Raw genomic sequence first — 144,179 nt, forward strand, 5'->3', positions numbered from 1 at the left:
CGGTATTACCGTGAACGGTATAATATGGCCCAGCCCTAGCTTCTGTTCCTTTTCACTCAGGGGAGCATTGAAGAATGTAGACCCCCCTTGATACAGCAGCAATTTGTGGATGATGCCAGATGAACTTGCTTGGCAGAACAATTTAAAGCCTCACTCATCTGGTTTGTTGGCAATATACTGGTGGAGAGTGCCAGCCCTTGTGGCTTCATACGAAACCATGACCTCAAACACACTGTGGTTGAAGGTGGATGGTATCATGAGTATCATGCCACAGGACCATGTGATTTTTAGCCATATAATTGTTTAGCGTCCATATAGTACTTGTTCAACATGAAATTATAATTTTGAAAACTTAATATTAATTTACCAGCTACTGTAATTTGATTAAACGGTAATCAGTTGTGATATTTGTGATTCCTACGTTATTCTTGATTTTTTTTTTACAATATTTACTAATATTAACTCAGAATGTTACAAAAATGACTTACTACTATTTCAGAATATTCTTGCTGTGCTAACACTTAATGTGATTTATCAATAGCAATGGATAAACAAAATGGGTCTAATGGTCTGATTTTATGGCAAATAATCAAGTTTAATAACCTAAATGTTATTAAAATTGATTATGTTAGCATTAGCACCATAAAGGGCCAAATCAACCGTTTGGTTGACCACTTTAAAAAAAAATAAATTAAACACTTAATTTCACTTTTTTAATGCTGTCAAGTGACATATATCTGTTTAGTAAGTCCTCTAACACTATCATATATCAAAAAATTATATCTTCCTACCTTAGTTTCATCAAAAACATTCACAATATGTTGGATGGTTTTTTGTTTCTGACTTCCTGGTTGGGAGAGCCAACAGTTTCCGTTCACAGTGCCTTATGGTGGATTTCTTTGGCATTACAGATGAAAAACCAATTGGTAGAAAAGACTCAACAAGATAGGTCAATTTCAGTGAAAGCCTCAGTTAGATATAGGGCCTGAAAATGTGCTCTACCAATTGGTTGACCAGAACGCTAAAGGGTTAATGACACACGCCTAAAAATAACCAGTTTGTTAAAAAGGAGACAGAAAATACGAGAGCAGAGTAACAGTTACAATGAATATGCTTTATTTTCCTTTTACAAAAACAGAAAAAAATCACCGTCTAGAAATACAGGTATACAAGAAATAACAATGATGAGAGTATTTGCAGTTGAACGCCTGGTTGTCAACAGCCAGCTGGGTGATAATAATAGTAATAATAATTATAATAATAATAAAAGAAAACAGAGTTGACTACTAGTGAATGTTAAAGCTTCCAACCAAATTGCATCCTGTGCAGCGCATCAGTTCCCACAGTAATGTGCTAAGCCTTCGCCTGAGGGGGAGAAACGAGCTTAGCATGAGAGTAACGTGGGGAAATGAGGCCGCAGAGGGCTCCGCTTCTCGTGTTAGTTTAATCATAATACTGTAATACTGACTTTGACCCACACGCTCTAGCTAGGATGATATTACAAACGCAGAGGTACACGGTGGATATGATGATACGAAGCACGGCGACAATACAAAAGAAAAGAAAGCAAAATGAAGTGTTGAGTATCTTCTTCTTGATGTACCTGTTACACCTCTGTGAGGAAGCTTTGCCCGCTTATGTTCTTATTTAGTGTCTAAGGCACTTTTAAAGAAACATACTGTTTAGTGTTGACGTTTGAGGAGGGAGGGGGGCACAGGAGTCTGCCATTAATGGGCACAGGTGGTGGATATGGGAGCCCTGGCGTGTGGTTTTCACACTGTGGAGGCTGCTGGAGATAAAGCAGAACTAAGAAAAAAAAAACCTCTTGAATTCAGACAACCTGTAATGAACGAAGAACAAGTGCTTGATCGGATCTGTCAGAGGTCTGAAGATTTGGGATTAAAGTCGCAAAATATAGTTTGTATCTGCTGATTTGTGTTTCACTGCTGTTCTGAGGGGTTTTTCCAGCACACTCTGTTAATCATTTTGCTGAAGAAAGAAAAATATTTTCTTTAAACTTTTGAGATCTGTTTTTATTTGGAATTACAAACCGGTGCAGACAAGAAGTATTTAAGGGGAACTCGACTGATGTCTTTAAAATAAATGGACCCAAACTGATGCACTAAAACCACCATTACTCCTCATGGTGCCTACATTACCCACAATGCAACTTAACCATTGCAATACAGAGAGGAGTGTAGACTACAGAGTCAGACTCTGTTCCAACTCCATCTACACTTTTAAACTTGTCTTGCGCTGAAAGCAGCCTGTAATGCCTGTTTCATTCACATATTTAATATAGGCGACATTAATACTCAGGGTTACATGTCAACCAAGCTTCCTGCTGCCATCCTTATGGGACTTTTGCCCACATTTGGCCTGTATTAGATTCTCAGATGAGCTCTCTCCTCCTCCTCCACGTATAAAGAAGCCAGCTGAGGTGTTCTGGGCGTGTCCTCCTGGAGGAGACCCCAGGGCTGACCCGTGACGCTCTAGAGAGATGAGGTTTTTGGGTTGGCCCAGGCAGACGAACATCTGTCTCAGGCACTTGAAACTTTTTGTCCGTGCTGGCTTAAAAATGTTAATATTTCTCCATCCAGCTGACAGTGAGTGTTTCAGTAACAGCAGTCGAGTGTTGTTAAATCACACCTTTGCTTCTTAAAGATCAGAGAAAAGCTAATGCTTGCTGAATGTTGACGTCTGCGATCTTGAATTTTTCAGTTTTATTTACAGTATATGTTTTACCAAATCATAGCATAAAGTCAATTTAAAGGTAATACAAAGCAAGGCTGAGCACAAACACTGTAAATGTGGTGATAAGGTGACTAGTTTTAATCTTCGCGTCTAATCGGAGCACGTGATTACAACCATTTAGTGTCGTACTGAGTGCAGCTTTAGTGCTTCCGGTTTGAGCTTCTTTCCTCTTTGTTGGCTTTAAGTTTGAATTCTCTGTGCATGTTCCAGCATTGGTGCATCATTCGCGGCTCGGGCCAATCCACAGGACAGGTCGTTAGCTTTAGATAACCAGTTAAAACCCAGCGAGACATTCTTTTATTACATGTTGAGATGAAGCCACAGAGAAAATATAATACCTCTTTTTTTGTTTGTTTTCACAGTAATATACTTTCACTTGAGAGTCTGTGTTTTTCTATTGCATGTCCCGAGATGTTAGTTGTTCCCATAAGTGCTGCAGTGTAAAAGCCGAAAAAGAAACATCGTCAGAAAGAGACTCATGCAACAAAAGCAGCCGGCGCTGCCGTCCGGAGGCCACAGTGACCTTGGTTTGTGTGGGCTTTTAGGTTTTAGTCATTCAGAACACTGGATGGAGGGAGCGTGTCAGGTGAGAGATGGCTTTTGCATGACGAGTGAGCAGAACACTTAAAACACCAGAGTCAGACACTTTTCCTTGTAGTCCTGCATTTCCAGTATGAGTTGCGGCCACATGACGGACGTGATGTGCGCACACCTCACAACCTTTGCCTACACGCAGAGTTTCGTTTGTATAAAAAGCACTTTGTACCTTAAAAAGCAGAGCAGATGATTTCTGATGGGACGGGTGGGACGGGGCAGGTGTAAGGGTTATGATGCTGAGATGATGCTGACGGACGAGCCAGGACTAGCAGCTTGTCAGAGGAGAACGGAGTAAGGCAGAAGTGTCCGTTTGTCCTGTGGCACTCCAGATCGGAGGCGTTCCTTGAGGAGGGTGGTGGATTTTCCCTGCAGATGTGACAGATGAAAAAAAAAGGGCTGTCAGGCATGCTCCGCCCAGCTTGAATAGAAACCTCTCATCGCTCTGATCTTCTGAGTGGATTGAGATGAGTCCATGTGGACTTTGGGGGTGGGGGAGACACAGTTGGGGAAAAGGGTGGGGTGAGGAAAGAGGCGGTCGCTGCTGTGGTTACTCGACGTTGGTGTTTGGCGTCTCGTTAAAGTCGCCGGAGCGGCTGTCTGCGTCGTCGTCTGACATGTCGACGGAGGCGCCGTCCAAGTTGAGGTTGCGCCGGCCTGAGCGGCCAGAGGAGAAGCTGCTGACTGGACCGCCACGCCTGGGCAGAACAAACGGAAGAAAGCTTTAAACCTCCAACATTTCAGAAAACATAGATTGTGGGATGACGAGATACCACTGTGGTGGAAGAAGAGCCGGGAGGTGATGTGATTGGCTTAAACGCAGGAAAACTGTTATTTTGAAAGACGTATGCGGTTCTCAGGAGCTCCAGCGGGCGCTAAGATCAACTATAAAAGTGAAACTGTGACCGCTGCTGACACAAATACATGCTAACATAACATAACATCACATTTACCGGTAACTGCATTTTCATTCATTATGATGGAGGATGGAGCAGACTGTAAACACACTGCAATGACAGCCACAGCTTCAAAACCTTAAGACTGACCAGTCTGGTAATAGTACCAGTGTAATCACTGGCGCTGTGTACCTGAACAAAGTGAAAGAGCTGCAGTAATATTAACTAAATGAGATCACATAGTTGTCTGACTACAGTTTAGTCAGACAGGAGCCTCCCTGGCTCCTCCAGTCTGTGTGATGAGGTATCCTCGGGCAAGACCCTGGACCCGAGTTTCCCCCGAAGCGTCCATCAGTGTGGATGGTTGGAAGAAGGTTGAATTAGACTTGTGGCAGAGAGTGCTAAAATAGAGTAGAAAGGTGATCTATAAGTACCAATCCATTTACTCAATCGCCTCCCGGCTCCATCACCATATTGGAGGAATGACATGCAGGAATGAGAGCTGTCAACATGATGAGGGTGTAGTGGGAGGATTGGTGAAGTGAGTTTAGCAGATTCTTAAAATGAATAATAAGTTAAATGATCAAAACTTTGGCAAACAGCCTGACCCAGTAATAATGATCACGATTATTACTGGGTCAGGCTGTTTCCACTCTGTGTTTTTTATCTCTGCACTGTTTCGGTATCTAGTTCAGGTTCTGGGTTATTTTTAAAACCGGTTAATCGCCGTCCTCTTTGTACCTGAGGCGGTTCTTCAGTGAGGTGACCTCTCGGGTGAGACCCTCGCTGGCCTCGGTGGCATCGTCCAGCTCCCTCTGCAGCTTCCTGCGAGCGGCATTTGCTCTGGTGGCCTCCTCCTCCGCCTCCTCCAATTGACGCTTCAGCTGCTTCATGCGAGAGTTCGCCTTCTCCATCTGACGCACAGATGGAGGGTGAGAAGTTGTAGAGAACCGGCAGTGTGAATGCAGACGGAGCAAAGCCTAATCATTTCCTGTGTGTCCGTACCTGCTCCTTGTACTGGTCGGCATGACGACGCTCGTCCTCCACCTGCATCATCACCTCCTTCAGTTTCTTCTCTGTACGTCGGACGATTTTGTTGGCTGCCGCTCTCTCCCTGGAGGTTTAATAGCAGAAAACGTAAACATGACCAAATTATCGTAGTCTACTCAAAAGGATCTAAAATCTGCTCTTTAACATCTGGATTACTTGGCTTCCTGCTCCAGCTGCTCTTCCAGCTGCAGGATTTTGGCTTCCAGAGCAGTGATGGACGCCTTAAACTTTGACTTGACAGCCCCCTCCAGCTCTGCCAGCTTGGCCTTCAGCTCCTGTGTTCATGGTAACAGAGCAAATATTCAGTTTGTTAGTTTAGAGTTGTGATCAGGAGGTCCTGTTCATGCACCTGAAGGATCATGTTCTCGCGTATCTCCTGATCCCACTGGTGCATCTGTAACGTGCATCTGCAGCAGAGTTACAGTAGAGCTGCGGGTCAGAGAAACTGAATCTGGGGATCACATTGTGCTACTGAACCCCCAAATACGAAATGCTTGTGTCCTGATCTGCTGCCTCTAGTATAGATCAGGGGTGTCAAACATAAGGCCCGGGGGCCAGAATCGGCCTGGCAGGATTTGACAGGATTTGTAGTAGATAATGGCAGATGGTGGAAGAATAGAGCTGTGGTTTAGACCTCGGAGGAGACCGGTGGCAGCTCCCGGGCTGGGCTCACATGTACTAAAGAGAGGTGAAATGCTTAAAAACAAAGAAACAAAAACATGAGATGAGGTGTGGGAATGAAAAAGAGAACAGCTTGTAGTACAGGAGGGTGTAAACAGAAGGGAAATGAGAAAGATAAACACTGTAATAAGCTTCAAGTCTACGAGACCTTGTTTTGTCGCTCCAGCTGCTGGCGGGCGTTCTCACTCTTCTGCGCAGTGTTGCGCTCTGCTGCCAATTCAGTATTCAGGGTGTCGACCTGAGAGAGAGAGAGAGCGCGGCAGGCAGGTGAGAGGGATTGTGGGAAAAGGAGAGAGCAGACAAACACGTTGATGGGTGTTTTAATTTTACTGTGTTTAGTGTTTAAAAGAAACATTTGCACGCCACAAGTTTGTCTTATCCTTTCTCATCAATCAAGAGGTTTTTGGTACATCACTCTCTGTGTCACTCGCTTCACCCACCAACCTCCAGGAAACACTTGACAGCCAGTTAGGAAATAAAAATTTTTCCCTAGCAACCAGTAGCTGAATCACATCCAGATAAAGTTTGTGACACTGCTGATTATTTAGTGTGCCTACCTGCAGGTTGGCCTTTCTGAAGCGGTCGTTGAGCAGCTCCATGTTGCCCTGCTCCTCCTCCAGCTCCTCCTCCAGCTGGGTGATGCGAGCCTCCAGCCTCCGCTTCTCCTCCAGCAGCGACGACCTGACGCAGAGTTTCTATTAAATTTCTACTGATTTACAGCGATTGTAAGACTATAAAACAAATCATTTGATCCCTGAGGGGCACATAAAACCTGGCTAATTATTAATATGAAGTTTGGAAAAACTACATGTTCATACTGACTTTCCAGAAGCACTGCTGGAGATCTCGTCAGCCAGCTCATCCCTCTCCTGTTCAGCATGTCGACGGGCCCTCTCTGAAGCTGCGTGGTCCTGCGCAGACACACACACGAGATCATTTAGCATTTCAGACGTTACACACAAATAACTCTGATTATCACCACAAAAGGCAAAAGTCAGAACTTCACCTCCTGAAGCTGCAAGATTTCAGCTTCCAGACTCTTGAGTTTCTTCTCGTTCTCCTTGGACTGCGCGAAGATCTCATCCCGGGAGGCTCGGGCCTCCTCCAGCTCCCTCTGGTAGTCTTTCATCTGAGCCTGCAGGAGCAGCAACGTGATACGGACAAGCTTAGAGACTGAGATAATTGAAAATCAGGACAGACACTAAGCAAACATTTGCGTACCTGTAGTTTCCGGAGCTGTTTGATGGCCTCGTCCCTGCCTTTGTTGGCAGCTTCGATCTGACCCTCCAGCTCGTTCAGGTCCATCTCCAGCTTCTTCTTGGCTGCCACAGCCACAGATCTCTGCTTCCGCTCGTCCTCCAGCTCCGCCTCCATCTCACGTACCTGCAAGAAAAAAACAACTTAATGCAAACACTGTCATTCTGATGATGTAAATGAAGATAAACTGCACATTAAAAATGTGGCGTCAGTCCTTCAAGATCATCGGCCACTTTGTACCTGTTTGACCAGCGCTCTTTTCTTCTCCTCGCCCTGCTCGTCTCTGGCCTGCAGGTCTCGGTCAAACTGAGCCTTCATGGCTTGCATGTTGACTTCCAGGCGGAGTTTGGCATCTTCTGTGGCCTGCAGCTCATCCTCCAGCTCCTCCAGCTGTGTTCTCATCTCCTCCACCTGCTGCTCCAACGTACGCTTGGACTTCTCCAGCTCATGGACCTGTGAGCAGCCAGAGGAGTGGCAAAAATGTGACACAGCTGCACAATAAACTTATGAAATCCTGAGATTTCAGGTCCTCAGGTATTTCTGTGAACATATCTTAATCAGCAGTGTCACTGGAGAGGTCAAAAGGTCACTCACATTCTTCCCCACATCATCCTTGGAGCTCATCAAGTCCTCCATTTCAGCACGAAGTTGTTTGTTAAACCGCTCCAGTTCTTCTTTGGCCTCCAAGGCCTCCTCCAGAGCTCTGGCCATCGACAGAGCCTTGGTCTCCTTCTCTCTGGCCTCTGCCTCAGCGCGATCGCGCTCCTCAGCGTAACGAGCAGAGATGGTCTTCTCCTCAGCCAACATCTAACATAGATAACAGAGCCTTCATTACACTGAACAAACCGTAAGAGACCTTCAATATCTCATCTCTGTTTGATCTCCGGTACCTGGTCAAACTTCTTTTGCTTCTTTTCCAGATTGGACACGATCTGTCTCTGGAGGTCCAGTTCCACCATCTGGTCATCCAGCTCCTGCTGCAGTCGGTTTTTAGTTTTCTCCATCTTGTCCAAAGACATTGTCTTCTCCTCCAGACGCTGGTTGGTGAGCTCCATGTCCTTCTGGAGTTTCCTCTTCACCTCCTCCAGACCCTCCATTGCTCCCACATCCTCCTCCAACTTCTTCTTTGTCTCAAACAGCTACAAAGACATTTTAAAAATATTTGTGACGTGACCTTTGCTGGCCCATCAGTGTGTGCTGGAGAGATAATCAGCTGAGGTTTACCTGCAGATGCTGAAGATGCTAATAATAGTTTTATTAATTATTAATCCAAACCACATGTTTTGAAGTGACTCAGATTTTCTCTTCATTTATCTGTGAAGCCTCACTGAGTTACAGTTGTCTGCACGCTGTGCTGCACCTGCTGCTACAGGTGCTCACAGCAGGTAAACAGCTGGAAACGGTTGCCGGGCCCTTCTCCTGGCACTCGGCTTCAGCGGTACCTCGAAGGTGTTTCTGCCTGACTGGTTTGTGTGCGTCAGATGTGCCCTACTGTGAATATGTACCTGAGCCTGCACGGTCTGCAGCTGTTTCTCAAGGCTGCGTCGTGCCTCCTCATCCTCTTCCTGCTGCTCCAGCAAGTTGTTCTTATCCGCCTCCAGCTGGCGGATTTGGCCGCTCAGGTTCAGCTTCTGACGCGTCTCCTCCTGCCGCAACTCCTACGCGCAAAAACCACGATCAGAAACGATGGTCAAAAGACAAACGAAAAGCAGTTACACCAGTTTTAGTCTTAATACGCTGATACTTTAGCAGAGGCTGTCCTTGTTGGATGTGTGTGAGAAATACAGAGGCGAAAGCTGATTGGCTTCACTAGAAAGCTTAATGTTGATTAACCTGAGGTCTGTCTAAAAAGCACAAACACATCACCAGCACCCAAAAGTATTAAACTATTATTATACTTTAAAGTTTTTTTTAAAATTAGTTTTTATTTATTTCTCAAGTCAGTTCAGGTTTATTTAGCTTCAGTATCTGTTTTACTTTTCAAAACTGTAATATGGACGTATTTGTCATTTTTTGATAACAGGTATATAAACAATTTACTTGTCTTAAATGTTTTTGTGGTTTTATTTCTGCTTATTTTTTATTAACCATAATAATCTTGCTCCACAGAGGATTTATCAGGTAAAATGATGATTTCTGAACACGTCTCCTGCAGCTCTGAAATCATCAGGCAGAAACGTTGATGCTGATGGTCTTTCGTACCTCAGAGTCTTGCAGTTTGCTGTTCAGGTTTTCAACTTCTTTAGCCAGCTTAACGCCCTTCTTCTCTGCCTCCTCCAGCAAAGTAGACACGTTGTCCAGCTCCGTCTGACAAACAAATGGAAACACATTAAACAAAACTTTCCCTTAAAAACGAAAAAGGAAAATCAGTCCCAACAATGAGTTGGCATTTACCTGGAGCTTGTGGGAGCGCTCGGCCAGCTCTCCCTTGGCTCTCTCCACCTCGGTGGCCCTGGCCAATGACTCCTGCAGCTGAGCCTCCAGCTTCTTCCTCTTGTGCTCCGACTCAGTCTTTGCCTGCTGCAGAGCCTTCACTTCACAGACCAGCTCTTTGTTGTCATTCTCCAGGCACTGCTTGTTCTTCTCCAGGTTGGCCTTGAACTGCACAGATCAAATAAAAATTAAAAAAAGCTTTTAGTGACATGTATGAAGGTAAACTGAAGACCTTAAAGGTTAGAAAGGTTTGAGCAGCTCACCCTCTTGGCCTGCTCCAACTGTTCGGACAGTTCCTCGAGCGTTGTGGCGTGCCTCTGCCTCATGTCCTGGATCTGAGCCTCGTGGTTTTTGGTCTCCTCGTCAATGGCCTTCTTCAGCTCTGCCACCTCCAGCTCTCGCTTGCTCCTGGAGATCATCCACGTGGGAAACAGTTAAAAACACAGGACTGCATATAAAGATGGACGCAGACTGAAGTCTATAGAACAGAGAGTGCTACCTGACGTATAACAACTGTGAGGTTCACTTTCTCATCACTGATAAATGAGCATTAATGAGCACCTGAGTTCCTGCTGGGCGGCCGTGGTATCTAGTGTGTCCTCCAGCTCAGTCTTCAGAGCTTCCAGCTCCTCACTCAGGTCTCTCTTGAGTTTCTCAGCTTTACTTCGACACATCTTCTCAGACTCCAGATCCTCCTGAAGCTCCGCTATTTGCGCCTGCAGCTCCCGAATCTGCTTCAAAGCGTTGTTCTTTTGCACCGACTCCTCATCACACCTAGTTGGAGACCCACAAACACATGTCAGTTTTTCCAAGCAGGTCTTAATCAGAGAATTAAATAAAATTCAAACACTTTCTCAAACCTTCAACTGATGATCTGCATTTCTACATTTCCTTTTTTCTCTCTATATCACATTTGTATCTTCAATTCAGACGTTATTCAGAAGACATTAAACAGACTTCCTCACTCGAACATCCTTCACTGCTCTTTACACTTCACACAATTTAGATCCTTAGCATTTAATGTTTTCATGCTCGTAAGTGTGCAAGGCCCCTTTTTGGGTTTGAGTTCAGTAAATTTCATCATCACAGGATGAGCTTGAGGGTCCAGGTGGATGTTATTTTTCCTGTTGGTGCAGACACAACACTACAATGAACCGACATGTATGCAGACGTCAAACAACGACAGTGACGCAGGAGCTCATCGCAGCAAAATTCACTGGTTAATGTAATGTGTGAAGTACTGAGTGAAAGCAATCATTTTTCTTGTCAGTGGTTTGCTGTTTCGCACCAACTGATGAGCTGGAAAGTCCACTGAGAACAACAAATATGACCAAATATGACTGTGTGCAGAGTTTGATTAAGGAAAAAAAAAATGAAGTGAATTCAATGAAAGGTAAGTCCCTGCTGTCCTTTCAAGGATGAGATAGCCACCTGTGCACACATGGTGGCAGTGTGGCGAACTGTTTACAGCTGAAGCTGTGTGTGAGTGTATGTGTTCCTCATCAGAAGAGGAAAATGTGATGGGACTGCTGATTTGTTTGCAGCTGGATGTGCGTCCAAGTAAACCTCGTGCTGGCTGCAGCGTTCCTGCGACATTCCTCACTAATGTAGAAATCTGCTGATTAAACACACCGAACGTCAAAATGGTTCAGTTTTATAATTAACACAGTGAGACCGCTTTGATTAAAAGCACTAATGACTCCCATATAATTGCAATGCTCCGTTTTCCAATCTGTCAAAGATGACAGGATTGTTCTCAGAATAGCTGCTGAACTCAAAATGAAGCACATCAGCTTTAATGAAAGCCTAATTACGTGCGGCTGTGACTAAACCGATGATTTCTGTGTGTGAAATTGGTCGGGCAGATGTTTACCATCAAACCCCGTGTCTGCTGAACGGAGGGGAGCACTGAGAAGTCCCATTAAAGTGATCAGAGCTGACCTTCAGAGGAAAACACCTCCACAGCTGTTTACCTCATTAGCAGTTTTATGAAGGATAAATATGGAAAACAAATCAAACATAAAAGCAAATGTGGACATTTAACCGCTGTGGAAAATAAATACATAAAGAAAATATTTAGCTGGAGGTTAGATGCAAACAGTACCAGGTGGAGGAGATGCAACATCTAAAGTATGAGAAGCTAATATTCACTCCATACGACTCGTGATCCATCTTAAGAGAAGAAGTAATATTAACAGAATATATCCATCTGCCTGTGTGATATACGTCTTGTGTGGTATCATGTGCTTTAAGAGCTGTTAAAACATGATGACAGCCCGTTTTCGCTCTTGACTCCTTGTGCACGTAGCGCATCAATCAACATCAGTGTGCCTGTAATCAGACGCGGCTGCCCCGAGACGAAAGGTCCGAGCCGCCGTCGCTTGAGGAAACGCCACAGAGTGCCTGAGTGCTGAAGCACGTTCGCCGCTTTAATTTCGCAGTTGCACGTGTTTCTGTTATTGAATGGCTATTTCAGACTAACGATGGAGTGCTGTTGTCATGGAAACGGGAAGCAGTGCAGTATAGTTGCGTGTGAGGATTTATGTTCCTGAAATGAGCAACACTAGCAGTTACACATTACCACACAAGCGTAGGTTTGCAGAGAGCAGCTATAAAAATACTTCAGCAAAAAAGTTGCTTTTTTTTTTTGTTTTTTTAATGTGGCGAAAAAACTAAATCGCGAGCTTTGTTCACAATCTGACTCACTGCTGCTGAGCTGCACCTCTCAGTAAATCTTCATATTGGCTTTTTAAAAATATTTTTTAAGAGGCGGTTTTGTGCTGGGACAGTGTTTACGTTTCGTGGAGGTTGTGTGACACACTCATTTTAATGTTTTTTACCACTGACCTGGCCAGAGCAGCCTGCAGCTCCTCCTCCTTTTTGGCCAGCTGGATCTTCAGCTCCTCTATCTGTGCCTGAAGCTCCGCAATCTGGTCCTGCAGGTCGGTCGTCTCGGCGTCCAGCTTGCGTTTGGCTTTCTCCAGCTCCTGACGTGTTTTCTCTTCTTTCTTTAAACGCTCTAAAGGGAAGCACAACCACAAACCACAAACACACAAACCACAAACCACAAACACAAATACAAAGGTGGTCACTGATCATAACAAACTTTTCTGTTTGGAGTTAAACTTTTTTTTTCCATCACTGAGTAAGCTCACAAGTTGTGCAGCAGCCATACAAGAAAAAGGCCATTTAGAAGGTGTGAAAACACAAACATGTAATCATATTAGCTGCTAATTAACTCGCTGTACAGCTGTAAACACTAAATCATTAACAGTCATACTGCATGTCCCAAATGACCTCTGTGCTGTTCTATTTTTATGAAGTTTTGAACTTGCTGGCTTATTTAAACTCCAACACCACCCCCGTCTACCCTTTACACACAGCCCCTGTTTTGTGCCTGTCCTTTTTTTGGACCTCACATAGAGCTGGTAACAGCCTACTGGTAGCGTCTTACCCTCCAGGTCAACCATCATCATCTCCTGCTTGTTCTTGACCTTGCTGAGATTCTTTGCTTTTTCCTCCTCCTCAGTCAGCTGGGAGGTCATCTCGGCGATCCTGTCCTCCAGCAGCTTCTTCTCCTGTTGGGTTGAAAAAACCAAAAAAATCAAGACTCAAGACCTGCAACTGCTGTATAAACGCGAAAAGGTCTCAGTACTTTATTGCCAGGGGGTCAGTCCATGGATACTACTGAAATACTGAGAGCCTCCAAACAAATCCCCACAATTAAGTCAATCAAATAATACAGCAGTTGCCTCAAGGTCTCTACAATAATACAGAGGAAAAACAACAATCAGGCGACCCCCTGTGAGCAAGAATTTGGCGACAGTGGGAAGGAAAAACTCATTAGTTTTACCTTAATACCGTTTTGCAGGCTGCTTTCCCATCATTATTTTTAATCTTTTACTCTGCCTCAGGTTCTGCCCTCTTAGCTAACCCGATGTTTCAAACAAACTTTCTTCTGATTGTCTGCTCCTCTCAAAAAAACAGAGAAAGGATTAAGAGGCAGGCGAGTGATGCCTGCAGCTGTGTGGCTGAGATAATGATGAGATGGTAGCGGTTCTCTCTCAGTGACATAATTCAAACCCAAAAGTAGAAACAAATATCTGAAACTGAGTGTTTTTATCTTTCAGCTCATTCTTTGAACCTTTGGCCGTGTTTAACATGAGCATCCACCACTGCGATCATATATAAAGGTTCCCTGTGGTGGTATTTAGAGGCCTGACACTGAAAACTAAACCTTTGAGTTACAGACTTCTCTCTCTGCACACATTTACAAGTTTGGTTACAGACCAAATTGATTGAAACGTAAGTAAACAGCTCTCCACACACATTTATAAACTGCAGAATAACATTCCAGTTACCTGAATCTAGTATAATAAACTGTAATCACTGACTGAAAAATTGCAGGATCTTCTACTTTATCTGAGTTGCATCATTACACTTTACAGAGAACAGACAGATCAATGAGGAGGAACAGTCATGAGCTTCAAAGTCTTATTAACTGGTGGGACTATAACCAACGCCATCTATTAACTGTGCCATACAGCTAACCATTTCCTCTATTTAGCTTTGTGATGAGATTAGAAAGCAGATGGTAGACAGCAGCACCCTTCATTGCACAGGCAGCTATTGAAGCTAGCAGGCGACGCGTCACCGTCATGCAGAGGAAGAGCTGCAGCCGACGCTTATCAGTTTTAAGGCCTTCCTCAGTTTGAGTTTGTACTTGTTTCTGTCCAGCATCAGGCCCCTGTTCACTTATTAAGAAGTCTGTAATAACAGACTTCAGTTTCTAAATGTTTCGCTCAGATGTTTAAAGAACAGCATACAGTGTCATTTACTGCTGTCTCTGATGTTCACTGAGTTAACATGAAGTTTTATACAACATGTCTTGTTCACTCGTTCACACTAGCAGCATTCTATCTATCTTTCTATCTAACACTCACACTCTGATGAACGCTTCAGGAGCAACTCAGGGTTCAACATCTTGCCCAAGCATGCTTTAGCATGCAGGCTAGAACATCCAGCGCCGATAAGCCTTTAATGATTCCACCTTAAAGAGCTTCCTCTACTTTCTGGGTTTTGTTTGAACCTTCATTTTCAGCTAAAATTGCCTCACCTTGAGAAACTTGGAGTTTTGGTCCTCCAGCAGCAAAATGTCCTCCTCCATTTTCTTGATCTTCGACTCAGCGGTCACTTTGTCCAGCTGCAGTTTTTGTCTTGCAGCTTCCTCCTCATCCAGCTGCTCCTCCAGGTCCTGTAGGAAGAACACGGCACACAAACATTTGTAACATGAAGATGGCAAAATCTGCAGTTTCCATACAGATGAAAGTTTAACACACTCATTTCTTTAAAGCCCAAAATCACAACCACGTCTGTACAGATTAAATATTTATGACCAAGTGATCTCGAAGCAAAATAGGAAAAAAACATCCTCATTTTTAATGCTTCAAGTCACTTTAGAGTTAATCTGATTCATCAGCTTCTCTGGGTTTCATCCAATATACAAACTGAACAACACAAACAAAAGAGATATCTCATTTAAAATAATCAAAGGTTAAAAAATAAAGCAAGGAAAAGTGTCTTTAGGATCATTTAATATTCAAATGAAAAAAATCATCTTTCACAAACAGATGATGGGTATGCCGACCTCAGTATTTGAAACTTAATGAGCATCCGTCATTGTTACAGTGTAAACACTTAGCTGGATGTTGAAGCATCAAATAGAAAAATAAGAGAAGGTTGTGTTTCAAACTATATAAAGAGGAGATGACGTAAACCTGGATGTGCGACTGCATCTTCTTCTTCTCATTCTGCAGACTCTGGTTCCTCTCCTCCTCCTCCTCCACCCTGGACTCCAGGTCGTGAAGGATCTCCTCCAGCTCTTGCTTCCTGGAGAGGAGACGAACTCTCATCTCTTCAGCCTCGGCGAACAGCTCCGTCTCCGCGTGGAGCTGCTCTGCTAAAATATTCTTCTCCTCGAGGAGCTGGAGAGAAGAAACAATTCAGAAAATGTGTACCACCTTCACGGCTACAAGTCCTTCCAAAAACTATGAACGTGCAATTTCCCTGAAGCCGTCATCAATAGATTTTAATAAATTATAATTCAGGAGAAAGATTTACTTATAAGTTGAGATATTTTTACCTGCTGGTGTTTCCTCTCCATCTCCACCAGCTCATTTTCCACCTTAAGTTGCCTCTCCTTCACTTTTACCAGCTCCTCGTCTTTGGCTTGCAGCTCCTCCTCCTGCCTGGTGACCTGCAGCAGCGGCTTCACCTGAGTGAGAGAGGAACAAAATTAGACATTTTAAATACTAAACAGAATGAATACAATTTTTTTTTCACGGTCATACTGGCCGGTTAATGGTAGAAAGCCAGTAGTTTTACTACAGCAAGTAGCATTTTTCTTATTATCAGCACTTTCCTGCCATATGTAATTATTCCCTCTAATGTAATTAATGGATTAACATGATTAGGACCAAGCCGAGTTATATCAAACAGACTGACAGACTGTTTGGATTAAGAAATTCTGCCAGAGAAATCTGAACACTGATTTCTGAAAAAGTAGGGCCTTAGGGCTTTAGCAGAGTTGGAGGGCTGATACGAGCGATATAAGAGCCATCTTTTGCTGTCAGAGGTTGGTGTCGTGGTTCTCACCTTGGTGAAGAGTCTCCACCACTGCCAGTGTCGCAGCTTCAAATAAGCAGCACAGTTCCTCTGCAGGACCTTCAGGGCACTCAGCTGCTGCTGCTTCTTAGCGAAGGCTCTAAGAGAACAAAATGAGAGATCAATATCTGAGCTTTTTTGTTTTTGTTGCACTATAGCCGAGCGACATCAATTGACCACTTTTTTAAAATAATAATTTGTATGTTAGGGTGCACTGACATATCACCACCTTTCCGGTTAAAAAAACAAGACCATAAGTGCACGTATGTGGTTAAGAGTGCAACTTTGTGCTGAGCAGTGCATGATGCGTTTTTGGAGCCTCCTGCAGCCTAAAGCAGAATTTTATGTTTCAGCAATGGTGGCATGTTTGCTCTCCACTGGCACTTCGGGGATGTCCCATCTGTGGAGAGGGAGTGTACAAAGTATGTGTTACAACCAGCCTGTGGGCCACTCTTGTTTGTGCTGTTGTTGGGCCGTCAGCCAGCCGCGGAGAAGAGCGAAATGTTAAGAACAGTGAACAGTGTCCACTGCAGCCACTGTTGTGCCTCTCATGTTGTATCTTCCGATCTCTGAAGTTTTTGATTTTTTCACAGTTCTTCCATTCCCGGTGAGCTTCCATTCTCCCTTCCTTATTTCGGAGCATTTTTCAAACAATCACCATTTGGCAGATGCAGAGGTCGTCCGCATCCAGAGTGAGTGAATCAAACAGGAAAGGTAAAATCGACGCAGAGCTCAAACTCGCTCTAACGCTCCCTAAAGCGGAAAAGCTTTCCAGATCTATTACCAACAGTTACCTAATGGTCTCATTTTCCAGCTGCGCATTTCATCATTGTATTTTAGACATGAATGATAACAGAATAATAATAGTGATGCTTCTTCTTTTGCGCAGCAATAAAAACGATGACCTGCACATCACTTCTATTTGATTTTCTTAATATGTTGAATACCCCGGGCTTAATAAAACATGGCAGAATATTTTGAAGCATTAAGATAAACATGCAAACAAACACCACAGATACATTTACACTTGCTGAACCAGTTGCCTCAGACCACCACGGGGGCTGGTTTGAGCAGCTGGATCTCCATCCCAAAGTGCACTCTGGGTTTCAAACCTTTACATTTGTTCTCACCATAGAAACTCAAAAATATAGGCTCTCCAGGGAGTCGTAAAAACTAATACACTGGGGTACAAGAATCCGCTAGAGGCTCTGATTGATTAAGCATGTGACAGGTGACTTACTAGCAATACTACAAGAAGGTCAGCCAGAGAGTACAGGAAAGGAAGGGGGCGCAAACGACCGAGTATTGTAGACTGTAGGATGTAAACTATTATATGGGAATAACCCATATGTAGCAGCACATACAGCGATATAAAGACTCACTTGCGGGCTAAGTATCCACGGCACACGGACTGGAAGTAGATGATTATGTCAGTGATCTTTAGGTCTCGCTCCTCCTCCAGATGAGCCAGAACACCAGTTCTGAAGAAGATCTTACTTTGACCAATCCGGAACAGGTTGGGGTCCAGCTCCAGGGCTTGGATCTATAAAAGGAACACAGTAAGTTGTAGATGAATAAACTGCACGGGCTTAAACAACCTCTACCACAGAGATTAATAGATTTATTCAAGTTACAAACTTTTAGCGTAGGTCAGGCCTGACTAACTCTTAGTGTCAATCCAGATCTAGATGAAGGAATTTTTTTGGAAGGATTCTTTACCATTGCAAGATGAGGTCAGGCTGGACATTTCAGGCGACATCTACACAAATGCATATAAAAATAAACAAAATACTGTGCTACCCCTCAGCATTTTGGTAGACGCACATATGGTATCAGGTTGGAGATCCTAGATGACGTCCTTCTTGAGTTATTGCATTCACAAACTGTCCATGTCACCCAATACCCCATCAGCCTTCTATGGCTGAGGGGTAAAATGGGGTAAAATGAAAACTGGTAGTTTGATGGCTTCCAAGAAAATGTCACAAATTTTCAGATCCAGAAATCGTTCTGGACCCAGGAACTCTATTCATATGTGGTGTGGAGGGAATTTCCACTCTTGGTTTGAGGTATGTGGCCTGATTTCTTTTGTTTAAGACTGAAAGCTGTTGTATTAATGAGAACTCTTGTCTAGTCAAGTTTAGAAAACATTTAAAAAGACAGTCAAAGGAGCTTTGACTGGATGACCTGGATGACTGAGAACCTTCACAGACATTTAAAAAGACAAATTAACATTTTGACAGCCCCTCCAGGTTGACTGTCCAGTCAGTGCTCGTCCTGGGCATATTCAAACCTGTAAATGTTTTTGCTTCTGTTTATGGGTTAAATGTAAAGTTTCCTTCAATCAGTGTGGATTGAGCCTTGAAGTCTGTTTCACTTTGTTTTTGGATGTGTCAGAAGTGTTCTCCTATCAGCAGTGGTGTATATATCCAACAACCATCACAGGATCAGGAAAGATAGCATTACCATTCTCTCACACGCTTGTTTCCCATCCATGAAACCCTTGGGGATAGCGTTGGGTGTAAGGATTTCATATCTGTGTGCAAAGAGAACAAAGTGTGAATAAGTGAGTTTTCTTCTTGAAAAGAAAAAATAAAGAGTTAAAAATTTATTTACTTGGATGCTCAATCATCCAGGTAAGTAAATCACAAAAGGTTGATACTGTTCATCTGGACGTAGCACTTTCCGTGCTGTGATTGCAGCCGTTCCCCACCTCTCTGTGAATGGTTCTCAGGGCCATTGGTTGTTGACCAATGGTTGTTGATCAATGTTCATGACAATTTGCATAATAATGATCAAGGAACTGACCTCACAGCCCATTGTTCATTCAGTGGACTAGTTTCAGTCATTGTGCAGACTGGGGAAACCTGCAGTTAGCTGAGGCTGAAAAAGTCACTTGGATGAGTGATGAAACGTTTCTCCAAATGAAAACGCTACGTCCAGATGAACAGAATCAACCTTTTGGGAGTTAAAAAAAAGTGGTGATGTTTCTCACCGCTGTCTAAACTCCTGGAAGACGATGCGGTTGGGGAAGCCCTGTCTGCAGATACGAATCCCCTCCAAGACTCCGTTACACCTGAGCTGGTCCAGAACCAGGTGAGGCTCAAGTTTCCCAGCCTGAAGGAGGAAATGATACACTCTTAAATACAAAAACAGAAACTTTACCATATTTTATTTTTTTAAAGGAGTCCCAGACTTCCCACTTAAGTTAGATAGTAAAAGTATTTACTCTTTTTTCGTGGTTGGGGATGATGCAGCGGACAAAGTTGGGGTTGGTGTTCCTCAGTGTGGCCATAAGCTTAGTGAGTGACTCTTTGTAGAGCTGTCCCACCGTACGAAACATGCCCTTTTTCGTTTTGTAGGTGGCACCAAACGCCGTCTCGTTCATTCCTGCCACCTGGTCCAGTCCCACGATGCGGTCGACTGGAGGGGTGACGGGAACATATTATTGTGAGTCTGTGTATTTCTGAGATGGTCACCGCAGGAACAAGTGGTAGCAGCACGGTGGCATAATGTGGCTACATGACCGAGTGCAGATGAATGAAAACTATCAAATGAAGGCAGTCTACCAAAGCAGCAGTCAAGAGTCTAAAAGTATCGCTTGTTTCTGCAGGTGGAGATGAAACATTTAGCCAAACTGTTTCTTAGTTTAAACACTGTACACACACGACTCCGTGGTGAGAGGAACCTTTCTGTGGGTGTTCGATGGCGGCTAAATTCATGCTTTTCAATATTTCAGTGCCTTTGATAAAAAAAACAACAACTGCACTTTCATACTGCTAAGATAATAACATTAAAGTTATAATAAGAAAGTTTCGTAACTATAAGACAGCAAACAGTGCATATACTTTTTGATAACTTCTTTTAAAAAGCATCACTCAGTGTTAACTCAGGGTTAACCATGACTAGCAAAATAAGAGAGAACTACACCTGTTACATTAATAAATAACTGAAGGGTAATAATCAGCCGCCTCTTTAAGAGATCCTCTTGCCAAATGATTTTGAAGACACCAACAACAACATAAACAACAACAACTTTGCCAACAAGCGAGTCGTTATGGGAAACACGAGATGGGAAACGCCACGGGTAGCTGGTTAGCAGTGACTTAACCTTCTAAATAAGAGCGAGGGGGTTGTCAGTCAGTAAACTGATCATGGATGGTATTATTTTCTTAGATGATGAAAAAATAGAAACAAAAAATGCTAAAATTTGTCTCTTTTTATAGTGGGATGGGAAAATATATTAGAGTGGCCTGCCTCAGTAAAATATATGTGTGGGAAACAGAGGGAACAGCTAGATCCAAAACAGCTGGATTAATATCGTTTTCAGTTTTCTGTGGATTTTGTGGTGGATTTGGTGCTCTACCAGATATTTCTGAGAGCAGGATGGTGTATGCGTTCTTAAAATAAACTACAGTGTGAGTTGCTCTTGTGAAGGAACATACCTAAGTATAAGCATGAGCACTTTTGAGTGATTTTTTCTTAAGATGAAGCGCTTTTGATTGTGGAAAAAAAAAATCAAGGTTTTGAAGAAAAAACAATAACTTTTCGGAGGTTAGGGCCACGGCAGTGGGACGACCTGTACTTGTGAGATCTACTTGCTTGTGGGTTTGAGCAGCTGAGGTAACTTTATGACACGTTATTGTGAGTCTGAACTTCATTTAAGACCCACAACTCGAACATGATGTATTTTGACCATCATGTTCTGCTTTTGAATGACCTCAACAAAACAAACAAACAAAAACAAACTAAACCCTTCATCATCACTATCCTCTTGTATATTATCATTTAACAGCCTGCTGTGCTTAAAAAACTTCCAGTATAACAGGAAATACTGATTTGAACTAAACCTGAAACCAGCTGTTAAACAGACTCAGACTCATGTTAGCAGTGAGACATCCCTGCCTCTGCCTGTTACGATGGACCTCAGGATGTGATCAACAGTAATTCCAACAGACAACTTTACACAAGCTTCACTGACAAAACCTAAAACCTGTAAGTCTTAACACCTGATTAAACACAGACTTTGGGTCATCTCATATAACAGGTGACCTCCTTAGAGTCAGCTGATTTGTTTGGAACAGTACTGGAAAAGTCTATCAGGGGGTGGGAGCAAGTGGACTGACCCATATGTCACTTATAAAAAGGGGTGTGTCATAAGTAGCTCACCATACTACATTACAAAATGTAACAAGAAAAAACACATTTATAATAACTTATATCTTAAAAACTGGAAAAGTAACAAAAAGCAAGTATTACTTATTCTATACAGATACCTTTGTCTATCATTATTATTCAGTAATATTATTCAGTAATGTGTCATTTCAGTTTATTCAGTAAATAAGTCAGGCTGGAGGGTGAACGAGTTTAGAGTGCCTGTAAGTTTTAATAATCACACTGCAAGAGGGAGGGATGCAATATGCTGTGATTGATATTTTCCCCCCATCACTATTTATTAATGCCCCCGCAGTTAAATCATAATTACAATCACAGACTCCTGAGTTTAACCGAGGTGATACACGACCTGCTTTCTGGACCCTCCACAGTGATATGTGAGCTCAGAGCCAAAGCAAAATTCCACATCTGGTTTTAATTCTCTGCCACTGTGTCTAGGGACAGGAGGAAGGCAGGAAAATAATGTTATTAAATATTCTTCAGTAGAGTTTCAAATCCTTCATTTGCTTGTGGATGTTTCACATCACTGATGGGGGACAAAGGGAAGAATAAACAGCAATCAGACTCAGACACAGCTGCACTAGATTCCTGTTGCTTGCTTCAGGGCAGCTGGACATACAAAGATCACAAGACCCCATGTCAGCCCACTAACACACCGAAACAAATTAAAGCACACTGGTTCGACTAAAGAGAGACAATGACTATATTCTACTCTAGCTTATTTAGGAACTGGGCACTACTGCTTTTGGCTGAGACAAGGGAGCCATGCAGCCTGGAAGCAGATGGGAGCCACTGCAGCTATGACGGACATTGGCTGAAGCATGAAGCACAGAGCCAGATCTGGGCGGAAATGTACCAACAGGTCACTTTCAACTATGATTCTGGCCCAGCACGACCCAGTCATTCACCTGCCGGCTCATCCAGACTAGTGACACTGTCATAGAATGAGGCCCTTTGAATGGTCTGAATCTCTACAACACAGAGAGAGAGAGACAAGGATGGGGCGCTCTTAGAAAAGGGTAAACGAGGCAGACAGCTGCTGCTGTTAGTAGGCTTCCATGACAGACATGTAGATGTAGAAAAGCAAACAGGTACAAACATAATGAACTACAGGAAGTATTAATAGAACCAGTTGGTTGTAGTTGTTACAGCTGACTTAAGCGTTCAGAGATAAGTAGCTGGTACGTTACCATCCTTCCACAGTTCAGCCACAAACTTGTCAGTTGACTGATGGAGAAGTGTCGCCACGTTGTCATTCAGAGGGTCCATGTTCTTCATTAGCCACTCATCTGCCTTGTAGTCCACCTGTAAGAGTAATTAGAGGTATAGCTCAGAAAAACGCACTATTATCTATAAGACATTTTGGTTTTTAACATTAACTCATATTAAAAACAGAAAGGAAAAAAATAAAATAAAAATATCACTTTTTCCAGGCCGTATGATGAGTGGTGACCTGTTGCAAAAGCTCTCATGTTCTCATGTTCCTAGCTTTATCCTGATGTGGCTGTTTTGTTTTACAAAACATATTGATGCCAATGAAACCACGGTGGAAGGGACAGAGTTTCACAGCTGGTTATCACGGGGAACGGCCGGTGTTTGCACAATATGGACGAGCTCAGTGAGCTGATTAAGGATGAGACAGGTGAGCGTGGACTGATCGAGTGTCTGTGCAGAGTCACAGATCCAGGAAATTTGTTAGGTGTTACTCAATTAAGTTTTTTTCTATTGTTTATGTAAGTGCGCTCATTCGTACAGTATCGTTCCATCTTTCTGATATTGTCTGTTTGTCTTGCTTTATTGACATTCTGCTTCATTTCTTTTTTATATTATAATTGAAAAATAACAAAAAGCCACCCAAAAATAAACAAATGTATAATGAAGAAAAAAAAACGACTTTATTTCAAAGTTTAAAATATTTGGCTGCTCAGACACTAATTCCCCACCTTTGGGATAAATAAAGTTTATTTTGTTAACTTTATCTCATTTATTTGTATCTTTCTAACAGAAAAGATTTGATCATTTCTGAATGATCATCGCTGACAGGTATACATAAATGATATGGTTAACCAAAATGTAATCTATTACATTTTTAACATTTGGAAGCCCATTAACGTATATCTATGTGTAAATTCTGTCTCAATCATTGTGAACTTCATGGTGAATTTAACTGTCACTATGACCTATAAGGTGTTTTTTATTCTAAAAACGTACACACCACATTCACAGTGCTTTATTTTACCAACTTAAAGAGCTATGTAGGTGCTTTCATGCACGCAGTGATAGTATCTTGCCCAAACATTTAGACTGGAGAAGCGCGGACCTCATGGGACAGGCCTCTCTACCTCCTGCAGCTTTATAAACTCTGTATCAGGATCATTTAGCACAGTTGGATGAGAATCGGACTCCAGAGCGAGAGGTGAACAGTTCAAGTTTACCTTTCATGGTACACTTTCTTACTCTTCTCTTGAGAATATTTTGTGTTTTTTTGTTGTAGTCGATAAAAGACAACTACTACTATTCTTCGGTACAGAGGTTTTTCTTCCAACACAAGCTTTTTCGTAGCTGGAAAATCCAACTTGAACATCCAAGTGACGCTCAACAAGCAATATTATTTTGTTATGTCTCCAAGGTCGGCACAACTTTTATTTCGGAGATATATTACAACCCAGACTAGACGTCAAGATGGTAATTCAACGTGAAAATGTTTGCTGGTCATTATTTATATAATAAACTCCCCATTTATTTAGGATCCATTCACTTTTAAAGACCTGTAAGTCAGAATATTTCATGCTTGAAAGCAAAAACTATAAAAATGTTAATTTCCCATCTGTGCAGTTTGAAGCTAACAAAGATGCTGTTCAATAAAGAGCAACACAACCTAACATCATGTCTGATGTTAGCAAAAAATTCTCCATTTCATAGTTTGTGCATCATCTGTCACTGCTTGAATCACATGTTCCCTAAAAACCAAACACATACAAGACTTTTCATCTTTTCTGATTGTAGAAGTGTAAAAATCAAGAAACATTTCCACACCACTCTGAGTGAGATCGTTTTTCTCTGTGCACACCTGTGTTAACAACATTTGCAGCGTTTGGCTTCGTCGTGCTACAGATTTTTCTCCACGGCAGACGTTCCTACAGCTGGAATCTTTCAGTTTTTGAAATATTGAGGCGTGAAACAACACAGTCCACACAATGATAAGCAGATGTGCTACTCTGTGGGTCTCCCTACGAGACAAATGCTGCGCTCTGTTGCGGAACACCACGGACTATCCAAACCCACTCCCTCACGATGAAATATAAATCAAGCTGTTTCAGTGTTTCCCTGAAATCCCCCCACAGGAGAAGTATGTGTCAGCGTTTTATGTGACCTCTGACAGTCAGCGACTTTTCAGGGATGAAAGAGGGATTCAGAAAAGAGGATTATGGTAAACTGAAGCATAAGTGTGATGATATCAGCTGTAGCAGCTGTGACTGTCACTCTGATTACTTTCTCACCTGTGTGGCTGAACTGAGGGATTCTTTTTAAAAGAGCTAGCTTATCATGGCCTAAAAACAAGCATCAAACATCCTGAACAGTCAGGGAGGCAGCAACAGGAACCGGCTGATTTTTATAGAGATAAAAAAAACACAAAAACCCCACAAAAAACACAAGCATACCCTGCCGGCGTAGTGGATGATGCAGAAGTCGGCCTTATCTTTGAGCTGCCGGGGCTTCTGAAACTTGGTGTGCGTGCCCTGCTCCTGGATCAGCTTTTCTACAAATGTCTTGTCTGTGGCTTTAGGGAACCAGCACTCCTCATCCAGCAGAGCCAACACGCCTGGAGGGTTCGCCTGGAGGAGTCATAACACAGGACAGGACGTTAAGACTGCAGAGAGGCTGGACAGGAATATAGCATCGACACACAAAGACAACGGATCTCATTTCGTTTTCAAAATAGTTTCTCTGGCATATTGCCTTTAACAGAAACACGTGTCTCGCACTGCTTGAACTCTGAGCCATTTTTTTCCTGGTGTGATATTCTTCATGATATCTTTATGATATCACACCAGGACAACTACGTGAATTATTACCCCCCCCATTTTTTTGTCCAGAAAAAAAGACCACTATTCTTCTGACTTAGACTTCAAGCTTTATTTCTTTATTAGGCATTAACAGGAATAAAAAGGACATTTGTTAAATAGAATGAAGCAGTGCATGACTAAAAGGAAATATTAACTATTGTAATTTAGTTGGTAAATAAGTAAAGAAAGATTAAAGTTAAAACATTCTCCAACTTCAGTTCTAAGGAGAATGAATCTAATTGACAAAAGCTAATAATGGAACTGACCGGTCTCTCGATGAGGTCGATGCAGGGCTGCAGGTCGAGGCCGAAGTCTATGAAGCTCCACTCGATGCCCTCCCTCTGGTACTCCTCCTGCTCCAGGATGAACATGGTGTGGTTGAAGAGCTGCTGCAGCTTCTCGTTGGTGTAGTTGATGCAGAGCTGCTCAAACGAGTTCAGCTGAACGAGAAGAAGATCGACACAAGCAAGAACATCATCATCACTGGAAATAATTACCAATGACACAACCTGACAACCACTAACCACGTGGCAAATAAAAATAAATAGATAAACTTTGTCATTAAAGAACTAAAAGATTTAAATTCAGACCTGGAAGATCTCAAAACCAGCAATGTCCAGGATACCGATGAAGGAGGCACCCTGCCGTTTGGTTCGGTCCAGGGCTTTATTAATGCGATGGACAAGCCAGCGGAACAGACGCTCATACGTAGCTTTAGCCAGGGCCTCGACAGCAAAGTCCGCCTGCAGAGAGAAAGTGTGAAAAAAGAAGACCGTGACAAAACAATAAACAGAGAAAAGAGCTGAATGTGGCACGGGAACAACAACAACAACAAAAAAGACATAAGTGTGTGTGGGCTGAAACTAAATGAATTCTACAAACACACTTCTAGTTGCACTCACGTTTTCTTTCTGAGACTTTTTATCCGAAATGCTCGGATGACAGCTGGATCTGTATCAGTCTGCAGGACTACTGCACTTTAAATTTCCAATGCTTCATTTAACAAATGAATGTAGAAAAGTTCAAAATAACATTCTTTATGCTTTTATTTTTTTTTAAACTGTTTTGACTATAAGTTTTCGTTATTTTGACTTCCCTGACTTAGTGCTTTCACCAATGCCTCACAGCGAGAGAGCCCTGGGGTTGCACATAAGGAACATAAGTTACAAGTTTTACAACGTTTAGTATGCAGAAGCAGCCTGAAACTATGCTTTACAAGGGGTTAGGACAAGGACCCACACAGACTGAGGAAGCTGTTGTAACAATGATTTGGAAAACAACAACAACAACAACCTTTATTTATAGAGCACATTTAAAAGCCTTAGGCATACCAAAGTGCTTTACAAAAAAACAATAAAATAATACAGTTAAGAGCATTAATATCAAATATAATAAGAACAGCAGACAATGTTCACAGTAGAAAGCCACTAATAAAATGGACTGCAGCACATAGATTATAGCAGACCCAGTGCCGCATGATAGAGAACACCAAGAATGAAGGAATAGTAAAAAGTTAATGCAATAGGTCGCAGTTAACAGTCAGCATTTAACGGGTAGAGAAGGCAAGTTCAAAAAGATAAGTTTTAAGGCGTGCTTTAAAAGAAAAAATAGAATCAGACTCCCGAATGCCAATCGGGAGGCTGTTCCATAACTCAGGTGCAGCAAAGGCAAACGATCGATCGCCTCTAGATTTCAACCGAGATCTGGGCTGAACTAACAATAACTGCGAGGATGACCTTAAAGCCCTGGCAGGGACATAAGGGTTTAAAAGTTCCTTAAGATAGGTTGGTGCAGTATTATTGATAATTTTAAACGTAAGCAGCAAAATTTTAAATTGAATACGGTATTTGATAGGCAGCCAATGCAGCTCAGCAAGAACCGGAGTAATATGGTCAAACTTCTTGGTTTTAGTTAGAATACGTGCCGCAGCATTCTGAACTGTCTGTAATCTATGTAGAAGGGTAACATGGAGACCAGAATAGAGTGAGTTACAGTAATCTAGTCTTGACGTTACAAAAGCATGAATGAGCTTTTCTAAGTCATTATACGGGATATAGTGTCTAGCCCTGGAGATGAGACGAAGCTGATAAAAACTAGATCTGACAACAGCAGACACCTGTTTATCAAGTTTAAAGGAGCTATCAAACAAGACACCCAGATTCCTGACAGTATCAGAGAAAGAACTAGTAAGAAAGCCAAAGGCATCTTGAAGTTTGGCGCGAAGGGCATTACTGCCAAAAATCATGATTTCAGTCTTTTTTTCATTGAGAATAAGAGTATTTGCCAACAGCCATTTCTTGACCTCACTCATGCACTCACGAAAGTTATTTAAAGATAAAGCGAGATCATCATGTAACTCAAAATAAATCTGGATGTCATCCGCATAATAGTGAAAAGCAATGTGGTATTTCTCAAAGATAGCGCTTAAAGGAAGCATATACAGTGAGAAAAGGGTCGGGCCTAACACAGAACCCTGGGGGACACCACAGCAAACAGGTACAGGGGAAGAGGAAGATGAGGCCAGGTGTACCGAAGAAAGCCGATTGGAGAGGTAAGATTTGAACCAGTCCAAGGCAGTGCCCTTAATGCCAACAGAGTGCTCTAATCTTGCGACTAGGATGTTATGGTCAACCATATCAAATGCAGATGAAAGATCCAATAGAACTAAAACAGAAGGACGACCATTATCAGCCATAAGTAAAAGATCATTAAAAACACGAAGCAGCGCTGATTCAGTGCTATGATGTTGTTTAAAGGCTGATTGGAATTTATCATTTATATTATTCTCGTCCAGGTAGGTCTGCAGTTGAAGTAGAACCACCTTCTCAAGGATTTTAGCCAAGAAAGGAAGCTTGGAAATCGGTCTATAGTTGGCAAAATCACTATGATCCAGGTTATTTTTCTTTAAAACGGGTTGAATAAAAGCATGTTTAAGAACTGAAGGTACATAACCAGAAAGCAAGGAGAGGTTCAATATAGACAATAGACAGGGTCCAATTACATTAAAACAATCCTTGACTATACGAGATGGAAGAACATCATGTACACAATTAGTATTGTTTAGTTTCTCAGTTATACGCTTCAGAGTGGGAAGTGAAATTAATTCAAATTGATGTAAGGCAGCAGAACAGTCAGGATTAGACATACTGTCAGCCACCAAAGGAAGCGTAGATCTAAGAGATAAAACTTTATCTAGAAAGTAGTTTGAAAATTTTTCACAGAGACCTGGGGAGCACGAGAGTGGCATAGAGGGACGAGGATTCACCACTGAGTTAAAAATTTTAAATAGGATGCGAGGATTGTCACCATTAGAAGTAATAATCTTAGCGAAAGGCCCAGGTACAGCTCATCTAACACTTTGTACACACAACCTGAAGCAGAATTTTAACCGCATGAGCTCTGGATGCCCCCTTAACTCATCTAACAAGACAGCTGTATTATGCAGCTATCTAGCAGAAAAAACACAAATGCATTTTTTAGTTAAACAATCAATATACAGTTAATCTGTTACCAAAGATCTCAAGAACAAAAGAGGAAACACATTACATTAGTCAATAGAAAAACCCCCAAAACAAAGCAAACTGACCTGCTCTTTAGTCTGAGCTTTCTGGACGTAGTCTCTCCCCACTTTGATCCTGGGAGTCAGGATGGCTCTGGTAAACTCCATTACATTCATCCCCAGCAGATGGCAGAGCTTCTGAGCAGCTGGAGAGCAAAACAACTTCATTTACATCAGAAGAAAATCAGTCCTACAGTGGATTTCAACCTGCATGCACCAACAGTTCACGATATAAAACAGAAAGCAGAAATTACTTAATGTGTAGGAACCATTTATAGTATCAGGCTCTAGGCTCTTTGCTGTGGCTCAGGTGTTAAAAGTGGGTCATCTGCCAATCAGAAGGTCAGTGGAGTTTAACTGTGTGAATGTTAAGTAAAGTGCTTGGCTATTGATAAAAAGCACTTTATGAACGTGTGATTGGGTGAATCAGAATCATGGTAGATAACACGCTTAGTAGAAAGGTGCAACTCAGACTGTTTGCCATCTAAACGTGTTTCTTTCTGCTGTAAATTCGAGCATTTTCACCGACAGGATATCTGATCTGTGTGGATGGACTTGGGCGATTCAGGAAAACTGCAGTTTTGTTCTCTGTTGCTAATGAATGATATTGTTTTTATAGATAACCTGGTGAAACTGTATTAAAGGCTAAAAGTTTCAGGTCATTAGGATCATGACTAATGTGAGTGACTCTGCTAAGCTGTGTCACCAGCTGAACCTGTGTGTTTGTGGTGTCAGTTACTTTTACAGCCTTTTTCTCGAATTAGATGAAAAGTAATCTAGCTAGCTGTGCGGCTATCTATAATAGTATGTGACACTGTAGCACTGCTTTTTTATGTTATTTGCTAATTACTTACTTACTAATTAGCAGGCACCACCTGAGTGGATGCAACTTGCTCACCAAGCTTGAGAGCATTAGTTCATAACAGAGTACTTCATTCATCCATTCACCCAAATATGCTCCCCGCTCTCTTTCTCATGAAGTCGGCAGCCACAATTCCCAACGCAAGGCTTTCATACACAACCTATATTTCCCACAGTATTTTAATTTGTGTAACTGTGGCTCGTACCTAATAGAAATCAAACATGAAGCAGAAATTATTAAATGCGTAGAGGAAAAAAAGTTTGGTTTTCAAGAGTTACTCGAATGAGACACGGTTTTTCCCCAAAACTACTTTAGCAGCACTGTCTGAGTATTAGATCATCTAACTGATATATAAACAGAATATATAATCTGTGAAAAAACATAGGTGAGCTTAGCTGTTTTCTTTTAATGACTAATATTAAGATTTACTACAGTTTTCATGAGAAATGTTTCTGGAACAGTGTTATATTTTATGTGGCTGGAGCTTGTGGAAAATTAGAAAAAGCAGAATCCGTTCTAGATAGCCAAAACTGACTATTTAAAAAAACACAACAAAAAAAACCATCTGCTTCAGTCCTGATTTCTGCTGTTGAATTTGGAAATATCTAACTGAGTTGGATCGTTGGCATCAGACTCATCCTCTCCCCCCGTATCGCTCTGTTAAGTGCCAAATATGCAGTGCCACATGTGGAGGAACTGGAAGGCTGTGCCCCATTTCCTTCAGGAGTAAATCCTCTCAATGATGTGGTTTAATGGCAAGCTGACAAGGCGCAGGGAGCGAACAGACATAAATCACAGGCCCCTCTGAGCTGTGGATGAGGGGCACAGCGTGAGGTGCACAGTGAAGGAGAAGAGCTGAAATATATATGAGAAGAGGAAAAGCAGCAGGAGGAGGAGGGTGACCTGACCCCTGAGGTTATAGAGCAGATGTGTGTGTGTGTGTGTGTGTGTGTGTGTGTGTGTACACAATTCTGGGATACTTACCGGTATTATCAGGCATAGAAGCTTGGTCACTGTTCCTCTCCTTCTTAAAGACGATGTTGCCAAACTGAAGGACTGAGGACACCACTTTCAACATGGCTACAAATATCAGAATCCAGAGAAAACAAAATTACTTGAGTATGACATCATTTTACTTCATTAACTATATTTAGAAAGTTAACAAAAAAAAAAAAGGGCAAGAAGACTCAGATAACTTACAAAACTAGTAATGAATAACACCCAAACAGCAGAAAAATGACTGTTATTCCTAAACAGTGGAATACAGGCTGAACACATCCAACACTTCACTGTTATACCAGGCAACTTACTTTCATCAATTTATTGTGCTGTCCAAATTTGAGTTAAATACAGTATCTGTTATAATATACAACATGAATATTTTTTAACATAAAAATACCTTATTTGTCTTTTTTATATAGAATTATTACATTAATACTAACCTTAAAGTCAGTTTTTATTTGATGTGAAGGAATACGTCATTTAATCCAATAAAAGGTTTTTCCATTAGCTAAAAGTACAATACCACAGAAGGAGCCACATGTTTATTACAGTGGGGCAAAAAAGTATTTAGTCAGCCACCGATTGTGCAAGTTCCCCCACCTAAAATGATGACAGAGGTCAGTAATTTGCACCAGAGGTACACTTCAACTGTGAGAGACAGAATGTGAAAAAAAAATCCACGAATCCACATGGTAGGATTTGTAAATAATTTATTCGTAATTCAGGGTGGAAAATAAGTATTTGGTCAATAACAAAAATACAACGCAATACTTTGTAACATAACCTTTGTTGGCAATAACAGAGGTCAAACGTTTACTATAGGTCTTTACCAGGTTTGCACACACAGTAGCTGGTATTTTGGCCCATTCCTCCATGCAGATCTTCTGGAGAGCAGTGATGTTTTGGGGCTGTCGCCGAGCAACACGGACTTTCAACTCCCGCCACAGATTTTCTATGGGGTTGAGGTCTGGAGACTGGCTAGGCCACTCCAGGACTTTCAAATGCTTCTTACGGAGCCACTCCTTTGTTGCCCGGGCGGTGTGTTTTGGATCATTGTCATGTTGGAAGACCCAGCCTCGTTTCATCTTCAAAGTTCTCACTGATGGAAGGAGGTTTTGGCTCAAAATCTCACGATACATGGCCCCATTCATTCTGTCTTTAACACGGATCAGTCGTCCTGTCCCCTTGGCAGAAAAACAGCCCCATAGCGTGATGTTTCCACCCCCATGCTTCACAGTAGGTATGGTGTTCTTGGGATGCAACTCAGTATTCTTCTTCCTCCAAACACGACGAGTTGAGTTTATACCAAAAAGTTCTACTTTGGTGTCATCTGACCACATGACATTCTCCCAATCCTCTGCTGTATCATCCATGTGCTCTCTGGCAAACTTCAGACGGGCCTGGACATGCACTGGCTTCAGCAGCGGAACACGTCTGGCACTGCAGGATTCGATTCCCTGCCGTTGTAGTGTGTTACTGATGGTGACCTTTGTTACTTTGGTCCCAGCTCTCTGCAGGTCATTCACCAGGTCCCCCCGTGTGGTTCTGGGATCTTTGCTCACCGTTCTCATGATCATTTTGACCCCACGGGATGAGATCTTGCGTGGAGCCCCAGATCGCGGGAGATTATCAGTGGTCTTGTATGTCTTCCATTTTCTGATGATTGCTCCCACAGTTGATTTTTTCACACCAAGCTGCTTGCCTATTGTAGATTCACTCTTCCCAGTCTGGTGCAGGTCTACAATACTTTTCCTGGTGTCCTTCGAAAGCTCTTTGGTCTTGGCCATGGCGGAGTTTGGAGTCTGACTGTTTGAGGCTGTGGACAGGTGTCTTTTATACAGATGATGAGTTCAAACAGGTGCCATTCATACAGGTAACGAGTGGGGGACAGAAAAGCTTCTTACAGAAGACGTTACAGGTCTGTGAGAGCCAGAGGTTTTCCTTGTTTGAGGTGACCAAATACTTATTTTCCACCCTAATTTATGAATAAATTCTTTACAAATCCTACCATGTGGATTCATGGATTTTTTTTTCACATTCTGTCTCTCACAGTTGAAGTGTACCTCTGGTGCAAATTACCGACCTCTGTCATCATTTTAAGTGGGGGAACTTGCACAATCGGTGGCTGACTAAATACTTTTTTGCCCCACTGTATGTTAGCAAACATGAACATTTCCAGTGGTTCTAGGCCAAAATATGTTTTCTTTCCTGATTATTTCTAAGAGAGGGGAAAATCATGTGCAGCTTAATCTGCAGTAACCCAGGTTTTAACTGTTTTAATTTGCTGAACCCTCACGTCGCAGAACTGAAGAGAGCTGCGGTTTCACTGTAACTTAAACCTTGAACCAAATTATCGCTTTACCAATCAAGCAAAGGCAAACTAACTAGTTTGAGAGTTTTAATGCATGTTTATTTTATTGGGTTATTAAAAATATACCCAGAATCTCCTCATGGCCAAAGCTCATGATGTGCATGGCCTCCATGGTCTCATGGAAGTTGTCTTTGTCCTGCTGGCCTGGGATTGGGATGTTACCATTGGACAGGAAGCGGTAGTTGTTGAATCCTTCCAAAAGCAGGTCCGCTGTGGTCACAAGACAGGAAAACAAAACAAATTTGACCCCCAAAATGATTCACATGGACTTCACACAAAATTAGGCCATGACAGAGCTACTGATAACATTAGGAACAATAAGGCGTAATAAGGTGTCTAATTTTAATGCTGTATGTACTGTAAAATAGCATAAACTATGGTTGCGTTACACAAAAATACAATCCAAAAACAAGCCATGGTTTAGAGTTATTGAAACTCGGACTGCTCACATTTGAGGTGCTCCCCGGCTCCAGCCAGCAGCTGATAAAAAACGTGGAAGGTACGCTCATCTTTGGCTTGACGAATAGCTCTGGATTTTTCCAGTAAGTCTGGCACAGAAAGTCAAGAAAACCAGATCTGTTTGGTGGGTCAGCATGCCACATATCAGGCTTTGGGATTATCTGGTGTCCAAGGTTGACAAAAGGAGTCGCTGAGATAAATAAACACATGCTAAACTAAATGAATATGTATAGCACATGAAAAAGTTAAACATTTTATACAGTTCTTTTTCTATGGTCCAGGCTGAGATCACAGAACAAAAGTATTCTTGCTTCCAAAAAAACTGAATTGAAAATTCCCCATTACATGAATACTTCTGTTTTAAAACAGGATACAGGTTTCAATGTTGGCCCCAACGATGTATCCAGTGACATCGAAGTTGATCCGGATGAATTTCCCCTGTCGAGATTAATACAAGATAACTTTCAGGAAGTGCACAAAACAACACGAGTGGCATTCAATCGATTACATAATGGCTCTTTTATAACGCACAGTGAGGCTGTGAGAATCTGCACTGATGGTAGCAGAATAATGTACCAGGACTCAGCGTGAATCCTTCAAAAGCATGAGTAATGCTTAGACTGAGAGGCTGATTATTACATTTTATCCAGTAGAAAGCAATGCAGGCCGTCATTGATATTTCTCTAATAATATATAATTATATTTTAATTATAGAAAAAAAAAACAATTTGAGAAAATAATCTGCTATAGAAACACATGAGACAACTGATCCTTTTTGTCTATAACTGAATAAGAGCTGCCTTAAGTCCCAGCAGGTCCGGTATAACAAAGGTCTCCTAAACGATTAGCAGGCAACAGTATCCAGATAAATGGCCTTGTCTTGTAAATTACCGTTACAAGACATAAACACATTTGCTAAAACTCATCTAGGTGCCAACGCAGGATCAGTAAAAGTGGTCCTGAGGCGGAAAAAAATCAGTTTAGCTGATCATTTTTCTGTACTTACAAAACGTGACGAGTTGTCGTTCTTCACAGTCTTTGCATTCCCAAAAGATTCAAGGATGGGATTGGCTTGTAAAAGCTGCCGTTCCAGTTCACCCTATCATAAAAAAGGAATCTTTTGTCACCACATCAAGGTCAACACACAAAACGTATAAACTTATGAGAAGTTTTCCACTGACGATGAAAAGTCAAACATAGACATGCAGACAAAGGCAGAAGATGTCCGAAGACTTGGTTTATACAGAAAAACGTCACGTTACCGCCATAGAGTTAAACTGAACAAACAAAAGCCACAGAAAAGATGACAAGTGTCACGGTTGGACAAAAGAAACATGTCTACAGATGATTATTCGTGTGTCTGGTAATTTGTAATTTCTTTGCCTCTTAGACTTTAAAAAGAATAAAAGTAATGTAGTGGTGGGTTAAAAATAAAAGAAATGAAAGAAAATTAAAGTGAATCAAGTAAAAAAATTGTTATCATTTTGAATTAAAAGGTTTTTTAATTGTATTTATTTTGTTGTCCGCACTAAATGAGCCCGGTGACACGGAGCCATACAAGTTTCCAAAAGTTTCAAACTGCAGGTGAATTTAGGTCACATTTCATCCCTTTTTATCACAAAGACACAATGTGACCACCACATGAAAACATAAAATCATACGTGACAGAAAGTCTAAATCACTTTTTCCATTTAGTAATTTTATGGCAAAAACAGCTTTCATACCAGTTCTCAGTCAATAAACCAGCTCTAATGTTTTAGATTAAATATTCTTTGATTGGTTAAAAAGTTCTAATTAAACAGTTTTTCTGGTTTATTACTCTATAAATGCACATTTTTGAAGTTCTGGATGAAAGCACCAGCTTAAACATCAGCTGTGATATTTTATAGATTAAACAATGATTTAAATAATACAGTCTTAATGAAGCTACTTTCAAATACTTCCACCTTTAAAGTCCTTTTATTTTGTCGCATTTAAAACCTTTAATAGTTTAAAACAAACAACAGAGTCTCTGCTGACATGTGGTATGCAGCCTAACCACTTTGTTATGAGGTCACACTCAGGCTTTTGGACTTTTTGCACAGCCTTAGGCAGATAAAAAGTAAGTTTGAACTTCAAATAATGGAACTGAAGATGACTGATGTGTCTGTAGCTTTCGAAAGAGACGTTTTATCTTTTTGCTTTGACGAAAGCCAGAAAGCCATTTTATCAAATCAGGAAGAATGTGTCCACAACACACAGCAGACACGGTTTGCTTCTTTTTTGTCAAGCTGGACACTTCAGGAAGCTGAATAAATAAATAAGTGACTTATGCAGATGTTTAGACAGGTGTTTCCACTGTGTTTCCATCCAAACCATATTGTTGGCTTTGTCGTGTCTAAAGGAGCCAAAGACAGTTTCTTCTGCAACGTTATTTCTCTTCTTGTGGCTCAGAGGAATATTTTCCCATTACGACAGAAATAGCTGCGTGCGCTGAAGGTTTGAGTGTGTCTGAGGCCATTTTCCACTGAAGAGAATTGAGGAATCAGCACTGCGCTCAGAATGTGAGACATGTAATGTGATCTTTGGCCTAAGAGTTAAATGTGCTGCTTTTAATTGAGTTTTTGAGCAGCTGGAATGAAGCAGGGCTGAACTGGATAAACCTGGTCTCTGTCCATCAGCTGCGTTGCAGCCCACAGACGGCACAGGGTTCAAACCGAAAGCCTTTGTTTCTATATAAACACAAGCGTGTGGTGCAACTTGGTAGTTAAAATTGTTCACTGGCAGCCTTTACATCTGTGTGGTCTGCACACACAAACAAAGTGCAGATTACAAACATCAGTGGGGGTCCAGCAGCAGCATTATGAGCTGACCCACATTCCTGTTGTAAAGTGAGCACATGTGATATCTGACAGCCAACGGAGCTGGCTCCTCCACTTTAAATGACCATTTACTGCATAATTTTGATAAAATGAGTCACCCATAATCAGCCAGCACTCAAAAAATAAGAGATCTTTTTTAAAAATAAAAAAAGTTCACTGTGTGTGCTTTGGCTCAGTACTTTGGAGATTTAGTGGACTCAGAAAGGATCAGTCGCAACTGTCCCAGTAAATCTTCTGGGGCAGAGGCCAGTTGTGGCTATGTTTCCACAGCTCAGCATCTGCTTTGGAGGTCACAGGGCCAGACAAATATTGCAAGTTCCTGTTCTCACCAACAACGAGAACACCGTACATGTGGGGAACTTATTTGGACCAGATTCTTAGGCTGAAAAGAGGTCAGAAGAGGTTCTGTGCTAGCCGCTAGTTCAGTGATAAGACGAGATGACTTGAAAGCCAGTGAACCACTTCAAATGTCCTCACAGTGTCAGCACTGTAAATGTTGCATGTGTGTTACAATAAGCAGAAGCTGCTAAATTAGTAAGAACAAAACAGTTGAGCTCATGCAATGCGAAGGTTAAAAGTATCCAAATATAGCAGCTCAGTGAAGGTTTAATGGAAAGCATCTACTGCACAGCCTCAGGGAATATTTAGTTAGTAGTGGGTTTATCTAGCCAGTGGAAACAGAGTGGGAAAAGCACCCCTTTTATTTTGTAAGTGAGGTAAAATAGGTGAGAAACTACATACTACTCACATAAAACAGGGGTCCACTCTGTAGGATATGGGGAAATTCAGTAGTTATATTAATGATATTTATTTAAAAAAAAAATAACACATTTTATTAATGTTATAGGCACATCTATGCACAACCTACTGCAGTCTATGGATGAAAGCTGCAGCACAGATCATGATAGCTTATCCTGGCTCTCGAGACCCAGAGTACTGCTGATGTTCAAAAGATTTAATTTAAGTAAATTTATGACCATCTGACCCCCTCAGAACCAGCTGATTACTGTATTATGATAGCAAGAAGCCATTCACAAATGTACCTTTATCCTAGGAGTAGTGTCTGAGTTTTAGCCAAGTATTATATTTAGTATATGATATTTATATGAATCCAGTGAGTCGTATTTAAAAGATTTTTAAAAAACGCACTGAAGGCTCCACAATTGCGAATGTTACATTTGACTATATTAGAAAATCGTTTTGACAACGAAGGAAGAAGACAAACTTGGTATCAAAATGTAGATAAAAAAGGAGGCTCGTGTTTATAAGTTATAACCTGTTTATAACATATTCTGAAAGTTTACCCAAAATGCACTTAATGATCTTCTCTACACTGAATATAAGAAAAGCAAATAAAAGAACCAGAGCTCGTTTCTGTCGCTCCATGTCAAAGATATTAAACTGGTGCAGATTTGGCTGTAGATGAAATCGTGCTGAACAAAACAAAAACACTTAAGCTTTCGACTGTCCCACTTGGTGTGGTGGTAAAATTGATGTGGGTTCAGTTTAATTTACCTTAACTATGTTTTTTGTTCTTTTATTAGCCCTGAAAACGTCATCTCCTTTACCCATAAATTTAGGAGAGCTAAAAAGTGCTGGGATAAATACACAATACACACACAGCACACAATAACTAAGTAAATCAGCTGATTCTGAGCGGCTCAGATGAGAACATTTTTCCTGGTTAATTTTACATGGAATGACGCAGCTGTGACCTGAACGTCTGGTATTTTGGAACAAAGTCACAAAAGACACGAGGACATGAACAATCTGCAGGCTGTCTGGGTCATGATGACCAGGTCAGAGAATCAAGTAATTTTGGTAAATGTGCTAATCATAAGCTCTTATGGTGACATCCTTTAAAAATGAGGAAGGTCTCCAGCTCTTTCTTAAAAAAGCAGACACAGACATATATTTTTTAACTATGTAAACATATGAATACAACTGAAATACAATGTTTAAATATGACAAGATGACATTCAAGGCTTATTATTTGGCTACAACAACAAATAAACACCACATACACGTGACAATGTTTCAACCAGTGTCAATCACAGTAAAACAAAGCACAAAAAAAACAAACAAACACATTTAAAGAAGTCTGAATGATCATGCCACTTTTAAAGTTTACTTACAACTGCATTTTGTGCCTGACAGAGAGAGACAAAATATCTGCTAAATAAGATATCTTCAGTGTTAACACCAGGCAGCTTACATAAGTGTGAAAAGTAAAAATCGCTGACACCATTGGATGAACTCAGATATTTTATTCGATTAGTGAATACTGTCTTAAAGGTTAGTGTGGCATGCATGTGAACATGGAGTGTAAGAAAGCATAAAAACTTGCCTGTAGTTTCACTGGTTTGGGTGATTCTGGCTGTTTGTTACAGATAAACAAATGTAAACTGTTAGACTGTGTGCACAAAAGCTTTACAATCACAAGCACCTCAACAACAACCCCACTTTTTAAAAAACATCTTTACCTCAATCACAGCATTTTTCTAGCACTGTATTAGTAGGATAGCAGTGGAATGACCCCTCCCTCCCCCTTGTAGGTTAATTTAAAAAAAAAAATCCACTTTATGAGCAGAATCTAAAAAAGGGGTTTCAAACATGCACCAATGTGATCCATTCGGCACACTAGATAGCTTTATATGAAAACTGCACTAAAGGACTTTTGCTGCGATTCCAGGAGAAAAAATGTGTCAAAACCTAAAAGCATTTCTGGATCTTAATAAGTTGCTTGAACCAAAAAAGTTGCAAAAAAGTTGCAAAACTACATGTGAAATTTTTGCACCTTCCAACTGCCATCTGTATAATCTTCAGTGGTTAACAAATTACTGATGTAAGGTTTATGCCACAGCTTCTCTAAATGAACACTACTGGTAACAACCAAAATCATCTGTTATGTTAATCCACCTGTTTGTGCAAGCTCTCAGAGAGGTCTAGTGTGCTGGCTCAAATTTGGGTGTAAAAATGTGAACTCAGTTTGTCATTTGCCCAATAAAAAAGAGAATAACTTTTTGAGATGAGTTTGATACCCCTGATTTAAAGTTGTATTTCATTTAATTAAGGACTAAAAAGAAGCATGAGAAGAATTACAAAATTGGTGAGACTTGTTAATACTCACGGGAATGTTGTGATCTTTTCTTCCTTTGTGCGAGGAGGCAACATGTGCCAGGTACTGAATGACCTTTTTTGTGTTTTCTGTCTTACCGGCTCCCGACTCACCTCTGCAAAGCAAAGCAACAAGACGATACAAATAAAAGAGTAACCAGAAAAACGAAAACTGTCACGGTGCGGTCATTTGATGATTATAAAAGACAAAAGGCAACCAAATGTTTGCTTTGTGAGGACAAACAAAGCAAGACAGCTGAACTCTGGCTTGCTTTGTCTGCTTCTTCTTTTAAATAACTGTTAGATGTACTTTTGCATTGTAGGCTTTCTTATAGATCTTTTGCTACCTAAAATCGGGTCAAGGCCACATGCTTTCTTTCTTTTTAAATAACTTAAAATACATATTTTACTTGCATAGGGTTAGCGTTAGGGTTAGGGGCACTTATCAGGGTCACTGAAGATTTAGACCTCAGAGGGTTAATACTTAGTCTACCATGAACTCTCCATGAACTCACTGAAATGTAAATTGACATGGGAATTGTTAATATTGTTGTATTTAAGGGTCAGTGGATCTGGACAAGGCATTTGACCACATTCCTCAGGGTGTCTGTGTGGCGCGCTTCGGTATCATGTTTCAGGCCCTCAAACCATTCGGTCCCTTCTGCAATCATAGCGAGAGCTTGGTTCACATTACCAGCGATATATCTGACTTGTTGGGTTGGGTGCTGGACTCCGCTAGAGCTGCTACAGATTCTGTTTGTATTTTCATAACATCATCTGCTTTTTGCACATAATTGGAGCAGCAACAGTTTGGGTTAGCAACAGCAGTGATGCCAAAGCCGACCTGAGTGTTAATGCGAAGATGCCATTTTACTGTTTAATCTATGTGCACGGCCTTATCTATACCCAGGAGCTCTAGGTAATCACCAAAAGAATAAGAAATGAGCTTCCTGTCTGGGCTCTGTCTTAGAGATTGGGTGAGGAACTCGGTCAGTTGGGAGGGGATAAGAGTGCTCCACATCAAAAGGAGCCATTTGAGGTGGTTCAAGTATTTGATTAAGATGCCTTCTGGGTGCCTCCTAGGTGAGGTGTGTCAGGCATGTCTAACTGGGAGGAGAGACACACCAGAGGAACTGGAGGAGGTGGCTGGGGGAGGGAGGACTGGGCATCTCTCCTGCTCTCACAATCCAGATAAGAAGCAGAAAATAGATGATTGCTCAATACTTTTAGAATTTATGCTAACAGTTTGAAATTTTGGTTTCTATTCTTTTTTTTTAAAAATTGTTTTAATTAGTTTTGTCTGGATATTGTGTGTTTGTAAAACTTTTGATAAGCGCTACAAAAATAAAAATTGTGCACTTTAGACCGTTTTGTGCACAGCTGAGTGTTCGTGGTTAATAGGTTAGACAAGAACTCTTTTTCACTACAACAGCACAAATATAATCTCGGACTAAACTAAACACTGCTACATAAGTACTCCTGTTTATCTTTAAACTATATTTTTAAGCATCAGTCCACTTCAGCAGCTGTGGTTGCTGGCAGGCCTTTCACTGCTCTATCACACAGCTACCATGGAACGAGGGGAAAAAAAGAAAGAAAAAAAGCTGCTGCAAAAACTTTGGGGAGCAGTTTAGATTTAGAGCATACCTGAGGTTTTACAGTAAGTGCAAATCTGCAAAAACCAAGTATGCACAAAACTATAGTTTTCCTTTCAGACATGGCGAGCGCGATGTGGCTGGGAGATGGGGAGAGAGCAGTGGGTAAGTCTTGTCAGTCTTGTTAGGTACTGTGAACAGACAGTAATCGTGGGGAGATTGCGTCAGTGTGCTTGTTGTTGGCCTTGGACCGCTGGGTGTGATATTTCTCAGCTCCTCCACAATAAAAACCCCCACTGCTGACCTAACAGTAGCTTATGAGATTTTCATGTTTTTTATTATGCATACAAGTGTCAAAACCTTTACCACTGTCCACAATTTGCGGCACATTTTAATGTCTGTCTCCAAGCAAACTCCAAAAAATAAAAATCATTGTTGAATTGCACAAATATACAAAATGCCTTTCATTAAAACTTGAGGTAGATCAACTGTCTTTGACTTCATTGAGGGGAGTCAGTTAGATGGATGATTATTTTCAGGAATGTGCTGATATAACACCGACTATATCGTTGTTTCAGGTTATTCTTTGGCAGCAGACGGTTGCCCTCCATAATCCCAGTACAGCCAGATGTTTCCTTCTGTTAAGAGGAAGCTTTTTTCTCCACACTGTTGCCCGTTTATAGTCTGTGGATCACACAGTTATTCCCTGCATTACTTTCGATTCTTTATCTTATAAAGTAAAGAGCAAAAGTAAAATTATTGTACATAAAAAATGAACTGATTGACAGGGTGGCAACTTCAGACTTGGCTTATCTTTTATAGAATTGCTCTCTTCACTAACACAAAATGTAGAAAATAGTACGTTGCGCAGCAGCTGAATGAACAATTATGACACCAAACCATGCGAGGTGTGTAATTTGTTGATACTGTATTGGAATTAAGGTTGCAGAGAGCCTTTGTAAATTACAGTTCTTTTAGTTCAGTTCAGTTTTGTAAACCCTTGTTGCGTGGCTTATATCTTGATACCTTCTCTGGCATTTTCTTTGGCTTCATTCCTGTCATCAGCAGGCACTTGTCAGTGAAATGACGCCAGAGGACTGTGAAGCAGAAATGTCAGGCATTTCTCAGACCCACACTTCTTTTAAAGCAAGCTTCTCAGTGACACTGAGCAGGCTATTGCTTCTTGTGAGAAACGTAAAAAGTGTCCAGACCCTGAAGCAACTCACTCACTTTTACTGCCCTTTTCAACTCATGTAATTGCAAGTAAATGCATTATTGTCCGTTTCATTTAATTCAGGCAAAAGAAGCAACAGAGAAATACACTGCAAGACAGTTTCCATGTCTCCTAATGGAAAGGAGACATTAATTTAGTCCAGGTGGTTCAGTTTGCCTTGCAGAAGAATGTGTCGTGTTGAAATAAGACCAGCCAAATGGTCTTAAATGGTCTGTTTACTCACGTGCAGAGAATGGACTGGTCCTCTCGATCTGTGGAGACAAAGGGGGAAAAAGGGGGACATGACACATAAATGAATGCTAGGTAAAATATTATGAAAATATCATGAAATCATTTATTGCATAGTATTTATTATTATTATCATTAAATATACAATATATTTCACTCTGAGACAGACATGAGTTTCCAAAATTCAAAGTCCTCACAAACTGTCTGTTGACCACATTTAAACAATAAAAATAGATGAATGTGAAATTTTAGGGAGTTGGAAGCAGACTACCTACCAGGTGAACCCAACAGCAAACTTGTAACTGCGTTATTTTATAAAACTGTGCCAGCTGAAAATCATAAAAATCACAAGTCTAACACAAGAGCTGAAACTGACATTTCAACCCGGCAACCCTCACTGAGTTTAAATGTCTCCTTTTCAACTGTGTCCCAGTAACCACAGGTTATAAAGACGTTCAGACAAACCATATTATAATGAAATAGTGTATATGGTTAGAAAAACTACTTGTCATATTTATACTCAAATCTCAATTAAGGTGCTATTTATGAGCAAAGTGACCAGAAAAAGCAGGGCCTGTTGGGACTGACTGCATAAAGCCCCATTACACAAAGTCAGACCGATGCAGCTCATTTCTAATCTACACCAATAAGATCACTGACATTTTGCAGATGAATGTGCTTCGTGGCTAAACTTGCAGCTGGATTTGAATCACATTAAGAAAACCTGAAAAGTCCAAACCTAAGCTTCAATTAATGTGCTTGCATTAATTTGCATGGTGCTGAGGTCAGTCTGTACTTTGCGGTCGTGTGGCAGTAAAATAAAATGACACCTTCGGGGTTGTGCGAGTTTATAGCGTCTCATGAGCTCTGAGTGAGACAGCTTCAGGCAAAAGAAGAGAAATTAATGATGATAATGATGTCATGGGAAAATACTACTTTGTCCTCCCATCAGTGCCTCCTTAGGGAAACAGTCTCCTCTCCAGTTACACTGTTGTCTGATTAGCTTAAAGTCCAAGGCTTAGATTTGAGTCACTAGACTCAGACATGGTGTGTTGTTTCTGCATAACTTAAACTAAAACCCAGAAAATCTGCGTCACTGACATCACAATCACCAAAGGTTGTTATGCAAAAATGAAGAAAATAGCAGGATAAAGATTATTTATTAACCTTGGCAAACAGATGTATTATATTGGAACAAATTTAATTTGACAAACACTATCTCTAATTTTAATTTACAATTAAAAATTTGATTTCGAAATTCTGGTTTAGCTCCCTGAGGCAAGCAGATGACCCATATGTCATAAGGCTAATGCTGGGGCCAGCACCAAGGCCATTACTGTCTTCCCTTGGTCTTTCTCCTAGCACCTGGTAGTGCTTAATGTGTTATTATATTTGAAATGCACCTACGAACTGTTTGCCATTGCCAATAACTGCACCAGATAATGCTCACACATCATAACTCTAACATAACTATCCAGTCATTTGGGCTTTCGGAGCACTCTTTGAATATTTTTGCTTGGAATGCTTATCCCAACAAAATGAGACTAATCCAAGTTATGTAACAAGAGAATAATCCAGAAGTTTTAATGATGTAATCACAACATGGTACCAAACTATAAGGCCACAAACTACATCTCACCTTATTAAACATGCGCAGAAAAAACATTATCAGCTGATTGGTTTGAAAGTTTGAAGAAGACTGTTCTATCTTCTTTCATTCTCACTAAGGTACGTTCTTCTATCTCTTGATGAGCAATAACTTGTTCATTAAAGGGTCCAATCTCCGAGGTCGTTAATTCTGTGACTGAAGTGCAAAGTCTGCACGTTTGTTAAATGAAGGACTTAACACTGACTGATGATTGGCAGCTGATCCATTAGGAGATTGAGCTGGGTGAAGAAAGCCATCAATAACTCAGGGAAAGACTAATCTTTTTTTTAGTTAAACCACAGCTAACTGAATGAACTGGCCCTGGCTTATCCGAAGAAAGGTTTTCTCTGAAATAATTCAGCAGCATAATGTGACTGCTCTAAGCACATTGCAGGAAAACACAATATTAAAGTATAATTTCTCGTACATGAATACACTGAATACTAAAACCAATACCAATGTTTGGAAAAATCCAACACTGCAAAAGAGAAATGTGACGTCAATCATAACCTTTTGTTCTTTTTGTAGCACTTTCATAAGGACAGGAGTTGCTGCTAAGAGAAACAATTTACACCCCTTAAAAAGCAAAAGACAAATTAGAAGTTTTTTCCTTTGTCCTTCTTTTCCAACTGTTGAAGAAATTTGACGTGCCATCTGGAAATCTTTATGCATACTTTAGAGATGCCTGTGGATATCGACCTAGTCACAGACAAGTGTCTACAGCTTGTCCATTGTGTACATAGGCCAGCAAGACCGCTCACGCAAGTAGAAATTGTGCAATCAACCAAAACCACACCCTACCACAAAGCACATCAGCAGTAATGACTTTAAAATGGAAACTACATGCACTAAGAATAATTTACACCATAGATCCCACTCTCTAAATTTGTTATTTTAGCAACACTGTCTGTGAAACTAGATGAAAACACTGATTCGTGTTACTTTTTGACATTTTTTAAATGTACTATCCATGCTCCAACAAAGCATTTAGAAATTTTAAAGATAGACTGTTCACTTTAATTCTTTGCCTCCTAATGACTTTTAGTGGACATCCGTGTACAGGACAGCAGTCATATGTTACAGTCCTCCCACCCACACTCCCCTTGTGGGTGGAAACAAATGCTTTGTGATGGCAAAAAACCGAGATGTGTTGCTCTCATATATACATGAGGGCAACAACAATGAGCACATTTTTTACTTAACAGTCCACTATGATGGCCTAATTTATTAACACATGGTTCATATGATGGCTCTCTGCTCTTTATTGCATATTTTGTACATAACCTTCGAGAATATTAACATAAATAAATAATGGTGGTAGCCAGTGTTAACCCTAGTCTCCTAGTAGATACATCTATGGTATCAATTTCAAAATCCTATGTTGCCTTGTTGTCAAGTTATCGCATTTACAAGATTTTCAGAAAACTTGACCTCTGACCTTGACCTTGTGTATCTGTCTTGTCCGAGATTACAAGACAGATACACGTATTATTATTATTTTGAAACTCCTACATCATTTTGTTCAAGGTTTGCCATTCAAAAAATGTTCAGAAAACTCGACGTCTGACCTTAAAGTCAAAGCCACCGACACTCAATCTTGTAAAAGATTTTTAATAGATGCACCTTTGGTATCAATTTTAAACTCGCTTTGTTCTTGACCTATCGTATTCACAAACTGGGTGTCCACGCTGCTTGCCCGCTTGGTGAGCTGACGATAACACCTCATCAGCCTTCCAGGGCTGGGGAGTTAATTATAAAAAAGGTGAAAAGTATACCCAAATCCAGGGACACAATTATGGAACTGTAGATGCTTTTCTTTGGCTTAAGACTTCTAGAACTCTAATTTACACTATCCATGAAAGTTAATATCCCGACTCGTTTTGTCCATGTTGTGTCCTGGGCTGAACTGTTGTGCCAGAGGTGAAGGTTTCCTAAAGTGCTGACTGCGTTCCTTTGGGGTACAATGGTGGAAGGTTATCTGACTGAGGACACAGCTGGATGGCTCATCAAGGACAACCTGGGTTTCCTGGCTTTGACCAGAAACTTCCTGCAGTAATAGACTCCAACAAGGATAACAGGCCATGTGCACATGGACTAAAGCTACACTGATCCTTTTGGATCTCTCATGTGTTCAAGTTAACTGCAATGATACAATCCCTCGTTAGTGCCTACCTTTATCACACATATCTCTTTACATTCACATCCCTATCTGACCTAGACACAAAGAGAACACCCCCAGAAAGCAGGGGTGTCTCCTTTATCAGACTGGCTGCAGACACAGAGGAAAGATATGATCCACCGTGAGGCTGCCTGCTTACATTCATTGAGTTAACAGCTGGGCTGTGATCTGCAAACCTTCTCAGACTGTGAACTGCTGATTACTGCCAGAGACATATGGAGAGCTGAAATACATCAAAAATGTAAGCAATCTAATTTTATAAATATAACAATGACATGGCGGTTAGCACTGTTGCCTTACAGCAAGAAGGCTTTGGGTTCAAATCCATCATCTGGCAGCAGATTTTCAGTGTGGAATTTGCAGCTGCCTGGGTTCTCTCCAGGTACTCTGGCTTCTCCCCACAGTCCAAAGAACATACAATTAGTGGGGTTAGGTTAATCAGAGGTGTAAATGGTGGTTTGTCTTTTTGTTTTAGCCCAACAACACACTACTGACCTGTCCATTGTGTTCCTTGCTTCTTGCTCTATGGCAACTAGTGGAGAATAAAGTATCTCTGGATCCTGTTTACAAGTGAAGGAAGAGTGGAGCATGAGGCTGACAGATGGATTTGTGCTGCATCTGCAGTCATGCAGACATTGTATCAGCATGTTGTGGTAAAAAAGAGTGTTGAGCATGAAAGCTCAATTTACTGGTCGAACCCTACTCTCACTTGTCCTGAGTAGTGACCAAACAATAAGACGATGGATACAAATAGAAGAAATTAGCTTCTTCCAAAGGGTGTCTAGGCTCTCCCTTAGTGACAGAATAAGTTCAATCATCCAGTAGGGAGTCAGATTAGACTCCCTACTTCTCCACATCAAAAGGCTCCACAGTTGAGTTGTTTCAGCCATGTCCTCCCATGAAGAGGCCCCAGGGCAGACCCAGCACAGCCTGGAGTGCTTACATCTCTCAGCTGCTTTGGGAAGGCCTCGGTATGGACTTGTGTCTGTTCAGATGAGACCTCCCCTACCAGCGGCTGTTATTTTGGTGACATTACTTATTGGTCATAAGAACTGTTTTGTGGGTTTCGCATGATTACTGATGCCCTTGCCAACTTCACATGACTCCATGCTGATGAAAGGCAGTGGAGATTTCCCGCAGGACATATAATATTATTAGCTTAAGTAAAGGAGTTTGAAAATAATTCTGAATGCTTGATTTAGAATTATGGAGGGGAAAATGATCAGATTACAAAAAAAGAAAAGCCAGAGTGTTTTCAATCCAAAGATTTTAAGATATTACGTAAGCACAATAAACTACACTGACGATGATACAATTAGACGCCTGAAAAGGTCAGCATTGATTCCGTTACAAACTGTTGACAGTGAAAAATCTGGCGATGTCTTGTAGCACTGACACAAAAACAGAAACTCCGCATGTGGCGTTTCACTCTGTAGTGAGAGATGGGAAGAACGGGAGGTGATCTTAGCTCCCGACAGTGAGCTCATTGTGATGCTGTGGCATGCTGGGCCTGGGCCAGCGACCATCACCGAGGACTAATGCCTGTATTTAGGAGCGGCAATAAACTCACTTCTGAGACCAGGGCTGCAAACGGAATCAAGCCATTACTGAAGTGTCACAGTGGGACAAAATCACAGTGGTATAAGGAGGGAAACCCATTAGCTGAATGGTCAAGGTAATAAAGGCAAACCTAAAAGCTGTCTCATTAGCAGGAGGAAGTGCATGCTTAATGTCTCTATACTGTCTGTGAAGAAAAAGGAAGCTATAATGTTATGATATATTAGGTTAACAGAGTAGATAAGTAGACATTATCTATCAGTAAAAACAAATTTCAGTAAATTAGCTCTGACTATCATGTACCTTATATCTTCAGTATAAGTAAATATTAAAAACCGAGGTTTAAACACATTAATTATACATTTGAGTTACCGAATTACAGGTTGTCATCACAGTGAAGCGCTACAGAAGATGGGTTGTGACTTGTGACTAGAAAGTTGAGCATGTGGTTTCAGTCACCTCTGTTCCTCATTCATCACATCCATTTATAAAACACCAAGATGTCGATGGCACAAACCCTCATCTCAAGGCTTCACTAACCAGTGGGTGACATCACAGTTTGTTCGGTCCGTCTTTTAGGCTGAACTCTTTAGACTCCAACCCAACTGTGAGTTACACAGGACTGGCTGAAGTCAATATCTCACTGTATTTCCTCGCTGCATTTAAGCAAAACAAAGCCTGAACCTCACTGTCAGATCACTTCTCATTATTTTAGGTTTAGGTATATTAGGTTACATGGCTATTTAACCGTTGTTTACACTTGTTTAAAAAAAAAAAAAAATACTGCTGGGGCAATCAACAACACTTATCTGTGGACCAATCACAGTCCATCTACATCATTCAAATGTTCTCCTATGCTGAGAGCTTTCTCCATAGTAGGCGTTAAAATGACCTTAAAAATCTGAGTTCTATGAACTACACTGCTCTCTAGTACCGGGTTGTACCTCAAATGGTTATTAGAACAATTAAAAGGCTCTGTCCAGTGCCCATGACGACCAGACGACAGACCTCAAGACCATCAGAAGGGTCAGGAAAATGCCACTCACAACTGGCTCAAACCGACACGGACCAGAAGAGAAGTCAAATATTACCTATCGAAAATGAAAGACTGTATTGGAACTTAACAGCCAGTGAATTCCTAACTTTGAAAAATTGCAGTCTATGAAGAATTGACACCGCAGGAAGAGTAACACCTGTAATAATAACATATGTGGTCTGACCTTACAACACCTCCATCCAACTGCTTCTGCTAAACGCACAGACCAGCAGGATGAAAATGGATAAAGCAGCCATCCTTTTAGGCACATTTCTGCCTCTCTAACCTTTTTTTCTACCACCACTCCAAATTCACCCAGCTCCTTGAAATGCAGTGTTTCTGTCATCATTTAATGCAGTGGTTTAGGTCTGTAATAATCAGTACCAGACAGAAAAACCTTTCCAAAACAATATGACGACTATATATTCACTATCACATATTTACTTTTCCAGTTAAACTCAGGTAGTTGGGTTGCATCCCGTGTGGAAACTATAGGATCTGCTTTTTGGATGATACTGACTTGGATGGCACCATGTGTTGGGATGAATCTGAGCTATAACTACAGAATAGACATCTGAATTATTGCTGATTCTGAAGAACACTGCAGCGTTTGGCATGGGAAGCTATTTCGTAACACAGAAGGGGCTTTTCATTGTTTATTAGTTCAATGCCTCTGAGCAGTTATAATTATGACGAGGCGCCAAAGGGACTTTTACAGACCGTTAAAAAGTTTGAGTCCTGCTTTCAGTGCCCTGCACCAAATGTTGTCTATCATCATGAGTACACCCTGTAAATATGAGGTAACCATTTACTACTGGTGAAAGGCACCAGGGTATCCCTTAGCACAGAGGTATCTGACAGTAATTTTTTTTAAACCCAAAACATCCAAGCAATCAATCATTTCAAACCATTTTAGGGCTATTATGGCAAAGGACTCTGTTGTGGGCAGAACTGGGGCTGATGGTTCAGCCAAGGACTTACGCATGGAAACAAATCGAATGAGTTTTTGAGAGTCTGGTTTCGTGGAGCATTTATGAAAAGGGAAGTTTGTAATGAAATCCGAAAGGAAGATTTACTGTGTTTGGGAAAAACTGACAAGAAGATTTAGATTTTTATTAAAAGTATTCGTACAAATTGAAGTAATGGAAATCATTCAGGTAGTCTGCACATCAGGTGCAAAATAAATCAGTGGAGACAGCTAGAGTGGCAGCCAAAGAGAAATAAAAGAAAGCAAAGAAAACAGCAAGAAATCAGTGAGAGTAAAAGGGAAAATAAGACATACTAAAGGATGGAAAAAAGGAGGGGAAAAAGCCAGTACAAATCAGTTCTCTTTTAACTCATTATACTAGATTCATAATAATAGTGGACAATTACGTAACTCACATTGCTGACAATGCCAAAAATGATATTGTACAGTGGACCTACAACTATGCAACAAAAGAGCAATAAGCTAGCAAAGTGCAATAAGTGATTTTCTAGTTTCTGCTGAAAAGGGTGAACAAGAACATTTAAGAGCAACCATCGACGGAACAGCAGTGATAGTTATAGATGCAGTTGTGAAAAAACCCTTTAGGATAAAACCTGAGTTAGATGTTTCAGTGCTCACAAACACATTTGCTTGTGCATTTTTAAATGGGATAAAAGTGCAATTTTTGTGATTTTAAAAAAGAGCATCTTTAGTAGATGTTTTGGACCACTGATTAAAAATAATGAGCAAATACTTCCCACTTGCTTTAAATGGACTGATATGTACAGAAAGGAGTTTAAGGTTGAAAGAATCCAGCATCAAGCCTCAGATCACAAAGTCACCAAAGCCATTACAGCTACAGATCTGATCAATGTCAGGTGGAACTACATTCATTTAGACTGTACGTTGCGGCACTATAAACTTTACTGAGCTGGTTTTATCACACATTTTTGACATTGTGGTTTATAATAAGCACTTCTTACTATAAACTTCTGATTTTCTTTATAAAACTGACCTGTGTTAAAGAGTAACAAAGAGCTGCGCTTTGGGAAAAACCTCAATAAGCCAAGATGGATCTAGCTAGAGCTGACCTAATGCCCTGATTAAACACCAGGGAGGGACTGAAGAACGGGGTCTTTCTTCATTTCCACTGAAACAAAGACCTCCTGTTTCGTAACCCCACCTGGGACACTTAGAGTGGTGTTGTTGCATGGAGACTGTTGAAATGTAAGACAGCTTTTTCTTTCTTTAATGTGTTTTTTTCCAATATTTCCTCACAACACATTTATACATAAATAAATAATAAAATTAGCTTCACGAACATCAGTGAGTCAACATCACCGGTTCAGATAGAGGGGGAGGAGGTGGAGGTGGTCAACAAGTACAAGTACCTCGGGCTGTGGGTGGACAATAAACTGGACTGGTCATGCAACACAGAGCACCGGTATAAAAAAGCCCAAAGCCGACTGTACTTCCTCAGGAGGCTGAGGTCTTTTAACATCTGCAGGAAGCTCCTGAGGATGTTTTACCAGTCAGTGGTTGCTGGAGTACTTTTCTATGCTGTGGTGTGCTGGGGGAGCAGCACAGCAAAGAAGGACTCATCCAGGCTGGAGAAACTGATCAGGAGGGCTAGCTCTGTGGTCGGCATGAAGCTGGACACTCTGGTGACAGTGGCAGAGAAAAGGACATTAAAGAAACTGATGGACATTATGGACAATGCCAGACATCCTCTGCACACGGCCATAAACAACCAGAAGAGTCTGTTCAGTGACAGGTTGCGTCTCCCAAAGACAAGAACTAACAGACTTAAAAACTCCTTTGTCCCACACGCCATCAGACTGTTTAACTCCTCCCTGGAGGGGAGAGGGAGGGGAAACAGGAGGACAAAGGAGGGGGGAACAACTAAGCTGTAGTGCCTCTTCACCTCACTGTGCAATACCTTTTGTGCAATACTTTTGTAAATAGTCAACAGTGCAATAGACTCAATACTTGAAATGTGCAATTCACTTGTATTTTTATTTTTATTCCTATTTATTCTATTTATCCCCTTCGTATATTTTATTTATATTGTCTCTGTATTTATATATATATATATATATATGTGTGTGTGTGTGTGTGTGTGTGTGTGTGTGTGTGTGTGTGTGTGTGTGTATTATATATATATATATATACCGTATTTCCCGGACTACAAAGCGCACCTGAATATTAGCCGCACAAGCTAAAATCAGGGGAAAATCCTGTTTTGTACATACATTAGCCGCACCTGACTAAAAGCCGCAGGTGTTTCAATGTTGACTTATCATATGTAAGAGAATATGCACAAAGGGAATTGTCAGGAAAGAGATGGCTGTTTGGAGACACACCCCTTTTATTAATATTTTGAAAAACAAGTTATGGGTACATATTTGCACATGTAGTACATAACAATAACCTACAGCACACCAGAAAATAGATTCGGCCTACCTTTTAGGCTCAGGTGCAGTGACACGGCTTTAACAAGAAGAAAAGTCAGTCATTCACCACCATCTTTCTCTTCTTCCTGCGCTCTAAAACCACCAAAGTCCTCTTCTCCAATGTCGGAAACGAACAGGCTCAGGATGGCTTCGTCATCCACTCTCCGCTTCTCTCCTTCGTTGTCACTTTCAAAACCAAAGAAATCCTCGTTGTCAGTGTCAGAGTCGAACACCCTCAGAAGGGCCGTGGCGGTGTCCTCCTCTCCATCATGCAGCAGTCCAGCCCTTCAAAATCCGTTGGTGATCGTGGATGTTTTCGCACTTTTCCACGCTGTCAGAATCCACCGGTGGAGTTGGGCATAACTTGCTTTTCGCAAGTTTATCGCCGCTCGTCATCCACGACTCCCGCTGAATGCGTAGCGCTACTTTGAAGTTTGTTTTTCGCGCTACTTCGTACGGCACTACGTTGCCTGGCGGACGGACATGTGACTAACATACCACTCTTGAACCCCGATCCTTCCGCCAGGCAACGTAGTGCCGTACAACAGCGGAACAAACAAAACAAATCGTCTTATGATATGACAAAAATCATGGACAATCCATAGAAAAGCCGCACCTGACTAAAAGCCGCAGGGTTCAAAGCTTGTGCAAAAAGTAGCGGCTTATAGCCCGACAATTACGGTATATAATATTCTGTAACTCTGTAACTTCTGTCGGTGCTGTGCTTTTTTGGAAATCGAATTTCCCAGAGGAACCCACCCGAGGGATTAATAAAGTTCTATCTAATCTATCTAATCTAATCAAGAGTGAAAAAGAGGACAGTTATGTAAAATATCTGGACCTGTAATCAATGACAGATGTGCAGTGAGTTTCAGAGGTCAGCTTGCACGCACCGACTTTGTTAGATAACACTTCATTTAAACTCCCATTTGAGCAATGACAGGCTTCAGACAACCGTGAGTCGTTAATGACACTAAGCTCTGCTCCAAAGGTCATAAATTACACCCAACAAATGATTTCTCACCTGTCTCTTGTTCTGCCACTGCAAAGCATAATTATTAAAAGTGAAAGGTTGGGTGTAAATCAGTGAAATTTCAATAAATCAATTTGACATAACAGAGGCTGGAAGTGACATCTAATACCAATTTGCTAATATATGTTTCTTGACACAGCTGTTTTCATATCTGCATAAAATAGCTTCAGTCATTTGAAACATTGTCAGCTCTTCTTCTGATTGTATTTCTAAAGACATTTTTGCCCACTGGTGGCATCTAGACCGACCACAGCACCTGACATTTTTATTCAAACAAATTACAGTTAAGTGGAGAAACTGGTTCCCTTTCACAGAATAGTTTCATTACTTATATCTATTTTTAAATCCAGACTTAATGTCTAAAACGTGTTTTTACAGTTAACAAATCATCATTAAGTATATGTGTTATATGTTACACAGAAATCTATAGTACACTTCTCAAATTCAACTTACATTCACATTTACCGGAAAAATATTTAAGCCAAAACTGATCACTGATCCTGGCATGTCACTTGATTCATGTCATGTTATGTTATATATATTGATATCAACTAACATGAAAACATTTTCCCTCATTGTGCCCAGACTTAATTAACCACTGGGGATTCAATTCAAGAGAAAAAGCTCTAAATGTCCTCATCTGATCTTTGTACTCAATGTCAGCAATATTGGATTATGATTTTTGCATCATGCAATGAAAGAACCAAAACAGACATTCCTGCTATTTGATGAATTAAATATTTTTTCTAAAAAAAAGAAAAAAAAAAGAAAAAAAAGGAAGACTTTCAGCAATATTTTTTTCACAATATGTCTATATTCAGATTTTAAAAAGTATAAACACCCCGTTGGGAATTTCATGCATATTGCCTGCTCCTACCAGGAAATCTGATAATATAAACCACTTTACAGTTTCCTGCCAGCTTGGAGAAGAGAGAAAGAAGAAAAACACCCATCCTAATCTAGTGTATACAGCTAGAAATTCTCTTTTATTAACCAGGCTGCCGAAATGCTCAGGGCCAAGGTTGAACAGCAGCTGGCTTTCACTAATCTTTAACCTACAAACCTCCTTTTCAATCACAACTGTTTATTCTGATATGAACACAAATGGGTTGGACTAGCATTAAAAATTGCAGGCCCCATCTGTGAGCTTTAGACACAGACAGTAAAAGCAGGCAAGAATGCTAGCGGGGCAACTGCCTCATTTAACCCACAAAAATATGACAGAATCAAAGCTTTACTAATTGACTTGTCTTGTAACCCATCCCCAACCACTGCCCTAGGGTGTTACTGGGCCCTCTCCTTCTACAAATAAATATATATATATATATTTCATATTAATTATCTAATTTATGTGCACCTGTTTCACTTCATTGACAGTTTTTACTGCAGTTCACTATCACACTAGTTTCTCTGCTCGCTCTCTAAATACAACAAAAACCAACAAATGTTAAACTGTCTGAAAATAAATGTGGAAAAATCTTGAGTCAACCGCAACCATCTCAAAGTCAGCCCAAAATATCTGTACTAGCGGCTCTTGCGCTGATAATGTTACAGCTGTAACCCCCAAGATGCAAGCCCACAGTGAAATAAACACCCCTTTACTCCCCCCCACTGCACCCCCCCTCCAAAAGCAGTCAATCTAGGGGGAAATACCACCATGCGTCCACACCCACTCAAGCAGAAACACAGTTTTTAGGAAACAGAGGGTGTGAAGAAAAGGCTTCAATCACAAGAAACTCGCTGGGCTCAATGACAGATTGTTGCCGAAGTGACTGAAAATATCCCATAGCCTTTATGTCATTTAACCCCCCCCCAAAAAAAACATAAAAACATCTGGGGTTTAAAGAAAAAATGTCTTTGTCACTAATCACATCAGCATGATGATGTTCCCATGTTCTTTTATTCAAAGAGGGCAGAGCTGCTTGTTGACGCTTTCTGTGTACCAACATGGAGACACAGCAAAGCCTAAAAGGACCGACGGGACTGTCCAGTCTGTCACCACCCCCACCAGTCAGCCCTCGCAATCACACAAAGGATCTATTGTCGAGCACAATGGGGTCACCCTCTCTGTTCTCGCTGGTCTGATCCTAGTCAGTCACTGCTCATAGAGCCTGGACGCTTTCCAGCTACAAGGATCTTCTCAGACAACGTTGAGCCTGGACAGCCGTCACTCACAAGATTCTGTGATCCTACGATTTAAACTGTCAACTATGTCAAGGACAAAAATACAATCTGATAGATGTGTTTATGGAGAAACCTTTCTAGTAGTGTTATTGTCTTGTCTCAAGACATAACCTCAAGCTTTTTGCTTAGTGTTTGTTGTGATTTTATTTAATACAAACTTAATTGCAATTTTGTGGCTATAGAAAGCTCCTGTGTTTGTGAAGGCTGGTAAAAGTTTAAAAATCACAAGTGATAATACTGATAATCCCATCTCTAGATTGACACTGAACATATTGTGAGGAGATGTGACCTTTCAATGCACTAACAAAAAAAGAAAAAAAAAAAGCTCCAACCATACAGACATCCTTAGAAGTAACACTCTGACATTCAATGACATTTTAAAGTGCAGTAAAGTGGTATTTTCTGTAAGGGTTGTGGATTGTAGATAAGAAGACTTACCTTGGAGCATGCATCTGTATGCAGACTCTGAGATGGCGTATATGTGAGGGGGCATTTCGTGCCTCTTTTTGCCCCTGTACATCTCAATGATGTTTTCGGAGTAGATGGGCAGGTTTTTGTAGGGATTTATGACCACGCAGAAGAGACCAGAGTACGTCTACAAAGAAAAGAAAATATGGTCGAGTGTTAATTCCTCAGCAGCCCTAATGCAACATTTATGACATGATTAATATATCATATTACCTTAAATGTATTGATTACAGTGGGCAGTAAATGGGCAAGGATTTGGATGTAAGGAGAAATTTGTAAGTAATGTGCTTCAACAGGAAGTATATTTTGTGTCTGCAGTACATGTGTCGTCCGCATCACTTAAGCAGGAACACGTCACTATGCCAACTAAGAGAACAGACCTTTAAATTGAAATAGTTGCATATTTACCCAAACCATGATCTTTTTCTGAACCTAACCTAGTAGACGGTAATGCCTAACCTTAATGAAGTTACGTATTTTTAATGAATAACTTGGTTCTTTAGTCTGAGTGGCAAAATCTGTTTGTCTGAACAGCATATTCATAATTCACTCCCTTTACGCTCATGAGCTCCACCTGTTCATGAGGCGATGTGCTTTTCTTGTTTGTGGTGATGAGCATAACCAAAGTTAGCTTCATTTTGAGCTAAGGGTTCGAATTAACAGTTTAACATAGAGATCAACAGACTTCTATTTTTTCTATTTCTTGTGATGTGCAATACTTCCATTAGTACTGTACAGTACCAGTACATGGAATGAATTCAGATATGTTTATTTTCTCTGCTTTGAATTATTGTAGGGTCTATATAGAGATATAGAACTGAAATTCTATCTTGCATGGGATTTTTTTTATTACAATAGGAATGTAACCAGCAGTAGGTTGTCAAGCCATAATGCTTGCTAACATAATCCTACATTGCTCAATATGTTGATTTTTTATTTTGCAGAAAGATAAAAACACAGAATTTATTCAGAGAAAGATGTGATTGTTTAAATAACTGTTTCCCTGTATTAACAGGCAGGTTTTTTGTAAATGGGAACATACAAGTCTGATCTAGTCCAATGTTTCCTATCAGACAATTTGTGAATACTACAAATCCTCTAAAAATCAATTTTACTTAAGAACAAACATACAAAATGTCCTGAAAGTCCCACTGTGGTGCATATATTAAAAACGGTATACAACTGGAGATTTCCCAGTTTTCTTTCTAATACGTAGAAATAATGTTTTTCTCTGCATTAAACTGGTGGCAGGTTTACCCAGAAATCCTTTGACTAACAACAAAAATCAGAGGCAGCGGGAGGTGATTTTAATCCACAACAGAATATCTGCCTTTTAGCTAAAAAATGCAGACAGGCCAGAGCAGGGTTAATCCCTGACATGTCTGCTGCTGCTGCTAGAACATTAACTAAAAACTGTGTGGGGTACAGAGTGAAGAGCACATGAAAGCAGATTAATTATCTATCAGTCCTGATCAAACCTAAAATTAAGCTGCAAAGATAGTAACAATACGGCTTTGTTCCTGCCTGACACTTTATTCTCTTCTCTCCTCCTCACAACCCTTTTTAAGCTTTTACTCCTTTTTCTCTGTACTTTGAGTCTCTTTTACCTTTCTAATGTATGCACTTGGCTGGGCTGAGAAGCCACACTCTTTAAATGATGTTGTCTGCAGCAGCCTGTGGCCCCGCTAACCCAGTTGTTGAAGTGGAACAACGCTGATGAAAGCAAAGCATGTTTTGGGTGCAGACTGGACTGTACATGCAAGTCAGTGAGAGAGAGAAAGCCTTCCCCTCGGCTGGAGTTTCACACCACACATTCATGTAAATGCAAAACCGACAGTGTTCACATTTACTTAATTTTTTTCTGAAGTTAGATTGGAGTTCGAGTTAATCGAGATCCACCTCTTGTTTTTGTGTGTGATTGTGTGTGTGAATGGGTGAATGACTGAATGTAGTGTAAAGCGCTTTGGGGTCCTATGGACTAGAAAAGCGCTATACAAATGCAGGCCATTTACCATTTTTACCATTTTTGAAATTCAATAAATTTACAGTAAGCCTGTAAGTGATCATGTTGGATAATAATGATGTCAACACTGGCCAGAATGACTCTGATTAGGATTTTTGCCATAATGAATCAGCCCTAGTCTGATTCAACAGCCCATTATCAGTTAAAACAAGTGTACTTCTTTAAAGTATTATTTTGTACAGTACACTGGAAATGCTCATAAACCAAAGCCATGCATATGAATACCAAAGATTATTATGATTTAAGATCTGATCCATATTGCCCAAATAGCCACTGAACCTAAGATCTTGGCACAACTTAGCACACACTAAATTCAAACACTGCTGGTAATGGAGTTGCTTAAGTTGCTAAAACAGAGTCAAAACTAAAACCTGCCCAGAAATGCAAACACCCCTGAGACTTACACACAGTATCACTGAAGCCCATGTGTCTGGAGGGTGGAGTAACATCACCAGATGGCCAACAACCCATCCTCCCCACCTACTCTATGTGCACAGATGCTGTAGACACAACTCTGCTACAATCTGGCCAACGAGAGATTTGTTTCTCTGGCAACATTAGCAGTATTTGAACACCAACATTATTATACAGTATTGGCACTGACAATCCTCCACCTAACACTTATATACTTTGCTAAATGCCATCAACTATAAAAGGTAACTTGAGCTTACAGGATGTATTTGAGGGAAACAGTCATTATATCCACTTCGCAGACCCCCTACAGTGGGCACAGCGCCAAGCAGACAGATCAGTGATCCTGACCAGCGTGGTCCACAGGCAGTGGGGAGAGGGATGACTCAGCTGGCTGTCCTTCATGGTGGACCTCAGGGGGTATATGCAAGATTAGTGGGGCTCAGGGGCAAAAGGGTTGGCTGCCTACACAACCAGGCAAAGCAAGATACGAGCCAGCAAGTATGAGCCATAACACCACGCCAGAGCACTGTGGTTCATTTCTGTATCAAATGACTTTTGACGAAGTAAATTTTCCCATAGGAAAGATACCAAAGCACTCCTGTGACAAAAGTCATATTTTGATCAATACTTGTTTTAAAAAATTCAAACTTGAAAAAATTCTGGATTTATTAAAAATATAAAAAGAAGACACATGTTTTTTTAATTAAGTGGATTGTCTTTAACTTTAATTAACACTTCATTGAATAAATAAACTATCAAAATAAACTAAAACCACCACAGCTTAGCTAAGAGTGGATCTGGGCTTTTATGGAAGGGCTAAAAGAAGCTAAAAGTACAAATGAAAATAAAATTCAATCACTTAAACAACCCTGTATAGAATCGGGTAACCATAACTAATGCATCTCAGATTGTAGTGTTCATAAACTGTGCCCAGTACCCTGAGAGACTCTGGCCAACAGAGAAAGCTTAAACACAGTCTGAAGGGCTTTCTGGCTCTTCAGAAACATCCAGATGAATTTCTGTGAACTATGCAGTGCTTAGCAACAGGATCTGACTTGGTGGGAAAAAGGGAGAAGATTTCTGGCGTCTCAGCTTTCCACTCTGACATAGCGGGGCAAACTGGGCTCTAGTCTTTGCTGACTTCACACAAAAAATAGCAAATGCATTTGCATGTTTTAATTATAACCATTTGTGTCTGGATAGAAGATTTAAGTGTGCTCTAAATCTTTAGGTGCTCCTAATCTCATTCAGCAGCTTGATTAAAATATAGGAATCTGTGGGCTAACTTACATTCAAGCAACAGTGATAGCTGAGACCCCCCCCCCCCCCCCCCCTAAATAAAAATGTGAGGAATAATAGCTGAAGTCACCTTGTGACACAGAAGACAATAAGTCTTAAGGAGGTAAGAGGCAACAACCACAAATATCTCATTAAACATCCGCATGCAGACCTATGGAAGGCACTGGGTCAACTAACGGAGAAAACCCAAACAACTGGCTAAAATTGGAATCCAGGCAAAGCTACCATTAGTTTACACTTCTGTAGTGATGTGAATATGAATCTGTTAGGGTCGAGCAGTGGCTGTGGTTCACGTGGCAGAGCGGGTCGTTTATCAGAATTTGAGTAACTGAAACACGTATGTGATGTTAGCATGCCATCTCCAGCGTGCAACCTTCCTTCAGTCCACACACTCTTGAGCTCTTTCCACATTGCCCCATGGCAGCATGTTTGACACAGAATTATCTCATTTACATTCTGCAAAGAGGTTTATGTCAGCGCTATGCTATGCTGGCCTGACTTAAAAGGTCATACAATCCTCAAAAGCAGGACGGGAAAACATGCAGAGTCAGGAATGCTAAAGCAGCTGACAAACACAATGCCCCATGCATCCAACTCAAATCTCTTCAAACCCTTTGTTTATTAATTTCACACTGGGTAACACTGGCCTTGTGGAAAAATCAAAAATAAATGATAACTTAGCAACACAAATTGTACCACAGAGATTAACAGTAAGGCATTTCTATGGGCCTCCAGAACAAGCAATAACAGCAAAAAGCTTACGCACATTGGCTGTTAATTAAAAGTCACTTTTCTCACAGTAAAAGAAATTTCAGTTATTTGAACGCACAGATGTTGCTTATCAGTAAACAGAAAGAGCTCTGTTAAGGCAGTTTGGATACAGTGTGACTCAGCACTGATCATCCCTGAGCAAAGACATGAGGCCTGGGTAATTTCTTTGAATCTCATAAGCCTTCTTTAAAATATACAAACACATTTTTTAGAAGAGCATTTGGAGTTTTCTGCTTTTTTTATTTATTTATTTTTACACTTGGGCTTTTTTTTTTTTTTTACACTTTATCCTTTTAGGTCACACTTTACACTGAGTTGTTTTTTACAGCACATACAGAGTGAAAATCTGGAACAGATTATTCATTTTTTTAGTGACCTACAAAGAGATTACATATGATCTGCATTAGAAAATGTCCTTTGATTTTTCTCATAAGGTCTGATGCTGTCCAAACACATGGCAAAACTTATAATCCTAAATCCTTCCCAGCATACACTAATGTCAAGGCATTTTATTGCCAACAAGTTACTTAATAAAATACACCAAAATAGCTGAAGGAAAAATATCCAATTCAGTTAACTATTGATTGATTGATTGATTGATTGATTGATTGATTGATTGATTGATTGATTTTTTTTGCTTAGCAGGGCTAGGTAGACCTCTGTACTCTTGGGGCTACTGACCAAATAAATTGGCTTTGCCAATTCCAGATTTATATTAAATTAATGGGTGCCAAATTTCAGTAGCAGAGCAGATCGGATTTAGAGAAAGAAAGTGATCATGACCATGTGATGTCACTCCTGCAACATATCGGAGCCCAAAAAATACAAGGGACAAATCGCTGAGCCGAAAGCAGTCTCAGCTACACTTACACTTTTCAAAACAAGACAAACAATCTGAAATAATTTTCAACCAAATAATTTCAAGGTAAATTATAAAATATTATGAACTAAAAGAAAAAAACACAATTGCACAAGCCTTACATTCTGCTGTCAAAGAAAAGCGTCTGGACTTCTTTAAGTTGCTTGAAGACGTTTCACCTCTCATCCGAGAAGCTTCTTCAGTTCTAAGGTCAAATGGTGGAGAGTCCCAGACGCTTTTCTTTGCAAGCTCCTTTGACTACGATGACCTGGATGACTGAGAACCTTCACAAACGTACATTCTGCTCTAAGTACAATACCTCCAATTTCTAACCACGCATTCAAGTGTGAACATGGCAGCCGAATTGTACCTCCTTCCTGGGTCTCAGGTGGCCCACAACCTCTGCATTTGTGCTATTCCAGGAATGCGTATCATTAAGTGGGTAATAATCACAGGGGAAATCAGCAGATAATATGGGACACGAAGGCTTGCCCATTGAAGGAAATGTGTTTTTTAGACTCTTGAATTAAGAAAATCAAGTGTGAAATAGAGGAAGTATAGTTTATCTTTGTTTTGGTTAAACGCCACTGGTTTTGGCTAGCAAAACTATCACCTGAGACTCACATGTCAGCGACACAGAATAGATATGACTCTTTGCTAAGAAAGTGGGAAGCACCTGATCATAATCACAAAAAATAATTGACTATAGTTATTCTCCTACTTACATGCAGTTTTAAAATGTTATCTCTGCGGGATTTTTAACATTACAGTAATATTAACCAACCTAACCAAACCTATACTGACAAGTCATAGTAAAGTAAGTCATGTCATGTCAAATTATGACAACTGAACTGCTGAAGAAGACATTTCTTATGAATATAACTTCTTTATAACGTACAAATACTTACATAAATAAGGCCGGAGTAGTAGCGGTCTTTGAGGTTGTGAAGCACGGATGCCTCGTTCAAGCAGGTCAGTTCAGCCATATCCTCCACCTTGGTGAACTTGGGCGGGTTCATCTTCTGGATGTCATCCTTGTTGATCACCGCCTTCTTCCCGTTTTCTGCTAGCTCCACCACCACCTCATCTCCACGCTCCTGTTGAATACTTGCAGCCTCGAAGCCGTGGCGTTCTGATGGAATCCATACCAACCTTTTGGCAGTCCAGTCGGCCTGTGCTGCCGGGTTGTATACCACAGCGCGGTCCACAAAGAGGTACCGCTCCGGGTCCTCCTGTCCACTCCTCTGTGTCATTGCTGCTGGAAACCAGAAGCAGAGCACTCTAGGCCACCTGTAGAGAGCAAGCAAAGCACGAAGTTCATCAAAATGTAACCAATTTCACCACTCAATTGTGACTAGTACCCTTACTTAAAGATCTGTGAAAAGTTCAAACACCAAGGCCATTTTTCAGGCAGATAACTGAATTTAGTAGGAAAAGCTACTTTTAGCTGCTCAGAGGACTTGCCGCCTCCTGGAGTTGAACCAGGGACCTTTTGCTAGTTAGCTGAATGTGAAACAATTAACTATTAAAAACATGTTACAAAAGGCAGGTCTCAGTAGGACATGACAGTGTGGCAGAAATTGAAATTGAACATGCACAACACTACAGGTGAGCTAACGAGAAATTGACCAATATCGCTGTTTACACCTTTGCCTTTCCTCGTGGGAGAAGCCATAATGGCTTCTGTGAACAAACATCTATCTGTGCTACGTCAATATTTCAGTAGTAATCGTAGGACTTCACTCAAATCAGATTATTACCAAGTTGACTCGAGTTGCAATTTTAAGCCAAATATTAGATTTTGCCATAAAACTAAAAAACCTGGTAGTAGTTAAGATATAAAATGCAGCATAAATGCTGACTCCCTGTTAGCAGAAGAGTAATAACTATGGATGACATAAAATTCACAGAGTAATCTATTACTTTAGCAATGAAATTTAACAAAACAAGTAAGGCAGTAAGGCAAACAGTTTCCATTTGTAGCAGTTTCTGTAATGAGGGCTATGAGAGCATTTATTAGGTTTAGAGTCAGTGGTGTTATGGATTGCTGTGCATAATGATGGGTCTTCACTTGTGATATGAATCATAAACATTTACAATTCGGCTGTATGTGAGTAAAGCCAGTTTACACTAACTTAGCATGACTAAAACTGGTAAAGATGGTTGATATAACGTCACATCAACATTCACTTTTAACAATTTCAGTTATGACATGATTCCATCAAGATGTAACTCAGATAGTTGAGTGCTGGCGGTGGTTAAATGTTTCTCGGATGATGCAGCTTTTGTAATGGCTGCTAAATGTTGGCTCTTAGCAAGCTCAGATGGTAATGACTGGAATCCTTTTGAAAACAACAGCTATCAGCTTCTTCAAAACAAAGCCGTGTTCTTAATAATTTATGTCATTGTTTCTGATTTGTAACAGTAGCTTTTACTGGGATAATACATTTTACAGTTTTGGTTTGTGGTTATGATTGGTTGTGCCAATGTGAAGCTAAATACTCTATAAACAAGCAGTTAGTTAAATTTTTAACATTAACTTAAATTGACAACATTATTTTGTTGTCAATTTTGATTTACTGAATAGGTTAAGGGCAAAGTTGGACAGGATAGGGAACACCTATGTGGTTTGATGACATCTATCAAATCTGGTGTGTTAGAGAAAGAACTTGGCTAGATAACTACCTGACCACACAATCTTGCAATCAACACTTCAGTCAGGACAATATGGATGATTGTGCAGTTACATCAATTAGCTCAAATACCACAATAATTTGTGGCAAACAGTAAAGTCTGAGCAAAGCTACTGTTAACAGGTTTGTTGTCAGGCTGTGTTAACTGACTTACAGGTCTGTAGCAGACACACCCGTCTTGCAAAAACTGGACAACAAGCTCAATCCATGAGCTCTAATAAGGAAAGCGGATCACAGTGACTAAAGCTCTGTTTATAGTCACTGCATTGGTTGTTGCACATGCCAACCGTGATGTGATCACAGCCCCATAACCATTGTCTGACGTGCTACAGTATTCTCCAAGTTGATACCTGTTATCCTATACCATTAGTGCTAATATTGTATAGAGCGCTTTGAGTACTCCGGGAGAGTAGAAAAGCGCTATATAAGAATCAGTCCATTTACCATTTACCATAATATAGGAGCACAAGTGCTAGAAACAGGAAGCAAGGCAATTTGTATCTTTTCAAGCTGTTGCAGCACCTCCCACTCTATAAACTAGAGATTTCTGAGCTCCTACAGTGAAATGACAGTATGGACCAATGCACTCGTACACTGGGTGTACATGGCCGGTCATAAAAATCTAGAGGTGCACCACACGATGAAACTACACCAAAGTGTGCTCCACGTCAAAAGTGACGCCACAATTGCTTGAAAACAGCAGGAATAAACAGGCCATAAGACTACACTAACGAGAAAGCCTAAAAGCCAAATAACACTACACGTAAAAGGTTGCTGAAAAACCCTAACGGGTTATATTTTAAGATGTTTTTTGTTTAGTGAGCAATAAAAGCGACAGAATGGGAACAAGGAATAAGAACGCAAGAGGAGCATATATAAAAAAACATGTGACACTGTGATGCTATCTTTTATTTAAGGTGGGGCAGTGCACATTATGTAATACAAACACTCAGGTCTGTACAAGTGCCAGATTTAGCAATACAGGCTAATTTATAGCCCCAAATAGAGGCATGTATTGTTAAAAAGGGAAAAAAGGAAATGCACACAAGCACTTGATCAACAAATAGTAGTAGAATAACAACAAAACATATGCAAACTATATGTCATATGTCAAAAAACTCCCCCCCCAAAAAAACAAAAAAAACCTGTGATAAATTAAGCATACGAAAGTTCATGGACAGTAGAAAAAACTATATTAGCATGCACATATTAAGATATTTATAAATAATTACAATGAATAAGCATATTCAATAACCACTGAATAACAGATTTACCGACATAACATTTTTTTTAATACCCAAAATTTAAAAACTTAAGCAAAGGTTAGTTTTATTATGAATTTTGATATCAAGATATCGGTCTCCTTGATCACTACGTGTGTACTGGTTCGGGAAAAGCTAAAATGACTGACCTCTACTGGAAACACTGATCAATCAGTTTAAACAATCAGAGAATTAAAATATAAAAAACACATTATCTGTTAATGTCTATGTTGCTGCTTGTCTGTCATAGGTTTGCTGTGAATTATGATTGCCAGTCTTATTATTATTATTATTATTATGTATAACCTATCAGAAAACACTTAGATTTCTACAGTTTGTCGACAATAAAGAAAACAAAATGGATTTTAAATACTAGTGCAGAGCAATTTACATATAGAGGGGTGATTCATCTACACCTATAAAAAGATACAGTTAAATCATGAGAGGGAGCGTCTAATACTCTAATGAGAGAATTTTAAACTATACGAACCTATAATGCGGAATTATCTCTATTCTGCCATTTAATTTATTTAAGTTACTTTATTCACATGAATTTAGGGCTTTCCAAATCATTTGCAGGAGGCTCAGACAGATTGTGTGTGAGTGTCAAGCCTCCTACCTGAGTATAACCAGCCCACATGTAGAGTAACGTCACTATCTGTGCCGCTTCAAAAGCAAATGAGAAACCCTGACTATTCTGTCTGATAGAAAAATTAAGTAAATGAAATAATTTAATACCATTACCATATAATCAGAGCAAAAATATTTGCCTGTTAACAGATTTGGTAACTGAGAAAAAAGTTTTATGATTTAGGTCTTTTTTTCCTCAAAAAGATTCAGGTGTGTTGTCTTTTTTAAAATGTAATAAATATTTATATTTATATTGAATATTTGGTTATTAAATCACAATTTAAAATGTTATCATGATTATTGATATTTTCTTCCATGTTGTTTTTTTTATTTCGACTATTTATGAAAGCATTTGTTTAATCTTATTTACTAAGTTAGGAAATCAATGTTTAAGTCAACAAAAACAAAAATACCCAGACTGTTTTGGCTACATTTCGCTGCCTAACTGTGAAACATAAAACTGATTTTAAGGGTTAAATATATTAAATGGTGCAAAATATCAAGTGAGTGTAATCCCCAAATAGCGCTAATAGTTATGCTTAGTTTTTCAGTTCATTTCAATTTCAAGTTCAAAAACATGCTTTTTGGCATTAAATACAGGCACAATTAGCTATTTTGCAAACACATTAAATCAGTTTGAGCATTTTATATTTTCTGCCTCGAGAAACGAAGTCGCAGAAATGCATATGCAACATTTTGAGTCATACCTGACACACAATCTTGTCACTGCAATCTCTTTCTAAATACCAACTCTACCCAGTTTGTGCTGCTGCAAGTCAGTATATCTGCCCCTAAATGTTTATTTTGTAAACCCCTCTTTGGGTCAGCTCCACAACATATTATTGATCTATTAACTCCACATTTTGCCTCAAGGTCACCTCTCACTGAAACACCAAAGATGACCGGGCTTTCTCCGTTGTTACCTTCAGCCTCTTAAACAGTCTGCTATCCCACATAAGGACCTGTCCAGTACAGCTCTAGAGACTCAACTATTTACAATTAAAAAATAAAAAAGAAATTTTTACTTAACATTACATTGACCTATAACATTTTTATTATTACTCATTACATTTTAACAATGTTGTTAATGTGGGTGTTGTGATTTGTTTTTAGAGATTTGATCTTAATACGTATGACACAACCGGACAGGACTTTGGGTCAGATCCTGTTGTTTTTAATTTACATGTTTTATATGAATAAAAGTAGCTTGACATAAAAATATTTTTTGCTCTTTTCACATTGTTTGACCATGTAGGCTGTGCCAGTAAACTACTGCCCACTGATATCAGTCAGCAAGGCAAATATCAGTCCATACCAATATCGGGCAGATATATCATTGCAAGTCTAAAAAAACTATAATTTTATACACTCAACAATCACCTGACAATTAGATAATTACAATAATCATCAGCTGCAGTTCAACACATAAACATGCCTGCAGCAGTCTATAATGATCTTATATCTTTTACATTTTTAACTCAACTTCATTATATTTTTATAATTTAAAAAAATCTTTCAGAAGTGCACCCAATTATCTTGTGGGCACAAAATAACATCAAGATAGAAATGAAAGAGAGCGGGATAACTGTAAACCTTGGCACTGGATGCTTTCAACAGCTGACGCGGAGACAAGTCTGGATGCATCTTATTAATCTAACTCAACCTCAGCTAAATTAGAATGCTTTATTAATCCCCGAGGAAATTATGTATTCCTAAAGATATTTACACAACAATCTAGTCCCATGCTTAAATCAGGCGCTGTTGCAGCCAAATCTGGGTCAGGTCACGGGATGGAGCGGGATCAGTGCGCCTGCCTTGTTGCTCCATCCCCTCAGTCACTCTCATTCAGCTTGGCAATATCCTGTCCTCATCATGTCCGGTAAGATAAAGAGCTGTGAAATTGCAAGTAGCCGTGAAACCCCCTCGTAAAGGGCTGCAAATATGTACCGGGCCAGGCCAAACAGCTGCATTGGCTAGATTAGCTCGCTAACATTAGCTCAAAGTTGGCGTGCTGTGCTTCACCTCCCACCCACTGGAAAAAAAAAGATACCTACAAGGACTCATTGCTCTGTTTAGCCAACTGTACACAATTGAATTGGTTTGAACCGCTGCTCTTATAACGTTAAGACGATGAGGTAAGAGAGATTCCTAAATAGTCTGCGCAAATGGGAGTTTTAGGGATGAACTGTGCAGCTTCCTAAGGCACAATCCCATCATGGGTGTGGGTGGCTCAAAGACGTCTGGGTGGGGATAAAGCAGGCGGACAATGACCACGCTGTTTCAGACTAAACCCTTGAAGATCAAACTTGAAAACGGAAAATCTTCAACACATTCATCTATATGTGAACAAAAACAGTATGTTGGGTCCGGGGCGCCGGGACAGCGGCTAGCATTAGCCAAGCTGATGGTCCTCCATCATTAGAAAGTCATGCCACAATAATCCGCTAGCTAACGGTTGCTGTTGCTAACCACCACATCCCCACTAAAACTCCCGTCCCCGGCTTCTCTGCTCTGCTTACCTCCCGCAATAGACGAAGAAACCCGACCCGAGTGTTTATCAGTGTCCAGCAGATGATAGCAATAGTCCCCCGAAACGTGCTAAACAGTCCCTTCTCCGGCCCGCTCTCTCTCATCAGTGGTACTCCCCCACCATCCAGCATCCGCTCAACCGAACTCTACCGGGCCCGAGAAGATGCACAGCACGACCGCCGCCGCCGCACTCCTCTAAGGCAACGCCTACTAGGAATATGATTGGCTGTCAAAGTCTGATGCCTCTATGCGATTGGTGAAAAAACAATTCCCCATGCCGAAACTTTAGCTTAGTTAGTCGACAACTGCCGCCCAAATGCCATTTGTCTGTGGCCAATAAATGAACACCTGCAGACCGTTGGATGCTGCTCCAGTGGGATGTAGTAGAACCATATCAAATTATTAAGACAAAAAAATCTGGAACATTTATGTGTATTCATTAAATACACTATGTATTTGGTTTTACCGAGCTACAACACCTTTAACCTGTTTACACTCTATCGCTGTGACAAAGCAATTCCTATGTGTATTCATTCATATATATATATATATATATATATATATATATATATATATATATATATATATATATATATATATATATATATATATATTCATTTACTTTTATATCAGTGTTGCAGTGTTTTAAGCAACAATATTCGGTTTTGATTAAGTACAATTTTTTATTGTATAATGGTATTTTCTTTTGTTTATTCATACATAGAATACACCATGTAGTGGTGTATTGTAGTGGTATTGTAGTGTTTATTATGCAGAAATTATGGAAATCTTTCTTGGATATGAGTTTTTTCCCTCCTGTGTTTTATATTTACTTTGCCCTTTTAAAATCCTGTTTGCATTAAATTTTAGTAATATCATAACGTTTAGCTTGCCAGTATCTACAGAACCTTCTGGCTACATGTGTGTCATTCTTGTTTCTTTTTATGGCATGTTTTATTGTTTTTTGTTAAATAATCAAACACTTAAACTGATAACCAAGTCAAATCGAGTAAGCTTGTTATTCTACTATAGTTAGATTTATTCTGTGTGCTCTGTCTTATCTGTTCAGAGTGGTGGAACAATTCGCTGTGTTTACTGCGCCCCCTGTTGCATTAAAAAGATAGTGCCATTGCTTAGACGATGTCAGAGGAAAACAAAAACTACTACTACTACTACAGGGTGTATCATTCGTCGCTTGATCACCTTATGTACATAGATGCTTTTTTGTCCTGTCTTCATGTCGCCGCTCTTTTCTTTTTTTGATGACTAGCAAAAGACAGAAAATTGATATTTCCTGATTTATATAATTAACGTTTTGAATGTTAGGAGGGAAATAAGAACAACAATGTTTAGTTTTTTACTTCAAACTTTTACTGGCTCATAATTTTACTCATTAACTTTTACTGGCTCTATTCTGGCTCTAACGTAGGGTAACTTTTAAAATTAAGTGTATCTTGCATGAATTATTTGCTTATTAGTTTTAATTGCAGTCATTATGGTAACCACCTTGTTATTATTAAGAAAGAGTTTGTGAATACTTGGAGCTTTTCTGATGCATGAATTTCTTTGAGTTTCTTGTTCAGGTTTCCCAGTCTTTGCCCACATTTCCCATAGCTTAAAGTTGCTGTGTGCAGGTGTATCTACCTCTGTATTCAAGTTATTTGTTTATTTTGGTAATACTTATCTCCTGTGTCTTGTGTCTGGTTCTGTCTTCCTGATTTTTTTTTAACCCATGTTTTTTCCGTAGGTGTGTCCACTTCTTGTAGTTAGTGCATTCATAGCCTCAGTTCTCCCATTGCCTTTTGTCATGTTGCAGTTCATAGCAGTGTGTCTGTTTTCTTTATTTGTGAACTAAATTTGACGTCCACACAGTTGCTCTATGACATTATCTGCATAGTTTTTGTTGCTTCAGCTTTTCATAGAGTTCATGCTTTGTACACACTTTCACCTACATTGAGATGTAGCTATATACAATATTTTGCTTTTCATATTACACATTAAGCCCATTAAATGACCATGCCATTTTATAGACATCTATATAGCACAGAAAGTTGTATGTATAGCCAGCTGTATACTGCCCACCTGTGATTCATGTGATCGGTCATAACAATCACATAAATCCCAGTCCCAGTCATATATTATTTGATGTCCATGTGTCTACCTGCTGGTTTTAACCAGTTCTGAACTGGCCTCAGTCAGATTCTTGTGTAGAGCCACTGGAGCTGCTGTTTACACGGAAATCAAACTTTCAATCAATCAGACTTTCTGTACCATCTTTCAGCTTTGCAGGTGACTGACAAGCAGATAGTAAGACAGAAAAAGAATAAAGCAAAACCAGTTATGTTAATAAGCAACATAAAATAAGAAAAAATAATAAAGTCGATAAGTAAGGGTACATAAATGAAAAACAATGGGAAAACGAATAAAAAATGAAGTAAAAATATGTAAGTAAAATAATATAAAGTAAGGCTAGCTATAAAATGTAATATAAAATATATAGTCAAGGTAAATAAAAATGCACAATAATGAATAAACCGTAATCTATAGATGAAAATAAGATAACACAATAATGAGGGGGGAAAGCTAACAAAACAAAACAAAACCCCTAAAAAATTGTTAAAGTGCTATGATTTTATTTGTGAAGCACCCAATGATTTGTATCTTGAAATACTCAATATAAATAAATGCACTTACCTATATAGACAGGCCTTGTGGGATAGCCTTTTTCTTTCTTTTATAAACTTGTAGCTATGTTTCTATTCTGTTTTTTTTTATATGTACCACCACGACAGCAGTTATGTTCCTAATACAAGCTGAAATTCGTAATTCACACTTTGCTTTTCATTTCTCCTCCTGCTGTTTCCTGTAGTCTAGCAGCAGGATAAACTTACACTGTTGGCATTCACCTCAATGTTTTATTTTTAGGCTCAGCTCCATCCTGACAAATACACATGAGCCCACACAGAGAAATCTCATAAAAACAGTTAAACATAACTCCCGCCTACTGGCCAAGTTACTGCTGGTATATTTATTAAAGTACAGTCAATCAGACCTTCTTTAGGTATATCAAACAAAATTCTTATATATATACATTAGAAAGATTCAGGAAACGCCTCGGTCAAAACAACTAATCAGAACAATCTGACTATGAACTCATTGCATGTGTGCAAAATTAATATGGCAATATTATTCACAGCACTAACAGCAACAACACCCACACAGAATTTTGCTAATTCTTGAGGATATTATTAGTAAAAATTGCTTTAAATTTAGCATTTCCCTCAGGTATAATTTTCCAGTATTATCCCAAATACACCTGTACTATTCCTTCATGAACATCTGTCAAACCAAATGGTTTAAAAAATATATCTGTTGTTCCTTTTGTATCTGGAGAAGTAAAAAAAAAAAAACTAAACTAAAAAAATTAAACTAAATAAGAGTAATACTTTAGCACCGCTGAACATAATATTAATTAATAATAGAAATAACTAAAGGTGGAATTAACTGATGTTTTGCCACAGGTACAATCCTGAAAGAGTGCAGATTTTAACTTTAAGTTGGTGAGCTGACTGTGGACACTTCCAGTATTTAAAAAAACATAAGAAAAAAGTAAAGAAAAACGTAACAAATCACAAGTAACTGAGTACGTCTGTTAAGAAAAAGTCCACATTGTCTTAGTAAACACTTGCTTCACATACAAATATTTGAATAAATCAGTGAAACAAAAACAAGGTATTTAGTTTTTAAAAAAAATACTTAAGTGTAAATATATTGTATGTGCCTCTTCACTTCTTCTGTAATCTCTTTGCTCCACAGACAGATTCTTAAAGTTTGTTATAATAAACTACTAAGTGGTAAAATAGAAAAACGACCTATACGATTGTGCATGTTTGTCTTGTAGGAACTGCGCTTCTCTGCATCTGTTCAGTACTGGTGAAGAGCCTGGTTTATTCATTCTGCATTAACACCAACTGACCACAAGATGGAGTCAGAGAGTTGGTGCTTACCCTGAGAAATTCATCAGAGATGCTGATACAAATTACTTTACAAAATGTCCCAAAGTTTCCCAGACCGGGTCTGGAAATCACAGACTTAAGAGTTTGTAGTGATATATGAAGACTTTGAGTCAGCCAAGTAGAGCAGGAAATTTAGTGACGTATTCAAAGCTAATCACGCCTCAGCTGGTGCTTCCTGATTAAACATTATTAAGGCTAAACCTAGCATCAAATAAATAAATAAAACAGCGCCAAACCAGATTATTTTCCATACCACGGCAGTAAACACAAACTATCTAACAGAACACCAACTAGAAATGCCCAAAATAGCCTAATATCTAACTCAGCTATGCACTGACATACAAGTAAAGCAGTAAAAGTTGTATCTTATTCATGTAGCATCTTGCTAACATGTTAGCTACATGAGGATTCAGAGTAAATTTTCATGCTTTTATTAATATTTTTTTCTAACCATTTTTAAGGTCATATCATAAATGTAATTATACTTCTCAACAATAATCTCAATGCTAATAAATAAAATGAATGAAAAATAAATAAAATCTTTAGGTATTTACTGAAGTTATTAACATTTATACCGTCTTACTGTAAAAAAAACTAAATTTAAAAATACTAAAGTATTTGACAGTGGATCAAAATGATATAGTCTACTTTTTAAATTTGAGTTTTATTTTCATAGTGTTTGTAAATACTATCTTATCTACAATTTTTAAAAATATAATATTGTAAATTTTGTAGTGTTGTTAATTTTTTTCCCAACTTCATCAAGGGACTTTTAAAATAAAGAGAGACCAGACCAGCTCAGTGTGGACCTCCAGTCTTTTGGAAAGAAGTCAAAGGTTTCAGCTTATTTTCTCTTTCAAAGTCTTTGGTACACTTGCCTCATGTTACTATGGGTGCAGCAGACAGTAGAGGGCAGCAGCTGCATAAACTAAAACTTTGCTGACTTTGAGCCTCATGGGTCCAGTTGAAGTCAGTGGCTAAAGCCTTTGTTACTCACATACTCTTTGAGTTGTGTAGTGCTTAACAAATACATGATTATATACTTTATGTATTGTCAAAACTACACTTCAAGTCAAGTCAAGTCAAGTTGGCTTTATTGTCACTTCAACCATATACAGTTTAACAGTACACAGTGAGGCGAAACAACGTTCCTCCAGGAACCAAGGTGCTACATGCAACATAAATTTACAACATAAATTAACAGAAAACACTAAACTAGCTAACTAAGAGGCCTAGTTAGCTGGCTAGCAGAGACAAGACAGACTGACCATGGTGATTTTCATGCTCAGGGGAGTTTGTCAGGCTTCTGATTGTGTTTTCTATCCATTTGTCCTCCTTCATAAATGTCCCAGTCGTGCAACGCACACAGCTTTGGCACTCACAACACAGTACACATAGCAGTTTTCTTCTTTTTCAATATTTCATGCTACATAGTGAGCACCAGCATAGCTGTGACAGATGCAAGACGTCTGAGGCAGTTATTGCATCGTGCATTGACGAGTGACAGAGTGACACCCTTTGGTGTTGCAGTGAAATCTGCCATTTTGAAAAATGCTGTGACAGCTCCATCTCTCGATTGTCGGCTTCTCCAGTCGCCTCTGTGGCATAATAGACCTGTCAGCAGCATCGTCCTCCACCACCCCTCTGCTGCTTTTGTCTAGACAGCAGTTTAGTAGTTTTTTTCTTTTTTAAATAAGGAATGCCAAATGTGGCGTTTTCAATACCACCATGGCAGATTGGATTGAGATAAATGTTTGACCTCCTCCTCGGGCACAGCCTTCAGTCTTCTGCACAAATATAGATTGATGTGCTCTCTTGGCGCTTGCTCATTGCAAAAATCTACATCTTAATAAGCAATTTTCTCTATCACTGAGTTCTGAAAATCAAATTTTCTTCACCGGATCAAAACAGTTTTTTAAATAGTTAAAAAAAAGCACACACAAATGAGTCTGAAATATTTTTATAGTCGAGTCTCTTTATTTTATTCAGTCCCATTTTTGCAGCAGTTCTTACCACTCACGAACACAAAGCTTCTCCTGAAAACAACCACCTTCCAGGACGCTGAGGTCATGATCTGGAAGGCCCTCTTAAAAGACCTGACTGTACCGAAAGCCCGTAGTGAAGGCTGTGCGGTAAAATACAGGTGGCACACATCTAAGAAAACAGGCATTTACAGGCTTTAAACATGATGGAGCAGCACTCGTAGTAGCTCGAATATTATTTGAAGGATTGAGAAAGAAATGGTGATTATGCAGGAGCCTGCATTAACTTTAATGACATTCTGGTCTGGTCTCTTTCCTTTCCAGGGCCATGTTGTTCTCGGCTTCCTCCGGACCTGCTCAACTGTCTACTGCAATGTCCAGAGAGAGTTTGTGTATAAGCAGAACCTTCTCCTTGAGTTTTAAAGCATGTACTGTTTTCTTTGTCTCAATGCCATCTTTACATTATGACTCATTTCTATGCTGGTGCCCTCTGACAATAGCCCCTGCAGCTCATCTGTACAATAATAAGTTGGCCCTACTCTGTTTATTGCCACGAAAAGTGAATATATTTATTTTTTCAATACGAGAGCAAGCAAAATGGTTATATAAGAAAATAGACGATCATTTACGTCAGTCTGGAGATCTTTAAACAGTAGCTGTTTTTAATTAAAAAACAGTATTGTCACAGTTTCACTAATTTTACAAGCAAAACTTCAGACATTTGCTCTTGTAGAAATGGTAAATATGATTGTTTGATGTGTAAAACATCAGAATCTGAATACTTCATCTCTCGCCCTGGGCTCTGGGGAATATTATGAACTGTTTGTTTTAAAATGTGGCGCTTTATGAGTGAGTTGCCTCTGCTTAAATATAACCGAATTAAATCTATCACTAAGTCCTGACAGTTTAAAGATAACACTGTTAACTGTCTACTTGAGGATACAATGTTCACAGTGTTATAATAATAATAATAAAATAACCATGATAACAAAATGAACATACAGGAAACTCCTATCACATCATATCCTGTCATTATGTAGCCACAGGCTGCCATGGTGATTGTATAAATATGATAGACATAGACTGAATGTGCAGCACCTTTAATCTGCAGTCTTCTTAAAGGCCAGCAGGGGGCGACTCTTCTGGTGTTTTTTTTTTTTAAAAAGGTCAGATATATTGAAGTCTATAGGAAAACAGTACCTGGGTATCTTCACATATAACTTCATTAAAACACTTTCCTGATGATATTATAGCCTCAGCTGCAAGTTTCAAGTTCTATTGACTACAACATATCTGTCATTGTTTTAAATGTAATTCATAAATATAGAGAAAGGAGTTCTCTAAGGCCGAGTGACCTGTGATGCAGCCAAAATGCTCAAGACAAAGCTCTGAAACAGGACTCAGTTTTGATCATATTCATTATTATCATCATTTCCAATGCTTAACTAATGTGGTAGACCACCACCTAATCTAAGATTTATACCCTAAATTAACAGTATTGGAAACGACCAAAATCATTTTTTACGTCCTTGTATTGGTTAATCCACCAGCAGGTGCAAGCTCTTTAATTAAAATGATATTTTTAAATGGTAAATAATCATATAAAAATATGATTATTGTTGCTATCCAGAAATTTTTTAATGTAATCTTTTATACTCAAATTTGGGTATAAAAATGTGAATTTTTGAATTTTTCTAAAATGTGTTTTTTGGTTTTGTTTTTATGTGAGGTGACAAGTTGTTAGGTGAGCATTCTAGCAGAACTAGGTTCTTCTGGGAGTTCTTCCTGTGAAAATTGAGTTTTTCTTTCCCACTATTCCCAAGTCATGTGATTGTGGGATTTCTTTCGTTACCTTACTATGTAAAGTGTTTTGAGGTGACGTTTGTTGTGATTTGGTGCTGTATAAATAAAACAGAATTGAATTAAATTGCCATCATTTACAAAAGCAATAAGAGCAGACATATTCCACTAAACAAGCTTGTAAAGGAATCGCAGGCAGGTGGAGGTTGTTGTTGGCTTGTTGAGGTACAGAGAGGGGACATGATGTGGTATATTATCCATGAGACTGCTGCTCAAACTGCAAAGACAGGCTTTCCTACATCGGTTCTGGTTCAGGGCTCCTGATACATTAAACCAGTCAGTGAAACGGTTTAAATATGTGTCGCAGTCCCAGCAGTAGCAAAGATGAGATATAAGATGGCAATTTTCTATCCCATTGTATGAGTACTGGTGGTTATTAGATTTTTCAGATAGGGAAGGTCAACCAGCTTTACCGTATAGAAAGCAGTGGTAAGTGTAATTATCTCCAGTGATGAAAGCATGGTAAATTAAACCTGGCAGGCTGAAAGTGGAGGGAGCAGCTTTTTGATATTTTTACCTCTATAATCCCGAAAACAAGTGAGAAGAAGTGTCAGATCTCTCTCTCTCTCTCTCTCTGTGTCTTTTTTTTGTTTTAAATCTTACATATTTAGATGATGTGAGCAATTTGTGGTCACATGAGTAGAAAGCACCTCATCATCCACCTCTCTGGATCTGTTTAATAGCCTTGCTTTTATTTTCAGGTAACATTTTATGATTGTTGAGGGAGCTTGAATGTGCAGTTTTTCCTAATCCACTTTGAGGCAGTAGAACAAAGATTGATTTCAAAGCTTGAAGTAAACGAGGATACGTTATTATTTCTGGAAAAACGGATTAAATGTGAAAGGGTTCTGTTCCTTTATTAATCTTGGATCGACAGCAGTGACTCTACAGAATATTTTATTGTTTTACGTTCATGGCTATCAACTTCACAGTTTAATTTTACTGAGATTGTTCAACATAGTTTTCTAAAAGAAAACTATGAAAAACGGTGTTAGCAAGGTCAGCTTAAACTTCCTGACTTGGCACTAATGAACCCTTAAAAGCTAAGCTCAGTTTATCAAAATACATTTATAGAACTATTTTTGACTATGACTATAATCCATTAATGTCTTAAATGGCCTTGATGTAAGGCCTTGCACGCTGCTAGCTTCTTTCCATGCGTGGATCTCTAGGTATGCAAATTAATTCCTGCCTCTTTGCTGGAGCTCGTAAAACTACTCTAATGCCATTTTCACACATGACCTCTAGATAATGTTGGGAGAATCAGACTGACATTTTTTGAAGTCGCTTCAAATGCATCCTCATTGGAAAGACATCACTTGGTTTAGGTCAGGCTTTCTGCATAGAGTGGGCAGGAAAAAGACACAGCACTGTTATTTGTCTTATTCTCACATGGGCAAAATCAAGCTTTATACAAGGAAGCTGTGCAGGATTGCACATGCTCACTGTACAACCCTGCACACTCATGGTGCTTTTTGCACAGCTCCATGTTAAAAATGTAAAAGATAAATGTCAGATCTGGCAAGTTAACCCCACCCTGCATGCTGACAGACTGGTTATTTAGGTGTGATGTATATGAACGCCAGGCTGTCTGGGTTTTTAAGACTGTTATTAATTAACTGGTTTCAGAATGGAAATGTCTTTTGCTCATATTTTTTCTACCAGCTCCAGGTTAAAAAGGCCCCAAGTGGATGAATTACCAGGCATTAAAATGACAGAGCATCAGTGAGCAGTTTTATATACAAGCATCAGACATTTAGCAACAATTGAGAATTCCCAACATTGCTCTCTTTTTCTCTGCTTTTGGTTTTTCCACCAGCTCCCAAGTGAAAAACTTGCACTGGACACTTTATTAGGTACACCTATTCAACTACTCATTGAATAGGCGTTGATTACATAAATGTGTAATCAGTCAATCATATTGCATCAACTCAATGCATTTAACCTGTAGCATTAGAATGGTGAAGAAAGGGGATTTGAGTGAATTTGAACACGATGTAATTGGCCTAGTCTTGGTACTTCACAGATCTGCTGGGATATTCCTGCACAACCATCTCTAGGGATTACAGAGAACTTTCAGATAAAGAAAAAATATCCAGTGAGCTGGTAAAAGCACCTTGTTGACATCAGAGGTCAGAGGAGCATGGATAGATTTGCTTTGAGCAGATCCAGAGGTAAAAGTAACTCAAATAACCACTCCTTACAATCAATTCACGAGAAAGAGCATCTCTAAAGACACAACACGTCGAATCAGGTAAGATGCAGCAGCAGAAGACAACACTAGGTGACAGTTCAGCATTATTAAAATACCACAGCCTACCTGAACATTGTTTTAAGATTCACACCATGCAGCTGATAAATCTATGACGCTATCACGTGAACATGGACCAAAAATGTCTGAGGAATGCTTCCAGCACTTTGATGAATGAAGCAGCTTCAGCCATGAAGCAGTGGCTCTGAAGGCAAAAGGGGTCCACCCCAGTACTAGCAAGTTGTATCTAATAAAGGGGCTTTTCTGTTTGTTGCTGAGGAGATTGTGTTCATTCATTAGCACCGTTTATTCTCTAAAAGACAGCACTGTGCAAAGAGTGACAAAAGAATAAAGTTGTTGGCTTTAAATCATTGAGAGATGCTGAGACACTGGGATCCTGTTAGTCCCACACAGACTCATGCAGAGCAAAGGTTTCTCTGCTGCGCTAACGTTGCACTGCTGCCTCTAATAATCACATATTTACATGTTTTGATGGCATGTAGAAGAAAATATACCATGTAGACAGAAATGAGTCCTCACTCTTTGCATGTGTCCACATATGCACTAAGATATGTGCTCCTCTCTCTCTCGCCTCCTCTTTCATCCCCCTCCTTTCTCCTGGTCTCTCCACCCCTCTGTTTCTTTCTCCTGTCGTCTCCCCACCCTGCTCTCATTCCATCAGGTCCTCACAACACAGCCTCAGCACGCCTCATCTCCTCCACCCAGAGCGAGTGGATCAGAGAGAAGCAAAGGAGAAGTGACGGGAAAACAACATCAGCATCACCGACAAGCATCTCCCTCACCGGGAGAGGGAGAGAGAGGGAGGGAAAAGGGGGAAGGATGAGGAGGGGAGAGAGAGCAGAACAGTGTGAGAAAGAAGTTTTTAGTTAGAGGGAGTACAAGCGAGTGAGAGTTTGGAGTGAGAGAGCTCGGTGGGTGGCAGTGGAGCTTCATTTTCCCTTTCCTTTTCTTGGCTCTGAGTGCCGTCTGCCTCCTCTCTCCTCCCGCTCTCCTCCTCTTCTTCTCTACTTCTCTTCTCATCCCGTCTCTCCTCCAAGTTCCCGCCGTGGGGTCTCAGCTCTCCGTCTCCCTCCCCCCCTCCCTCGCTCCCTACCTCCCCCGGGCGCTGCTGGGAGCCTCCGGGCTGCTGCGCCGCAGGAGGATGTCGCGCCGGGAGTCTCCGCCGCCACCCTCGCCACCTCCGCAGCTGCTGGGAGTGCAGAGAGGAGAGGTGGAGTGCGAGGACCGTCCGGAGCGCGCGGAGCCGCTGTCCGACACCGAGAGGGAGATCGTCCAGGACACGTGGGGGCACGTCTACAAGAACTGTGAGGATGTGGGGGTGTCTGTTCTCATAAGGTGGGTTTTCCGTCAGCGCGAGTGAACTTAGAAAGTCTCCACGCTTAAAGATCCCAAGGTTGATTCGTGTCTTTTGATGTAACACTGCTCAGTGTTCCTGCTGCTTGAGCTCGAACATGCAAACCTTCCTGCTCCCCTGAGCAACATCCCGCTGACCACTGATAGAAAACATTTTTGCTGCACCGAATTGAAGCCATGAAATACCCTAACACGAACTTGAATCAGTTAAAGGAAAGACCAAGACAGGTAAACACTAAGAAATAACAGAAAGCAACAACAAAATCAAATATCACGAATACACAATGCAAAACTACAGTGCAAAAATAATGAAAACTGGAAAAACCCTAATCATCCCTGGAACTCATAACAACACCAGCCTGACAAACGAAAAATGTTTTCCTGTATATTTTTTTATGCACGATATTATTTCAATTAAAAAAACCCAAAAAAAACCAAGCTTATGTATGTTTCAGTTAAAACAATTTCCCACACTGAGTTATAGTTTAGTTTTAGCTAACTAACCGTGATTATGGTTTATCAGATGTATTAAATATTTTGATTTCACTCTCACAGCCCTGAAAGAGGCTTTCCTTTCTCAGTTCTCCCACACCACATATCCTCAGCTCCTGTCCTCCCCTTTCTTAGCCCCTCCCACCAGACATGTCAGGAGGAATTGAGGTGACCAGGAGGTGAGGGAGGGACACGAGGAGAGAGGAGTCGAGACAACAGACGTTTAACCAAATGAGACACCCTCGCCTCGGAGCCTCATTTTAAAGTGATGAGAAATTAAATATGACATTTCACAAAATAGCATCATAAATTGTTTTGTTATAGCCCAACTGCTGCTGTATTTGATGATCTGCAGTTTAACAGTGATCAGGACATTTTTTACCTTTAATTGGAGGACTTTTAATTAAAATCACAACATGGTGCAATGTGACGAGACATTAGACCTTAATTTAATCACACATGCAGGCAGCAGTGAAAGGCAGAAAGTTGGATCATCTTAAATAACCAAAACCACAAGTACAAATGACTTGCGGTTTAATGAGCCCTCCTCTCCCCGTTGTTTGTATAATCCAGCTGTTCGCCACTTCAGTCTTCTTCAACATGGCTCAGATTTACAGAGAAACGAGTAAAGCCCCGAGATGCTCTGCTCCACTAGGTTAGCTGATCAGAGACTAAAGCGGGGTGCACAGCAGGCTAGCAAGTTTGTCTGATTGTTGTTCTTCCAATTAACTGTCAAATCATCTGAGACATGACCAAAAAAAAGAAAAGAAAAAGAAAGAACACATGGTACAATTTAGATGCTCTTGCTAAGATCTCATTTGTTTTCTGCTCTTGTCATTCTTTTATTTTGTAATCACAATGAAAAACACACAAAGTAAAGATATTTTTCAAAAGGTGGAAACATCTGGACAAATCTTTAATCGCCTTGCACCATAAAATTCACCTAAATAAGGAAATATCAAACAGAGATTTAACATCATTCATGCATATATAATGTATAAAGGTCAATAATTCTGGTCTCAGCAAACCAGAAGTTATAGTACTGGCTGTTTAGGTGGGTGCAGATTTTAAGAATTACCAACATTTTTTATCTTGAGATGCTGGAAACAATCCTAAATCATCCGATTACTGCAAGCAGCAGGATATTACATAAGCTAAAAATATTTCCACCAAAAAGCTTTCCATTAATAATGTGAAGTTTTAATCAATTTTTTCTTTGCTCTTCTCACGGGTTTGAATACTGACTGTGTATAAAGGCTGGATGTACCTTTTGGACCAGAAACATGAAGCCAACACTAACAAGCTTCTGGCCAAACTTGAGGATCACGTCTGTGCTTATCCACCAAACAGCAGTTCAGAATACCCGTGCTTGTTGCAGTCTCTGGGTGGGATCCTGGGGGGTGTCCCATCCAGAGACTGGAGAAATCTGAACAGTGTCGACTGGAAAAGAAAAGACACAAATTAATGTCACGCATTAATTTACTTGATCCAGGATAATCTTAACCGAAAGGTCACTGATCTGTGTTGTTGATGTATTTGCCAAGACACTCTTCACTCTTGAAGAGAGGAACAATTCAATTTCAATTCAATTCAATTTCTTTATTGTCCCACAAGGGGAAATTAGTTTAGCAGCAGGAGGATAAAAATAAACAGAACAATACTATAAAATAATAATAACAATAATAATGATAGAAAGTTCAAGGACAATTATTTGCCATTAAGGAGACAAGACGCAGTAGGGATAACAGAGCTGTCAGCTGATCAACACCTAATGGTCAGCTGGAATAGATAACTATTAAAGGGCCGTTGGGTACCAAAAAAAGGTCAGAAGGGCTGTCGCGTCTGCTGTGGCAGAACCAAAATCTCAAGCTTGGGAAGAGTTCAGTGAGAAGGACTTTCAGATGGCTCCTAGCAAACTGTCTGGTGAATCAGGAGCAGGAAATAAGAAAAGCAGACTTGGCTCAGCCTCAGGCCAGCTTTTGGTCAGAGACGAGAACTGCTGAGCCTTACTGGAATATTGTGGAAAGAGCTCTTTGAGGTGCTCCTGAACCGGATGAGCACGTCCTCAGTCTCGAAGGCAGTTTGAAGATATAGGGGTGGCCTCACCTCATCTCCTGACAGACGTTGCTGAGGTACACAAAAAGCTCTGCAGTGAAAAAGGACGGGTAGGGATGAGATTCACTCTGTTTTGGCTCCATTGGCGTCCCTGGAATGTAACCCTCAGTGTTAGGTGGCTAACACTCAAGTACAATGGTGCACTGCTCTTTGTGGGTTAGCGTGAAGCAAGGGTGATCGAGTATTTTGAGAGCCTGTTGATGGGACCAGTGAACTAGTGCGGGCATTTTTTCCAAACTTTGTACTGAAGAGAGCTGAGCTGGAAAGCAAACCCTTCGAATTACCATCACTGTAGGTTCCCTCCCTCATGGCATGTCTGGGAAGCCGAAACAATAAGGTTGCAGATGAATGTGGCTGAAAACCTTTTCCTCAACAGGTTCAGACTCAGAAATAGATATTCTATTCTGAGATGTTCTACATTTCAAGGAGTATTCATTCACCGATCCAAATCATTGAATTAAGATGTATCAATCACTCCCATGGCCACAGGTATTTAAGATCAAGCAACTAAGCATGCAGACTGCTTCTACAAACATTTTTGAAGGAATGGGTCACTCTCAGGAGCTCAGTGAACTCCAGTGTGGGCTTGTGATAGGATGCCACCTGTGCATCAAGTCCAGTCGGAATATCTCCTTGGTACTAAAGATTCCATAGTCAACTGTTAGTGCCATTATAACCAAGTGGAAATGATTGGGAATGACGGCAACTCATCCATGAAGTGGTAGGCCACGTAAAAATCACAGAGTGAGGTCAGTCATGATGCCTTCAGAATAGCTTAAGAAAAGTGTGTAGAGAACTTCATAGTTTCCATGTCCGAGCAGCTGCATCCCAGCCTTACATCACGAAGTGAGGTGCAAAGCGTCGGATACATCAGTGTAAAGCACATCACCACTACACTCTCAGGAGTGATGAATAACACTTTTCCATCTGCCAATCCAATGGACAAATCTGGGTTAGCACAACTCTGAAATGAAGTAGACTGTGAGCCAGACCTTCTTGTTGTTGTGATGTTCTCCAACATCACTGTCTGACCTCACAAATGAGCCAAATTCCCATAAACGCACTCCTAAACCTTGTAGAAAACCTTCCCAGAACAGGTGAAGCTGTTATAGCTGCCAAAGATGGGTTAAAATCGTATTAAACCCTACGTATTAAGAATGGGATTACACTCAAATTCATATAAGTGCAAAGACAGTGTATCCAGAGCTGCTGCTTCATTCTCAGACTTGTTAGTATGACTCCTGGATAAATCCTTCTGGAATTTTTCCAGGCACAACAAACTTGGAAGCAGACCAGAAGGGGTAAACCTTGCCATCACTGTGTTGGCCTGCCATCACAACGGACTAAATAGGCTCGCGTCTGTATGGTACCAGATACGGATGTCATCATTTCGATGATCGGCAGCAGCCTGTTGTAGCATCTCTTCAATATTTAGCTTGAAGCATTGTTCAGCCTGCAATGCACGTGGTGACGCACCAGGCATCGCACCAGGCATCGCACCACGTATCGCTCTGATATGCAGTTTTTTTCAGGTCTCTTTGATATGATGCACAAAAACTTCTGTTTAATCCCTATTGTGTCTCAGTTAACACAAAGTACTGAATTAATACTTTGTGTTAATGCTTTCATGTTGTTTTTTGTATTAGACAGTAACAGAAGCACACATGTATTCATCTTTCCCAGACGCTTAACTCTAACTATGAGCCTGCAGTCTGCTCTCCAGATGTAATGAGCTATGCTATAAGAACTTGGTTTTCCCCAGAAGGAAGGCAGATCCCAAAGTGACGGCACAAACAGATTTTTTTCACCACAACAGGCACACCCACACCATGTTCTGCACCAAATCCCTCAGCCTCTCAACAATAACTGAACTGTGACAAGTGCAGGAAAGGAGGGAACATCAGGTTCCTCACTCATTAAGATGCTGAGACGGCTCCATACACCACATCTTCTCACAAGTAAAGTGAAAACTGTGAAAAGGGCACCTTAAATTTGACCTGTTCTCACCTTGTTTATATTTTATTTCACATTTCTCTCTTTCACTGCTGCTGTCTTTTTAAGTCATGTGAAAATTAAACATTTTTCCAGGATCGAACAATCTTCTGTAATGCTTCACTCTACAGAGCTGCAGACCAACAGGATCTAACGGCGCTTCTCCTTTTTCCATTTAAAAAATAAATAAATAAAAAATATATATCAAAGAAGAGAGGCTTAATTTATTTAAATCCTCAGCTAAACTGTCTCAGTGTCACTGAGACCTTAAGGGCTTGTTAAAATGGACAGCGAGTCGTAGCCAAGGAGACTGATGTGACTGCGACAAACTGATTTTCGGTTGGAGGTGACGATAATCCCCCGAGGGGGAGCAGATGGGGCAGAGAGCATCTTGTGTGTGTGTGTGTTTCGTGTGCTCTTATCTGTGGATGACAGCAACAGGCTTTGGCGCTTGAATGCCTCGTTCTGTGCTTATGCAGAGCTCTTCTCCTTGACGTCGCTCCTTTCATTTCTTATTACTTTTTTCCCCCTCTAAAAGGTGACATGGGTATTCCTTTGAAATCTCAGCTAAACCATGATGACCATTTAATCCGTTAAGTCAAAGCTGCCAGGCACATCACCTGTCCACGAATTCTTTTTTTTTTTTTTTAATATACTGACAATTTAGCGTTTCTTGTAGCTTAGAAACAGCAGAGCCCACATAAAGTGTTAATTTACTGCCATATAAACAGGATCAGAATATACTCAACTTGGGAAGCATGTAAAAATAGTTTTTATCAAAAATTATTTTGTGCAAATATTTTTCTATTTTTCTTCCATAGAGATGAAATTTTCACTCTCACATCCACACAAACCTACAGAATGACCTGAGGACTAATTAACATGTAAACTTACAGTAATGAGTAGAGAGGACCCCGAATGCAGGATACAGATTCAGTCTAATTAATCAGACTGAAGTAGAATCAAAAATAGCCACATATTGTCCAAAAATATCCACAGGAAAAAAACACAGCATAAACACATTACATAAGTAATGTAACATGACAAGCTAACACCCACAAAGAAATAGAGACAGGAGACAGGAGTGGATAAACTCTATAGTTAATGATGAGACACAGGAGAGCAAGACACAGATGAAAGTAATCAAGAAGTGAAAACAACCTGAGAGAAGAAACAAAAAGCAGACCTGCACAGATATACAGTGTCAAACTCTTGAGCTACCTTTCTTTATACTTTAACAGGAACATGTGAAGTGAGTTAAATTTACTGTACAAACATCCATAGAAATACAGTATAAGAGACAAAACCAGAGTTTGTACAGTTTTAATGAGCTTCAAAGTCATTTTGGTATGATCATCTGTATTTGACAACACAGCCTAAACTCTTATTCAGTTTTATTGTAATTTCTTTAAGTAGTCTTCAGTAACAGTTCTCCAGGCTTCATGAAGGACATTCAAAGCTCTTCTTTGCATGTTGGATGTCCTTTTGTTCCGTTCTCTGTCAAGATGATCCGACACTGCTTCAATAATGTTGAAGTCGTCCATGACTGATGGTGCTCTATTGTCCGTCTTTTTCTATCCAGGTATGCATTTACTGCATTGGTAGTGTCATGTTGAAAAATGAAGCCATTGTCAGTCGATGCTTTCCAGATGGTATTACATGGTGGATAAAAATTTGATGGCACTTACGGGGTTCATGATTGGATCCATTTTAACAAGCTCCCCAGCCCCGACAGAGCCTCCACAGTTTTTCACAGATTGCTGCAAACTCTTAGTGCAATTTCATTGTTCTTGACAATGACAATAAATAAATAAATACTAAATACTAATACTAAATACTTGCTCCTGACCTTTTTCTCCTTGTTTCTCATTGTTCTTTGCGTCTTGATATCCACTCTTCCACTGAGACTATTGCTGATGAAGCTTCAGTGACTAGTAGATCTGTCCGATGCATCGCTCATGTCCTTTTTCTTTGAGTTTAGTTTAACACTAGGAGCTCCTTTCTTCTTCCAAGGGAGTGGACTTATTAGCAGTCCATAAGATGAGAGACACTTTCAAGTTTCAAACTCCCCTGACAGAAAAGAGTGAAATCGTCAATAGCTGGCATGCAGTCTGCGGCTTGGGTCAAACACTTGGGGTGGTTGAAATCTTCTTGTTGTGAGCAGTGCACAACATCTGCCACGAGAACACAGAGTTAATGTTTTCATGTCAATCCATCTGCCCGGCTGCATTGAGTGAACAGACAGCGACAAAAGCCTCAGCTGATCTCACCAGTGCGTACAAATGCAATTGCACCAAAAAGTGAGAGCGCCCCAGGCATTGTCAGAGCAGTGCATATGGCAGCTTTGTGAATACAATTAGACTCCGAGTGCGTTGACTCGCATAGCATTGTTGTAGGTATGGTGCTGATGGGAGGAATCAATGACATTTTCATTCTTAAGAAGAAGATGGTATCATTTGATTAACTGCACAAATTTTTTTGTATGTATACTAAATTTGTAGGTGATTGCTCTGCTGTATTTTAGGAAGTGGTTGTAGTTTTTAACTACAATAACTAATGAAGAGAAAAGGAAAAAGCTCAGCCGTGCTATCATTTTCTTGGTTTAGTTTATTTATTTACACATTACGCAGACTGTGCAAGCAGTAAAAAGTATAAAGTCCACAGACCGTGTATCTGACTCAACAGGCTTACAAGTAGTTCTTGTATATATCTGACCTTAATTTCTATAATTAAAAGTCATCTACCCTCCCCCCTGAAAAAAAGCAAAAAGAAATAACCATGACACCCAAAATCATTCACACTTTAAAATATTAATATTCTTTCTTTTGGAAAACAAAAAGACCAGCAATAAAGCCATAAATCTTCTAAAACCCCTCTTTTGCTTTTTAAAACCTTTTTTGCACTGTGAAATTACCTCTTTGTAATTTGATCTCCTGGATTTGAGAAATAACTTTTAGTCACAGTCTGGAAATAACTTTTGTTTAGATATAAACATTATTTGTGTAAATAAAAAAAAGAAAATCAACAAAAAGCACACCAGAAGCACACCTCTGCCAAAGCAGCTCGCTTTGAGCATTATTTACTTTTAAGGGAATAGTATTGTGTTTTGTATATATTTAATTTGTTTTCTTTGTTCTTTTAAAATTACTTAAAGTTCGTAGTGCAGTAAAAATCACATAAGGGTAGCATTACAGATGTTCACTTTGATTACACAAACATTATGTTAGAGTAGGTGATAGATAATAGCTACTGATTTGTAAATAACATTAATAGAGGCGGCGTGCTGGGGTGGGTACCCTAGTATACCTCAGCTTATTGCCTGTAAGTTGTGGTTTCTCCTGGTGGATGAGAGGGTTTGTTCTCTGCGCCTTCGGGTTGGGGAACGAGTCCTGACTGTCGTCTGTGCTTATGCACCAAATGACGGTTCAGAGTACCTGGCCTTCTTGGAGTCCCTGGGCGGGCTGCTTGAGGGTGCACCACCTGGGGACTCATGTTGTCCTACTGGGAGACTTCAACACTCAACAGATGTGGGCAACGGCAGTGAGACCTGGATGTATGTGATTGGGAGGAACGGCCTCCTGGATGTGAACCCGAGCTGTGTTTTGTTACTGGACTTCTGTGCAAACCACAGTTTGTCCATAATGAACACCATGTTTGAACATAGGGGTTTCAATAAGTGTACGTGATGCCAGGACACCCTAGGCTGTAGGTCAATGATCGATTTTGTAATTGTGTCATCAGACCTGCGGCCATATATTCTGGACACTTGGGCGAAGAGAGGGGCTGAGCTGTCAACTGATCACCACCTGGTAGTGAGTTGGATCAGGTGGCAGGGGAGGATGCTGGACAGACCTGGTGCATCTAAACATATTGTGAGGGTGTGCTGGGAACGCCTGGCAGAGGCCCTAGTTCACAAGATCTTCAACTCACACCTCCGACAGAGCTTCAATGGCATTCTGAGGGAGACTAGGGACATTAAGTCAGAATGGACCATGTTCAGCACCTCCATTGCCGAAGGTGGAAGGAGTACTTCGAGGACCTCCTTAAATCAACTCGTCTATCTGCGGGGGTGAGGTCACTGAGGCAGTTAAACAACTCCTTGGTGGCAGGGCCCCTGGGGTGGATGAGGTTCGCTCTGAGTTCCTGAAGGCTCTAGATGTTGTAGGGCTGTCTTGGTTGACATGCCTCTACAACGTTGCATGGAGATCAGGGGTGGTACCTTTGGATTGGCAGATCAAAGTGGTGGTTCCCATCTTTAAGAAAGGGGGACCAGAGGGTGTGTTCCAACTATAGGGGGATCACACTCTTCAGCCTCCTTGGGAAAGTCTATACCAGGGTACTGGAAAAGAGAGTCCGTCTGTTAGTTGAACCTCAGAACAATGCAGTTTTTGTCCTGGTCATGGAGCACTGGACCAGCTCTTCATCCTTGGTCTGCATTGCTGGCAATAAGTCAGACTTGTTTCTGGTGGGTAATGGCTGCCCTTTGTCATGATACTGTTCATAATTGTCATCAGTCATTCATCATTCATTTAATGGACAGAATTTCTAGGTGTAGCCAGGTGGTGGAAGGCTTCCACTTGGATTGTCTCAGAATCTCATTGCTGCTTTTGCAGATGATGTAGTTCTGTTGGGTTCATCAGGTGATGGCCTCCAGCTTGGACTGGAATGGTTCGCAGCCGAATGTGAAGTGGTGGGAATGAGAATCAGCACCTCCAAATCTGAGGCCCTGGTCCTCAGCTGGAAAAGGGTGGAGCGCCCACTCCAGAGCAGGGATGAGTTCCTGCCCCAAATAGAGGTGTTTAAGTATCTCAGGGTCTTGTTCACGAGTGACAGGAGACGGGAGCGGGAGATCGACAGACGATTGACAGACGGTCCATAATGATGAAGAGAGAGTTGAGTGTAAAACCGGTTGATCTATGTCCCTACCCTCACCAATGGTCACGAGCTGTGGGTGGTAGGTGTCATATTATTGGTTATCAACTTTCTTTCTTAACTTCTTTCTGCTTCAGGCTCTGTGTCACTCACATAAAAAGGAAAAGGAGGTGCTTGATGCATCCCTTGACTTCTCTTCTGCACAAATTAATCAACTGAGCACCATCTACTCAAATCAGAGGCATTATCAGAGGAACTAGTGATAAAGAAACGAATGCAACACTGGGGCTGCAAATAAAACGAGAGAGAAGATCATTAATCTTGTGAATTCATAATCATCACAAGCAAGCTGAGCAGAAAAATAACTATAATCTCCTGTTATGTTTTACTACTCAGTGCTATTTATTCCTAACATTATAGCTGCACATTAAAAGATCCAGTGTTACTCCGCATGTTCGGATTCGTAAGTTTCCGGTAGCCTAGGAAAGGAGACGGGGATAAGACTTTAGTTTGGAATATTGTTGGCAATAAATTCCTTACAAATGCCACTGATGGATTTTCAAAATAGATTTTTTTCTGAGCTCTGTTAGCTTCAGCTCCAGTAGTGTAAGAGAGACTTTTAGCACTATTAGGAGTAAGCAGAAGACATTCATACATTTTCGCCAATTGCACAGTTGGTGTTACTGTGAATTGGCTGAACATGTAACAAATATAGTAGAGAATATGTATTGCACTTAAAACACACTGGAAATAAAAAAATCTGTGAAAACGTGGCACTTCCAACCTGGGCCCTAGGTCACAGGGTCGGCATAAGTTACCACGGTTATTTAGACATGGCACAGAAAACTCTTCAAGCTCAACATAGCTCAGTATCTCATTAATCTTCATAGCGCACCCCTCAGCTGGAATGATTACTAGTAATCTGTGTTTTTGTGATAAAATAATTAAATTAATTGTTTTAAAGGTCGAGGCAAGACAGTTCCACACTGTAAGAAAGGTTAGGAAAGTATGAGTGAGTGATCCAATACGTGCACGGCTCTTGTTTTAAACAGAATCACTAGCAAGTTTTTTCTTTAAACAGTCAGCATGTCGTTCCTTTTTCTGTGTTAATACATAATTAGCCACACCTCAAAGTTTTGCTCCATGAATTAATTTAATTTTAACGTAACATATTTTGTGTTTGATGTCCCCGTCAGTTTCCTTTTGATTTCCAAAACCCCTAATGATACAAAGAGCTTCTTTGTTTTAAAGAACTTTTGAGGAATTCCAAATAATTTTCAGTGACATACAAAACATGTCTGACACATTTGAGCAAAATACTAACACTTTAACTATATATATAGTTAAAGTGTGGGCTAAAGTATATAATCAATATTTAAAAAAGGGGTACCCCACAAATAATTTGGTTAACTCCTGTCCCAGATTGAAGCTCATTAATGTCTTTATAAGGTTTCATGGCAGTCCGTTCAGGAGTTGTGGATATTACAGATAAATAATAATAACTTAGTTAATTAGTCATTTCCTTTTTTTTTTTTTAGACTTCCTGCAGCTATCTGACTGTAGAGCTTCTAAAATCTGGACTACATGGGTTCCTTTAATTAGTCGGTAATTAAGCCGGTGGCGTGTTGTTGAAGAGTTTGTCTTGTGAAAAAAAGATGTCCTTGAAATTCCAGCAGTGAGGCTCAAGGTTGTTCGTGGTGCTTCAAAGAATTAGACGAACCCTTCCAGTGTAATCAAAGTACGATTAACAACCGTCGCTAATGGTGCTGCTTATCTTTGATGACTTCATTTAAATGCAGAGTGCAGGAATGTGTTCAGAGCTCTCCAAAGTGCTAAACATGCACCGAAACTTATCAGATAGTCACTGTGGTCCATCGTGTTCTCCTCCATTTGTACACCTCTCTGTGAAGTCCCTCAAGCCTCTTTAATTATGCTGGGTGGAAAAACTTTGAGATACTTCATTTTAAATGTAATGCAATGGCTGTGTTCAGGAGGGTGACAGAATAGGAAAGATTTATTATGCCTTGTGCATTTGTATAATGATAGAAAAACAAAACAAAAAACAAAGTTAAACTCTTCCAGTTGTTTAAGATAATGTTACAACCAGTTAAACATGAAAGGTTCAATTGAAGCAAGACAGATTTCTTCACTAATTTATATATATATATATATATATATATATATATATATATATATTGGGGGTGCAACGATACACAAAATTCACGGTTCAGTTCGATACTTTGGTGTCACAGTTCGATATTTTTTCGATACAAAAAAAAATGTTCATGCCTTTTTAATTTGTCATTTATTAAAATTATAAATATATATTTTAACTCAAAAGTACAGTTTTTAAATTTAATGTTGCTGAAACAAAAAATAAAATAAAAAAAAGAAATATATCTCAGGGCTCGCAAAATTTCAAAATCCCTGGCAGCCCTTCGGGCAGGGACTCTTCAGTTTTTGGTAGCCCAAAATAAATTTAAGTAGCCCGAATAAAAAAAGAGAGCAATTTTTTGATTGATGTTTTGTTTCTTGTTTTGTTTCCTTTACAATATTATACATTAAAGTATAATATTGTAAAGGAAACAAAACATTAATTAAAAAATTGTTGAAAAACAAATTACAACATTAACTCAAATACTTGGTTCTAATTGAACAGAAATTTCTATGAACTTGTAAGAACTGTGTAGGACATGAATCAGTCTGTGTCAGATCCTGAATTTGAAATTTCCACTGAAGTCACGGGTAAGAGGCAAGTGGAACCAAGATCGAGGCCATTTGCTTTTTGAAGTTTGCAAAGACTGCTAAATTTTGCCAGTGTTAGTTCACTCTTTGCAACATAGTACGCTGTTCTAAACAGATTTTCAGGTTTATTTTTAGTATGTTATTTGCAATTGGTGTTTGTTCTGGGAAAGATATTGCAGACTGAGCAATAATGCATTTCTTGCATTTCTCATGGGTTCTAATGGGGGCCTTTCTTAAAATGACTGGTCCCAGTAACAAAGGCGCTTGTCGACTCAGAAATCGAGAGAAAACCAACAACACACCCGGCAGAACATTATGTTATTTACACGGGTGCACATAAGTGGTCCGCATGTGCGCATTCGCTGTCAAAATAAAAGACGCGCACCAGATAAGATTCTTCACCCTGACCTGTCTTATTTGGCTCAGCAGAACTAAAATATATATCCTGCTGCTTTTACACACACACACACATAACGGTCAGCGATTCTCTGCGCGATCAACCTCTCACATGTTTAAGCTTGCTGCGGGAGATTTCACTTGTCATGTTTGCATAGTAAGCTAACGATTAATAAGACGATGTCAGAGGAATTGGTGCACAAATTATCATCACTCACCAATCAGTGCTGTCGCTCTCTATACACAGTTCGTGCGATTGCAAAGTGAAAGCAAAAAAACAAGCGCAAATTCAAACACGATTTCAATATGTCACATATTGACAGTGGCTCACCGATGCCAATGACATAATTACCCAGCTACATTTCCGAAAGAATGCAAAAGCATTGACATATATTTTTCCTTCCTACAATAGCCCGACGGGCAGGGCAGAGATAGATTTTGGTAGCCCGACTGGAAAAATCGCTAGCCCCGGGACGTCAGGCTAGCGATATTGCAAGCCCTGTATCTGATTGAGGAATCACTCATCTTTGAAAAAGAGAGTTTATTACAGAGAAATGGCTCTTTCCAAAATAAAAGCTATACTATCCGCTTCTTCTGGGCTATATTCTCAGCAGTATATTAAACATATAGGTCCCCATAAGGAGAATCATGTGCTAACGGCTGTCTAAATGACTCGGATAAAGTTTGTAGCATGTGCCCATATGGAAAAGATATATATAAATCTTATAAAGTTTTTATCTGTCTTGTGTGAAACTTGTATGAAAAGCATACAAGAGTGAAAACACATATAAGATCCCTTGAAAAATTATATAATGAAACTTGTATGTTTTGTATACATACTAAAAAAAAAAAAGAAAGTAATGAGAAAGTGGCCACTTTCATGAGTAAATCATGTATGTTTTTACTATTTCTTTTCCATATGGGTGTGCTTGTTGTTTTTGTCTGCTTCCACTTGTCTTTGCACTAGGATGATGTCGGCGTAAATGTGCAGTCATATTCGTTGTGTTCCCACTAGTGCTGTCAGCGTTAATCTCGTTGAAATGACGTTAAAGCCACAACACGGCAAATCTCCGTTAACGAGCTACCCCTGCGTGGGGCTAGACGGCCAACACGTTAACGAGCTAACTGCGCTAACACACTAGTTCCCACCCATGTAATTGAGCATTGTGTGGCACATCCGACATACTGTTTTACTTTAGTCCATGACGCGCTTACCTTCAGGGTCATACGTCACATGAAAACCAAAATAATTCCAAACGCCAGATCTGAATGAGGGTGGGGGAGGTTCAATTTGCCATGTTGCCAGGAGAGCTTAACTTCTGTCTTGCTAGCTTGCCCTGCGCTGAGTGAATCTGCGTTCGACTACTCCGCCTAGGCTGCACTGTCGAGCGCAGATCCACTGAGCGCTCAACACAGACAGCATCGTCAGAAGGAAAGTTGATAAAATAAATTACAAATTTTGTATTGTTCGATACATATGCGTACCGAACCGAAAGCACTGTATCGAACGGTTCAATATCGATACGAGTATCGTTGCACCCCTAATTTTATATATATATATATATATATATATATATATATATATATATGTGTGTGTGTGTGTGTGTGTGTGTGTGTGTGTGTGTATTTGTGTGTGTGTGTGTGTATTTACTATCATGTCCTAAATAAGAACATTAATAGACAGGTTGTATACTGGCTTCAGAATTTTTTTTTTTTTTCATGCTTTGCAATTACAGAAAATGTGTATTGTAATTATTGTGGCATATGTATGTATACCTATGTAATGTATCCCTGCCTTAACAGGTGGGGTAATCTGAACAAAACTTTGCATGCACGTTGTCACACTTACTGCGATTATTGAGATCTGTTTTCTAAAAAGGTTCATTATAAATCCGAATTCTTTGGATGAAAATGTGATGTCACGTTCTCTGTTTGCATTTGTTTCATGTGTCATGTTCAACTTAACGGTCATCAAAATTTGTATGTGGAACAGAATTTTGTTCAAGTTACCAATAAATGTGGATTTAGAGACTCAGGGAAAGATAGTGATCTACAGCAAGAAGGGAAAATCAATGAAAGTGGACATTGCTGGGGAAAACAAGACACAGGTGCAAACAATCAAGACAGGAGGTGAAGTAAAGCACAAGACAACAGAGGCAAGTAACTGCCAAAATAGAAGAGGAAGTGAGATTACATACGCAGGGAAAAATAGACTCAAGAATAAAGTTAAAGAGAAATTGACACAGGGAGGTGAGACAGAAGACACTGCAGTAAACAAATAAAACTGTAAAGTTGAGACTAAATTATATGATAAACTAAAAGTTCCAAAAATGCTCAAGAAGAAATGAAGATCAATAAATAAAATTATGGAGATCTGAAAAAAACCCTCAAAAGTTAAAGAAAACCTAAAGTCAGACCCAGGGTCATGATAGCCAGGCCTGGGGAGGGTAAAGCAGACACTTCAACCGTAAAAATATGTGTGTGCTGACAACTGATCATTTTTCTCGTCACACTGAAAGATTTACAGCTATTATTTACATATAAAGTGAATTAAAGGACAGCTAGCATTTCCTCTGTAGACTTTTATTAAATAGTGATCTGGTTCAGCCGGTTTAATATATTTAACTATCCTCCATCTTGTTACATAACAGTCACACTTTTTCCCCCTGTGTCTTGTGAATCATTCAAAAAAATTAAAATTCCTGAGATACAGGGCTGAATAATGCTTAGGCCAAAACAAATGTGCCTGAAATAAAATTAAAAAAAAGAAACAGTTGAATCATTCAAATCTTTAGAGTCTGTTTTTGAAACTGTGACAGAGCCTTTTGTGCGCTGAGATTTCAGATCAGAACAAGGTTTTTTTCTGTGCAAAGTGATGTTCCCCTTGTATTCCTGCCATGTTTCTTGTAATGTACTATACAACCATGGCTTGGCTACAGAGAATTAAACATTTATCATTCCAACACAAGAGGATTGGCACAGAAACAATTTTTTTCTACAGAGAAAACATCAGAGAGAGGTCTTGTTTTCTCTAAGCGCTACAGTTAACTTTCATGTTTGTCTAAGCAGAGTAGAGAGCATCTGAATTATAAAGACTGTTTACGTATCGTGACAGCTGGTAGAGCCAAGCTAGAGGCTCTGCATGCGACACAAGTGTTTGTAAGCCTAGCATGACACAGGATCTGGGGGATGTGGATGCATTGTCGCAGAGCTGCTGAGGGCAAAACTCCAGCGGGGAAATAACGGTACGAGGAATTTAGTTAGCTCAAGCAATGAGAAGAATTAAACTGGGCCAGAGCAGAAGTGTGTGTGTGTGTGTGCGTATTTAAATCCAGCTGTTTCAGTCACTGCACTCATTGTATGTAAATTTCAAAAGTGTTGTGTTAACAGCTACGCTTTGCATTGTCTGTGAAAACCAGCAGTACTTAATCTGTGCCATCCTCCTGCAGCCAGGCTTGTGGAAACGCTCTCACACACGCACACCGAGCTGCTGCGAGGCCACAGGCTGCTGCGATGAAAACTGTCAAACCCTTTGTCAAAACAAATCTTTGTGACTAGAATCCCACAAGATGTTTTAGTTTCTCTTTGTTTATCTCCATACTTAAGTCTACCATGGTGGTTGAAGAATGGAATTTACTTCACCTAAAATAACTCTGATTTTAGGTACTGGTCAGAACTCAAACCCACTACAGGGACATCAGAGATAAATCATTTTGTTCTGTAGTAGAGCTTTGAGGCAAAGCTTTGAAAATACTTGCTTCCTTCTCTGTTTGAGAACAATGTTCTGCTTCCCTGTCAGATTCATCAGTTGGTTGGTTGGTTTGCCACTTTTGGTCGGGACTGAAATGTCCAGTGCTATGAACCTCTGTATTTATGGTCACGAGTAAAACTGATGATTATGAGGACATAATTTAACTAGAACCTTTTTGTGTAATCAAATGCATTCACCAGGCACTTCATTAGGCACTCCTCTTCACCTGCCTGTTAATGCAAATATCTAATTAGCCAAACAAATGTTCAAGCTGGGGGTGGTAATGCTGTGAGGGATCTTTTCTCAGCACACTTTGGACCCTGAGCCTAGTTCTGCCAGAGGTTTCCTTCTGTTTACAAAAAACGTCACCAAAGTGCTTGCTCATAGGGGATCATCTGCTTGTTGGGGTTTCATTGTATTATTGTAGGGTGTTTACCTTACATTATCAAGCGCCATGAGGCAACTGTTGTTGTGATTTCGCATTATATCAATAAAATTGAATTGAATCGAGCAGGATAATGCTCTTCATGTCACAGACTTCAAATTCTCTCAACAAGTTTCTTGAACATGAAAATGAGTTAATTGTACTCCAACGGCCTCCACAGTCACCAGCTCTGAATCCCACAGAGCAGCTTTGGTCTTTGGATATGTTAGAACGAGAAATCCACATCACGGACGTGCAGCCAACAAATCTGAAGCAACAGTGTGATGCTATGATGTCATTATAGACCAAAATCTGTAAAGCACGTTTAGAGCATCTTGTTGAAACCTTGCCATGAAAAATGAAGCGACTTCTGAAGGAAAAATTTAGCACCACCAAACAAAGAGTGCAATGAGTCTACGCGCAAACCTATGACATTTCTAACATTGGGGCGATCGTGGCTCAAGAGTTGGGAGTTCGCCTTGTAATCGGAAGGCTGCCGGTTCGAGCCCCAGCTTGGTCAGTCTCGGTCGTTGTGTCCTTGGGCAAGACACTTCACTCGTTGCCTACTGGTGGTGGTTAGAGGGCCCCGATGGCGCCAGTGTCCAGCAGCCTCGCCTCTGTCAGTGCGCCCCAGGGTGGCTGTGACTACAATGTAGCTTACCATCACCAGTGTGTGAATGTGTGGATGACTGGTTGTGTAAAGCGCTTTGGGGTCCTTAGGGACTAGTAAAGCGCTATACAAATACAGGCCATTTAACATTAAGTCTAAAGCTAGGGTTTTAAAACATAACATATTATGCTCAAAATAAAACCGCATGCTTAAAAATGTTTGAGGCACTAGCACTGTGCATCTGTCTCTCTTTGTAACACTCAACAGTAGTCACCCATCATGCTTGGATTAAATATAATTTTTCCATCCCTTTTATATCTTGTTCTTTTCCCATGCTCATCACTGACATGAAACTGACAGATCTGGTGGAAAAAAAGCTGAGTGCAGAATGTAAAAAGTGAAATTCTGGCACTCATTAGCGGATATGTCTTCAGCATGTTAAAGCTCAGCATAACTGTGTGCTCTGTGACTGCCAGGAAAATTTTTGGACAACCTGCACTAATGCTCCCTGTGCTGCTGATTCAGTCAAGCATCGGTTCACAGGATCAGCAAAAAGGGCTTCTTTAATATTTTGGCTTCACTTGTCTGGAGATCAAACTTATTTTTTAATTTCTGAACGCCATTGCTCTTTATGTCCAGTCATTGTAATTGTCTACTACTTGGAACATCATAACTAAAAAAAAGGGACGTACTAGACAAAAACTGTTTTCAGATTTGGAGTCAGCAAGTGAAATTAAAGTACAGGTGAAAGAAATAGATTTAGAGTTTTAACAGGAATAGGGACGACATTAAAAATAAAATTGTCTTGTCTGTTTTCATTTTAAAGCGAAAACATCAGATCAGAAATGATCTCCGTCCTCACATTTAACGCAGGATTTCTGAATAATGGAAAATGTTTCAGCTGGCATTGTGCGTGAACATTAGAGGATGTCAGGGTGCAGTGTGAAGGTTTGGCAGAATAATGCAGGTCTCACCTTTCCAACGCGCTCCTATTGAGTCCGATCATTCACACCATTCATGCTGGAAGCTGTGGACAAATAAAACACATTTGTGATTTCAACAAATGGGGCTTCGCCAACATTGAATGTACGAGCTGGATGTTCCTCAAAATATTTTTTGATGTGTTGTGACCAAATTATAGGTACTTTAAATGTTTTCTGTGGACTCTCGCATTAAAAGCCATTATGTACTGCTTCACAAACAACTCACATGAATTCAACAAGGTCAAGGCAAACGTATCTTCTACAGCAGTGCTAAAAAATATGCATCTCTAAATATCTCCATTTACTAACATGGTATAATGTTTAAAATGTTACATTTATGTTTTAAATAAATGGACTTTAAAGGCTTTAAGATACAGCAGTTTCTTACAGATGCCTTATTGAGATCGCTGGTTTAAATGCTACAACAAAATGTGGCTCCAAAATGCTCAAAGTGGTCCAAGATGCTCATCTTTTTGAGGCTGAAATTTTAAGTCAGTTGTTACCAATCAGTTCAATCATATTGCTGAATGTTCAAATTATTCCCTACTGCAAAGAGCCAATATATTGAGTGATAAAACTAAACTTTTTTCAGATGTAACATAGCTGTAAATAACTGTAAACAAAAGATGGACAAAGCCAACGTGACATCACCCAGTGGATGGTGAAGTCAGGATTGGAAGTTTTAATTTATTTCAGCATGAGTTTTTTGTTTTGTTAAGAGGGTGGAGCGAGGAAGATCACGGGAAAAATATGGATGGAATAATAATAAAAATGTTGTGTAGTCCCATTTAAAGAGGGAGATCTGCATCAGATCGAGATCAAGACAAATTCTTGCAAATTAGTGCTAGAAATGCAAAATTAGCACAAATAAGCACAGTGAGCCATATTCTTTTTTAGACAACAGAAAACTGCATTACACTGACAGCCAAGCAGGAAGCTACCTGCTCACGATCAAAGGGAACGCACCTTTGAGCCTTAGAAGAATTTATATTAAAAATAAATCACCATTTATTTTCATCATAATTCTGATAGAAAATTAGGCATTTTCATAGACATCATAAAAATTGATCTAACACACTGTCTGTATTTTTGAATCTTTAATATTTTGTGTTTTTACCTCTGTGATATGAATAAAAAAGGCTGAGTCGTAATTTATCAGCTAACACAAGTGAGCTAGGGCAACAAGATGAGTTTATAAACTGTACAGGTGCAATACACAATCCCACATACCAGCTAATCAAGGTTAAGCAACAGTCTAAAAAAAGCCAAACCCTGTAATTGTACTCACCAAACATAAACATCTTGGGTGGTCTGCACCTTGCAGCCATGATATTAGTCAGAAAATCTGTAAAAAATACTCCAAAAGTCTTCAACAGCACAAACACAGCAAAGAGAGCCAACTTAATGAAGATAGCCATTCATCTCAGAGTTCATATGAAGAGGGAAAATATCCAAGACCAAATCTGTTTTTCCAAATCTGTAAATGCTGTTTAATGCTGTAAACGTAGACATTATACCATGGCAGTCTGAGGATTCACTTGCTTTGGAATCAGTGGCCTTAAGAGGAATTCAGTTTCTGCCACTTCTGAGTTTGCTTCACTTTTAGGATTTTTTTTAAATTTTTTAAATTATTATTTTATTTTTTAGAAAATAAGTAGTTCCCAGTCTGCTGCACGTGGTTGTGGCATTCATTCTAAAATGAACTGCTAAGCCCCGTTTACATAGGCCCAGTGATTGGCCTGTGATCCCATTGTGACCAATTTCAGTGGTTACCAAGTAGCATACAGTGCTACTATGACTGTTGAGAAACTGTGACAAATGTAGCACAAACAGGAAACAGACTGTTCACCTTCAAAGTAAAAGTTGTTCTTTTAGTGGTAAAACAGCTTTTACCTAGAAGGCAACTGGATCTTGTTTGTGTCAAGCATCGTTGCTGTTTGGGGCTATTTGAGTGCTTGCAGACAAGTCAGCATCTTCCATGCAACTGTGGCAACTCTAGCAACCAAAGCAATCACAATGAGGTTTTTGTTGCAGGGCACTGTTTGCCAAAGATTTTACTAAAGGGAAACCAAAAACCTTGAGCAGTTACTCTCGTACCAGTTGTGGAATACGTCCAGAGGATTGCTAAGTTGGTTCCCAATCAGCCTAACATGCCCAAAAAAACATCAATCGCATATAGTTCATTCAAACCGGCCATGCCACCTGCATATGTCACCAGTTTGCTTGATAATATTTATTTGAGAAGGCAAACAATTATCTTTTACCTTTCAGTTAAATCTCAGCATACATACACACACATACACATAACTAGGATATTGCTGAAGCTAAACAACATACATGCTTTAACATGTATTTCTAATATTACAACCTCTGTAGGTGTCTTTCAGCGTGCTACAGTCTGATACACCACGCTTGAAAATTAAACGGCACTCTTCAGCCCACCTGCATCCAATTACACTCAAAGAGCCTGATCAGTCTTGACTGCAGTGTCTCATCAGTGCTTCTGTAATGTAAAGGTTTCTGCTCGGAACTTCCTGCTGCATGGATGGTGCCAAGGCGAATTAAACACTTTACAGAAAGGAATTGCACTTTTTGTCAAAAACTTAGAAAGAGAGAGAGGGAGAGACTGGTTGATTAAAATTTATGGCATGTAGAGAGTTTAAAAGCTTTGGGGTATCATTGGGATGATAGTTTTAGTGGCTAAATGGCTTTGGGTCATTCATTTCATGTGTAAATTTGGATAAAGCCAAAGTCGACACATTCTTCAAATGCAAGTGTGCTTCTCATTATGATATATTGCCGCTGCTGTTATTGCCGTTGTCTAATGGGATTTGTGCCAATAAAGCCTTGCTAGATGTTTTAGCTGTCACAGATATTCAAATGTAAACAACAGCATGAAGATTATTTGTTGCTCCTGTTTTCCTAATTCTTTTGTTCCTTGTAATATATGGTTTCAGGGTTTTAAATCTTCTTTTCCTCATTCTTTGTGAAATTCCTCTGGAAGTGCAGTGTATATATTTTCCATTTCAAAGAAATCCTGTTAGTACACTTACTGTCGGTGAGCAGAGAAGAACACTGATTACTTCATTCCACTTTGTAAAAGTTTATTTTTTTCTTGTTTCTCTGTTTCAAAGACTTTAAAACCACATTTTCTCTCCACGGAAAATGTGTGAATTCAATCAAATGTTCCTCAGAGTCTTCAGTTATTTAAATAACAAGCTTTTTATCTTCAAGGCTTTAAAATGTTATATACTGAATCCTGTAATTGTCCTTAATGATTACAGTGGACATGTCAAATCTTTGTCCCCAAGTCATCAGAGTCTTAAAGGATGACACCTTGAAAGTGTAGTGGAAACTTTGGGGCTTTCTTTTCATGGCATTAATCATAAATGAGCCAGCTGCAAGTGCAGTTTTGGCCCCTTTTCTGCTATTTGCTGGATGATCAGACATTATAGGCTTTGCAGCCACGAGTGAGAAGATGGTTGCCTGCCCATGATCTTTGTGTGTGTGTGTTGGCATGTTGGCAGCCGTTTACCTCATCAATACAGGAGCGGACTTTTGTTCCATTTGACTCACGCCATCATTGTCTTGTATTAACACCTTCAGGAGATCCAGAACACTGCAGCAAAAATACTAACTGGAACTGGAAAGGGGAACCATATGTTTCCCATATTAGCTTTTCTTCTTTTGCTCCCTGTTAAAGTCAGAATTGAATTTTGCTTACAAACATGTTTTTCCTCACATCTCGAATAATCCTACCACGTCATATCTTAATGAACTCATTTGCTCTTTACTCTTTCCCCTTCCCCAAATGCCTCCCTGAGCCTGGTTTTGTAGGACATTTTTGTTCAAATCGAGATTTTCCTTCCTACCATCACCAAGTGCTTATTTATAGGGGTCTGTGTGGTTGTTTGAGTTTCTTTCTAATATTTTACCTTACAATATAAACCACCTTAAGGCGACCAATTAAAATCTAATTGAACTATGGAGCTCCTGAATTTTGATAGAAATGGAAATACAGTTCAATCTCAACTATTATTTTTAACTTACAGTCATATGTTTGAGTACAAGCTTTTGATGAATGAGGGGTTCGGGACGATAAGCCGTATTTTATTCTGAATCTTTCCCTCATTTGATTTTTTAAGTCTGTGTAGAAAAATAACAAAAACTGTAAACAATAACTGACTTTTGCTACTTTTAGAAATGGTAGTTTTAGAAAGGGGTGCTGCATATATTATTATGTGGTTATTCGTGGTTCCCAAGTAAAAATCAGAAATTGATCAGCAGACTTCATCCTCTGTGGACAGTACTAGTCCAAAATGTAAAAACACTGACGTATTCATTCACACACATCAACCTGGAATGTAAAAAAAAAATAATTTTGCTTTCATATTTTAATGATGAATTTTATTCACCTCTTTAGGTTTTTTGTCAACTTCCCATCGGCCAAACAGTATTTTAGCCAGTTTCAGCACCTGGAGGATCCTGAGGAGATGGCACGGAGCAGCCAACTCCGGCAGCATGCCTGCAGGGTGATGAATGCCATCAACAGTGTGGTGGAAAACCTCCACGACCCTGAGAAGGTGTCGTCGGTGCTGGCCCTGGTGGGAAAAGCCCACGCTATCAAACACAAAGTGGAACCCGTGTACTTTAAGGTAACTTTCGAAAATGACCCGTTTTTTGGGCTTTTTTTTTTCAGACTTTGTTTTAAACACTTTTAAACATGTTGTCTGCGAAACAAAGCACGGCAAAAGATTATTGTCAGGGGTTCTCTATCCTGAATAACTAGCAGTTTAATAAAGGTATTTTCTTGCTTCAGCAGCCCCTTCAATTATCAAAGCAGCCCAAAGAATTGTCTCATTACCAGTCTAATATCATGGGGGATATTTCACTTTTGCCACTTTACTCAGGACAGAATTCCTGTTTTACTTGTTTTTCTGTTTTATTTCTCAAATGTAGCTGCAGTGTTTTGCTTTGTGTGTGTTTTTAATAGAAATACTTCAAGCTTTTGTGAAGCTGGAGGCTTCGATCTTTACTTAGACACATGCAAACAAATTATGGAAGAATTTTATGGAGCATCAAGTTTATCTTGTAATCGTTGTTCTGTATAATGTAAAAACATGCATGGGCATAAAAACCAATAATAACAAATGCATTAATTTAGTCCCAGATCTTTAACCCTGTGTTGAGTTTTATTTTTGGATTTATGATTTGTTCTTTTGGATTTAAGGAATATTTATGTTCTAGCTCTATATTTGCCTTGAGTTTAGTATTTCTTAGAGCCTTGTAGTTATTTATATTTCTAGTTCTTGCTTCTTGTTTTATTACTTCATGTAGTAAACCGCTTGTCTGTTCCATAAAATTGCCGTTACTGGAGTTGTTGGAGCTCTGTGCGCAGTAGCGTGAATGACAGAGACATTCAGACGTGTAACCTGTATAGAGCAGCTTGTCTTGCGCTTAACAAGAATAAGCTGCATAAAAGTCTTTGGTACAACATTAGTTACATTTTTAGATGTCTGTAAATTCTCTCTCTTTCTATAGTTATGCTACATGCTTCCATGTGCTCAATTTAGCTCAGTCGCAGCTGACCACGCCTCGAGAGGTCTTTGCGCAGCAGACATTCTGTCACAACAAATTTTTACTGGAACCTGAGATCCTACCATAATCATTGAGACGCTAGAAGACTTATCAACAGATGCATCGATAAATGCACTTAGATGCTTCATTAGCCTGAGAGGAGCTGTTTGCCAACTCACTGTAACCAGGGCACAAACTTCGAAGGAGCTAAAAATGAATTCAGAGAAGCTCTCAAGTAATGTGACATACAGGCACTGGAAGCTTTCCTGGTAGACAGATAGTGGGAGTTCATTTTCAATGCTCCTTCTGCAAGTCATGCAGGTGGCGTCTGGGAACGCCACATTTGGACCATTCATAACATGCTGAACGCCACTACTGCTCAGTGTGCAGGAGGATGATGGCTCTCTTTGAACTCTGTTTTGTGAAGCCAAGTCTATTGTAAATAGTCACCTCTTGACTGTTGATGGTATCAGTTACCCAAAGGCAACTGAACCTCTCAATCCAAACCATCTTATAATAATGAAATCCAAAGCTGCCCTAACACCACCTGGGAAATTTGTGAAAGAAGCAGTTTGTTGCCTTTCGTGTTCATTCTGTCCTAGTCTCATCTCTGTGTCTTATCATCAGTTGTATCTCCATATTTTGTTACCCTTTCTGTCTCCTTTTGTGTCCCGTTCCATTGTTTGTTCTGCCAAGCTTGTACGTCTTAGTCCTGGTCTCAGCATATGTTACTTCCTGTTTTATTTTGATAGTCCCTTGCTCATGTGCTTCCTCTTTTTGCTTTGTTTTGCCACATTCTGTTCAGCTGTGCTCCCAGGTGTCTCCACTCTGCCCTAATCTCCTCTTGTGTACATATTATCTGTGTGTCCTTCTTTTCTCTCATGGTGTGTGTGCCTCTGTCCATCTGTTTAGCCTCAAGCTTGTTCCTTTTCAACCCTGTGTTGCTTTTGCTAGCATAGATAAAGCTGTGATTTTAAGTTTGCTTCCATCTGTTGAGTCCTGCACTCTGGGTCCACTCTCTGCCTGCCAGACATTCTGATCATGATGTTTACATTACTAATCCTAACCCGAACACAGACGCAGGAAGACTGATCTTAAAGCAAGCTGTTTGAAATAATTCAAAAGGTAAAACACAAGTCCAAAAAGAGAACCTGGAAAAATACAGAAACAAAAGCTTGAAAACACATGGAGAAGGATCCAACAGTGCCTGGATCGGGGAAGGATTGGGGAAGTGGAGAGAGATGAGGAAAATGAAACAGTTGAACTAGATCACAGACGAGACACAAGACGAGACAAGGGAAGCACGCTGGAAGCAAAGCACAAGGAACACTAATTCACAAGATAAAACAGGAAGTGGGAAAATGCATACAGGGATTTACTACAGGAGACTTGACACAAGAGGATAGAGCACTGTGGGAAGAATTAAACTCCCACTATTAAACTGAGGCAATTAAGGGGGAAATACATGAAGCTATCTATACACTAAGAAAACAAAGAATCGTGGAATATTGAGCATTCCCTAATCTTTTAACAATAGTCCATAAACATCTGACAAATGAGAAGACCAACGGCTGGACTTTTGGGAGAGGGATGTCCTATCCTCATCTGATATAAGATTCAGTCCTTTATTTAGCAGGGGAACAATCCTTCTGAAAATCTACACCCTGGAGTTTTTCAGAAAATTAGTTTTCAGTGATTTATATGTGGACGAACAGTCCAAATTCCTGAAAAAAGACACGTGTGTATATATGCGGAGAGCTGTGACACTAATAAGTCCTGTTAAGATCAAATCTCCTTTACAAGTGAGAGAAATGCCAGGTGGCAGCTTTTTGGTCCCATAACATATCAACCACTGCAACAAAAAAAGTGAAACAAATACATTATATAGAAAAACCCACAACAGTAAAATAACAGCGGCCACTTAAGAAACAACTACATGCCGCAGGAGTTAATGTCTCTCTCACACTATCCCAAATATCCTCCTCTGTCACACCAACTCTCTGCATTGCCTCCTTCACTACATCTATGAATCTCCTCTGAATCTTTTCCTCCCGACTAGCAGCTCAATATTCAACATCCTTTCTCCAATATTTCCACTGTCCACATTACCATCATGTGAACCTTCTCTCTTGCTATCTTTTTAAATTAAAAAAAGTTTTATGCACAATTTAAAAAAACAAACAAACAACCAAAAAACCCCCCCCAAAAAACCCAGCAACAACATCAGTCTTTACTTTGCCTATAGCTTTCTGTAAAAACTTATATGTGTAAGGTGCTTCACAAGTAAATACAGTTTTCCACAAACCTGGAGCACATTAAAAAGTTAGCTTTTAGAGAAGCGTAGACAGAATCAGAACCAATTAAAAATGTCTTAAACTCTTTTGTATACAGCTCATGTTTTTACATAACACTTGTGTTACATTCAGTGTTCCTCCTGCTCCATCTGACGGGGGAAGTAGATTATTTCTCTTCAAGTCTTCTGAATGTTGTGTTGGTTCATAAACGCAACAGTAACGAGAGAAAACTCTACCACCAATTAGACCTGCATTGATCACTCTGTGAATAGGTCATTAAAAAAATTAGTCCCACTGTATATTCCTTGAATTTTCAACCTCACGTGTTCAACGCCCGACTTTTTTTTTTAATTTTTTTTTTTTAGGCCAGTCATACATTTCATACTTCCTGTTTTTTTTCATAATGTGTCACATTATGGCCTGAAGTTTTTTTTGTGTGTTTTTTTTTTTTTTTTTAAGGTTGGCTTAATAGCTGAGACAAAACTGAAACTGACAGCCAGGTGGTAAAACTGAAGGTGCTGCACATATAAGTGAGAAAAAACTAAGAAGCTCTGTACAAGGAACAGTGGGGAGATATGGGAAACAAGCAACAACGACTGAAGGAGAACATCCAGATGTTTGTCCAAGCGAATTAGGTACCAAACAAACACAATGACCTGATAATCACCTCTGAGGACTGTATACTGCAACATTTATGTTTGAGAAATATAAAACAAAACCACAGTGACTCAAGGAAGCACCAAGTTGCTTCCTGAATGTCCAAACGCTCCGTACAGACATCGATACAACCAGAAGTCCTTAGATCTAATAACTGGATGAAATACGAGAGCCCACACTGTTCACTGATCACATTCTTCATGCCGGCCACTGGGCAGGATACAGAAATAAATCCTACCAGATCATCATCAACTACCTTTATTCATTTAGTTTAATAAGATAAAGGGTTTGTGGCATAGTGGTGCCGCAGTTAACACTGTTGCCTCACAGCAAGACGGTCCTGGGTTTGAGTCCACTAGCAAGCTGGAGACACCCCAGTGTGGAGCTTGATGCTCTCCCTGTGCCTCCCACAGTCCAAAGACTTACACGTTGGGTTATTTGGTAATTCTTAACTCCAACTGTCGTCACATTTGAGTGACAGTTAGCCTCACCTTCAAGTTGATTAGATAATTTCTAATCTGTGGTCTTACGAATGGGAAGATTAGGTCTTTTACTCTGTACAATATATTCTCTCACCCAAGTAAACTGAAGGCCATACGTTCATGTAAAGGATTTTTTTAGAAAGAGGGAGACAAAGTGGATATCCTCTACTGCCATTGAAGATTGTTTAGAAGAAAACAAAGCCTCATATGCTTTGACAGTTTAGCAATAATCCCCCCCCCCCCCCCCCCTACCAACCAACCAAAAAAAACCCCAAACCAACCAAACAAACAAAGAAAACCCCCAACACAAAACAAACAAAGATACATTTATGTCCTAAAAGCTTCAACCTCTCCAGCACGTTCCCAGCATGTTTTGTGCTTCCTCCTATGGAGACGTCATGTGTTCAGCTCCATATAGGATGTAGTCTTGGACTCTACTGGAACAGCTTTTACATAAATCACATTAATAATAATTAATTATTTTTACCTGTTCATAACAAACCTTAAACACACTATTTTAGTCCACGTTTTATGAGAAGCTAAGCCTTGCTTCAGCCTCTGTTCTAAAACGAGCTGTTGTAGCTCCTTGCAAACAGAAGGCTTGAATAGATGGTAGGCGGGGCTTCTGTGCTCAGAGCCGGAGCTATGTGTCTGAGGTGACCATGTTCGGCATATCCCCTCTTTGTTGCAAATCTGTAACAAATTACTTTATGTCTCCAGGTAAAACCACACAAAGAGGGCTATAGTTTTGATTTTGCCAGCACGGTAACTTTCATCCATATCACATTCATGCAGCTGCTCAGCCGATAGAAATCCTTTTGTTTGGTGTCACATAACATGTCAAATATGACTCAAAGCTTTGATAGAACCCCCCCTCATAACCTCGTGTTGAGAAGCTTTTGTTAAATCAGCATCAGCAGTTTGGTTTTATTGCCCCAGTTCTGCCCAGGTCAGCTGACTTTATGGCGGGCTGCCACACTTACACTGAGCTTTCTCTCTCTGTGCTTTTGCTTTAGCCACCTCTGCTGCTCTTTCTCTCGACTTTGTCATTTCTGTTCCTTTGTTTCGCCTGTCCACCCACTGCTTTCATGTTTTACAGTTATCATTTTCAATTCTCACCTGTCTCGCCCACTTCTCTGTAACGCTGAAATGAATTCCTATTTCTCCATCACGCTGTTCCCGCTTTACCCACAGAACACAATTTTTCTGCATTACTCGCACCCTTATTATCTCAATAGCCACATTTCCCCTCGCTCTCCGTCTCTCTGTGGCTCGCTTAATGAAATTTGTTTGTCACCTCTTCCTCTCAGATCCTGAGCAGTGTGATGCTGGAGGTGTTTTCTGAAGATTTCCCAGAATTCTTCACGGCAGAGGTGCAGATGGTGTGGACCAAACTGATGGGGGCGGTGTACTGGCATGTGACGGGGGCCTACACAGAGGTGGGCTGGCTCCAGGTCTCCAGCTCGGCAGTGTGAAGAGTCGGGAAGAAGAGGTGGTAAAGAAGTTTTCAGTGGACTCAATGAAGTTTAAAGAGAGGCAAAATAATGTGTTTAAAATGTTGATGGAGATTTTGCGACGATGGTTTCACAGACATGGATCAGATTAACATGGTAATCCGTGCAATTTTGTTTCTTTATTCAACTTCTTTTGGATGCATTTTGGTGCTAAGCTTTGCACGTCTCGGAGATCAGATCAGTTGGACACCAAGTAATGTAGCCAAACATTTTTATTTAACTGCTGTTAGATTTCCACTTACATCAGTGGCGCTCTGCTGTGTTATCACTGCTAAGGCTAACTATCAGTTCGACATCCGCACACACTGCTGTTGCTGCCAGAGGCACACAACCAGTCACTTTCTGTGTAGCATAAAATCTTCCTTTTTATACACCTGCTGAGATAAGACTGCTTCAAAAGTGTTAATGAACTTCTAAAATCAATTAAAAGGTGACCAATCCTTCTGTTTGTAAGCCTGTCAAGCTTTGCATTCTTGCAAAGGGCTCAAAATTGTAGCAGTGGCAGATGCACTTTATTTAGAGACAGATGAGGATAAAAGCAGAATTTGCTAATCGACATTAGCTGTGCAAGTTAATATATTTCTAGAGTTGTAAATATGAAGTGCAACTGCAGCCTGCAAGACCATTATGGCTTTTGCCATAATGGTCCACTTGATGGTCATATTTTATTTTTATTTTTTATTTTTCCTTGTATGATGGTATCTTATGGAGTCTTTAATACCTGTCAAAACACAGCATTTTTTTCCCAGACAAAAATTACTGAAAAAGATCACCTTTTGTCAGCTAACAATAACTAGAGATGGGCCGATGGGGACGTTGTTTCCATGTAAAACAGAGATCCAGCTAAATGGACAAATTAAATGCATGTGTCCTTGTTCCTTTTAAAACAAAGATAATTGACTGACAGCTAATCGATTTACTACAAAACTGTTAATGGTCATTTATAGTTCTTCTCCATTTATGCAAACTACTGATGATTGTTTTTAAAATAAATAAAACAATTTCAGACATTTATCTTTTCAAAATCCCTGCATCTTAAAACAGTTTAGAGTACAACAACAACGAATGAGAGAATTTTAGCTTATTCTTACATTTTTTTCATATTAAACAGTAAAAGGTGAAATTTAATTGTATTATATTTGATTATATCACCTATGTTTGAATAGGTTTTGAATACATATGCTTGTTCTAATGATCTAATCGGTTGCTGAACGTGGATCTCTTGCTAGAAAAGTAGGTCCAGGGTCGAGAATGTTTGCTTGGTATGTTCCCGCAGTCTTTGTCCCCCAGACGTTTATGGTACATAATAGGAACCTCTTGGAACTTGTTACAGGGGTTAGCCTTAGGAGGAACTCTCTCAAAGCTAAATAAAATGGGATTGTGTGACTGCACAGCTAATTTGAAGCCTTGCTTGAATGAAAAATAGACATCCATGAAAACTGTCATTTAAAATGTGTCAAATTCTACCCAAACGCAGCAAAAGGTCTAATGTGTTTTATCAGAATACTGTAGAAAAAAATCCCACCCCACCACATCCAGAAACACAAAGCTTGACAGGCACGCTCTTACGAACATGTATTTTATCCATCTGGAGCAAGAAAAGACGTTTATTTCTGAAAATAAATGCGGATTATACTTAAGAGTTCATTTCTGTGGAAACCTGCAGTTTCAAGGCGACGCACATGAATACACTTCACAATACTTTGAAAAATGGAAGAAATGCTTAGACACAGAATGACTTTTAGCTATTAGCTATTAGAGGGGGCAGTTAGTTGTTGAAGCCCCGGCTACGGGACCATGGAGCTGCTGACTGTTAATAGATCCTCTTTGTGTCCTGCTTCAGTATATCCTCATGTTCAGGGGACGTGCGGCCCCTTTTCTCTCTATTTAATGTCTTGTTTAACTTTACTGAGGTGTTGTTTGTATAAGCGTACAGTGAGTAAATGTGCACACTCTTCTACCTTCGTATACAACTCAAGGACACGACCTGTGGATGCGTAAAAGAGGGCTGGCTTTGCTTCCCCCCCCCCCCTCATTTCATCTCATTGCACACACACACACTAACAATGTGAAAGTGAGATGGAAAATATCAGCAGGTGCACGCTTACACTTTCACGCACAGGCATGCCGTAAGACGTCTCTCATGTGAATATTTACAGGACGGTCGCTTAGTTTACATCTTTAAAACCCGATCAGAGAGTCATGCTGCTTTGAAGTCTCCATTAAGGGCTTTAGAAACCCACTCTGGAGGTCTGTGGAAAACACATCTGTTTCAGAAGTGCCATCAGTCGGTTTCTTTAGATCTCTGACCAGTCGAAAGCAAAAAAAAAAATCCAAGTATTACAGAATGTGGCCTGTGCTGCCTTCTCGTTACCTTACCTGACCTCACCTTCTTTGAAGTTTATGTGCTCCTGCTGGCAGTCCCCATCTTCTCAAACACACACAGCAAATCTGTTTAGGGTGGACACTTGATCCAATCTGCAGTTTGCGTCTGCTCCAGTGACGTCTTGTTTCTCCCATCTGACCCCCGTCGGCATCAGCATCTGGCATTAATGAGGAGGTAATGAGTCTTCTCTCCTCCTCATTTGGCCATTCATCTACTGTAACTTCCCATTGCCTCTGCTCGGAGCGCGTCACTGAGAAGGAAAACAATTACGAGTGGACAGTTGGCATTAAACCCACCGCGGTCATTCACAACAGCGCTATATACGTGCATACACGTCTTTCATTGACTGAAAGAAGATTCAGATTCTCGATTACAAACACACAACACAATCAAAGGAAAAAAACTGGGATGCTGTGAAAAATGTAAATAAATACAGAAATGCAATGAGTTGAAATTTCATTAACTCTTATTTTATTTATAATAGAACATACAAAACAAATCAAATCATTAAAATGAGAAAATGTACAATTTTTAAGAAACTCATTTTGAATTGATGGCAGCAAAACATCTCAAAAGTTGGGACAAGTCAGTGATAACCGCTCTGTAGCATCCTTTTTCTTTTAACAACAGTCTGTAAACATCTGGGAACAGAGGAGAACAGCTGCTGGACTTTTGTGCCATTTTGTCTGATTGAGGATTTTAGCTGCTTAAAGGTTCCGTGTCTTCTTTTGTTGTGTTTTTCATTTTGTTGAAAGGTCGGGACTGCAGGCGGGTCAGTTCACATCTTGAATGATTTGAGTAGAGAACAGTTTCTACTTTGACTCAGTCCATTTTAAAAGAGCTTCGGCTCAGAGAAGGAGGCACTGTGTCTGGATCGTGTTCACATGTGGCTTCTTCTTGGCTTGAGAGAGCTTTTAGTGGCTGTCATTGTGATCCGTGTTCAGACGATGTTTTCTGGAAGCCCGTGCAGTGATTTCCATGACAGAATCATGCCTGTTTATGTTGACCAGCATTATTCTGGGTTATTCCATTTGTAGATGGTTTTTTTGCATGTCAGTGACTCTGTTCCAACTTTTTTTAAGACGTGTTGCTGCCATCGAACTAAAAATGAGAGGTTTTTCCTGAAATCCTAAAATGTCTCTGCTTGATCATTTCTACAAATAAAATATGGGTTTGAGATTTGCACATTCTTGCATTCTGTTTTGTTTATATGTTATACAGCGTCCCAGCGTTTTTGGTAAAAGCGTTCTCTAAAGTTCTAAGTGTTTTGTTTTTGTCTTGCACCGGTGGGTTTAAATATTATTCTGTCATGATATCCTTTACAAAAACAGCCCCCTGATGTGTGATTGAATTTTTACCAAAGAGCCCAAGTGAAGAAAACACGCAGTGCTTGTTTTTAGCTCATCTGACTGAAAGACTGATGCCTTGGTGAAGCTCAGTCATCAGGTGTCGTAGGCCTACAGTACTGGTCTGATTTTAGTGAAGCTTGCACACTTATCACTTCACCCAAACGATGCTCAAGGTTAATGTTAAATGTGTTCTTTTATGGGCCCTTTATCGCTTTCACTTTACAAACTTTAACATATTTACAACTCACTCGCACCTGATGTACAGAACAGCATTCGATTCAGTCCATTTAGCAAAATCATTGACATAAAAGGATAAAACATTGCATGCGCTACAAAATAAATAATAATAATAACTTTGTGAAATATCAAAGGATGCGATGACTTCAAATATTACTTTTGCACACATGTTGCATACTACTTGGTCATGATGGAGGGCGTGGTCACGATGGGGTGAGGGGGCGTGGTAGCGGAGGGCGAGGTCATATTGGTTGAAATTCTTTTGTTAAAGAAGTTAAATGAAGAATAATAATAATATATACTAGCACATGCCTCTCTCACAGACAGAGCTGAATCAATGTAGGATTCAAAACTAACCTTTATTCAGGTTGAGGACAAAGGAATACAAAATCCTTCAAAGAGACAAACAACAGAAACTCCAGGCACGCGTGAAGGCAGAATACAAGGGAGTATTAACAACCACTTTGAGCTCTAAGAGAAGGAAGATCGGGCAATTTATACACACAGGAGGCCAATCAGGAGGCAAACAGAGGTGCAAACAATCAGGAGAAAAGCACAGGCAGGAAGCAAAACTGATGTAAGAAAGCTAGACTTCAAAATAAAACGGTAAACAAATGAGACGACACTTGAAGCAGACCAAGAGCAGCTATTAACAAAAGCTGGGACACAGAAATGAACACATAAGGGAACCACAAAACTAAACATTGCATTAAAAATGTTCAAAATTCAGAAGTGAGACTAAACGACCCAGACCGTGATGACGTGACAGTAATCTGTGAATGGCGATGGATCGTGTACCTTATGAGCTGCTACATCAACCACCTTGTGCTTCACTGACAGTCAAACAAGGTCAAGAATTGCTTCATAATTTGGATTCAACTCTTGCTTTTACTTGATAAATTATATTTGTTTCTGAACAATTTGAGCAAAATTGTCTCTCGAGTGGGCCTCGCTGCGTCGAGGAAATTAGTTTTATTATTGGCTCAAATTCAAAGACTGAAAATGTTTTTAAATTTGTCTACTTGTGTTTGTACCAAACAGTTAACCCTGTAAGCCTGAACCCCCAAAATTGCCAGAAATTTCAAATTGTTTGTTTGAACCATTTGACAAAGTAAGAAAAAAATTACATATGAGTTTTCATATGAGTTTTGTTTTATATCATTTTGCATATAAGAAAAGGATTTAATGGGGTTAGGGTTAACAAAAATCAAACGGATGTAGATGTCTCACAAAGTGTCAAATATGACACATCTGGTGTTGCAGGGTTGATCCTCTAATTATTGCAGTTGATGATTTAAAAAAAAAAAAAAAGAGTTTAATTATAGCAAAAACTTGTAAAAGTGGTTGTAGCTGCTGTTGATTTAAAAAAAACAAAAACAAAAAAAAAACAGTGTGATAAAAGTCCTTATGTGGTCATCTCCCAATACTCGCACACCAGACGTTGATAAAAAAAGCAATTTACTTTTTCTTTTGCTCTGTTTTTGAACAGAGCATCTTTTTGTTATCGATTTATTTAGACAGACGAGGCGGTCTTCACGGGGAGGTATGGTAAATATCTCCAAGGATCTCCTTTGAAATGTCCCACATGCACACAGGAGCAGAGAACAAACTTCTTTATCTCACAAATACCTAGTTTACATCCCAAGGTATTACATTCACATAGCGGCTCAGTTTCACTGATTAGCCCGCCATAAGAAAATGTCACTTTGTGATCTTTAGATAATAAAATGAAAACACTACTTGCTGCTTTAACGACTCTCGACTCCTGCAAATGTTTACTGAAAGCTCCCCTTCCAAGCTGAGCTGTGAGCTAATCTCTCACAGCAATGAGTCAGACAGGTGGATAAAAATACACGCAGGAGTCAAACAAACGTCAAGAAAACTGTTTCCACTTGGGCTCAAATCGCTTAGGAGGCAGTAAAACTGCTGCTGGTCTTGAATGATCTGGTTTAAAAATGCACTGCGGTCCTTTTCAAAGCTGCAGGCTCTCTGCATCTCGCCATCTGTGTGCAGCACGAACCTCACCACAATATAAACACACAGCATTATGTGTAGACACATCCTAGTTAAACACATCGCTGCATTGCTTTCCATACGCACACGGTTGGGCATGTTCTCACATGCAAAGTTTACTACTGCAACATAATTCACTTATTTTAATCTAAAAATGTAAATTTTTTGGCTCATTCAATCCATATCATATGTTCATGTTCATTCCCTTTCAGCTAATAAGGGCATCACAGCACATGTGGACTTGTGCGTTTTTGTTGTGAAATGTTCCTGTCTATGAGTTGGAAAGTTAGGACTTTATATTTTTCTAAATATATCTCTGAGGAGGGTTCTGTGTATTTCAGTACTGTATATGCATATGTAACTGTACACTGTTGCTGGGAGCGAATTCAGTGGCTTTGTAGTGTTTTTGAGCATGTTTGCACAGACTTGTACCTTCGCAGACCTGGTGAAAATCAATCATGACCATCAATAAACTCTACTTGTAAATTTGTCTGTCTTTGTGTTTTTTAAAGATTACTGTGTACACACTGATGATTCGGATCAAAATGGAAACCAAGCCTCTGGTTTTACCTGTTTTTAACTACAAACAACCAAGAGGTTCAAGATGTGCCAGGCCGAAGTGAAACTGAAATGGTGAAATGATCAGTTTCCTGCATGTTACATAATCATGCCTGTTCAGGTAATTGATTGTTCCCTGCGTCTGCGCGACACAACATTACATCCAGGTTACATCACCTGTGTGCAGTACAGTGCAGTACATGAGTGCTTCATATACAGTGTTGGGAAGGTTACTTTTAAAATGTATTCCACTACAGATTACAGAATACATGCCCCAAAATGTATTCTGTAACGTATTCCGTTACGTTACTCAATGAGAGTAACGTATTCTGAATACTTTGGATTACTTAATATATTATCATGCTGTTTACAACTACATGAATGTGATTTATTGTCACGGCTGGGGGAGGGAGCCGTGTGGTGTGGAGGAAAAGGAGGACCCAAAATGCAGCAAACTGATGTTACGAATGACGTTTTATTTACAGGGTGGTAGTGGCAAAAACAGGCAATGAAGCACGAGTAATTACAAACGGAAACCTAAACTGGGAGAAACTAAAGAGCAAACCTGAAATCTTACAAAACGGAGAGCGGAGCAGAGAGACGCAGACCAAGGACCAGGATACCAAGAAACACAGACGAGCCGACAACGAACACAGACCGACACCCACTATATATATACATACACACACACACACACAAGGTAATCGGGTAATCGCACACAGGAGGGAAGAACAGCTGATCTGAATACACATGATGACTGGAGGACACAAGCTGAACACAATGACAACAGACACAGACTTTCAGAACAAAACAGGAAATCTAGAACCCGAACCGGACACAAGGGGGGAGGACACAGAATAACTAGAACAGAGGGAAATAATCACAAAACACAAAACGCTGGGTCAACGACCCAGGACCATGACAGTACCCCCCCTCCAAGGGCTGGCTCCAGACAGCCCAAAACAAAAACAGACGACCAACCCAGGGCGGGCGGCGGGGGCCCAGGACGGAGGGACCAACACAAGCTCCAGCGAACCGAGAGAATTGTCCAAAACAAAAACACACATGCTGGAGCACGAGAACAAAACACAGTTCAGGAGGCCGGCCCGGAGGCTGACAACTCAGAAGTCCAGGACAGTTCATCTTCTGAGGCCGGCCACGTCGGCGACGTAGATCCATAAGCCGACCGAGCGGAAGGCAGCGGTGGTGGAGTGGAGGCAGTTCAGGGGGCCGACCGTGCACACGGCAGCGGCGGCGACGGGGAAACCGTTCAGGCGGCCGACCGTGCGGACAGCAATGGCGACGATGACACAAGTCTGGAGGCCGACCGCGCGGAAGGCAGCGGCGGCGTCTAGGAGGTCGTCCATATTGACGATGACGCTCCACCAGCGGCCTGGTAGATGACCGCCGATGTCGAGGCGGCAGTTCGGGACCCGAAGGTGGCGTGGCCGTCGCAGCACCAGACGAGACCGAAGCAGCGGCTGGTCCAGGCGCGGCTGAAGCTGAAGCGGAGGCTGGACCAGGCGCGGCTGATGACGAGGCTGGACCAGGCGCGGCTGATGACGAGGCTGGACCAGGCGCGGCTGATGACGAGGCCGGGCCAGGCGAGGCAGATGACGATGCTGCACCGGGCGAGGATGAAGGCTCGGAGGCTGCAGCTGGCGAGGATGATGAGGCTGCAGCAGGCGACGGCGTGGAAGCCGGAGACTGTAGCGCTGCAGGCGTGGAAGAAGCTGCTGCTGCCCGTGGCGTGGATGAAGCTGCAGCTGGCGAGGATGATGAGGCTGCAGTTGGCAGCTGGACGGGCTCCTCGGGCCCTCCAGCTGACGAGGCAGGAGGCTGGACGGGCTCCTCGGGCCCCCCAGCTGACGAGTCTTGAGGCTGGACGGGCTCCTCGGGCCCCCCAGCAGGCGAAGCAGGAGGCTGGACGGGCTCCTCGGGCCCCCCAGCAGGCGAAGCAGGAGGCTGGACGGGCTCCTCGGGCCCCCCAGCGAAAACAGTCTCTGGACCAGTGGGCACCGGGGCCCCTGGAACACACAGGTCAGAACCAGTAGGCGCACGGGCCTCTGGCAGGCACAGTTCAGAACCAGCAGGCGCACGGGCCTCTGGCAGGCACAGTTCAGAACCAGCAGGCGCACGGGCCTCTGGCAGGTACGGGTCAGAACCAGCAGGCACACGGGCCTCTGGCAGGTACGGGTCAGAACCAGCAGGCACACGGGCCTCTGGCAAACACAAGGCAGACTGCAGCTGCACAGAGCATTGACCCAGCTCGGGCAGCGACAGCCGGATACAGTCCTCAGCTGGCTTCTTAATCTCCAGGGGTCCAGAGTCGGCCGGGGGCTGGGACCCAGCCTCTGGGGAGGCCCTGGAGTGTGTCACAGTCTCTGGGCTGGCCAGCTTTTGAGGACTGATTACAATATTATGTGGTGTGTCTCTCTGCTTGACATGAACAGGTGAAAAATAGTTCTTTCCGGGTTGGATGGACTTAACTTGTTGTGCAGGAGGAGTTGGTGACAACGATGGCTGAATAGGTGATAATAAGGCGGATGAGTCTCTTGTCAACTGAGCTATTGACTGAGCTATGGATTGTAACCAAGTGTCTAATAGGTCTGGCTGTGACTGTAATGGGGGTGACGGTTGAGTGGCTAACTGAGCTAGTGGCTGCTGGGCAGCTAACTGAGCTACCGGCAGGGCAGCCGACTCAAAAAACACAGCCCCGGAATAAACAGACACACAGTCCAAAACAGAAAAAGGGTCCTTTTCACTCACCACAGCTGGCAGTTCCAAAGTCCTAGTCTTCGGCTGTGGGGTGATGCGCCGATGGCGCGATCGTCGCTTCCTCCCGGGCAAAACCTCCGGCGGGCCGGGCAAAACCTCCGGCGGGCCGGGCAAAATCTTCGCCGCCGGGCTGAGTTGGGAAGCGGTAGCGGCTGGTGGGTGAAGGTGCAGTTCGTTGAGTATGAAGTCCTGTGCGAGCGGGTGAAGAGAGTCCAGCAGCCAGGAGTGAGCAGAGATGAGCTGCTGTAGCCTGGCTTCTACAGCGCGGAGACACTCTTCCCCCTCATGCTCGAGCCATAGGTTAACCAACCTGGAAACAGAGTCAATTAGTTCCTCCCGAAGCTCCTCGGGAGGTGCGGATGCCGCTGGGTCCATGTTTGGTCGGCTCGTACTGTCACGGCTGGGGGAGGGAGCCGTGTGGTGTGGAGGAAAAGGAGGACCCAAAATGCAGCAAACTGATGATACGAATGACGTTTTATTTACAGGGTGGTAGTGGCAAAAACAGGCAATGAAGCACGAGTAATTACAAACGGAAACCTAAACTGGGAGAAACTAAAGAGCAAACCTGAAATCTTACAAAACGGAGAGCGGAGCAGAGAGACGCAGACCAAGGACCAGGATACCAAGAAACACAGACGAGCCGACAACGAACACAGACCGACACCCACTATATATACACACACACACAAGGTAATCGGGTAATCGCACACAGGAGGGAAGAACAGCTGATCTGAATACACATGATGACTGGAGGACACAAGCTGAACACAATGACAACAGACACAGACTTTCAGAACAAAACAGGAAATCTAGAACCCGAACCGGACACAAGGGGGGAGGACACAGAATAACTAGAACAGAGGGAAATAATCACAAAACACAAAACGCTGGGTCAACGACCCAGGACCATGACATTTATTACTATTACTGAAGGTCCGCGGCTCTGAACCATAGTAAAGGGACCTCTGGCTAATACCTCGGGTTCCTACGTAGCTTTACTTTGTTGTCTGCGTCAAGTTTGCTAGCGAGAGACAGAGAGAGGCGTTGAAAGGCTGCTCCAACGGAACTTATTGTTTCGGAGGGAAACACGAACACAGCGTACAGTCGAGTCTTAATAGCTTACTTACAACTGGGCTCGTCAGGCACTCTTCTTGGCTGCAGTGGTTATTATTATATTTACATGCTTCCAGCTCCCGTTTCTGCTCGATGACAGCTCGTAGTTTTCCACTCTCTTTTTTCTCCCTCCTCGCGCTCACAGACACATAACGGGTATGGCAGTCCATTCTCCCAGCAGCACGGACTACACTGCCCATGAGGCTACATTCTTTAGGGCTATGCCTGTAGCATTCTCCCTATTAACTTAGCACAACAACAAAAAGGCGCTCTGTCACCCAGGAAACACAGTCGCAGAGAGAGCACGTCACCCTGTAACCATGGCAGCTGCCGCCAGGAGCAACAGAACATAGCTATCAAACAAAACCCAAACAATCCTGACCCGTGACAATATGAAACAGGAAAATACCGCTGTGTAATCCATTTATTTCAACAATGTAACTGTATTCTAAACACCACCTTTTTAAACGGTAACTGTAACGGAATACAGTTACTCATATTTTGTATTTTAAATACGTAACGGAGGCACATGCATTCCGTTACTCCCCAACACTGTTAATATACGTTAAAGGTTTTTTTTCCTGTCTGAAAGAGAAAATTTTCCTTGTCTTCATTCTGGCCGCTGGAAGTCCCAACAAACTTCCAGCAGAAGTGAAGATCATCTGACGGTAATGAGACGGTTTGAGCGTTTGACTCACTGCTTGAGTCAAACGTGGATTTTTAAACACAGTTCTGTGTTTTACCAGCATCTGGATCATTCTCTTTAACTAAGTGTGAAGTAATCACAAAAAGCTTGTTTTGAAAAACTGGTCACCTCCTAAGATCCAAGCTCCTGTTTAGTTTTAATAGATCCTCTTTATTTGAGAGAGTGACTGGAGAAGTGTAGAGGAGGCCAGGAGTTGCACTGTGTCTTTGTGGCCCCCGGGCATTATGTTTGACACCCCTACTTTAAATCATTCACTGGAACCATATCATAAAAACAAGCTGTGGAGGGAGCCCACACATGTGGGGGTCTCTGGGGCTCTAACTTCATGATTTGAGCATACCCTCCAACAAAAGTCTTGTTAGGATATGACTGGAAGTTCTTAAGGAGAAGAAGAAAAAACTAAATGTAAAACAGCTCAGTAAGACATTAAAGGAAAGGCAGAGATTTAAATAAATATAGAACTAAAGAGAGCAAAAATTTCAAGCCCCGACTGAAATGTGTTAGAGTTTCATAAATGTGGAGCTCACAGGACGAATGCTGCTTCTCAGTGGGAGGTTTGGCTGGTTCATAACATATCAGCAGATCAAAAATGTAATTCTGTGCCGAGCCCGTTCGGTGATCTATGAATGAAACGCGTTTTGAAATCAATTCTCGGCCACACGTGGAGCGCAGATCGGCGAGCTGGTGCGACGTGTTCCACTTCATTATGAGACGAGTACAGCAGCAGAAACCCGGCAGCATAGATGTTATTAAGTTTTTTTTTTTTCCTCAGCCAAAGGTTGAACGTGATCCAGATAACATAGTGCAGCACATACACTTACACTGATGTACTGCTGTACAGAATTTGGCCCAGTATTATACCTTTTATGGTTTAAGATGAATCATTTACAGGCAAAATATCTCGTCAGTGGGGAGGCACAGGACTGGGTGTTTTTATTTTTTTTTTGCTTTGAAAAGCACTTGCAAAGAAATGAACAGTCTCTAATGTTTGAAGTAGTTTCATTTTAACAGAACATCAACCAAATATGCAGAAAGAACATGTATGTGTAATACAAATGATACAGTCAGATATTTCTAGTTGCTTAGTAGCAGCAAAATGAGGTCTTGCATTAGTGCAGTGGTTCATTATTGTGGCTTTAGGTGTGTTGTTCTTACTGTTGTTGTGGTGGTTATTTTAGATTTTGATATGTGTGAATGTGTGAAATAGTTTCCACTGTTTGAGGACCAGCATGACTGTAGTGATTAATTACATCCGGCTAGCATTCATCTCCAGGCTGTTTCGTTGTGAGTGATGAATGCAGCCACGTCTCTAAAACGTTGTAGTGGGAAATTTGATTTATGGCAGAGACATTTGAAGAAAGAGACCTGGCACTTGAAGAGTCTTAAACTATTAAACAACAACAAAGATGATGATCGAAGTTCAACTTTCAGAGTGAAAAAAGATTTTAGGTCTCATAAACGTTCCTGCACATTTATATGGTTGTAACTGTGACATGGTTTAAGTGGATTACTTTATGACCTTTTGTTTTGTGTATATAGTGCATGAGTACACATTAGCGAGTGTTTTTAAATTAAAAATGGTTTTAATGAAACAGCAAAGTCAGATGAACCAAAGGTGTTTCCCTCCACCACACGCAGCTTGTCCAGATGTCCCTCTTTATGTGGGACCATTTTAAGTCCTCTCTCCCTTCTTCCCACACGTTGAGACAATGTCCCGCACTGTGATTATGAAAGTCTGACTTTCACCCAATGCATGGAGGCCTGGCGAATGCTGGGCCCATTAGAGAAAGAAGCTTTGCAGACTTTGGTGGATTTGGTGGAAACTACCACAAAAACAATGAACTGTCAGATTATGGTGGGAAATGCAGTCTTTGTCTTTCTTTGGTTAAAATTGTTCTTCAGTTTCACACGAGGTAAAACATGGCATGAAGTGACACAGTGTACATGTCACAATTGATGAAATTGTCACACATGGCTAAACGAGAAATGTGTGAAGATCTATGGATGCATCCCTACTGAAATACAACCACACTTAGAAGCAGCTGAAATAAACAAGAATACAAGAATAAATAAAGACTATTGCATGGAAAAAGATGTTTTTTTCGTTTGTATACACTTAGAAAGGCAGTTGGAAAAAGCTACTTTCACATTAATCTGGCTCTAAATGTAAATGTGGCAACATTCACTGTTTGTTGTAATTTTATTTTTAACCTGGATATTTTTACCTCCACCCTCAACTGCTTTTTTGTTACCTGCCTATAATATTTGCCTATATTATCGGAAGCACAAAGCCTTTTTTTTTTTAACAATAAATCTAAATGTTGTTGTCGATAACTGCATGATCACTCTAAGATTAAAGATAAAAGCTGTTAAATCTAGCTATCAGTGTTTCAGAAACTTCCTAAAATCTTCTAAATATTCTGTCTGCAAGTTGGCATAGAGACTCTGCTTGGCAGTCTCACTGTTTTGTGAACCAGAGATGATTAAATGGAATTAGATGTAAATGTTCCTAATCAATGATTAATGGTTGCCTGCTCCCTGCTTGACGCCTCAGGCGTGGTTCTCCCGACTCTATAAGGCTCCAATGGGAGGTTCATGCAGGGAGGAAGATTTTCATTTTTCAAATCCATAGATAATTTATTCAAGCCATACATTTGATTATAAAGTGTTGACAAAGACTTCTTATAGTTGCTCTTTAAAGACAGAGAAAATGAGTTTTATAAAAGGATCTGCTCAGGTTATACTTCTAGGTTTCTGTACAGTGTTTGAACTGAAAATGTGCTTGCAGCCTCATAGGAATAGATGTAATATTCAGAAAAATCAACGTTACTCTCTTGCTGCCTGGCTTGAGTGTAATAGGAACAGGTGAAACAGGTAAACAAAATCATGAGAATCAGAAAATAGTCAGTCTCCCACGAGTGCATCCGTTGCGCTCAACCATGGTCGACAGGACACTGACTTGTCACCATGGCTACACATTTTTTTTCACTGCCACATATTGTCATTTTCAGAGAGCGCCAGTAATGTGGGCTTATCACATCCCGGGGGCAAACACACCTGGACAAACTCCACTTTGACACCACACGGAAAACACACAAAAGCCAAAAATATAATGCCAGGGATTTATATCTCGGCTGATACCCTGATCTCAGCTCCTTCTTCTGTTCCATGATTAAATCAGGATTCCACACCGATACGCTCGTGCTCATCCGTCTCTGTCAGCAGGCGTTGACTTATTGGGATTCATCAGGTGTTCAGAACACAAACTGACACAAATGAGTGGAGCTCGTTAAGAAATCCCCTCTGTGTATCTCAAGCTGCTTTATCGGTGAGGAAGGTTGCACCAGTATGCGCTCTGCTTAGGCTCGCTGCATGCAGTTCAGCTGTAATGAAGCTGATTAGTGAGTTTCATCTTTTTGCCTTTTGTTATTTTTTAGGGCACCAATTGATATTTATGTGTTGTAACCTTATTTTAATGAAAACCAAAGAGAACTTTTATCTGATTCTACATTTGCCCCTCAGTGTTAATGGTTTCTGTTAATAATGTCTTTTTTTGGAGCAGCTTCACTGTTGTTGTCCTTATCAGCATCTTCAACAGCTGAACAGGCTCTGATAAACCCACAGCTGTTCGGCACAGAATTACAAAGCTAGTGATTAGTGAACAAAGAGCAGTATTCGACAGCTTAAGAGCCAGACAACCTCCAGGTTTTTGGAAGTGGTGGAAAGCAAGAACTTAAAGGAGAGAAAGCAGCGGACATAGATTCATTATGTGACCAGAAACAATTTATTCTGATATGATTAGCGTGCTATGGTCAGAGCAAAGCTGCTGTTCCTATGCATAAAAATGAGCCAAATGTGGTGATTCATTCATTCATCTGTCAAAGATGCTTCCTGAGTGAGGTGATCTTGGTATTACTAACTGGAAAAGGGGATCCCAGGCTTTCTGAGGATATTCTGATGAGATCGGGGCAAAAAACATAAAAGACTGAATTAACTTTCTGTTATAATCTGGAAAAGTGTTTACTAGGGGTGCAACGATACACAAAATTCACGGTTCGGTTCGATATTTTTTCGATACAAAAAACTGTTCGTGCCTTTTTAATTTGTAATTTATTAAAATTATAAATATATAATTTAACTCAAAAGTACAGTTTTTAAATTTAATGTTGCTGAAACAACAAAGTATTAAAAAATATATATATATATATCTGATTGAGGAATCACTCATCTTTGGAAAAGAGAGTTTATTACAGAGAAATGGCTCTTTCCAAAATAAAAGCTATACTATACGCTTCTTCTGGGCTATATTCTCAGCAGCATATTAAACATATCAGGTCCCATAAGGAGAATCATGTGCTAACGGCTGTCTAAATGACTCGGGTAAAGTCTGTAGCATGCGTGCTTGTTGTTGTCTGCTTCCACTTGTCTTTGCACTAGGATGATGTCGGAGTAAATGTGCAGTCATATTTGTTGTGTTCCCACTAGTGCTTTCAGGTTAATCTCGTTAAAATGACATTAACGCCATAACGCGGCAAATCTCCGTTAACATGTTACCGTGGATCGCCCCGTGCGTGGGGCTGGACAGCGTCAACACGTTAATGAGCTAACGCACGAAGTTCCCACCAATTGAGTGTGGCACGTCCGACATACAGTTTTACTTTTGTCCATGACGCGCTTACCAGGATGATCTGATATCCTCGTGTTGGTGTTGTTCCCAGACCATCATGAAAATGTTGTTCCAGGTTCAATATTGCAAGTGACCAATCACATTGTTGTGATGTTATTTTTTTGCGCGCCAAGCCATTCGTGCATTTATGAAATTCCAATGTTGCAAGGACAATATCAATTCTGCTTACTGTTTATTAAAGGGTTACGGTTAGGGTCAGGGTCCGTTGATCGACGGACAGAGGTGGTTTCTCGCAGCTTAAGTACAAGTTTTTGTTTTACCCGAAGTTGCAAAAGTATGACGTCACAACATTCTGATTGGTCACTTGCAATGTTGATCCTGGAACAACATTTAGTATGATGATCTGGGAACAACACCAACACGAGGATCAGATCGTGCCGCTTACCATCAGGGTCATGCTTCACATGAAAACCAAGATACTGTAGTTCCAAACGCCAGATCTGAATGAGGGTGGGGGCGGTTCAATTTCGGGTAGCGTTGAGGCAGTTGCCATGTTGCAACGAGCTTAGCTTCTGTCTTGCTAGCTTGCGCTGTGCTCAGTGGATCTGCACTCGTCAGTGCAGCCTAGGCGGAGTAGTCGAACGCAGATCCACTGAGCTCTCAACACAGACAGCATCGTCAGAAGAAAAGTTGATAAAATAAATAAAAATTTTGTATTGTTCGATACATATGCATACTGAACCGAAAGCACTGTATCGAACGGTTCAATATCGATATGAGTATCGTTGCACCCCTAGTGTTTACATAGTAATAAGTATTCACCCACTAAATTTCACATAAGTGTTGTGTCCATTGTTATGTCTGGTGTTTGGAGACTGCTTGTAATGTCAGGATAATGCATATTCTGTGAGTTCACCTGTATTCAAACTGATCAGATGTTTGATCAACTATAGTATGGTATACAGGCCCCTAAAACAAATATATCAGGGATTTTATTCCTACTGCTGGAGTCCAAAACTTAAAACATGACAGAGCTGTGTTGTCTTGATAGCTAACATCTGTACCATTCTGCTGATGGCTAAGGCGGGGTTAACATTTTAGAAAATTCAAAGTAGTAAGTAGTTTTGTTGCTTTACTGTCCTGATCTGACATTCAGTTCTTGGTAGTGTTGAATTAGCCTTATGTATTTCTGTTTGGTTTTATTGTAGTTTTGCTATATCTATGGAGTTTGGTGCCTGTGTTTCAACTTTCTCATTGTTTCCCGTCATATACAGTTCAGTATCATTTTGTTCATTTGTCTTGTACACTTAGTTGTCATCTTTTGGGTTGTTTCCTGTTTTACTTTGGTAGATCTCTTTTGTGCCTAGCTTTGAATTTTGCGTTCCTTTGTAATTGTCTTGATTACCCACACCTGTGTCTCATTCCTCCAGCTGTTTCCACTTCCCTGATTACCCCATATGGATAAATAGTCCAGTCCTTCACCTTTGCTCTTTGTTGTGGTGTCTGTGTGCACATCTACCTAAAGGTAGATGTGCCTGTTTCCCAGTCCCAAAAGGGCCTAAACAGGCCCTTTTGGGACTGTGCATTGGAAGTTTTTCTTTTTTTGTCCTGCATTTGGGTATTTCCTTCACAATACACAAACACAAGCAAATTACAACTCAAAACAGCTTCCTTTTGTAAAAGAATAGAAAGCTATTTTAAGCACAGAGCCCAAAAGGTAAACTCATCTCTCTCATTACAGGGTAAAATATTCTGTTGGTTGGTGCACAAAAACAGAAATGCTTTTCCCCTGCATTTCAGCAGCGGGCCTGGTACACCTTTGCTTCGTGTCACTGTTCTTGCTTTATCCAGATGACAATCACTTTTAAATTTAAAGAGCCCTTCTTTTCCTTCATGCACCTCCTGTAATTTAGACATTGGTCCTAAATGCATAAAATCCTCTTAACTTTGCCCCAACAAAAATGTGACACTCAAAAAAGGCAGGCCAAGCATATACAGGCCAACACAAATTACAGCTCTGTGACGCTTAAATCCTCTGATTTTGAGGCACTGGTGAGTCTGTGCAGCTCTCCGTCGACATAAAGCACAAGAGGACCCCCTGAAGAATTTTCCAATTAGGAGGCACGAGCATGTCTCAGAGCTGGAGATGAGATGCACAGCCACATCGCTGTAACTTGACATTCCTCACAGCCACTTGTGTGAACTTCCATCAGTCTGGCGTCCATGCACCAGAAGTTTCACGACAGCAGAGTCACAGATTCAGGTGGTGAGGAATGTCATCAGTGGTTAAGAATATCCCTGTCCTGCTGTCTGGGAGAAATATAACTGCAGTCTAGTGACACAGACAGCTGAGACCTTTAAGATGTTTCAAACTGTCTTGTCTTTGACCATTCTTGACTTATGTTGCCAGGTTATTTTGTTCCACCTGACAACAGTCATTATACAACCTGAATGGGATACAAATTGTAAAGTGGATTAAATTTACTGATGTTCAGAACTGCAGATCATTGTCATATAAAATACACAGGCCTCTGTTGAAGATGTTATACTATTGTACAGGGTGGAATGAAACCAAATCGAATACGATGCCTCCAGTTTTGTTACCATCAGTTTGTTATAACTGATGTAAGGAAAAAAGACCAAGCTGGAAAACTTAAGAAGCCTCCATTTTGTCAGTAAATAAGTCAAATATTGACTAAAATAAATGCACAAAGCGATTTCTGTAAAGGTGCTGACGCTGTGTGCATGTTAAACCCATCTCTCGCTCACCATCTATCTTGCTCTCTCTGTGAAGTGTGAAATTGTCCATAGAAATTTGGTAATACCATGTTCGGATGGTTATTGTCATTACAGTTATTTAAAAAAAAAAAAAAAGGATCAGGCAGGCAGGAAAAACGTTGGTCAATTTCAACAATGTCATTACTCCAATCTTGTCCAGTCATCTTCTCCCTCAGTCATCTTTGAGCCAATCAGCCTTCACTCTGTGGTTTAAATCCGTGCTCTCTGTCATTCTCTCTTTCTCATTCATGCAACCCATTTCCTCGCCATCTCCACCTCACCCAAGTCTGAGCTTTACCCAAGTCTTGCTCTTCATCATCACCAGCGTCTAGACTCCAGGGGTTCTGTCATTCAATTTCATATATATATATATATATATATATACTTATTATTATTTTTTTATTTTATTTTATTTTATTTTTTATTTTTTACTCCTGGTTCAATATGATGTCAGAGTGAGTGGATATCCCTAATATGGTGATGATTAATGAGATCATCATTAATCATCTCTCATTTAATGAGAGATGACTAATGCCCAAATACCTGATAAATAAGTAATGCGTTAAAGTTCAGAGAAGGGAATTAGGCTTTATAGATCTAAATTATTTTTTTGTACCAATTATTATTATTATTATTATTTTTTTATTCATCTTTAGGCATGAAAAAATATTTTTGAACTTTTTAAACATGTACTTTTCAAAGAGGTTTTTTTTTACATATTCACTTAGATGGACAACTGCTGTGTATGGAGTGACGAATCAGTGTCCAATATAGTGGTTTATATGCAGGTATACCATCAACACTGACACAAATACAAGAAAACAGCCTTTAAATAGCTGTCCACTGTAGTGACCGCTGTGCGTGAAAGGGTTAAAATAGGAGTTTATGGAGATTGACTCATGTTTTCAGTCAGCCTCAAGTGGCCATTTAAGGAACTTCAGTTTGGCCCTTCTTTGCTGGTTTAATTTCTTTCAGCCCTGGAGGTTTGTTTCCACTTGGTTTAATTGCACAGTTTGGATGAAGAAATCCAGACAGAGAAACTGAAAGTGGCTTTAATGATAACAAACGAAGCTGAAGTGCATAGTCGGTCCTGAAGATGAACCAGGAGATAATTTGGGAAATGAGGGGCAGGTGTGGAGCAGCTGATGATGAGGTGACTGGGGAAAACTTAGGCAGGCCGGCCGGGCAGGGCGGGTTGTTGGATAATAGATGTTACAGCAGCTGATATTACATGCTGCAGAAAAAGTTGGAGAATAACTGAAAAAAAAATCCAGTTGCATTTCATGGAAAATCAAGCAGTGCAGAAACATGAATCATGCACAACAAGTGCGCACACACACTGTAGCTTATATGTGCAGTGCAGGGCTGTTCTTCAATTCTGCAGCATATCATCTTTTCTAATCTGGGATTGACTAATCCTCCTGTGTTCCTGATCCAGGCAAGGGGAGAGACAAAGACCTGGTAACTGGGAAATGGTTTTCTCAGCTGTGCTTGAGGTTTACAGAATGGGTGGAATATTTTGAGGCTGCTTTCTCTGTGAATGCAGGGTGGTGGTGGTGGTGGACTCTTGGGACCATGTGCACCACCATCATGTTTCTCTCTACTCTGGCTTTTGTACTGCGCCAGCATTTCTTCAGCCGAAGTAAGACGTAAGTTATTAATTTTTTGTTCATCTGAGTTGATGGTTTTTGTCTTTGTTTGGAGCAGCAGTCATGCAGTACAAGTACGTTAATTTTGGTATAATAAATCTGCTACATCTTAAACTCATGTTTACCTGCACTGGAGATTTGACTTTGGTTTGACTACTGAAAACACGACTGAAAAAAAATTAATTCTTGAAGGTACAACAGGTGACTGAAGAAGTATTTTGGCAATCAAACTCTGTATTTTAGGATTCATTTAATTAATTTTTTTCAATTTAACAATGTTTTTTTTCTACTTGTGGAGCTTAATATCACTTAATATCATTTAAGTGGACCTGTTTATACCACTGCTGTAATCTGCAGTGTTATAATATTATATGCCCATCATGGTCAAAGTAAGTGCTTGAATGTTTGGAAGCAATCCCCAAACATTCAATTTCAGATATATATATATATATACTGATCCTGTGGGACTCCCAGATACAGGCGGACAAAATGGTGGTGGCTAACCAACCGGACATAGTGGTGGTAGACAAACAGAAGAAGACGGCCGTAGTGATCGATGTAGCGGTTCCGAATGACAGCAATATCAGGAAGAAGGAACACGAGAAGTTGGAGAAATACCAAGGGCTCAGAGAAGAGCTCGAGAGGATGTGGAGGGTGAAGGTAACGGTGGTCCCCGTGGTAATCGGAGCACTAGGTGCGGTGACTCCCAAGCTAGGCGAGTGGCTCCAGCAGATCCCGGGAACAACATCGGAGATCTCTGTCCAGAAGAGCGCAGTCCTGGGAACAGCTAAGATACTGCGCAGGACCCTCAAGCTCCCAGGCCTCTGGTAGAGGACCCGAGCTTGAAGGATAAACCGCCCGCAGGGGCGTGCTGGGTGTTTTTATTTATATATATATATATATATATTATATATTAGGGGTGCAACGATATTCGTATCGATATTGAACCGTTCGATACAGTGCTTTTGGTTCGGTACGCATATGTATCGAACAATACAAAATTTGTAATTTATTTTATCAACTTTCCTTCTGACGATGCTGTCTGTGTTGAGCGCTCAGTGAATCTGCGTTCGACTACTCCGCCTAGGGTCGACAGTGCAGCCTAGGCGGAGTAGTCCAACGCAGATTCACTGAGCGCTCAACACAGACAGCATCGTCAGAAGGAAGAGCGCAGGGCAAGCTAGCGAGACAGAAGTTAAGCTCTCCTTACAACATGGACCTCCCCCACCCTCATTCAGATCTGGCGTTTGGAATTATTTTGGTTTTCATGTGACGTATGAAACAATTTGCCGTGTTGTGGCGTTAAGGTCATTTCAACGAGATTAACCTGAAAGCACTAGTGGGAACACAACGAATATGACTGCACATTTACGCCGACATCATCCTAGTGCAAAGACAAGTGGAAGCAGAAAAAAAACAAGCAAGCATGCTACTAACTTTAGCCGAGTCATTTAGACAGCTGTTTAATATGCTGCTGAGAATATAGCCCAGAAGAAGCGGATAGTATAGCTTTTATTTTGGAAAGAGACATTTCTCTGTAATAAACTCTCTTTTCCAAAGATGAGTGATTCCTCAATCAGATACAGGGCTCGCAAAATTTTTTCCAGTCGGGCTACCAAAATCTCTCTCTGCCCTGCCCGTCGGGCTATCGCAGGAAGGAAAAATATGTCAATGCTTTTGCATTCTTTCGGAAATGTAGCTGGGTAATGATGTCATTGGCATCGGTGAGCCACTGTCAATATGTGACATATTGAAATCGCGTTTGAATTTGCGCTTGTTTTTTTGCTTTCACTTTGCAATCGCGCGAACTGTGTATAGAGAGCGACAGCACTGATCTGTGAGTGATGATAATTTGCGCACCAATTCCTCTGACATCGTCTTATTAATCGTTAGCTTACTATGCAAACATGACAAGTGAAATCTCCCGCAGCTTAAACATGTGAGAGGTTGATCGCGCAGAGAATCGCTGAGCTTATGTGAGTGCGCGTGTAAAAGCAGCAGGATTTATATTTGACTACGATGACCTGGATGACTGAGAACCTTCACAGACAGATATATATTTTAGTTCTGCTGAGCCAAATAAGACAGGTCAGGGTGAAGAAGTGACAGCCAAAGAAAAGCTTACCACAAAACGGAGACGTTATGACAAATCAGAGTATAAGGCAAAAAGAAAGAGCAGCTTTATGGTTTCATGGACAAAAGAATTTCTGTGGCTGCGATATGACGAGCTAAATAACCAGGGCTGCACATAAGTGGTCCGCAGGTGCGCATTCGCTGTCAAAATAAAAAACACGCACAAGGGTTAGGGTTAAATTTAAAAACTGTACTTTTGAGTTATATATAATTATATATTTATAATTTTAATAAATGCTAAATTAAAAAGGCATGAACATTTTTTTTGTATCGAAAAAATATCGAACCGTGACACCAAAGTATCGAACCGAACCGAGAATTTTGTGTATCGTTGCACCCCTAATAAATAAATATATATATATATATATATATATATATATATATATATATTTATTATTTTTATTTTTTTTTACTCCTGGTTCAATATGATGTCAGAGTGAGTGGATATCCCCAATATGGTGATCTCAAGCACATGGCTTTATCTGTGAACACAACAGCTCTGCCCACCTGCTCTTCACACCTTTTTACAAGGGGAAGCCAATCATCAGTAAGTTGCCTTTGAGTGGGACGAGCTAACACAGCAGCAGCAAATGGAGAATGAACTGAAGAGGCTCACCAAGGTTCAGCAGTTTATAGAATGGAAGAATATAAACACAAAGCTGAGTGACAGCTTAATATACTGCCTTTAAAGTGATGCTCATTAACAGTCAAATTCATTCTTAAATGCTCCAGAAAATAATGTTTAATCGTTTATGCAAATGTAGAGTATAAGATTTTGTTCATGTATTCATTGTAGTCGTTAGTGGTATTTACACCAATTTTTTGTTGCCCTTTCACAGAGACAAAGGCATACACACATATATTTGTGATGCAGTTTTAATGACTGTAAGTGCGCATTTGCTGTCACTAACATGCTGCTTGGTTTAAATCCTGACTTCTGGTTTATTTTCAGCACTCTCTAGGAAACCTTCCCTTCTAAGTAGTGATCTAATGGGAAAAAAAAGCACAAAATGTCTTTACTCTCTGACCTTGCTCAACAATACAATCATAAGCATCATGCGACTTCTATGTGATCCCATATCTCAGAATCTTTGAGAATCAGGTAACTTTTTAAAAAGCAATGGAATATATTTTGCTTTCATCACCTGCCCTCGATGAGAAGGGGTCTTTTTTTAGGATTCATTGCTTCAGATGTGCTCATTCTCAGGTTGGCACATACTGATTTGTCCACACGGTTATGTATAATGTGGTGCGGCACCTCGGTTGAAGATTTATGCCTACTGCCAGAGTATGAGAAAGCACGGACAGCAACGTGAGTTCTTCTTGCCTTCAAATGTGCAGTCCCTGGGCTTGGTCTGTCTCTGTATCTTTACCTCATAATGATGTTCATCACTTACAGATGAACATAGCAATTATTTAGTGTGAACAACAGTTCAGTTTAGGACTTGTTCAGAGGTGACTGTGTGCTGGAAAACAAGCAATGATTACTGTGAAATGTTGTTGACTTTCACCATTAGTCAGCTTCATAGTGGTTTCTTTCACTGAAGGGAATTTCTGAGAACTGGATGCTATTTATAGCTAGAAAGAAGTAAAAGCTGACTGGAAATACCAAAATTATGGTGAGAGCTGCTAAAAGACTACTAACCAAAAGACTACAATTGCAAAGATAATCTCATCCATAATTCAGTAACACATTATGTATAGATTCAGGATCTATACATGATAGTTGTTGTTGTTGTTGTTTTTTTGTTTTTTTTTAACTCTATATTAATGTATCTAGATCCATATATTTATTTGTCTGTATCTATATTTATCTAGACTTTCGGGTTTATCTAATTTTACTGAGCAGAATTTGCGTGTTTGGAGATGTTGGTTCAAGCATTTGAAATTACTGCCAATGAAAATTGGAAAATAAATAAAAATCTGTTTCTGCTAACTCCGCTATCATAGGCTAGCTAGCTCCAACCACAACTTTATTGACATTTGCACCATGAACACATCACAGTAATAGGAAGGAAGAAGGACGTGTTGAGACTTTAAGCTGTGGGATGTCATTATTCTCTTGAGACGGCATCTCCATGTCACCACTACAATCAATGCCAGGCTGCACATGAAAAATCACCTCATTTAACATTACCAGGCATTGACCTGCCAATCAGATTCAAGTTCTGTTAACTGGAAGTACCTGAATGTCATTTGGGGTTGTTCAGGCACGCTTTAATCACTGTGTTCTAGTTTAAGAGGGTTACTGCTGTGCTTCCCATCACCCTCAGTCACGTCAGATTGCTTTGCACTTCCTGAGCCTGGTTCTGCTTAAGATCTCTTCCTGTTAGAAATGAGTTTTTCCTCCCCACTGCTGTCATGTGCTTGCTCATATGGGGTTGCTGGGTATCTCTCTGTAAGACATATATTTTTTAAAAGTACCTTGAGCTCCCTTTTGTTGAGGACTGGTGCTACATATATTAAAACTGATCTGAAATGTGGCCTACTGACTATTAACACCAGTCAGAGTTCTAAATACAGTCTCATAATAACGCAGATATTATCTCAAGTATGATATCTGAATAGGAGTTTAATATGAGCCTGTTAATATATCCTGTGATGGATTTAGGCCTTTTTCTGAGGAGCACTATTTTGCTCAGTAATTGCCTTGGATTTAAACTGTCAGTTTTCTCAGTAATGCCGGCACATCCAGTAATACGCATCCTTTTGTTCTGGCGTTAAATAAATACAGAACAAACACCCCAATTACACCGTACTCTATTTCCTGTGAGGTTAAATTGAATGTGGGTTAATGGAAAAGGTTTTCTAAGTTTTGAGAGCTGATTTTTAAATGAATTGGTAATTATATGAAACAAATTCACACAAGCTAAAAAATTCCTATGATACAATATTAAACATACTGCCACTGAGACGTGTATCGATCCATTTTCACACAAACATACCTATATCCAGAGTTTATGCACATTTCACATCATGCCAGTACCAAACCAAACTCCCTTTTGTAGAGTCTGTTTGATTTGTACATTTTCACACACTTTTAATTGAACCCATTATGCTAATTTACAAAAGAATATTTTTTGTTCTTGCACTCTACTAAACATTTGCAATAGTTGCAGTTCAAAATTATCTATATCTTGTTTCAAGGTGGTACACTGTTCCTTAGTCTTAAACAGACTGTTATCCCCCTGCTCTCTTATCATAAGCCAACTTTCTTCTGATTGGCTGCACCATGCAAACAGAAGGTTTTAACAGCAGGTGATAGAGCCTTATGGATTATTTTCTGGTTCTCTGATGCTTTGTTGATTATTATTATTATTATAAATCTATGTTTCAGTTATTCATGGTGAGGTATTAGTGCTTAGGTTGTCTCGTGCTTAGTATAGGTTTAGTTCAATGTCAAGTCTGCGTCTCTGTTTCTTGTTTCCTGTTTTATTGTGACGGTTTGTCTCATGTCAGCGTGTCTAGCTTTGCTCCCCCTGTCTCGTTAGCCCTAATCTCTCCCAGCTGTGTCTCCCTCCTTTTTCCCATCCTTGATGACTTCCTCAGTGTATTTAAGCCCCGTGTTTCTTTGTGTCAGTGTCGCGTCGTACCTTCAGAGTTGCCTGTGTTTCTGTGCTCAGTGTCATTGTGCAGTTCACGTTTTGTTCATCGCTAGCAATAAAGCGGAGGTTTTTCAGTTGCAATTCAGTCTCAGAGTCCTGCGTTTGGATCCTTGTCTCCGCCTGCCCGCACACCGAGCCCTGACAGAAACAGTGGACCGCCATGTCTAATACACATTTACTGTGATACTCAGTTGGTCAAAAACATTTTATTTAGAGCAATCTGAAGCCAGAGCTTTTAGCTCATAGAGAATATTTGTACTTTCATCCACCATAGTTACTATTATGTCACAGAAAATAAACAAAAGCATAATATGTTCACTTTGATCAGCTGTTTCTACCCAATGATCTGCAAAGAAGATTGAATCAAAGGGTTGTGAGCCTCAGCGTAAGATTGTTTCTCATAGAAGTTCATGTTGGAATTTGAGGTCTGCTTAGGGAAAATGAAGACAATGAGCCCAAAGTGTAAAGCCATCTTACCCTAACCCTAAGAATTATAGTTTTGCAGTATAATTCATTGTTATATTTAACCATTTTAGGCTTTTTGGGGACCATTTTCATCCGGGGTTGGGGGTTTTGGCACCGTAGACCTGATATGTGAGAATTTGATACTGGTTAGCCTGTAAAACATCCTTTGTATGGCATATAAGCCATATTATGATGGGTTATGTTATATCAGCATAATATATTCTCTGTGCTGTTCACATCAATAGCTCCTGCTCCTGCTGCTCCTTATCCGCTCGATCCAGCAGCATCATCACCCAAACCATATACAATGTTTTGGTGGTGCGAGCACATCTGAAGCAGCCTGTTTCCTGCTGTGGGAGAAGGGGGGGGAAGTGATCTATGTTTTCTAAAACAATCCAAAGTTAGTTGTGAAAATTTCCTATGAAGACCCTAATAGCTGTTTTCCAAGTGTAATGCACTGATTTTGTCCTCGAAGGGATTGAACAGTCATCATTAGGGTGTTGAGCGTGTTTTCTGCGTGGTCTCTGAGCAATTCCTTCAGTTAACAACGCGTCTTTAAAAACTGCAGCAAAACCATGGTTGTTGTTCCAGAAACTTATTGTGCAGAGAAAATTACATCAAAGCGGGAACATTTCACTTCCCATTTAGGTTCGCATCATAAAAGATCCTTCTCATTATAAGAAAACAAACAAGTGCAAGCTGACCAGCAAAACAGAACTTTTTTTTCTTCTTCCCAGAATGCTGATCTTATACCTCCATTATCTCATCACTTATCACCTTCACAAGTACTTTTTTCATTGCCGTATCCTCTCTCTGACCCCCCTGTCCCCCACTCTCCCACTCCCTCTTCCTTCACAGCTTTCCAAAAGGCTCGCGGGAGAAGGAGTCACCATCGGTGGAGAGCAAAGACACTGACAAGTGACACTCACTTAATGGACATCCAACTCAGGTAAGCATTAATGGATTTTGGTGCCACAGATCATTTCCATTAAATAATCACAGATAAAAGCTTCTGTTGTGGCATTTATCGGTGAACCCTTTTGTAAAACAACTTTTTGATGTAAGAAGCACAACTTCTTTTCAGAAAGTGCTGTTTTCCTGTTTTGTTTTGTTTTTCTCTCCGATTCACCTGCACCAGTAGTCTTAGTTTGCTCATATAGTTTTTACTACTTTTGATATTGTTCCTGGGCAGACATCTAATTAGTGAGTTAAGGCTTGAATGGTGATTCTAAATTGGTTAATTTGAGAATGGTTGCCTTTCCCTCTGTGTTAGCCTTTATTTCAGCCACCAATTCATATTCATATTCCTGTCAAAAATATTTTGAGGAACATCCAGCTCCTATATTCAGTGCCCTGTTTGTTTAAATGTGTTTTATTTGTCCATAGCTTCCAGTATGAATAGTTTGAATGTTCAGACGCAATAGGAGCATGCTGGAAAGGTGAGACCTGCATTATTCTGCAAAACCCTCATACCGCACCCCAGCCTCCTCTAATGATCACAGCCCAAAGCCAGCTGAAGCATCTTCCATTATTTAGAAACGCTGCACTGAAAGGCAATCTATCATTAAAAGATGTGCATTCTCTCAGCTTTTGTTGGACTGATAATGGGACCGTAACAAGGCAGCACCTTATAACGTCCAAAAACAATGACTACCACCGACAGTTTGGCTCTGTGTTAACAGAGATCAGTTTCCAGACTCGTGTTACACTTTGTGAAAACTGTGTTGGCCCTTTTGAGGAGCTGGTTGTGGTCAGTGCTGTGATCCAGCACACTGCGTGGAGGCGACATCATGGCTAAGAGAGGAGACAGCAGGGCAGCCGATGCATTGTTTCCAGGGCACTGGAGGGATCTGAGCGAGTGGAGCATAGAGAAGAGACAAAGCCACAGAGTAAGACTGTTTTTCCACAAGCTGTCCTGAGCATGTTCTAGTCTTGTTTTCTAGGTACAGAACAAACTGAGAGCATCTGCACATTGCTGACTACTGCCAGCACAGTCAATACTCAGTAATTTAGACGGCATGCTCTCTATTTTGGTCAATTCAATAACACACTGATTATCGATCAGAAGATCAGTCAGTGTCACTGCTCCTTTATTATGTCTGCAAATTATATGAATAATTTGCATATGGCTTTTCTCGTGCTGCTTCTTTCAAGGATACAGCAGTTAATGAATTTAAGGCTCATCATCACAAGTACTAATGCATTGAGCTTGTTAGTGTTTGTCAGATTGAACTGACTAAGCTAACCATTACAAACCATCATGAGACAGGTTAGTTTTACTAATATTTTTTACATTATACATGCTTCCCTTAGGCAATATTATTAGAAAACACTGTGTATACATTTTTATTGCTATGCAGATTTTACCCAGCGTTATCTATCTATTAAGCCCAATGACAAAAATCAACTAGTTAACCTAGAGGAATGTCTTAAAGAAATAAAGGCCTGGATGACTTCTAATTTCTAAATTTAGTTAAAATTTAGGTACGCAGTTTGTAGAAACTGGTGTATAACCAGATGCTTTTGTTATATGACGTTACCATGGCCACCGGTGAGGAATCTCGTAGTCATTTGTGATCAGGATATGTCCCTCAATGTGCACATTAAACAAATACGGAGAACTGCCTTCATTCATCTGCTCTGTACTGTTAAAATGGGAAACATCCTGTCTCAGACTAAAGCTAAAAAGCTAGTTCATGCATTTATTACTTCCCGGATTATTGTAATTAATTTTTGTCATGTTGTTCCTTTAAGTTCCTTAAAAAGCTTTCAGCAGATCCAAAATGCCTCCACAAGAGTACTGACAAGGACTGGAAAGAGAGCATATTTCTTCCATAGAGGGTTCTCTTCATTTATTACCTGTTAAATCTACAATTTTAATTTTATTTTAAATCCTGAAAAATCTGGTTCTGTCATAACTTAAAGATCTTATAATACCTTACTATTCTACTTCATTAAAGCCTGCAGAAGGTTTCTTCCATGTTAGTTTTTTCTTCCTACTGTTGGCTAGTGCTTGCTCATAGGAGGGTGTTTGATTGTTGCATTTTATTTTTAATATTGAAGGGTCTTTATCTTGCAATATAAAGCACTTTGAGTCAACTGATGTTGTGAATTAGCACTTTATGAATAAAATTGAGGAGAATTTGATCTTACTGATGAGGCCTTGTTGCAGTAGTAATTCTGGTTAGTTACAACAGGAACTGCAGGTTCAGACATTCGGTTTGAGTGCTTGACGGACGAGAAAATGGCTGAATGCTCCAAATCAAAATATTGTAGTTCTGTGGATAGCAAACCCACCTGAACCAGTGAAGGAGAACAGGATAGTTTGGATGTATCCATAGATTAGGTATGCCATATCTGAAAAATAACTCGTAACAAAAACTGTTTCTCAGAATAAACGACTCTCTCATTTTCATCCTGGTAGTTTCCATCATTTATATTCCTTAAAATCTGCAAAGCTTGTGACTTTTTGGTAACTTGTTACTGTCCTTGATGAGTAAGGCATTACACAGGCCAACCTACTTGCTATAAAAATTTTTTTAAAGCCTTCCCTTCATGTACATTGGGTAAATGCCAGACTTCAGAAGTGTTTGTTTTCTACAGAACCAGTAAAAATGTGGGAGAAAAGAGTCTTTCAACACACATTCGTTCACTTGGTGATGAAGAATGGTGTCAATTATATCAGTACAAATCTGCCATAGGTGTTTAACTGGTGACATTTAAGGCCATAGCATATAATTCTCATCTTTTTCATACTCATCTATTCGTTCAGTTGGCCCATGTGCCCTTTTGGCATTGTTAGATTTAAAGACATCACTTCAAATAGGATAAAAATGTTTCACCATAGGTGAACACTCAGAATAACTGTGTACTGTTTTTCATGGACCCTTTCCTCCAAAAGCATAAAATGGACACAAAACATGTCCAGCAAATCACCTGACAGCAGGAGTCAAGTGCTCAAGATCGTCCTTTAAATGATGTCTTGTCTATACATGCTTATATATATATGTTTACCAATACAGGATAAAACACTGCCTTACAATCAGGCAAGTTCTTAAAGCCCACCTACATTTTTTGTGTTTTTTGACTGAGCTGATATTAAAAAATGTACCAATTAAAGTATTAATTAGTTTGGTTAATGAAGCTGTGAACACAAGTAAATTACCTCACAGTGACCATGAAGCAGAACTGCACCATGCTGTGCTCACAGCAAATATTAAGAGAGACGAGGACGAATCAGCCCATCGGCACAGATCTGTCTCCAGCTGTGTGTGAACTTTTAATTTAAGTGGAAATTAAATACCTTAACCCCTTTCACCCGGGAGGCTGTGTCAATTATAAAAGCACCATTTTTCCCAAGTTGCCATGGGCGACTCATTCACTAAACTACTACCGATGACAAAGATTCTGCTTCAGCGAATTGAGTACAGCTGCAGTGCTGACACATTGGTATTACAGACTCTAATTTATCCTTTTTATTTATAAAAGTCACTGGTCATGGCCGGTCTGAGTATTTCTGCTGGGTTTTTTGCACATATCCTTGTCTGGGGTTTGCAGAGAATGATCTGAAATTAGAAACTTTTCAGTTCTCAGGGTGAGAATACTTTGATGCAAGAAGTCAAAGGAGTAACCAGACTACTTCAAGCTAAAGACAACAGTAACTCATTAGAATCACAGTTTGCAGAAGAGCATCTCTGAACTTGCACAGCCTCACTAAAACTGGAACACTGTTAAAATGTTGGCTGGTCTAATGAGACTCAATTTCTGCTGCAACACTCAAATCGTAGGGTCGGAATTTGCCTTCAACAACATGAAAGCAGGGATCCATCCTGCCCTGTGTCAAAAGTTTAGGCTGGTGGTGTAATGTTTTGTGGCACACTTTGGGCCTCTTTGCACCAACTGGACATAAGTTATGCCTATCTGAGTGTTGTTGATGACCAGGTCCATCACTTTATGACAACAGTTGACTCATGGCTGCTTCCAGCAGGACAACGTATCAAATCACGAAGCTCAAATTCTCTCAAACTGGTTTCTTGAACATCACAATGAGCTTACTGCACTCAAATGGCCTCCACAGCCACCAGATCTGAGTTCAGCACAGCACCTTTGGGATGTGGTGAAACAGGAGTTTCACATCATGGATGTGCAGCCAACAAATCTGCAATGATTGTGTGATGTTGTCACGTCAACATGGACCAAAAACTCTGAATATTTTCAGCATCTTGTTGAGTCTGTGTTACAAAGAATTAACACCCCTCTGAAGGAAACAAAACGGGGTCCAGTCTGGTGTTATATATACTGTATAAAAGAATAGTAATGATGCATAAATCAGACTTTCTTCCTGATGACCAACTAAAACAACAATTACTTAAAAAAAATAACTAATGAGTAACTTTGTGTCCCTCGTTGTAAAGGTTTACTCCAAATCAATGAGACAAGAGACAAAAACCAGAAAACATTTGTAATTGCTGAAAAACTGTGCTTATGCTGGACCTCCTTACACACTTAACATGACCTTGAGACAAATGTAGAGCATCTTCAAACAGAAAACGTGTCCTGTAAAGTGAGGTATGTTGTTTAAATTGGTTACACTGAAGGCTGCCCTTTCCATCTAAACTGAAGCAGACCACCTGTGTGCATTAGAGATGCAGTAAGGTTGCTGCCTCCCGGAGCCTCTTTAATATTTTATCAACCAAAATGTGAAAGCTCTCTGTATGCTCAGATCTGTGTCTGCTGTGATCAAAAGGCGCATGAGCCAATTTCGTTTGCAACATCTTTCTTTAAATGATGAAATACTTCATTTTGTTGCTTTCCCTGTGTCCCCTTTGACAACCCGCACCCACCTCCTGCTCCACACAGAGCTGGGTTTTAGATGTGGAAGCTGTGCTCAGGTCCATGGAAAGACAGCTGGTAAGTTGATCCAAGTCTGTTTTAATAAACGTTAATAGATATTACTATATAATAAATCTAAATCAAAATGGTAAACTCCTAAAAAATTTTAATTTAGAGCATCGTCTGAAGTTTTTCTTTCTTGCACGCTTTTCTCACTTTTGGTTCAAACCTCTCCGTGTGAAGTTTTGTTTGTTTGTTAGCTAAACTGGTGTTTCTAAACTGTTGGTAGGTGTGGATATAATTGTGAATGGATGGTAATAAACTCCAGAAAATGTAGGTGGAATTGGGTCAGGAGAAACTGCCCTGCAGCAGGAGGCATTTTACATCAGTTATATTCTGATTGCTGCCTCTCACTACAGTGTGTGGATTATTTGCATCGAGTGTGCATTCAGGCATCACGCAGGTTAGAGGCCATTTAATGACCAATCTATTCCAACTGCAGAGCCTATTTGTATTCCCACAGCACATCCATCGAGGCTGCAGTGCCAGTCGCGGTCACGGATGCATAAGAGAAGCAGTCTGAGCGAAACCAAGCCTGAAAATGTCCTTTAGTACACCAGCGGTCCCCAACCCCCGGGCCTCGGAACGGTACCGGGCCGCGAGAGTTGAGGCTCAGGTGTGAAATGTATGGTTTTCAGGGTTTTTAGCGTTATTTTGTTATCGTTAACTCTGTTTTCCTGGGTCTTTTCACGCGTGTTATGAATAAATCTTCCTTTTTTCGGTACCGGTACTAGTTTTATTTTGTTGTATTTATCCGCGACACATTAAAGGCCGGTCCGTGAAAATATTGTCGGGCATAAACTGGTCCGTGGCGCAAAAAAGGTTGGGGACCGCTGCATTACACCGTAAATGGACTGAATCTGTGAATCGAATTGGATATTTAGATCTGGATTTATTTGTGATATTTTCTTGAAAACTCCAAGACAACATCTCCCAACATTACAAATTCAGTTTCACATGTCTTTGTGAAAGGGGGCAGAATGTCACAGCTGTTAGTGCTGTCACTCTGCAGCAAGATGGTTCTTGCTTTTAGTGATGTGTCGGTCGCGAACGAAATGGCTCTTAGAGCCGGATCTTTGACGTGAACGACGTGAGCCGGCTCCTTATCGCGAGCCGTGGGGGTTTTTTTTCCCAAAAAAAGCAACAAAAAACCTGAAGAGCCAGTTCGGAGCTGAAAAGAGCCGGCTCTTTTTAGTGAGTCGAGCCAAAAGAGCCGGTTCTCTAAAAAGAGCCGGAAATCCCATCACTACTTGTTTTGAACCTCCTGGTCAGATAGATGGAGACTCCAAATACATGTCCAAGGAAGTGTTTCTTAGGTTAGCTACTTTATTCCAAGTTGGCCTTAGGTATGGATGTTAGCAGCTGTTGAGCTGCTGAATCTATCCCAAACCCCTAATATTACCATATATCTTGTGAGAAAAAGGATCGATCAGTGATAATAGAACTTGCTCTTATGTAGCGCTGTTCTACCTTACCGGATGTGGGGTATGTTTAACATTTACACTCCAATAAATGACGAGAAACTCAGGGGTCTTGCCCAAGGGTACTTTGGCATGTAGACTCATGGATTAAATCACCAAGATGACCTGCTCTACCTCCTGAATCACAGCCAGGAGGTAGAGCAGGTCAAGGACATCGTTCAGATTCTGGTTGACTTTATCACTTTGAAGTTGGGCAAACCTTCAGCTCTGGTAAATTTTCCAAAACTTTGAGTAACCTGCTAACAAACTGAACCAGTCATACAGTCTCCTCAGCAGAAGTAACGACTGTGTATTTTCAGTTGTGTTTAAATGTTTTTTTCAAATGTATACCCTAATGTTAGCAGTGAAGCATCAAACTAAAGTTTCTTCTTTTTTTCCTCAGAATTCTCTTTTGGAGAAATGTCCTCAGTCGAAATGTGGAAACAGCCCAGTGGGTCCTCTATCTCCTTTAAGCCACAGCAGGTCTCGCTCCAGTCAACAAGCTGATCCGTAAAGTCAACTTTAGATGCTTTTCAACTTTCTGAGCAAAACAAATCCCATATTTTTGCCCCAAACAGTCACTTGGAGTAGACAGACTTTGAGCACTTCTTGTTGCCGGTTTTCCTTTATTCCAGCAACAAAGAGCCCACAGAAGTGTACGCTCTGTGCCACGAGCACCAAACCTGCTGTGATTGGCAGCTTTGTTGGAGGGTTTTTTTTTGGCTTGCTAAAATCCCTGTGCAACAATCTCACCTCTTAAGTAGTTGTTTGACATTACAGGGAGGAAAGCAATTTCACACCCGGTTGTATCATTACTCAACTGTTCCATAAGCGATGAAAACCTGACGGTCTCTGGAATGACTGAAAAACTTTCTGTCATTACCGAGCTGCCAGACCAGAAATAAACAAGTGTTTTCTGTGATGTACACGCACAGCCTGCTGCATCTTTATTTGAAGGGAAATCCACACCCACACTCCCAGCAGCACAAAAAAATTAAAGCTCCCTGGCTTATTCGTTTCTATAATTGAGCCTTTTGCTCTGCACATGGATTCACAAGCATGTCGAATTACGAATAAATCATATAGCGTGACAATGGGCCCCCTATGCACAGGATCTTGGCAATTAATACTGTTTTTCATCTTTTTATGGGCTGCATCATTTCCCTTGCCGACAAATGAGATC

General features: G+C 40.3%; 3 protein-coding genes and 1 long non-coding RNA gene across 8 annotated transcripts; 2 read left to right on the plus strand and 2 right to left on the minus strand.

Annotated features, from left to right (window-relative positions):
• Positions 1-1,093: 1,093 nt before the first annotated feature.
• LOC146572859 (myosin-10-like) lies at positions 1,094-69,044 on the minus strand. 5 transcript variants are annotated; one of them, XM_085277302.1, is made up of 46 exons: positions 68,851-69,044; positions 62,655-63,036; positions 56,351-56,507; positions 42,851-42,878; positions 39,812-39,914; positions 39,029-39,058; positions 38,817-38,831; positions 37,430-37,447; positions 34,827-34,919; positions 34,195-34,258; positions 33,811-33,909; positions 33,428-33,571; positions 30,973-31,068; positions 29,154-29,272; positions 26,158-26,310; positions 25,834-26,007; positions 25,163-25,336; positions 22,691-22,805; positions 22,409-22,471; positions 19,555-19,748; positions 19,321-19,442; positions 18,792-18,861; positions 17,711-17,871; positions 16,320-16,428; positions 15,808-15,939; positions 15,443-15,649; positions 14,782-14,919; positions 13,120-13,243; positions 12,513-12,684; positions 10,227-10,439; positions 9,929-10,073; positions 9,627-9,833; positions 9,435-9,539; positions 8,738-8,890; positions 8,123-8,371; positions 7,827-8,039; positions 7,473-7,685; positions 7,197-7,358; positions 6,982-7,110; positions 6,798-6,886; positions 6,533-6,656; positions 6,124-6,213; positions 5,451-5,569; positions 5,250-5,358; positions 4,986-5,158; positions 1,094-4,046 (listed from the first exon to the last, which is right to left on the minus strand). In XM_085277302.1, the coding sequence occupies exons 2-46, from the start codon at positions 62,997-62,999 to the stop codon at positions 3,899-3,901; spliced, it is 6,060 nt and encodes a 2,019-aa protein (XP_085133428.1). In that variant the 5' UTR covers positions 63,000-63,036; positions 68,851-69,044; the 3' UTR covers positions 1,094-3,898. The 5 variants fall into 5 exon arrangements, with proteins under 5 accessions (XP_085133428.1, XP_085133423.1, XP_085133424.1 ...); XM_085277297.1 differs by lacking the exon at positions 22,409-22,471 and having other exon boundaries at positions 68,851-69,043; XM_085277298.1 differs by lacking the exons at positions 22,409-22,471; positions 38,817-38,831 and having other exon boundaries at positions 68,851-69,043.
• Positions 69,045-79,670: 10,626 nt separating this feature from the next.
• On the plus strand, positions 79,671-110,729 carry cygb2 (cytoglobin 2). Its single transcript, XM_085277303.1, has 3 exons — positions 79,671-80,325; positions 103,147-103,378; positions 109,044-110,729. The coding sequence occupies exons 1-3, from the start codon at positions 80,132-80,134 to the stop codon at positions 109,206-109,208; spliced, it is 591 nt and encodes a 196-aa protein (XP_085133429.1). The 5' UTR covers positions 79,671-80,131; the 3' UTR covers positions 109,209-110,729.
• A 5,561-nt stretch (positions 110,730-116,290) lies between these two features.
• LOC146572861 (uncharacterized) lies at positions 116,291-119,257 on the minus strand. The gene has a single exon (XM_085278696.1). It carries the CDS (start codon positions 118,941-118,943, stop codon positions 116,652-116,654), a length of 2,292 nt encoding a protein of 763 aa, XP_085134822.1. The 5' UTR covers positions 118,944-119,257; the 3' UTR covers positions 116,291-116,651.
• A 9,951-nt stretch (positions 119,258-129,208) lies between these two features.
• On the plus strand, positions 129,209-143,928 carry LOC146572862 (uncharacterized). The gene is made up of 4 exons (XR_014892764.1): positions 129,209-129,441; positions 136,503-136,593; positions 141,504-141,554; positions 143,400-143,928. It is a non-coding gene; the product is annotated as an uncharacterized LOC146572862 (long non-coding RNA).
• Positions 143,929-144,179: the final 251 nt, after the last annotated feature.

Source organism: Mchenga conophoros, linkage group LG6, assembly GCF_057382185.1.
Source record: "Mchenga conophoros isolate Kocher_MC1m ecotype Shallow Benthic linkage group LG6, M_conophoros_male_GT1.1, whole genome shotgun sequence".
NCBI lineage: Eukaryota > Metazoa > Chordata > Actinopteri > Cichliformes > Cichlidae > Mchenga > Mchenga conophoros.

Coding starts and splice junctions, on each gene's coding strand:
- cygb2 (XM_085277303.1), top strand. CDS start 80,132: ATGTCGCGCCGGGAGTCTCCGCCGCCACCCTCGCCACCTCCGCAGCTG. Junction 80,326..103,146: donor GGGGTGTCTGTTCTCATAAG/GTGGGTTTTCCG, acceptor TCACCTCTTTAG/GTTTTTTGTCAACTTCCCAT. Junction 103,379..109,043: donor TGGAACCCGTGTACTTTAAG/GTAACTTTCGAA, acceptor TCTTCCTCTCAG/ATCCTGAGCAGTGTGATGCT.
- LOC146572859 (XM_085277302.1), bottom strand. CDS start 62,999: ATGACACAGAGGAGTGGACAGGAGGACCCGGAGCGGTACCTCTTTGTG. Junction 17,872..18,791: donor AACAAGCGTGTGAGAGAATG/GTAATGCTATCT, acceptor TTCCTTTTATAG/ATCCAAGCCCTGGAGCTGGA. Junction 13,244..14,781: donor AAAACTCCAAGTTTCTCAAG/GTGAGGCAATTT, acceptor TCAACCCAACAG/GAGAAGAAGCTGCTGGAGGA.
- LOC146572861 (XM_085278696.1), bottom strand. CDS start 118,943: ATGGACCCAGCGGCATCCGCACCTCCCGAGGAGCTTCGGGAGGAACTA.